Below are 144,179 nucleotides of genomic sequence, written 5' to 3'. Positions count from 1 at the left end.
ATCACAAATATGTGACACTCTTCTGCTGGGGCCAGTTATTAACTATCACAAATATGTGACACTCTTCTGCTGGGGCCAGTTATTAACTATCACAAATATGTGACACTCTTCTGCTGGGGCCAGTTAATAACTATCACAAATATGTGACACTCTTCTGCTGGGGCCAGTTATTAACTATCACAAATATGTGACACTCTTCTGCTGGGGCCAGTTATTAACTATCACAAATATGTGACACTCTTCTGCTGGGGCCAGTTATTAACTATCACAAATATGTGACACTCTTCTGCTGGGGCCAGTTATTAACTATCACAAATATGTGACACTCTTCTGCTGGGGCCAGTTATTAACTATCACAAATATGTGACACTCTTCTGCTGGGGCCAGTTATTAACTATCACAAATATGTGACACTCTTCTGCTGGGGCCAGTTATTAACTATCACAAATATGTGACACTCTTCTGCTGGGGCCAGTTATTAACTATCACAAATATGTGACACTCTTCTGCTGGGGCCAGTTATTAACTATCACAAATATGTGACACTCTTCTGCTGGGGCCAGTTATTAACTATCACAAATATGTGACACTCTTCTGCTGGGGCCAGTTATTAACTATCACAAATATGTGACACTCTTCTGCTGGGGCCAGTTATTAACTATCACAAATATGTGACACTCTTCTGCTGGGGCCAGTTATTAACTATCACAAATATGTGACACTCTTCTGCTGGGGCCAGTTAATAACTATCACAAATATGTGACACTCTTCTGCTGGGGCCAGTTATTAACTATCACAAATATGTGACACTCTTCTGCTGGGGCCAGTTATTAACTATCACAAATATGTGACACTCTTCTGCTGGGGCCAGTTATTAACTATCACAAATATGTGACACTCTTCTGCTGGGGCCAGTTATTAACTATCACAAATATGTGACACTCTTCTGCTGGGGCCAGTTATTAACTATCACAAATATGTGACACTCTTCTGCTGGGGCCAGTTAATAACTATCACAAATATGTGACACTCTTCTGCTGGGGCCAGTTATTAACTATCACAAATATGTGACACTCTTCTGCTGGGGCCAGTTATTAACTATCACAAATATGTGACACTCTTCTGCTGGGGCCAGTTATTAACTATCACAAATATGTGACACTCTTCTGCTGGGTCCAGTTATTAACTATCATAAATATGTGACACTCTTCTGCTGGGGCCAGTTATTAACTATCACAAATATGTGACACTCTTCTGCTGGGGCCAGTTATTAACTATCACAAATATGTGACACTCTTCTGCTGGGGCCAGTTATTAACTATCACAAATATGTGACACTCTTCTGCTGGGGCCAGTTATTAACTATCACAAATATGTGACACTCTTCTGCTGGGGCCAGTTAATAACTATCACAAATATGTGACACTCTTCTGCTGGGGCCAGTTATTAACTATCACAAATATGTGACACTCTTCTGCTGGGGCCAGTTATTAACTATCACAAATATGTGACACTCTTCTGCTGGGGCCAGTTATTAACTATCACAAATATGTGACACTCTTCTGCTGGGGCCAGTTATTAACTATCACAAATATGTGACACTCTTCTGCTGGGGCCAGTTATTAACTATCACAAATATGTGACACTCTTCTGCTGGGGCCAGTTATTAACTATCACAAATATGTGACACTCTTCTGCTGGGGCCAGTTATTAACTATCACAAATATGTGACACTCTTCTGCTGGGGCCAGTTATTAACTATCACAAATATGTGACACTCTTCTGCTGGGGCCAGTTATTAACTATCACAAATATGTGACACTCTTCTGCTGGGGCCAGTTATTAACTATCACAAATATGTGACACTCTTCTGCTGGGGCCAGTTATTAACTATCACAAATATGTGACACTCTTCTGCTGGGGCCAGTTATTAACTATCACAAATATGTGACACTCTTCTGCTGGGGCCAGTTATTAACTATCACAAATATGTGACACTCTTCTGCTGGGGCCAGTTAATAACTATCACAAATATGTGACACTCTTCTGCTGGGGCCAGTTATTAACTATCACAAATATGTGACACTCTTCTGCTGGGGCCAGTTATTAACTATCACAAATATGTGACACTCTTCTGCTGGGGCCAGTTATTAACTATCACAAATATGTGACACTCTTCTGCTGGGGCCAGTTATTAACTATCACAAATATGTGACACTCTTCTGCTGGGGCCAGTTATTAACTATCACAAATATGTGACACTCTTCTGCTGGGGCCAGTTATTAACTATCACAAATATGTGACACTCTTCTGCTGGGGCCAGTTATTAACTATCACAAATATGTGACACTCTTCTGCTGGGGCCAGTTAATAACTATCACAAATATGTGACACTCTTCTGCTGGGGCCAGTTATTAACTATCACAAATATGTGACACTCTTCTGCTGGGGCCAGTTATTAACTATCACAAATATGTGACACTCTTCTGCTGGGGCCAGTTATTAACTATCACAAATATGTGACACTCTTCTGCTGGGGCCAGTTATTAACTATCACAAATATGTGACACTCTTCTGCTGGGGCCAGTTATTAACTATCACAAATATGTGACACTCTTCTGCTGGGGCCAGTTATTAACTATCACAAATATGTGACACTCTTCTGCTGGGTCCAGTTATTAACTATCACAAATATGTGACACTCTTCTGCTGGGGCCAGTTAATAACTATCACAAATATGTGACACTCTTCTGCTGGGGCCAGTTATTAACTATCACAAATATGTGACACTCTTCTGCTGGGGCCAGTTAATAACTATCACAAATATGTGACACTCTTCTGCTGGGGCCAGTTATTAACTATCACAAATATGTGACACTCTTCTGCTGGGGCCAGTTAATAACTATCACAAATATGTGACACTCTTCTGCTGGGGCCAGTTATTAACTATCACAAATATGTGACACTCTTCTGCTGGGGCCAGTTATTAACTATCACAAATATGTGACACTCTTCTGCTGGGGCCAGTTATTAACTATCACAAATATGTGACACTCTTCTGCTGGGGCCAGTTATTAACTATCACAAATATGTGACACTCTTCTGCTGGGGCCAGTTATTAACTATCACAAATATGTGACACTCTTCTGCTGGGGCCAGTTAATAACTATCACAAATATGTGACACTCTTCTGCTGGGGCCAGTTATTAACTATCACAAATATGTGACACTCTTCTGCTGGGGCCAGTTAATAACTATCACAAATATGTGACACTCTTCTGCTGGGGCCAGTTATTAACTATCACAAATATGTGACACTCTTCTGCTGGGGCCAGTTATTAACTATCACAAATATGTGACACTCTTCTGCTGGGGCCAGTTATTAACTATCACAAATATGTGACACTCTTCTGCTGGGGCCAGTTATTAACTATCACAAATATGTGACACTCTTCTGCTGGGGCCAGTTATTAACTATCACAAATATGTGACACTCTTCTGCTGGGGCCAGTTAACTATCACAATATGTGACACTCTTCTGCTGGGGCCAGTTAATAACTATCACAAATATGTGACACTCTTCTGCTGGGGCCAGTTATTAACTATCACAAATATGTGACACTCTTCTGCTGGGGCCAGTTATTAACTATCACAAATATGTGACACTCTTCTGCTGGGGCCAGTTATTAACTATCACAAATATGTGACACTCTTCTGCTGGGGCCAGTTATTAACTATCACAAATATGTGACACTCTTCTGCTGGGGCCAGTTATTAACTATCACAAATATGTGACACTCTTCTGCTGGGTCCAGTTATTAACTATCACAAATATGTGACACTCTTCTGCTGGGGCCAGTTAATAACTATCACAAATATGTGACACTCTTCTGCTGGGTCCAGTTATTAACTATCACAAATATGTGACACTCTTCTGCTGGGGCCAGTTATTAACTATCACAAATATGTGACACTCTTCTGCTGGGGCCAGTTATTAACTATCACAAATATGTGACACTCTTCTGCTGGGTCCAGTTATTAACTATCACAAATATGTGACACTCTTCTGCTGGGGCCAGTTAATAACTATCACAAATATGTGACACTCTTCTGCTGGGGCCAGTTATTAACTATCACAAATATGTGACACTCTTCTGCTGGGGCCAGTTATTAACTATCACAAATATGTGACACTCTTCTGCTGGGGCCAGTTAATAACTATCACAAATATGTGACACTCTTCTGCTGGGGCCAGTTAATAACTATCACAAATATGTGACACTCTTCTGCTGGGGCCAGTTAATAACTATCACAAATATGTGACACTCTTCTGCTGGGGCCAGTTAATAACTATCACAAATATGTGACACTCTTCTGCTGGGGCCAGTTATTAACTATCACAAATATGTGACACTCTTCTGCTGGGGCCAGTTATTAACTATCACAAATATGTGACACTCTTCTGCTGGGGCCAGTTATTAACTATCACAAATATGTGACACTCTTCTGCTGGGGCCAGTTATTAACTATCACAAATATGTGACACTCTTCTGCTGGGGCCAGTTATTAACTATCACAAATATGTGACACTCTTCTGCTGGGGCCAGTTATTAACTATCACAAATATGTGACACTCTTCTGCTGGGGCCAGTTATTAACTATCGCAAATATGTGACACTTTTCTGCTGGGGCCAGTTAATAACTATCACAAATATTTCACACTCTTCTGCTGGGTCCAGTTATTAACTATCGCAAATATGTGACACTTTTCTGCTGGGGCCAGTTAATAACTATCACAAATATTTCACACTCTTCTGCTGGGTCCAGTTAATAACTATCACAAATATGTGACACTCTTCTGCTGGGTCCAGTTATTAACTATCGCAAATATGTGACACTTTTCTGCTTGGGCCAGTTAATAACTATCACAAATATTTCACACTCTTCTGCTGGGGCCAGTTATTAACTATCACAAATATGTGACACTCTTCTGCTGGGGCCAGTTAATAACTATCACAAATATGTGACACTCTTCTGCTGGGGCCAGTTATTAACTATCACAAATATGTGACACTCTTCTGCTGGGGCCAGTTAATAACTATCACAAATATGTGACACTCTTCTGCTGGGGCCAGTTAATAACTATCGTAAATATGTGACACTCTTCTGCTGGGTCCAGTTATTAACTATCACAAATATGTGACACTCTTCTGCTGGGTCCAGTTATTAACTATCACAAATATGTGACACTCTTCTGCTGGGTCCAGTTATTAACTATCACAAATATGTGACACTCTTCTGCTGAGGCCAGTTAGCAAATATGTGACACTCTTCTGCTGGGGCCAGTTATTAATTATCACAAATATGTGACACTCTTCTGCTGGGGCCAGTTAATAACTATCATAAATATGTGACACTCTTCTGCTGGGTCCAGTTATTAACTATCACAAATATGTGACACTATTCTGCTGGGGCCAGTTATTAACTATCACAAATATGTGACACTCTTCTACTGGGGCCAGTTAGTAAATATGTGACATATGTGATAGTTATTAACTGGCCCCAGCAGAAAAGTGTCACATATTTGCGATAGTTAATAACTAGCCCCAGCAGAATAGTGTCACATATTTGTGATAGTTAATAACTGGACCCAGCAGAAGAGTGTCACATATTTATGATAGTTATTAACTGGCCCCAGCAGAAGAGTGTCACATATTTGTGATAATTAATAACTGGCCCCAGCAGAAGAGTGTCACATATTTGTGATAGTTAATAACTGGACCCAGCAGAAGAGTGTCACATATTTGTGATAGTTATTAACTGGCCCCAGCAGAAGAGTGTCACATATTTGTGTTAGTTATTAACTGGACCCAGCAGAAGAGTGTCACATATTTGTGATAGTTATTAACTGGACCCAGCAGAAGAGTGTCACATATTTGTGATAGTTATTAACTGGCCCCAGCAGAAGAGTGTCACATATTTGTGATAGTTATTAACTGGCCCCAGCAGAAGAGTGTCACATATTTGTGATAGTTATTAACTGGCCCCAGCAGAAGAGTGTCAAATATTTGCGATAGTCAATAACTGGACCCAGCAGAAGAGTGTCACATATTTGTGTTAGTTATTAACTGGACCCAGCAGAAGAGTGTCACATATTTGTGATAGTTATTAACTGGACCCAGCAGAAGAGTGTCACATATTTGTGATAGTTATTAACTGGCCCCAGCAGAAGAGTGTCACATATTTGTGATAGTTATTAACTGGCCCCAGCAGAAGAGTGTCAAATATTTGCGATAGTCAATAACTGGACCCAGCAGTTCAGTTATTCAGTTAACACGTTCATCTCGAAGACGAGTTCGTTCAGAATCAGCTACATTACATATAGCAGGTCGGCTGACTCGATTTACTTCTCATACATTCCCTTAGCGTCAGTGCATTTCCCTGTTGAAGCCGAGCGTCCATTGACTTCAATGGGGCTGCTCTGGACAGTTTTTTTCAGTGCTCCGAAAATAGACGGTCATTGGATAAATGCTGCGATTATGTGTCCCGCCCACGGACTCTCAGCGTCTCTGGGGGTGAATGAGGAGTGTTCTGGCCCGGACTCCGGGCTTCCGCGTGATGATTGGAGGATCTGTCGAAAGACTGCATCTCCTTTTGATTGACAGCGAATCTGTACTATAAGAAGTCACTGAAGCTATTTCGCGCTCAGTCCCATCGCGGATTTCTCAAGTGTAGTCCAAAGACAAACTGCTGCAACCTATTTCTTTATATTTGTTTGGCGAAATTGCTAGTCAATTTGCATAATACATTTCACACAATTATACACCACATTCCTTGTTTCAGTTTTACCAAGTTTAATATATTTTGTTTTAGAGCGTTCGTTCGTTCGTTCGTTCATTCATTCATTCATACAGTAGGCTAGGCTAGCGTCATACGGGTGAAACTGCGCACGATGGCAGACGGTGCTAATATTGTCGACCGTATTTTGGCGAAGCCATTTGAAAGTCTTCCTTATGAGGAAAAAATTTGAATTAAACAGCAGGGCAGATCAACACCTAAGATTGATTTAGTGCAAAAAATAGGGTAAATAAGTTTATAATGTAGGCCGAAAATGAGCTTCCCCTCTTTGAAAGACCAGCAGCCGCCACTGCATTTCATAGACAATAATACAGATTATATGCATATAAAAAAAGTTTAGTGAACATGATGAAAGGGTCTATAGAAGAGTCACATTTTATTTTTAATAATAATTACACACGCGCGCGCGCGCTCTCTCTCTCACACACACAAACGCGCGCTCTCTCTCTCTCTCTCTCACACACACACACAAACACACACACACACACACGCGCGCGCGCAGAGTGACGGGAGGAGCTTTGGATTATAATGCACATACTTATCCGAAGCACATCCATCTAACGGCAAAGCATACGAGCGTGGATATATCGAGAGCTCTTTGGGTTTGAATTCTACAGGTCTTTTTTCTTTAAATAAATATTTAATGGCTCGGAAATGGAGATAGCTTTGGTGAGTTTTGAGAAAATGGGCGATGGAGGCAGTGATGGAGAAATCTACCAAAAACAAAACTCGTTGGATCATCCACGTTTGGTCCAAACTGGACACAACAAAGACCTCTACACGAGAAGTCCACAACAGAGCTCGTGGAAAATGAATGACATGAACAACACAATGATGGGCTCCACTGAGAATACGGTGGATAATTACAGTCCTCGTCTATTTGCCGAGGACATTCTGGACTTTAACAATGAAAGCAATGAGCGAGTTCTCATCAATATCGCCGGACTGAGGTTCGAGACCCAGTTGGGCACCCTCAACCAGTTTCCCGACACTTTACTTGGAGATCCCGACAACAGAATCAAGTATTTCGACCCCCTCAGGAACGAGTATTTCTTCGATCGAAACCGACCCAGTTTTGACGGGATTCTCTATTTTTATCAGTCCGGCGGGAAAATCCGGCGACCAGTCAACGTGTCGATCGACGTATTCGCAGACGAAATACGATTTTACCAGCTTGGCGAAGAAGCGATGGACCGTTTCCGCGAGGACGAGGGTTTTATCAAAGAAGAAGAGAAACCTTTGCCCCAGAACGAGTTTCAGAAGCAAGTATGGCTCATTTTTGAGTATCCCGAAAGCTCCAGTCCCGCTCGGGGCATCGCCATCGTCTCCGTGCTCGTCATCACTATCTCGATCATCACCTTCTGTCTGGAAACTTTGCCCGAGTTTCGCGACGAGCGCGAGCTCCCAGTGACGATTCGCGCGATCAATGGCACTCAAGATCGCCCATCGCTCACTTTCAGCGACCCGTTCTTCGTCATCGAGACCACCTGCGTGATCTGGTTCACCTTTGAGCTTTTCGTGCGGTTCTTCGCCTGTCCCAGCAAGTCCGAGTTCTCCAAGACCATCATGAACATCATCGACATCATGTCCATCATGCCTTACTTCATCACTCTGGGCACGGAGCTGGCGGAGCAGCAGGGACAGGAGCACAACAACGGGCAGCAAGCCATGTCGCTGGCCATCCTGAGGGTCATCCGTTTGGTGCGTGTGTTCCGCATCTTCAAGCTCTCCAGACACTCCAAGGGGCTCCAGATCTTAGGTCAGACTCTCAAAGCCAGCATGCGAGAGCTCGGCCTGTTGATCTTCTTTCTTTTCATCGGCGTCATCTTGTTTTCTAGCGCCGTCTACTTCGCGGAGGCTGACGAACCAGAGTCGCACTTCTCCAGCATCCCAGACGCCTTCTGGTGGGCGGTGGTCACCATGACAACCGTTGGCTACGGCGACATGAGGCCGGTGACGGTGGGGGGCAAGATCGTGGGCTCTCTCTGCGCGATCGCAGGGGTGTTGACCATTGCCCTACCGGTGCCCGTCATCGTGTCTAACTTTAACTATTTCTATCACCGGGAAACCGACCAAGACCAGGCGTCCCTCAGAGACGAGCCCAACCCCGCGAGCCAATGCGATGAGCTACAGTTGGCGAGGAAATCGTCCCTTAACTCGAAAGAGGATGCAAACACGCCCATCGAGAAGACTAACATTAAAGCTAACAGCAGAATGGATATTAAGCGTTCCATTTATACATTTTGCTTGGATACAAGAGAAACAGATCTCTAGTCTGTGGAGAAATAAATCTCAAGTTAATGCGCCTGCACAATCAAAGGATCATCGCGCTGCTAAAATCCTGGAAAGTTGTATGGAGTTATTTTTTTAATCATTTGATCTCGCATCAGCAGCTTTCAAACGTTTTTAACGATTTTGGAAAGCATAACGTTTCATTCCAAAGAGGAAGTCATATGTTGTTGGGATGCTTTGAAATGTGATTTGATTCACAGTCTCTCAGGCCTTAACTCATCTACCACCTCTTGTGCACGGTTGCCCCATCTCTCCCTCTTATGTGAAAATATAACGGACTATTGCTGAAATCATAATGAGACTGTCTTGTCGGCCCTACAACACAATTCAGGAAGTTTGAAGTCAAAGGATTCAAGCAGAAACTGACTGTACAGGAGAAAAACTACTGCACCATGATGATCTTCTGAAACCAGAGGAGAACATGAAGAAAACAAGTGATCCACCCTGTAATAAGGTAAGTCTTGAAATTAGTTGTCCATGTTTTAGTTTTTGTCTGTGTTGGACATTTGCTGAAAAACAGAGGTTGTTATAATTGTTTGTGGTTTTAAAAAGTTGTATTGAGTCAGCATTAGACAGGCAGTCTCAAATATTCAGCAGAAATGTGTTTTTTTTTTTTATTGCAAATTAGTGCATTCTTGTTTTAGACATGTCTTAAGTTTAGAGATACAGACAAGCTTATACATGCTTTTATGTTATCCTGCCTGGATTAATGTAATGCCCTGTTTTCAACTTTAAAGCAATGTACTTTTTCATGGCAACAATCAAAACAAAATGGCAAAAAGAGCTGCAGCTCGATTTTTGACACAAATCAAGCTTTCCAGTCATATCCACTTCTTAATTCTTTGCATTGGTTACCAAGGTGATAGAGCTTTTGCTTTGAAGGCTGCAGGGGTATGGAACAGCCTGCCCTGGGATAGGAGATCTGCTGAATCTGAATCTGTTTTTGAATCTCCTCTAAAAACGTATTTTTATTCACTTGCATTTAGCACTTTGTGAATGTGTTGGGATATATTTGTATGTGTTTTTGATTTCATGTATTGTAAAGCACATTATATTGCTTAAAGGTGCTATACAAATACAATTTATAATGGAGTGAAATTAATGATATGACATTTCTATACAATTTTACTGCATTTAATGATCTACAAATCGTAGTACTAGTCTATAGGGTATTGATATTTGTTTTTCATATCTGTCAATAGCAATGATAATGCGGTTCTAGAAAGACTTTAAAAAGAGAGTTGCCATCAGGTGTGTGTGTGTGCCAGGCGACATCATGGACAAGGTTGTGCTATGAAGAGTAACATATCCTCTTTCACAGAGGATTAGATATTCCCCTGCTATAGGTTATATCACATAACCTTTTAGTATGTGTGTGTGTATGTGTGTTTGCATGGTGCATACTTGCTTTGGTTGCATAGATACATCAGACAGCTGCAACTGGACAGTGAGTAATTTAGGTCAGTACTGACATGAACAAATACTGTGATACCAGTGAAAAGGTAGAAGCACATCAAAAGTAGATATTTCATAAAAAAGTACTTTTATGTTGCCCTTATGTGGATTTTGAACTTGATTTTTTGGCACCGATTTACTTGCATTTTATGGACCTACAGAGCTGATATATTCTTATCAAAATCTTCATTTGTGTTCTGCAGAAGAAAGAAAGCCATACACATATGGGATGGCATGAGGGGGAGTAAATGATGAGAGAATATTCATTTTTGGGTGAACTATCCCTTTAATGTAGTCTGGGTTGTATATTCTATGCCTTGTGTAGTTTTGTTGATGTTTTTTCACCATGTTGAGATCACATGACCAGCTGAATACTACTCACATTATCTTAATAATTCCTTCATTATTGGACGCTTTCATTCGCTGAATAAATTAATCATGGCTGATACATTTTTAATTTTCTGGGAGAAGTGTCCACAGGGTAGTGCTAAATGAGAGTTGTAGTGAAATGACTACACTGAAGAGGAATGTATATTTTATTAATCCAACCATGTATCCCAAAACCCGACCCTAAACCTAACCTTCAAACATCAGTATTTGGAAGCAGTATCATTATCGTTTTATTTCTGTTCAATGATCCTGTCATTTGTTATGTGTGAAATTGTCATCTAATCATGTGATATTTGGTTGAGACAAAGTCTCATCTATGACTGGCACTAAATTTAATTGAATTTTAAATTGATAATACTAGAAAATGTATATTTTTCAATCTTGATGCACTTAGCGATCAGCCATCATAATTTGTCTGACAAGAAAAACAGTTGAAGTCAGAAGTTTTCAAACACCTTAGCCAAATACATTTAAACTCAGTTTTTCTACAATTCCTGATATTTAGTTGTAGAAAACATTCCCGGTCTTAGGTTAGTTAGGATCACTATATTTTAAGAATGTGATTAGTCTGAATAATAGTAGAGAGAATGATGTATTTCATCTTTTATTTCTTTCATCACATTCCCAGTGGGTAAGAATTTACATACACTGTGTTATATTTGGTAGCATTGCTTGTGGTTATTGTACATTTGGAAGACCCAAATGCTAATTCCCTAAAGGCTTGACATAATTTTCTGGAATTTTTCAAGCTGCTTAAAGGCACAATTAACTTACTGTATGTAAACTTCTGACCCAGTGGAATTGTGATATAGTCAATTAAAAGTGAAACAATTGTTGGAAAGATTACACGTGTCGTGCACAAAGTAGATGTCCTAAACGACTCTGTGGAAAATGAGTTTTAATGACTTCAACTAAAGTGTATGTCAACTTCTGACTTCAACTGTAATGCCGAAAGGTTGTTTTGATTGAAATAATTTTTTTAAAGGTGGTGAGTGGGAATTTTATCCCACACATGGGGTAAAGGCCCCAGTGGGTTATAGTAAGATAGTGTTGCCATAGAGGCAATAGTAATTGGGCAACATTTGTCAGCGTATGCAAATACTATTGCTATATAAGATACTTTTTTTGAGCAAACACATCGTAAAAGGGTGCGACATTTCCTGTTTTCTACATTTTGGCATTTCAGAATATCTCAAGTATTCTTTAAAAAAATGACCCATGTGACTCTCACTGTAAAAAATGTCAGTAATTTTAACAGTAAAATAGTGTAAAAATGCTACAGAAATAAAATGTTAATTGATTAACAAATATTAACTGTAAAATATACAGTAAAATATTTTAATATATTTTAAAAGTCAATACAGTAGTTTTTACAATAAAATAATGTAAAAATTAAATAATTTAAATGTAAAAAGAACAAGAGAGTACATGTGTTTTTCTTACAGTAAATTATTGTTAAAATTACAGTAAAAAACAGTAATCAGCGTTCCAACAGTTCCCTGCATGACCCATTACATTTCATTATATTTTATGGGAATAGTTATGTTTCTTCTTGTTTTTAATATCAGTTATGTACATTGGGGTGTTCTGTGTTATATTTGATGTAGTTTAGTTCATGTTTACTGAATTATTTAAATCTCACATGTGTTACCATGATGGTGTTTAGTGTTTGTGTGAGTGATACTGAGCACTGTCTCTATGTTTATTGGTCATTGGTCTTGGAAGAGGCACTGCTGATAAACTTTATTTCATCATGTGGCCTTCTGTAGTTACTACGGTGATTAACAAGTACCTCATAAAGTAAACAACAGATTTTTACAGTTTAAGAAGGCATGTTAATTTGATATTTTTTACTGTAAATTTAACAGAATTCTTTTGTTTATTTTACAGTGCCAGTGTGTAAATTACAACCATTTTAAACTGTAAAATGTACAGGTTGTGCTGTAAAGTGGTTTACATTTAACTGTATTTTTTACAGGATTATTCTGGCAACCACAGCTGCCAAATTATTTTGGTAAAAACAACAGGATTTTTTTACAGTGTACCCTCTCCAATTTGGTTGCTTAGGAGACATGGTTGGAGTCACTCAGCACACCCTGGATTCGAACTCACTACTCCAGGTGTGGTAGTCAGCGTCAATACTCACTGAGATACCCAGGCCCAGATTTATTTCTTCTTAATAAATCACTGAACTGACATAACATAATTTCAATGCAAATCAATATTATATGTCCATGTATTTATTTATTTATTTGGTTAGTATCCGTGTAATAACCGGCATAATGTACAGTCAGCCGGTTGTTATTGCAAAATAAACCGCTGTAGGGTAACACAAGTCCTGATCTCCCTGTCAGGGTTTATTGTATAAATTCCACTGGTAATGCTTGTAATGTCTGCATGAGTTCCTCAAGGATACAAGAGGAGTAAAACCCATCTTGATAATGTCCATCTTTATTTCTGTGAATCTTTTCAGGAATGTAGTGAAAGTCTTTTATTAGTGTATTTCACTAACAGTGTGATTCTCGCCTGCCTCTCATGTCAGTGATGTGTGGCATGACTGGATCTTGCAGGAGAAATCACGTGAAAGTGCTGAACTGCTGCCTACATGTGCTGTGTTTACACTTGAGCTGCTGCGCAAAGACCTCAAATAAAGCCAAAGCAAAAAATATTCAAGGTGAAATACGGATCAAATTTCCATTGACCTTTAATCTCTTTATCCATGTTGATTATTGTGTTGATTATTTACAGTCGGGAGCCTTCTTTCTATATATAATGCTTTTTAGAAAATCACTTTATTTCTTTAAATAAATTTGCAGTTCATTGTAGATTATGGTTGTGTGAACTTGTGTGATCCAATGGCCATCATAATATGTGAAAAAGAAATACTAAAATAATAATTAAAACAGATTATTATTTGTATTTATATATTTATTTTCTGTTTGCATTTAGAGTAGAAATACAGCCATTGGTTGGGATGTTTTTGGTGATGGGTTGCTTATCCTGATGGGACTGTGTTATCTCGTCTTTGAAAAGAAAAGCTTGAAGCCAAACAGAAGCATTATGGGTCTCTTATATAAGCTGCCCATCATCTGTGAGTGACACTCACGGAGAGTAAAAATTCAATTAGAAAAGAAAGAGACCATCTCAAATAGAAAGAGACAAAGTCATCTTGAAAGAGGCAGATTTGACCTCTTCATTTGAGTGGAAGTGGATAAAAATGTATTGCTTTTAGAAATATTAGCTTTGTCATTTGCTTCCTTGCTTTGACTTTAAATACAGACAAAATTCAGAGAGCAAAAGCTAGCTGTATTATGTAACCCCAGTTTTATGCTTTATTTAAAGTGGCTGGGCTTTTGGACTGTTACAGTCAGTTGACCTCTCATTTATGCTGGAATAGAGACATTGTTAGCATAGCTCACAGGCCTCAGAGTAAATATAAGGTAATGAAATGGGGTGCTAGTGGAGCCATGCATAGAAAAGTTCAGTGGAAAAGAAAGAGTAAAAATTGTTGTGAAAAAAAGTGAAAAGGCCAGCCTTTCTTAAATTTGACATTATTACTGTATCATTCTACATTCTAAAGACTGCAATCATGAGATTCATAATGAATATTTCATTTTCTGACTGCCATAGCTTTAGTTTTACACCAGCAATAAAAATTCAAATCTGCATATTTCTAGTTTATATTTCTCATTCTTTAGAGTAAGGACTTTCAAGAATACCTGTGCTGTATCTTTATACAGTACAGTATGTAAGGGATAATGCACAGTCAGCTTGTAATTACAAAATAAACTCTGACGGTGATCAGGACCACAACACGAAGCAGAGCTGACTTTACTTTATCCCGTTTATTACACAGCTACTAACCAAACAATTAAATACATGGACATAAATGCTCATGAAACATTGAGTTTCAATTATTTTATTAGCTTACTTGCAGAGATCGCACAGATATCCGAGAAACAGGAAGGATGGCTCACAATACCCGGATGAGCAGTCTGATACATGGAAGTTTGGTTCATGCTGAGAAATATCAGACTGCCAAATGGCCCCATTGACCAATCAGAATCAAGTATTCTAGTGAGCTGTGTAATAAAAATAACTTTGTCAGTTTTACTCAATCATCCCATGTTCATATAGTTCACACATAAATTGCTCACCATATTTGGAGAATCATCAAGGATCATCGAATTTAGGGGCCTTTGACATCAAAAAGTAAAAAAAAATAAAAATAACTTGTGTTGAGGGATTTGAATTACATCCGAAAGTCTTGCATGAAGCAGCTTGTTAGTGGCTGGTGAGATGTTACATTGCAGTACATGAGTTGTTTTATGTTTTATGTATTGTTGTATTTTTCTATAGACTACGTGAATGTTCTTATCATGGGCCGAATATTCATATAGTGAAAAAAAAAAAGCTTTGAAACAGAGGACAACAGATTCTGTTCATATCGATCCTTAGACACTTTAAACGTGAAATAAAGGGAGCACACACTCCAAAAGAAAAAAAAAATTCTGAAAATTATCACAAAGTCTAAAAGGTCTATATAAAATAACTAAAGTGTACGGATCATTTTAATTACTGTACATGGTATTAAATCTGTGTTAATGCATCATATGTAAGACTGATAATAATAATATAGTGAAAACTTGTTTACCTCTAATATTTTTCCATATATCTATACATGTTGCCATTGTTGCTGTGCGTGAGTAAAATGAACTGGTTGCCATGTGACAATTTGCTCTGAACCCAGTGGTGTGTAGTGGACATTTGAAATTAGCAGGTAGATTGCCATCTCAGGGTTCAGTTTTGTGTTGTTTTTTTTTTTTTAGTCCAATGCAAATTTATATTTCAGTTCCATTTGACATTAACACAGCTTTCAGGTTAGACCCATTCAGAAATCCAATATATCACAATATATAAAAAATAAATATGATATACAAAAGCTACGTACAGTTTGCATATATGCAACAACATTTAAAGTAAAAAAAATGTCTAGGTTACATCCGTTACACCCCAATGCCCGGAGTTGGAGTCCTTCTGGTTACCCTAAACCATCGAGGGAAGGGGGTGTTACCTCCTTTCAGGGGGAAAAGACCCTGTGGAGACCACACCTACCCTGAAGGGGAGGTAAGAGTGGTTGAATACATCACATGGGTTTTTTATCCAACCTCATTAGGAGGGGGGAGTTGCTACAACACGGTGACCGGAGGGCAGCTGGGACTGCCTAAGGGAGACGTGGGTCAACTCGCAAGGGGACCGTACCACGGAAAATACACAGAGGGGAGTCCATGTAGGAGTCCTACCCTGTGGAGCACCTATTCCAGTGCAGGGTAGATTAAGTACCCATAGTGGATTGGGTCATCGAGTTCCTCCGCTGAACTGCGGACCCACAAGGACTAGGGAGGAATCATCCAGGGACTGAGAAGTGGGATCTCCTGGGAGAAAAAGCGCACAATTTTACCTCAGCGAGGGAAAGGGCGCTAGGCGCAAGTGATCCACCCGGTCAGTCCGTCAACGTGTCAGGAGTTCTACCGGCTCGGACCTGAGAAACTGAATTAACCCGGAGATTGTAGAATCTCGCGAAGGTATTAGGTGTTGCCCAACCCGCTGCTCTATATGTCTGCTAGAGAGGTGCCCCTGGCCAGTTCCCAAGTGGACGTAACACTCCTTGTCGAGTGGGCTCGGACCCACAAAGGGGGGCACGGCATGGGTGTGACAGGCCAATGAAATGGCATCCACGATCCAGTGGGAAAGCCTCTGTTTGGAGATGGCGTTCTCTTTCCGCTGTCCGACAAAGCAGACAAAGAGCTGCTCAGAACTTCTAAAGCTACGAAGGGGCTGGGTCTGCCTCCTCCCGTTCACTAGCTGGTCTCTAAAGGGTGTGGTAGGAACCTTGGGCACGTAGCCTAGTTGCGGCCTTAGGATCACATATGTGTCTGCCGGACCGAACTCCAGGCAAGTGTCGCTGACAGAGAACGCTTGCAGGTACCCGACCCTCTTGATGGAGGCAAGCACGATCAGCATGGCAGTTTTAAGAGAGTGGGCCCTGAGTCCAACTGATCCTAGCGGCTCGAAGGGAGGTCTCTGGAGGCCCACTAGGACCACCGAGAGGTCCCATGAGGGGAACAGGCTTGGCCGGGAGGGATTTAACCTCCAGGCACCTCTTAGGAACCTGATGATTAAGTCGTGCTTACCCAAAGACTTGCCGTCTACTGCGCCGTGGTGGACCGCGATAGCAGCGACATACACCTTTAAGGTGGAAGGGGACAGCCTCCCCTCCAGCCTCTCTTGCAGGAATAAGAGCACTGACCTAACTGCGCACCTCTGCGGGTCTTCGGCCCGGGAAGAACACCAATTTGCGAACAAGCGCCACTTCAGGGCGTAGAGATGCCTGGTGGAAGGGGCTCTTGCTTGGCTGAACGTGTCTATGACGGTAGGTGGTAGACCAGTTAGATCTTCCACGTCCCGTCCAGGCACCAGACGTGGAGGTTCCAAAGGTCTAGGTGTGGATGCCAGAGCGTGCCCTGCCCCTGAGAAAGAAGGTCTTTCCTCAGGGGAATTCGCCTGGGAGGGGCTGTCGCGAGGAGTACGAGTTCCGAGAACCAGGCCCAGGTAGGCCAATAGGGAGCCACTAGTGTGACTTGTTCCTCGTCCTCCCTGACCTTGCACAGCACCTGTGCAAGAAGGCTCACTGGGGGAAATGCGTACTTGCGCAGCCCCGCAGGCCAGTTTTGTGCCAATGCATCTGCCCCGAGGGGAGCCTCTGTTCGGGCATGCCAGAGTGGGCAGTGGGAGGTCTCTCGGGAGGCAAAAAGGTCTACCTGGGCCTTGCCAAACCGTTCCCAAATCAGCTGGACCGACTGGGGGTGAAGCCTCCACTCTCCAACCTAAGTCGCTGCTGGCTCCAAAGGAGGAGACGACGGGTGAGTCACGACATGTGGCGGGAGCGTACGCCGCCTTGGCGATTTATGTACACTACCACAGTAGTGCTGTCTGACCTGACTAGGACATGTTTGTCCCGAACTAACAGGAGGAACTTCCGCAGGGCAAAGAAAATGGTCAGCAACTCTAGGCAATTGATATGCCAGCGCAGCGGGGCCCCTCTCCAACAGCCCGCAGCTGCGGGCCGGTTGCACACGGCGCCCCAACCCAATCTGGAGGCGTCTGTCGTGACCAGGACGTGTCGGGACACCTGCTGCAAGGGTACTCCTGCCTGTAGAAAGCAGAGGTCTGTCCAGGGTTTGAATGTCTGGCGGCAGGCGGGGATGATTGTTACCCGGTGCGTGCCGCGGCATCATGCTCGTCTCGGGACTCGAGTCTGAAGCCAGTGCTGCAGTGGTCTCATATGCATCAACACCAGCGGCGTGACTGCCGCAGAGAATGCCAGATGCCCCAGGAGCCTCTGGAAGAGTTTTAAAGGGACCGTTGTGCCTGGCCTGAAACTGGCGAAGCATCTCAGCACCTACTGTGCATGCTCATTGGTGAGGCGTGCTGACATTGAGACTGAGTCTAACTCCATCCTTAGAAAAGAGATGCTCTGAACCGGGGCGAACTTTCCCAGTTGACCTGAAGCCCCAGGCGGCTGAGGTGCCTGAGCACCTGGTCTCTGTGAGCGCATAGTAACTCTCGTGAGTGGGCCAGAATGAGCCAGTCGTCGAGTTAATTGAGTATGCGTATGCCGGCTTCTCGGAGCGGGGCAAGAGCTGCATCTGCGACTTTCGTGAAGACGCGAGGGGACAGAGACATGCCGTAGGGTAGGACTTTGTACTGATACGCCTGGCCGTCGAACGTGAACCGTAGAAAGGGTCGGTGTCGAGGCAGAATTGAGACGTGGAAGTACGCGTCCTTCAGGTCTACCGCTGCGAACCAATCTAAATGCCGGACGCAAGTTAAGATGTGTTTTTGCGTGAGCATTTTGAACGGGAGTTTGAGCAAAGCCCGGTTGAAAACTCGCAAGTCCAAGATCGGTCGTAAGCCGCCGCCTTTCTTGGGTACAATGAAGTAAGGGCTGTAGAAACCCTTCTTCGTTTCGGTTGGAGGGACAGGCTCTTTGAGTAAAAGAGTAGCGATTTCCACGTGCAGGGATTGAGGAGGTCCGGTGTAGGCGTCCTCTGAACTCGTCGGAACCGGCCGGCCGGGGGACAGTCATGGGGCTGAATGCGGGGGGTCCGCATCCAGCATGCCGGGACTGTTGAGATCTGGTGGCAGAGTGCCGTGAGAACGGCATTTGCGGGCCAGGTGACCCAGAGACAAAGGAAATAGCTCTGTTATTGAGAATTTGGGTACCGCAGCCCTGTCCAGGGGGGCGGCAAATGAAATACATTTAACAAAATATTCTCCTCCCGACCCTCCACAGGGGGACGGAGTGGTCTTATCTCCGGAGCTAACATCTTGGGCTCTGGGTCGAACGTCTCAGGAGCGCCTGGGAGCCTTCCAGGTACTCAAGGTATTTCTTCGCCTTTATACCTGTTTGTCCGGAGCGGGGTATGCAAATACTGTCTGCCAACTTCTCATTGGCCTTTTTTCATAGATCAGAGGCATATTCGGCACTCAAGAGAGACCCCTAGTATCGCTTCTCCGACACAACGTCGAGAGCGACAGACGGGGAATTGCTGTTTTCAAATATGTAACATATTTTCCTAAATCATAGTAGAATTTGCATAGGCTTTGTAATCTACATGTATGTCCTATTATATTAACTATATTTCTTTTATATACAGTGCATTCAGAAAGTATTCAGACCCCTTAATTTTTCACATTTTGTTGTTGCACCCTTATGCTAAATTGCTTTAAATAATTGTTTTTCCCTCACATCAATCTACACTCCATACACCATAATGACAAAGCAAAAAACAGATTTTTGATAACTTTACAAATGTATTTTGCAAGAAAAACTGAAATATCACATTGACATAAGTATTCAGACCCAGAGTCGCGTGATGCCATGCGAGTTGGATGTGTGAACAGCGAGCTCTGTGCACTTTGCTAGTTTTCTAGTTCATACTTTTTGTCTCATAAACCAGTGAGATTTGATACACCCTGTTCCATAACTGTTCTGTGAGGTCAATATGTCCAAGAATTCAAAATCAGAAGACACTTACTTGCTCAAGCTTACACCCCCTGACAGGGCCGCAGACCAGGGAATCTGTTTGGATGTTGTGGCGGGAGAAATTCAGCATCAGCTGTCGAGTATGTCGGCAATGCTGGAGAAGGTCATAGCAGACTTGGAGGATCTTGCTGCAATACATCGATTGATCACTTCCATTCAATGAGTTGGTTACAAGAATGAGATTCAGATTGATTATCTGGAGTTATCGGAGAGGGAATTAGCTGCTAATCCGCTAGCGACCAGAGTAGATTTGTAATGCGTTTGGGAAAAACTGGAAGACCTTGAGAATCATCCGATAAAGATCTTGTGTTATGTGAGGTGAGGAGTAAAGGAACGCAAGAAACTTTTACATCAACGGAAATTCACTTTTGCACTGATGTTCCCGGCCAAACTGATTATAGATACTAAGGATGTCTTTCATAAAATAAACGTACTGAGGAAATCATAGTTTGTCAACCAAGTGAGCTTGACTGAATATTCTCTTGACCATCCGAGGAAGCTAGGCGCCTTTCTTTTTGTGATGGTTCTGTTTCCGTGGTTTGTGCTGGAGTGGAATAACACTCGGCCAGGTTGAGAATAGATGCTAAGGATGGCCGTAGTGTTTACTTGTCCCCAACATGTGTTATCCTTCATAAAGTCTATGGAATGAGTGAGTCATTGTGTGGTGCTCACTTTACAGCCTAGTGGATTGAACATTCACTTGACCGTTCGAGGAAACTGAGCGCCTGTTTTGTTTCTTTTTGTGCTGGCTCCGCATTGTGGCTGGAGTTTGTTTTGTGGAATAATACTCCTTCGGCGCTGTTTTGGATCAATCTGTACATTCCTTGTGTTTGTGCCTCCTATTGGCCGGAGTTTGTTTTATGGAGTATTTTTTGCAGGACATTGGAAGGATTAGGTCATCTGCTGCACTCATTAACAGCCGGCTCACTGAGCATTCGTTTGACTGTCCGAGGAAACTGAACAGCTTTTTTTTTTTTTTTTTTGCTGTGCTGGTTCCCCTATCGTCTGGAGCATGTTTTGTGGAGGAACACACCTTCGGGACAGTTTTGTGAATGAATCTACATGTTCTTTGTGTTTATTCTGCGTATTGGCTGGAGTTTGTTTTATAGATCATCATCTGTTGTGTAATTCTGTTTCACAAAATTTGTATAGAAATACCGGACTTGAGCAATCCGACGGCAAAGTTGACGCAGGTGCTCTCGTAGGCGTACATGGACTGCTTGAGTTCAAATGTATGGATGCCAGTTGGTGCTCTTGTGTGTGGGGTTAATGCACACGTTTTCCGATTTTTAGTTCGGTGGGGAAGTTCGGGGCTTGACTGTTGCACTAATGTTGGAATGTGGTCTTTATAATTTTGTTTTTGACACACAATCTATTTTTTCTAATATGTCAAAATGTCAAATGTTAATAGTGAGTGGATTGTCTCTATCCACGTGGAATGTGAAAGGGTTGGGGCACCCCATAAAAAGGAGGAAGGTTATTTTTTTTCTTAACGAGAGAAATTTGATATAGTGTTTCTTTATGAAATGCATCTTTCCCCGCAGGAAGCTGAAAAAAATTGTGAAGATATGGGGTGGACATATTTTCTTTAGTGCTGGCTCAAATAAGAGCAAAGGAGTCATTACAATGATAAGTAATTTACAATTCAAATGTCTCAAACAGGTTAAAGATCAATTAGGAAGAGTCATTATTGTTTTAGCATGAAATTCAAGCGCAAAGGTAGATTTTGGTTAATATTTATGCACCTAACGCTGTTCAAGGCTTATTATAGATCTTGATGGGATGTTGCAAACTGCTGGCACCCCACATGATGTAATATTGGGAGGAGACTTTAATATATTGATGGATACAATCCGGTTTGCATCGGGGGCCGACCAAGATGGTGGTGTGAATGGACTGAATTTTCGAGCTCTCAGCACCAACTTTAGTTAGGAAGGATAGACTCGAATTTTGAAAAGATCTTTCGAGTTGAGCAAAATTGTACATCATTTTGACAGGTTTTTTTGTCTTTTTTGCTTTATATTGTTAATGTAAAATGCCCAAATCTGCACAGAAACGTCCAAATGCTGTTAGCAAAGCAGCAAACATTGATGGCATGGAGGTTATCACCGATCACGATTACGAAGATGGAATAATTCATGACCTGAACAACAAAGAAAAATTTCCTCCACTTCCCATAACACCCAGTAAAACGCCATTAGCCAAAAAACCTACGTTCTCCCAAACCTGTACGGACAACTTGAAGTCTGACGAGATCGTTGCTAAACTGGCTAATCTCATTAACACCAGAAGCGATGCTCTAGAAGAGATGGTCAAAGCTACACGCATAGAAATCAAGGATTTAAAAGAAAAGATGTGTGGCATTGAAAGACGTGTGGAGAAGAGTGAACAATCTACCCTGACTTGCATGAATCGTGTGACCGATCTGGAACGTTACGGCAGAAGATGGAACATAAAATTACACGGCATCCCAGAATCAGTGAAGGAAAATATTCGCGAAGAAGTGATCCGCATCTGTCAAGAAGTGTTACCACAAGATAGGGATCAGCTGCCAGCGGCGATAGATATCGCGCACCGCGTGGGTTCCAAGCGTCTGAACTAACCGAGGCCACGAGCTGTCATCATTCGCTTTGTTGTGAGGAGATACAGGGAAGCAGTGTGGAAAGCTGCAAAAAACAACCCATTCCTTCAGAATCATGGTTTGCACTTCACTGAAGACTTAACGAAGGAGGATAGGGAATCAAGGCAGAAACTGTGGCCAATGATTAAAAAGGCAAGAGAGGAGGGCAAATCGGCATACTTCGTTGGAGGTCGAGGTTTCGTTGATGGCGTGGAAATAACATAAGCAATAGACAAACGTTATATTACATTCCATCTGAGATGCAAGGTTTGTTGTTCTGAATTTCAGGAAAAGTGGCAAGCAAGAAACATTCCTATGTTGTTGATTAGGTTATCTGTTATGCTTTCAATTCGAAAGTGAAGAAATTATCTAATGGAAGTATCCTAGTTTAATTGTTTTAATGGGTGCTGATCTTGATTTTCATTTCCTTATATTCTTCTAAAGATTTCATTTATTATATTTTGTATGTTCAACTTGTTCTGTTAAACCTGTTGGATTTATCTCTTATATCTTTTAACGCTAGGGGGTTGCGTAATAATATTAAAAGAAAAGCATTATTTTTATTTGCTAGACAATACAGAGCTGATTTCTGTTATATACAAGAAGCTCATTCGGTTAATGATGATGTTACATTTTGGAATGGTCAATGGGGGTCTTCAATATTGTTTTCCCATGGTTCTGAACATTCAGCAGGGGTAATAACACTTAAGAATAGATTTAATGGTGAAGTTGTGCAGTCATTTTGTGATTCAGAAGGTCACTTTGTTTGTTTGCTACTTAATTGTAATGATGTGTATATTATTACAGCTAATATCTATGGGTACAATAGGAAGTCAGAAAATGACAATCTTTTAAGGGTCATAGAGAATACATTTAAAAGTTGGTTAGATAAATATCCAAATGCTTATATTATAATTGGAGGGGATTTTAACATTGTGCAGGATTATACTGTTGATAAATGGCCATCAGGACGTCCAAAATCTACAAATACTTATCTCAAAAACTTCATGGATACATTTAATCTAATAGATATTTGGAGATCTAAATGCCCTAATAATATAGTCTTTACATGGAGTAACAAATCAGGTTCCAATCGGTCCAGAATAGACTATTGGTTAGTTTCTGAAAGTCTTGACAAAGATGGGATCGATGTAGATATTTTACCTACTCCATTAACAGATCACAGAGCTATTTATATAAAAGTGAAGCTGTTTCATAAAACACGTAATGTAAATTCTTCATATTGGAAACTAAATAATTCCCTTCTGCTGCATAAGGAGGTCCAAAAGAAAGTTAAAGATTTAATTTCTAGTCATTGGACTAAAGCCAAGATGGAAAATGCCTTCAGTACAAATTGGGAACTTCTAAAATTTTAAATTGGCAAATATATGAGAAAATATGGTTCATTAGTGGCCAAAGGTAAAAGATCTGAAGAAACTAAAATAATAACGAGAATAACAAATTTGTCTCAGAAACATCCAGATTCTCTTCTAGAGGATGAAAAATTAGAAATGGTTGACTTAACAAGTAAATTAGATGACATGTATAAGAAAAAAGTAGAGGGTGCCTTTATTCGTTCTAAAAGAAAGTGGCTTGAGGAAGGGGAACAAAACTCACATTATTTTTTCAGTTTAGAAAGGTGGAATTTTGTTAGTAACACCATTAATAAGTTAAACATTAATGGGGTTACAACGGATGATCATACAGTAATTTCTCAGTACTGTAGTGAATTTTATAAGAATCTGTATACCTCTAGTTACTCTCAGGTGACTGCTGATGCAAATTTTGAATTCGTTACAAATTAAACCCATTGATAAACATGAAAACGACTCTTGTGATAAACTTAGTACAATATCTGAATTGTCGAAAGCCATTAATCATCTGAAAAATTCCAAATCACCAGGTACTGATGGTTTGACATCTGAATTATATAAATTATTTTCCAAAGAATTGGCTCCTTTTCTTGTAGAAGTATTTGCTGAAAGCATTGAGAGACAGTATCTTCCACCAACTCTAACACAAGGTTTAATTACATTGCTCCCTAAACCAAAAAAAGACAAGCTATATATTGATAATTGGCGACCTATCTGTTTATTAAACAATGATTATAAATTGCTGGCCCTAATTTTAGCTAGAAGATTAAAAAAAGTTTTGGATTCCGTAATTGATGAATCACAATCGGGATTCATGAAAAATCGACATATAACGAATAATATAAGATTAGTGTTGGATGTCCTGGACTATTCAGAATTGATTAATGATAATGGGTTTATATTATTCTTAGATTTTTATAAAGCATTCGACTCGGTAGAGCATCAGTTCATCTTTGACACACTTAAGAAATTTGATTTTGGTATTTTTTTTTTTCTTCAGCAATTAAAACCCTTTACAAAAAAGGCAACTGTTCTATTAAATTATTAAATGGTACTTCCCCTAGATTCGATATTACTAGAGCAGGCCTGGCCAACCCGCGGCTCCCGAGCCGCATGCGGCTCTTTGCGCGGTTTCATGCGGCTCTTAGCCTACGTTCATATCAATTATAATTTTTTTTTTTCATCACTTCGCTTGAGATACGGTACTGTTTTCGTCAAAATTGCTTGTGCGTGGGATGAAAATACCTCAGTTTCCCAGTAGGAGCAAGATCATTTGAGTAACAATTTGTGTCAAGTTCGCTCTGAAAATGGCAGGGAAAAAATGCACAGCAAAACGAAAATATGAAGATGAACACAGGACGTTTTTAACAGAGTGGGAGAGTTTATATTTTTTTGTTGAACGTAATGGCAAGCCATTCTGCCTTATATGTCAGGTGTCATTAGCGCATTTCAAAGCTTCAAATCTTCAGCGCCACTTCAGCTCACTCCATGCTAACATCGACCAGGAATTCCCAAAAGGGAGTGAACTTCGTAAGCACAAGTTGGTCACTTTGAAAAGTCAGGCAGAAAAGCAGATACAGTTTTTCCAAAAATTACTGAAGCACTCAGAGACTGTAACGCTTGCATCATATCAACTGGCTTGGAACATTGCACGGGCTAAAAAGCCGTACAATGAAGGGGAGTTCATCAAAAAATGCCTCGGTGATGTTGTTGAAATCTTGTCTCCTGAAAACGACAAACTAAAACGAATGGTATCAGACGTCCAACTGTCCCGCCACACTGTTGAACACAGAATATCGGACATTAACACAGCTATTGAATCACAGTTACACTCTGACCTTCAAGCTTGCGAGTATTTTAGTGTCGCATTGGATGAGAGTTGTGACATACAAGACAAGCCTCAGTTGGCAATATTTGCAAGGTCTGTGTCAAACGATTGTTTGATCAAAGAAGAACTCCTTGATATTGTGCCATTAAAAGACAGATCCCGTGGCATAGATGTGAAAGAAACAATGATGGCTGCATTTGTGAAAGCAAATCTGCCCATTCCAAAACTAACAGCAATAGCCACGGATGGAGCGCCAGCAATGATCGGATCTGTGAACGGACTTGTGGGGCTGTGCAAAGCTGACCAAACATTTCCCGACTTTTGGAATTTCCACTGCATCATCCACAGGGAGCAACTCGTGTCTAAATCATTGAATTTAGACAACGTCTTGAAGCCTGTGATGGAAATCGTAAACTACATCCGCACACATGCGCTGAACCACCGGCAATTCAAGAATTTCATCGCTGAGCTGGACCAAGGGCTTCCAGGTGACTTGCCACTGCACTGCACTGTGAGGTGGCTGTCAAAAGGCAAGGTACTCTCTCGCTTCTTTCAGCTTTTGGATGCTGTGAAACTGTTCATGGAAGAGAAGGACAAGAACTATCCCGAGCTCTCGGACCTCGAGTGGATTATGGATCTGGCCTTTTTGGTCGACATGCTGTGTCACTTGGACAGACTGAACCTGACCTTGCAGGGTAAGTTAAAAATGCTGCCTGACCTGGTTCAAAGTGTGTTTGCGTTTGTCAACAAACTGAAGCTGTTCAAAGGCATATTCAAAAGGGAGATTTAACGCATTTTCCCACTCTGCTAAAAGCCACCAGTGCCGCCCTGAATAACCAAAGAAACAAATATGTTACACTAGTTGAAAACTTGCAAGAAAGCTTTTTGGACCGGTTCCGTGATCTACAACTGAAAAGGTCACAGATTACGTTCCTCGTCGACCCATTTAATGCCGAGACGGACTGTTTGAAAGCCCCGCTAGTCACAGATGAGGCTGCGGCTGAGTTAGAGATGATCGATCTTTGTGAGGAGGATCAACTGAAACCTGCTTTAATGGAAGGGACCGTTGAGTTCTGGAAAAGAGTGCCAATGGAAAAATACCCCAATGTCAAACGGGCTGCGCTTAAGATACTGTCAATGTTTGGGTCAACATATGTCTGCGAGTCTGTATTTTCTATCCTGAAACACGTGAAATCAAAGCATCGATCTGTTCTGACTGACACCCATGTGAAAGAATTGCTTCGAGTGGCAACCACAGAATATAATCCAGATTTGAGGAGGATTGTTCAAGGCAAGGAATGCCAGAAGTCCCACTAAGCAACATGCATAGTAAAAGAAAAAAGCTGTAGTAAATAATTTTATTTTATTATTTTGTTTTTAATTTATTTTAGTTTTGGTTGAACTGAGAGTTTGTGTGTGTGAGACAATGCTCATTGTTGAAAATGACTGGCCTGTGGTTGTAGTAGAGTAGGAGTCAATTTCTGCTATTATCATGTTGGTGTGTGTTTCATTTACAATAAATCTGTCTGAGCAGACGTCTGTGTGTGTGTGTGTGTGTGTGTGTGTGTGTGTGTGTGTCATTTACAATAAATATGGCTGAGCAGGTGTGTGTGTGTGTGTGTGTGTGTGTGAGGAAGGGATGGGTTGATGTTCCTGTGTGCCCATGTGTGTGATGTGGCTCTTTGCGGTAACAGATTAAAACATTTGGCTCTTGGTCTCTGACTGGTTGGCCACCCCTGTACTAGAGGAATTAGGCAAGGGTGCCCTGTCTCTCCATACCTCTTTCTATTAGTGAGTCAACTTCTTTCTTCTCATATTAAATCAAGTCCAATGAAAGGCATCACTATCTTTGATAGAGAGATCAAAATAACCCAATTAGCAGATGACACTACGCTCTTCATTCAAAACGAAGACCAGATCTCAGTGGCTACTGAATTAATCTGTGAATTTTCAAGGGCATCTGGTGTTTACTTAAATTTGGCTAAATGTGAGCTTATGGCCATCAAGGAATGTTCTGAAGCATCTTATAATGGTATTCCCTTAAAATCTGAGGTTCAGTATTTGGGAATAAGCATTACTAAAGATCAGCACAGAAGGTGTTTATTAAATTTTAATCCTATTGTTGAAAAAACTAAAAAGAAATTAAATCACTGGCTTATGAGAGATCTTTCTTTAAGGGGCAGAGTTTTACTTACAAAGGCAGAGGGAATTTCTAGACTGACTTATGCAACAATGGCTTTGCATCTTAATAAAAAAAATATGCAAAGAAATAGATAAAATACTGTTTGACTTTATCTGGAAAAACAAAATACATTACATAAAGAAAACAGTTATAACTAATTCATATGAAAATGGTGGCCTAAATGTTTTGGATTTTGAAATGTTAAATAATACATTTAAAGTTAATTGGCTTCGTCAGATTGTCAGAAATCCTTACTCAATTTGGTACTTTATACCCTCCCATATTCTTTCTAACTTTGGTAATATACATTTTCTTCTTAGTTGTAATTATAATATTGATAAAGTACCAGTGAAACTTTCGGAATTTCATCGCCAGGCCTTTTTATCATGGTCATTGATTTTCAAGCATAATTTTTCACCACATAAGTATTATATATGGAACAATAGGGATATATTATATAAGCGCAAATCGTTGTTTTTGAAACATTGGTTTGATAATGGCATCATATTGGTGGATCAGTTATTTAATTCAAAGGGTTTTCTTTTCACTTACAATGAGTTTTTGGCGCATTATAAGATTCCTGTAACACCAGGGGAATATGCAAAAGTTTTTGGATCAATTTCTCCTGAAATCTGTATGCTGTTCAAACATCAAAAAAGAATTAATACTCAACAATTGTTCCCACCTACTATAGTAAGTACTTATGTAGGTAATATCTGTTTTTCCCTTAACGTGAAGAACAGATCTATAAGAGAGTTATTTCAAAGAAATTATGTGTCTTTGCCTTATATTTACTCATATTGGAATCGTTTTACAGAAGATATTGTGTGGAAAAAGGTTTGGCATATACCTAATCAATATTTAATTACAAACAAAGTTAAGGAGGTATCATTCAAATTGATACATAGAATATACCCTGTATAACATTACTTTATAAAATTTAAAAGTGATATTGATGTTAATTGTACCTTTTGTGACAGTTGCCCTGAAACTGTGGTTCATTTATTTTGGCATTGCCCAGTTGTAAGACCATTTTGGCAAAATGTCTGTGATTTTATCACAAGAAACATTGATGACCAATTTGTGTTGTTTTGGAAACATATTTTATTTGGTATTTGGGAGAACAGTAGAATCAAGCATTGTCAGATTTATATAATTATTTTTATTCTTTTAATGGCAAAATTTTATGTTCATAAATGTAAATTCTCCTGTAAAAAACCTTATTTTACTTCATTCAAGAAAGAAATTGAGCTTTATATTGATTCACTCCGATTTTCTATGAAGCAAAAAGCAATTAAAACATTGAAAATTTGTAATTGCTTTAATATCTTCATATAAATTAGCAATAGCCCCCTAGTGTGAAAGTCTTTGTTATATCTATGTTGTGTCAATGATGTATACACAAGTGTTTGTACAAACTTTGTTGATAATAAAAAAAAAAAATGTTTTAAAAAAATTGATGGATTCAATCCTTGATCATAGTGAAGCAAAAGTGTGTAAGCCACCTAGAGCCAAACTGACGCTTTACAGGATGTGTAAAATCTTGGTCTTACAGATATTTGGAGACTTTTAAACCCATGTGGTAAAGACTATACATTTTTTCATCAGTCCATAAGATTTTTTTTATATCTAAGTTCCTCATGTAATCTGTTGTTGATTGCTCAATTGGAAACATCTTAGTCTCAGATCACGCCCTGGTGAGTTTAGAGGTGTTGCCACATATAGAGAAAAAGAAATCATATAGTTGGGGCTTTAATGCATCTCTTTTGCAAAATCCTGAATTCCAACAAATGTTAAAGGCTGAAATCAATGTTTAATGGAGGCCAACTGGTCCTCAGTATTCTGTGGGTGTGGTTTGAAAGGCACTTAAAAGGTACTTAGGGGTCGGATCATACAGTATGCCTCATTAAAAAAAAAATCCAAAGGACAAGAACTCGTGGAGTTGGAAGGGAATATTAAAAGTGGCGAGGCAGAACTGTAGCGCTGAATGTCGTCTGATGGTCTGATCGACCTGATTGAAATACAGATATAATACTGTTTTGTCACGGAAGGTGGAGTTTTGGTTATTCAGGGCAAGACAGTCATACTTTTGAGTAGGGGGATAAAGCAGGGAAGCTTTTGGCTAGATATATAGAAAAGAGAGAGTGTTTTTCTACCATTCCCTCAGTGAAATCTGCTGGTGGTGAAATATTTACCTCAGCCAATGATATTAATAATGCTTTTAAAGAATTCTAGATCTTTATAGTTTCACATCTTCGTCTACCGATGAAGATATTAGAAATTTTGTAGAACCATTAGAAGTCCCTAAACTGCCGACTGAGCAAAAAAAATTATTGATTCTGAGATAAACTTAGAAGAGCTTGGCGAGGTAATTAAGGCCTTGCCTACAGGCAAAGCTCCGGGGCCAGATGGCTTTGCCGCTACGTTTTTTAGATCTTGTGCTACGGAACTGGCTCCACTTTTGTAACAACTCTGTAAATGTCCTTGAGTGGCTCAGCCAAAGCCCAGACTTAAACCCAATCGAACATCTCTGGAGAGACCTAAAAATGGCTGTCCATCCAGTCTGACAGAGATGAATGGCAGAAAATCCCCAAATTTAGGTGTGCAAAACTTGTCGCATCATACCCCAAATTACTTGAGGCTGTGATCGCTGTCAAAGGTGCTTCAACTAAGTACTGAATTAAGGGTCTGAATACTTATGTCAATGTGATATTTCAGTTTTTTCTTTTGAATAAATTTGCAACATTTTCAAAAATCTGTTCTTTGTTTTGTCATTATGGGGTTTGGAGTGTAGATTGATGTGAAATAATATTTTTTCCAGTGTGGTAGGTCGCATTATCCTGCTGAAAGGGGTCACTGTCATCAGGGAATACCATTGCCATGAAAGGGTGTATGTGGTCTGCAACAATATTTAGATAGGTGGTCAAAGTAACATCCACATGAATGCCAGGACCCAAGGTTTCCCAGCAGAACATTGCCCAGAACATCACACTGCCTCCGCCGGCCTGCCTTCTTCCAATGGTGCATCCTGCTGCCATCTCTGACTTAAGTAAATGATGCATACGCACCTGGCCATCCACATGATCTAAAAGAACACATGATACATCAGACCAGGCCACCTTCTTCCATTGCTCCATGGTCCAATTCTGATGCTCACGTGTCCACTGTAGACACTTTTGGTGGTGGACAGGGGTCAGCATGGGCACTCTGTCCGGTCTGCGGCTATGCAGCCCCATACGCAGCAAGCTGCAATGCACTGTGTGTTCTGACACCTTTCTTTCATGGCCATCATTAAGTTTTTCAGCAATTTGTGCTACAGTAGCTCTTCTGTGGGATCGGACCAGACAGGCTAGCCTTCGCTCTCCACGTGCATCAATGAGCCTTGTGCGCCCATAACCCTGTCACCGGTTCACCGGTTTTCCATCCTTGGACCACTTTTGGTAGGTATTAACCACTGCATACCAGGAACACTCCACAAGACTGGCCATTTTGGAGATGATCTGACCTAGTCAAGCCATAACAATTTGGCCCTAGTCAGAGTTGCTCAGATCCTTATGCTGTCCCATTTTTCTATTTTAACAGTAGCGGAGACACCGCTACAGATACTGCCATCTTTCACTTAAACACACTGCAGAAAACTAAAACAAAGTGAAAATATCATCATCTGTCTAATATGTGATTCAGATCAGGGGCGGGGCTAGAAGGGTGGTATGGGATGGCAGATGCCACCCTAAAAATGAGCTTTGCCACCTCACTTATCACCCCAACTCAGACACCGGTTGTGTCCTGGAGATACTGCGCAATGGCTTAACCCGTCCGGACCTCTTGGAATTTGAGTTGAGCATCCATTATATCATATTTCTCAGTGGGAAGACATTTTAAATACCTTTTATTTTACACTGTTAATAACCATACAACCATATAAGTTTGTATGTAACAGACAATTTATTAAATCAAGTCAAATCAAAGACTCAAGTTTATGCATTTTATTATTATTATTATTTTTACATTGCTTCAAAATGAATACCTGTAATTCAGCAAAAAGCATTTCTCATGTATCTTTTATCTGATTGCCTATTATTATCAGATCATTAGTCATCTACACACTGCAGGTTTCATGATGACATAAGGCTGTACCTTTAAGAAAGAGTGCTCAGTGACACACCATTTCACATGTATTTTCAAGTTATTTCAAATTCATTTTTATTTGGACGTGATCAAATGTTGTTGAGTCGGTTTGTTGTTTAGAGCATAAGAGGCTAGCATTATTGCATTGATTGATTGACATAGCATGCACCTTATTCAGTACCGCAGCAGCGCTATTTTTCATTTTTGACTGTCATAGTAAGGTTGTGAGGGGTAGATGTACAGTCTCTTCAATGAGTGACAAAACATTGGGGAAAAAAAGACAAATACATTTGTTTTATATAATTTCAGTTGGCAAACTCAAGTCATGGAATATTAGATGTGATCTACAGTAGGTGCTTTAATTGGCTTTATACAGTGGATGTCATTGAAAAGACTATCCCTTACAGCCACATTTTCATTCACGTCAAAGATCAGACATGCCGCTGCTGTGAATTAGGTCTATTGAACAAATCAGAGATAAAGTGGAGGCAATGTTTCCCCTTTGCATTACTTTTCAGCTCTATTTCGAGGTTACCCCTTCATGTCCATGCAAAGTGAGATCGCAATGAGCTCAAAAGAGAGACACGCAGCAAAACTTTATCCACTGGTTTCACTGTTTGAAATATAAAACATACTTTAGAAATATGACTGCTATACACATTATTTGAGCCAACCCTCATCTCACAATAGTATTCTGAATAGTATTCTTAGATGCTATTATTCTTACCACAATTGAACGGTTATCTGAGTTACCGTAGACTTTGTAAGTTCGAACAAGTCTGCCCATTCTCTGTTGATCTCTCTCATCAACAAGGAATTTCCGTCCACAGAACTGCCGCTCACTGGAGGATTTTGGCACCATTCTGAGTAAATTCTAGACACTGTTATTCGTGAAAATCCCAGAAGATCAGCAGTTACAGAAATTCTCAAACAGCCCATCTGACACCAACAATCATGCCACAGTCAAAATCACTGAGATCATATTTTTCCCCATTCTGATGGTTGATGTGAACATTAACTGAAGCTCCTGATCTGTATCTGCATGATTTTATGCACTGCACTGCTGCCAGACGATTGGCTGATTAGATAATCGCATGGATGATTGTTGGTGCCAGACGGGCTGGTTTGAGTATTTCTGTAACTGATGATCGTCTAGAATTTACTCAGAATGGTGCCAAAAACAAAAACATCCAGCGAGGGACATTTCTGTGGACGAAAATGCCTTGTTGATGAGAGAGATCAACAGAGAATGGCCAGACTGGTTTGAACTGACAAAGTCTATGGTAACTCAGATAACAGCTCTGTACAATTGTGGTGAGAAGAATATCATCTCTGAATGCTGTTCTGAGATGCAGGTTGGTACTGTTTTGGCGGCATGAGGGAGACCTACACTATAATAGGCAGGTGGTTTTAATGTTGTGGCTGATCTGTGTATACATTTAGCTGAGAAATAGTTCTTTGTGCTAAGACGACTGAGAAGCACATCTTAACATCGCCTTAAATCTTAACTCAGTGCCTACATTTGCCATTTGTGGATTCAACCAGCAGATGATATTATAGAGCTATTGATTACTTTTAATACAAACCATTTGTGTGTCAGTATGATCAATATGATTAATAATAATAATTATAATAACAAAAACAATAGGAGAGGAGCAAGACGTATTTCAAGCAGGTGAGACACGATTGAGCAGGACAAGAGACAATAGTCCCAGAGAGGCCAATAGAGAACATACAACATATACAGTACATTGCATATTGTCCATTTACTCAACCAAATTCTCATGAATGTGCTGTCTTCATTTATTCTGGCATTGTTTGACAGGGAATGGACTATACAATAGGACGCTGATGGTGCAATAACCAGACAAGAGCCTCAGAATTAAAATGCACTTTATCCAGCCCTTTAGCACTTTGCACGCGTGATTTCGCCAACCCTCTTGGATTAGTGCATGCTTGCATGAAAATATCAAAACTTAATTTCCATGCCCACTGACTTTACTTGTGTGCCGTATCGCATAGCACTGCACTTAAGGCATAGCGCTCTTAAAATTGGGCCCATTATGTAATGGAACTCACAGGTTTTAATGTAAATCTCTTTATTTGCAATTTTCTTTTTTTCCCCCTCACTCTATCTCTATACACATAAGGTGCCCATGGTTGTCTGAGGTAAATATATAAGGTTACAATTTAGGGCTGTGACCTCTGTGTGACCTCATTTTGCTGACGCTTATAGTGATTTCAAGCTATAAATGTATCTACATGTGTGTTCCCTGGAAATCACAACTACTGAAATAATCTGCTGTGGCACATAACAACACAATTCAACCATGACCCAAAGACACACTTGAATTATTCAGAGAAACTAAACCCTGCTGCTTAAAAGAACAAATGAATGCTTTTAACAAGCAATCTGATATGCTTATCTTGAACAGTCAACGTGACACTGAGATATAAAATATGATAGATAATGAATTTGAGCCTCCATGAAAAAAAAAGCAGGCTGCAAGAATGTGCATAATAATATGAATTCTATAAGTGGAACCAGCATATAACAGCGACAATTAGTGAAGCGAGTGTTTTGCGTCTTGTGTCTGTCAGGATAAATGTAATGAGTTGTAATGATGTTTGGGGGGCGGGGGGGGTATATATAGTCAGTTTAATTGAGTAATTTAGGTTACTTATTTCACCAAATATGTTATGTCATCTAACTTTAAGTTTAATTTAGGTTTTTAGGACTCTCGATTTAACACATTAATTTTGTACAGTTAATTATATGGTATAGAATGTGTAAAAAATTTACGCAATTAATAATTCTCATGAACTACTCATAAATTCATTAAGAATAAGCCTAGATGTTTTTGCGTTCTGCAGTCAGCATGTGGAATAACATTCCTTCGGAAACAGTTTGTGGATGAATCTGCACGTTATTTTTTCTTATGCCTCCAAATGGTTGGAGTTTGTTTTCTGGAATATTTCTTGCTATTATTGATTAAGGCACTTGTTCCTCTTGTGTATCAACCGAATGAGCCTGACTCTCTGAACATTCACTTGACTGTCCGAGGAAACTGAGTGCCTTTTTTGTTTCTTTTTGTGCTGGTTCCGCCTAGTGGCTGGAGTTTTTTTTGTATAGGAACACACATTTGGAACAGTTGTGGATGAATCTACACGTCTTTGTGTTTATCATGCCTATTGACTGGAATTTGTTTTACAGATAATTTTTTGTTTTACAGATAATTTTTTGTTTTGTAATTTTATCTCACAAAATTTGAATAGAAGCACTGGACTTGAGCAATCTTATGGCAAAGTGGTTGCGGGGGCTCTCGTAGGCGTACATGGACTGTTTGAGTTTAGAGAGATGGACGCTGGTTGGCTCTGTCTAACGCGGGGTTAATGCGCACGTTTTTCTTTTTTTCTTTTGTTATGGGGAAAGTTTGGTGGATTTTTTTGCTCTAATGTGTGGTCTTTATAGTTTTGTTTTTGACACAAAATCTTTTTTCTAATATGTCAAAATGTCAAATGTTAATATGAGTAGATTGTCTCTCTCCATGTGGAATGAAAATGGGTTGGGGCACCCCATAAAAAGAAGGAATGTTATTTCTTTACTTAAATGTAAGAAATATGATATATACTAGATGTCACGATTCCCTTGTTGTCTGCCCTGGGTCTCACTTGTCTTTGTCAGAAACTACACTTCCCATGATCCTCGGCCCTCATCACTGCCAGCCCTGTGTCATTGTGTTCACCTGATTGTAGTTTGTCTTCATCATGTCTCCAGTGTATATAAACCCTGTTTGTTCTCCATTCCCTTGTCGATCGTCGATGTATATGGATGCTTGTTTCTGTGTTCTTTAATGTTCATCCTGCCAGTTTAACCTTTGTATGTTTTTCGGGTTTTTGTTGTGTTTCCCCATTGCGGGTGTTTCCTTTGTTTTTGTTTTGTCTCTTTAGTTGTCCAATAAAGCCTACCCTGCATTTAGATCCTCACCCCTCGTCTGCCTTCCTGTTCATCGTAACAGAACGATCAACCAACAATGGATCTAGCAGAGTTCCTCACTGAGCTGACACATGCGGACTTGTCTGTCCGGGAGTTCTCCCATTTCTTCGCCAGCATGGCCAGTTACACCGGCTGGGATGACCACACGTTGAAGGTGGCGTACCGGTTCGGTGTACCCAAACACCAATGGTGGGAACTACCGGAGACCGGAGACTACACTTGGCAGGAATATGTGGGACTCATCACAGAGGAATTCGCTGCCGGGGAGCCACCTCTCCTGATCCCGGCTCCCGCCTTGGGGCTTTCCTCTCCAGCCACAGTGAGTGAATCAACCCCCACACCTGCCGTGGTCAACGAACCAGCGCGGCCAACTTCATCCGCCCGGAGGAGGAGAAGAGGAAAGGCCTCTGCTCTCCAGCCTCCGCCAATCACGGTCAACCAGCCAATGCCTGCAGCCCCGAACGTCAGTGAGCCAGTGCCTGTAGCCTCGAACGTCAGTGAGCCAGTGCCTGTAGCCTCGAACGTCAGTGAGCCAGTGCCTGTAGCCTCGAACGTCAGTGAGCCAGCCAGCTCCGCCTCTCGAGCCTCATAGGGCTCCGCCTCTCGAGCCTCTCAGGGCTCCGCCTCTCGAGCCTCCTACGGCGCCATCTCCCTCGGCTCCGCCTCCAGAGCCTTCCAGGTCTTCACCTCTAGAGCCTCCCACGGCGCTACCTCCCTCGGCTCCGCCTCTAGAGCCTTCCAGGTCTCTGCCTACCGAGCCTCACTCTGCTCTGCCTCCTGAGCCTCCCTTGGTTCTGCCCCCTGAGCCTTCCAGGGCTCCGCCTCTAAAGCCTCCTACGGCGCCGCCTTCCTCGGCTCCGCCTCCTGAGCCTTCCAGGGCTCCGCCTCTAAAGCCTCCTACGGCGCCGCCTTCCTCTGCTCTGCCTCCTGAGCCTTCCTCGGCCCAGCCTCCAGAGCCTCCCTCGGCTCTGTCTCCTGAGCCTCCCACGGCTCCGCCTCCTGAGCCCCCAGGGCTTTCCATGGTTCCGCCTCCCTTGGCTCCACCTCCTGAGCCTCCCACAGCTCCGCCTCCTGAGCCTCCAGAGCATCCTTCAGCTCCGCCTGCTGAGCCTCCAGAACCTCCCTCAGCTCCGTCTCCAGAGCCTCCCTCAGCTCCGCCTCCTGAGCCTCCCACGACTCCGAATCCAGAGCCTTCTACGGTTCCACCTCCTGAGCCACCCATGGCTCTGCCACCTGGATCTTCCACGGCTCCGCCCTACATGGCTCCGCCTACCTCGGCTCCATCCTCGGAGTTCCCCATCCCTGTCCTGTGGCCGCCTCCCAGGCCTCCTGAACCTGTCCCTGCCCTAGGGCCACCTCCCAGGCCTCCTGAACCCGCCCCCGTCCTGTGGCCGCCTCCCAGGCCTCCTGAACCTGTCCCCGTCCTGTGGCCGCCTCCCAGGCCTCCTGAACCTGTCCCCATCCTGTGGCCGCCTCCCAGGCCTCCTGAACCTACCCCCGTGCCTCCTTGGACTGCCTGTCTGCCCCCCGTGCCTCCTTGGACTGCCTGCCTGCCCCCCGTGCCTCCTTGGACTGCCTGTCTGCCCCCCGTGCCCCCTTGGATTGCCTGTCTGCCCCCTGTGCCCCCTTGGACTGCCTGTCTGCCCCCTGTGCCTCCTTGGACTGCCTGTCTGCTCTCTGTGTCTCCTTGGACGGCCTGTCTGCTCTCTGTGCCCCCTTGGACTGCCTGTCTTGTGCCACTTTGGTCTGTCTGTTTGCCCCTTGTGCTCTCTTGGTCTGTCTGTTTGCCCCTTGTGCTCCCTTGGTCTGTCTGTTTGCCCCTTGTGCTCCCTTGGTCTGTCTGTTTGCCCCTTGTGCTTCCTTGGTCTGTCTGTTTGCCCCTTGTGCTTCCTTGGTCTGTCTGTTTGCCCCTTGTCCCCTTTTGGCCGTCTGGAAGCCGCTCCTTTGGGGGGGGTTATGTCACGATTCCCTTGTTGTCTGCCCTGGGTCTCACTTGTCTTTGTCAGAAACTACACTTCCCATGATCCTCGGCCCTCATCACTGCCAGCCCTGTGTCATTGTGTTCACCTGATTGTAGTTTGTCTTCATCATGTCTCCAGTGTATATAAACCCTGTTTGTTCTCCATTCCCTTGTCGATCGTCGATGTATATGGATGCTTGTTTCCGTGTTCTTTAATGTTCATCCTGCCAGTTTAACCTTTGTATGTTTTTCGTGTTTTGTTGTGTTTCCCCATTGCGGGTGTTTCCTTTGTTTTTGTTTTGTCTCTTTAGTTGTCCAATAAAGCCTACCCTGCATTTAGATCCTCGCCCCTCATCTGCCTTCCTGTTCAACGTAACACTAGAGATGCACCGATTTCGATTTCCGATTTTTTGCAATTGTGACCTGCCGATTCCGATTTTCTTTCTAAGAACTATTATTGAGCGCATATACAAACAAAATCTACCTTTCTTCAATGCTAAATTTTATTTTCATAATAAAATAAATGATTAAACATTACAATTTCCCCCAAACTGCACTAAGTTACAGGATCTTCTCTCACTTAAACAACTCTCAAAATAAAGTGCTCTGTGACAGGAAAGAGGTAGAAATAACAATTAATTGCAAATGAGTTGCTTTATATAACAAATGTCATTTTCCACTATTTTTATAAATTGACCTTTTTCTTTTTATTACTCGTCTAACAAAACAATTCCAAAGATCTGAAAAACTGAAGAGTCCAATACGCTCAACTTACGTTAGATGTCCAAATATCAGTTGTAAAACTGAACACTGCTTCGGGAACGGCTTGCATACCTGTCAACACTCCCGTTTTTCCCGGGAGTCTCCCGTTTTGTTATTTCTCCCAAAAAACTCCCGTAATTTGTATGGCCCAAACCACTTTATATGAATAATCACATCAATATATTATTCCAAGGTGGTCCAGTTGCCAGATCTTGAATGAAACGCATCCTACTCACACAATCGACACATCATACACATTACAAATCATTTATGACCACAATCTGGCAACCTATTTGCGCTGTTGATATCCGCGCAGGTAGTAGACGCGGGATGTTAAATCAAGCATCACTGGTAGATAGGAGAGGAAGACTCAGCTGGTGCTCCGGTGAAAAAAACAAAATATACATGTAAATTTAACAACTGCTGGATGGAAGAATTTAATTTCATATCCCGAAGCCATACCGACAATGCCCACGCCTTTTGCAATGTGTCGCACTGATTTTAATATCGGACACGGTGGGAAAAATTACGTTACTCAGCACATTAAATCACAACGGCACAATTTGTATAGTATTTAGCCTGCCTCTGCCCCTCACCCGGATTTGTTTACCCAAATGTTGACAGGTAACAGACTGTGTGTGTGACATGACAACTCGGGCAACGCGACGTCGGAAAGTACCTCCTACTCTGTATCGAGGAAATTTATCAGATTTCTGAACCCTCTGTCCTCAACTATGGAGAACAGCTGATCATCCAGGCCCATGAATTCCATAATTTTCCTCGTAATTGCGTTGGTCTTTTCGCTGCTCATTCCAAGGAATGATAGGAGAGGCTGCTGACTTGTGACTGGCCCTGAGCTCTGGCTAGCTTTAGCCGCTTTCACTTTTTAGCTTCTTTTTTAAAATGGGCATTTTCAGCTGGGTGATGGTGTTTTAAATGTCTAATTAGGTTTGTTGTTCCGAAAGTTATTGTGGTGATTTCCCCACGGTTTACTTTGGCCTTACAATTATTACACATTTCGAACTTTATGTATTCTTCACTCACAGTGAAGATCTTCCACAGCAATGACAAAACGGACCGGCTTGGAATCAGAAAGACGTGAGGCTGACCGGCTGGTTACCGGTCCGGGCCGAGCATGTGGAAAATCGGCTAATTCCGGTCCCTGGCCGGTCGATCGGTGCATCTCTAATATATACATCTTTCCCCACAGGAAGCTTCAACATTTGGGAAGATATGGGGTGGCCATGTTTTCTTTAGTGCTAGCTCAAGAGCAGGGGAGTTATTACATTGATAAGTAAACATCTACAATTCAAAGATCTCAAAACGATTAATGATAAATTAGGAAGAATCATTATAGTTTTAGCAGAAATTCAGGGGCAAAGGTTGATTTTAGCTAATATTTACACACCTATCGTAGATGATCAGAGCTTTTTTCTTGATCTTGAATGGATGTTGCAAGCCATTGGCACCCCTCGTGATATAATATTGGGAGGAGACTTTAATCTTTTATGGATTCAGTCCTTGATCATAGTGAAGCAAAATTGTTTAAGCCAAAGAGCAAGACTGACGCTTCACAGGATGTGTAAAAATTTTGGTCTTACACATATTTGGAGACTTTTGAACCCATCTGCTAGGGACTATACATTTTTTTCATCAGTCCATAAGATTTATTCTAGAATAGATTTGTTTATATATCTAAGTCCCTCATGTAATCTGTTGTTTCTCAATTGGAAACATCTTATTCTCAGATCATGCCCTGATAAAGAAAAATAAATCATATAGTTGCCACTTTAACGGATCCCTTTTGCAAAATCCTGAACCCTGGCAAGACAGTCATACTTTGAGTAGGGGGATAAAGCAGGGAAGCTTGGCTAGATATATAGAGTAGAGAGAGTGTTTTTCTACCATTCCCTCAGTGAAATCTGCTGGTGGTGAAATATTTACCTCAGGCAATGATATTAATAATGCTTTTGAAGAATTCTATCTTGATCTATTTAGTTCCACATCTTTGTCTACAGATGAAGATATTAGAAACTTTGTGGAACCAATAGAACTTCCTTAGCTGACGTCTAAACCAAAAAAATATCTTGATTCTGAGATAAAATTGGAGGAGCTCCAAAATACAGTACAAACAGTCGGACACACAGTGGCACAGTGCTCATTCAGTAAATGCACAGCTAAACAGATGTGTTTTGAGTCTGGATTTGAATGTGACTACTGTAGGAGCACATCTGATCTCTTCTGGAAGCTGGTTCCAGCTGCGGCTGGCATAATAGCTAAAAGGAGACTCTCCTTGCTTAGAGTAAACCCTTGGTATTTGTAGCTGATGTGATCCTAATGATCTGAGTGATTTGTTGGGTTTATATTCAGTGAGCATATCTGCAATATATTGAGGTCCTAGCCCATTGAGTGATTTATATACCAGTAATAATACTTTAAAATCAATCCTAAATGTAACTGGGAGCCAGTGTAAAGACCTGAGGACTGGTTTGATATGTTCATATTTTCTGGTTCTGCTCAGAATCCTGGCAGCAGCGTTCTGTATGAGCTGCAACTGTCTTATGGTGTTATTGGGAAGGCCAGTGAGGAGTCCATTACAATGATCCACCCTGCTGGTGATGAAAGCATGCACAAGTTTCTCTAGGTCTTGACTGGAAACAAAGCATCTAATTCTTGCAATATTTTTCAGATGATAGTATGCTGATTTAATTATTGCTTTGACATGACTACTGAAACTAAGGTCTGACTCTAGAGACACACCAAGATTCCTGACTTGATTTTTAGTTATTTGACACTTAGTGTCAAGGTATGCATTCACCTTGAGAACGTCATCTTTGTTTCCAAACACAATGACTTCAGTTTTGTCTTTGTTTAACTGAAGAAAGTTTTGGCACATCCAACTGTTTAATTCATCAATGCATTGGCACAGGGAGTCAATGGGGCTGTAATCGTTAGGTGATATGGCTAAGTAGATCTGTGTGTCGTCTGCATAGCTGTGGTAAGCAATTTGGTTCTTTTTCATTATTTGGCTCATTGGGAGCATATACAAGTTGAACAGGAGTGGCGCAAGAATTGAGCCTTGAGGGACTCTGCATGTCATGGACGTCCACTCAGACTTATGGTCTCCTATACTCACATAATAACTTCTCCCTTCTAAGTATGACTTGCACCATTTTAGGACCATCCCAGAAAGCCCCACCCAGTTTTCCAGCCTGTCAAGAAGTATGTTGTGATCGACAGTGTCAAATGCAGCACTGAGGTCGAGTACTGATAATTTGCCTGTATCAGTATTTAAGCGAATATCGTTTATTATCTTTGTGAGCGCTGTCTCTGTGCCGTGCTGCGATCGGAAACCAGATTGAAAATTGTCAAAGTATCCATTCGAGTTTAAGAATTTGTTCAGCTGATTGAAGACAACTTTTTCAATGATCTTGCCTATGAAAGGAAGATTTGAGATCGGTCTATAGATGCTTAATATGGTCTTATCCAGATTGCTCTTTTTCAAGAGGGGCTTGACAACTGCAGTTTTCAGGGAGTTTGGAAAACTCCCAGAGAGAAGTGAGGAGTTTATCACTTCTAGGAGATCTGCTTCTAAACAGTTGAACACACTTTTGAAAAAAGATGTGGGAAGCGCATCAAGGGCGCAGGTTGATGTTTTAAGGTGCTGTACGGTTTCTTCCGAAATTTTGCCATCAATTTCTTTGAAATCAGACATAGTAACTACTTTCTCAGGTTGTGGTTTGATTTGTCTGACCCCAGCACAACTCAAGGATGTGCTGATCACCTTTCTGATATTATTGATTTTTTCAGAGAAGAAAGAAGCAAACTCACTGCACTTGCTGTCTGAGAGCATTTCACTGGGAATCTGGCTTGGGGGGTTTGTCAGGCTCTCTACAGTCGCAAAAAGAGTGCGTGTGTTGTTTAATTTGCTGTTTATAATATTCGAGAAGAAAGTCTGTCTAGCTTTTCCTAGTTCCATATTAAAAGCATGGATGCTGTCTTTGTAGATGTTATAATGGACTACAAGTTTTGTCTTCCGCCACATGCGCTCTGCTTTTTTCACGCTGCGTAGAACCGCTGCCGGGGTGAGGTAGACCCCCTCTGTTTCCAGAGAACACGGCGGAGCATTCCGTCCACCAGGGGCCGGAAGACTCCCTCCGATCCACCCTGGAAGACATTGCTGTCGTCCATTAGAGGGTGGAGGAGTGGCCGAGGACCAAGCTGCAGTGTACGTTATGGCGTGTAGGTTTTTTTTTGTTTCCCTCCTCTTGTCCCCTCCCTCATCCAGGTAGACAGGGATGACCTGCCGGCAGACGGGGCGGAAGGCCTGCCTCTCCCCAGGGAAAGAGGGGGTACGTCATGCCGGGGGCTCCCCGGCCTGAGAGAACGAGGGAGGAATGTGTCAGGGCGAGAGGGATAAAGGCCAACTGGAGACAGCAGTGGGACAGAGAGAGAGAGAGATTTATGGACAGCTGTCCTACATCTGTGTGTGTTTGTCTTTTTGTTTAGTTCTTCATTAAACTATTTTTTGTATCGTCAAGCCGGTTCACACCTCCTTCTTTCCCTTAACCCCTTTACACATGTATATATGTTTTGCTCTTGTATATGTTTTGTAGGAATCAATAAAAAAATGTATGTGCAAAAAAATATATTTATTTAAAAAAAAATGATATGTTGCTTTTTTGTGTTCAAAGATCAATTGGAGGCAGGGATTTTGAGATGTGTTTTTCAAAGTTTCAAACTACTTTGAACTTGAGTCCTATAATGCAGTTTTCATTATGCAAGACATTAAAACATGACACAACCAAAATGAGATGTTCCAAGATCATCTGTTTGGCACTTAAATAGCGCAGATGGAACACATCCTATAAGATTTTGACAAACTCAATTGAAAATGGATTGCTGTTTAGAGTACGTCTTTAATAGGCTTATGTTTAATAATATGGAACTAAAACAATATATCTAATCAATGCTTTACTCCTATTTAATTAATGCATGCATTATGGGGCAGTGGTGGCTCAGTGGTTGAGGCTCAGGGTTACTGACCAGAAGGTCGGTGGTTCAAGCCCCAGCACCACCATGATGCCATTGTTGGGCCCTTGAGCAAGGCACTTAACTCCAGGTTGCTCCAGGGGGGACTGTCCCTGTAATAAGTGCCCTGTAAGTCGCTTTGGATAAAAGCATCTGCCAAATGCATTAATGTAAATGTAAATGCATTATATATTAGATATTTATAATTATTTAAATTATTATATGTTAAATTATCTATATTTTGCGGCCTTTCTCAGGAAATATTGATTTCTGCAATTCATTGTGATTAATTAATCAGCGCACAATGTAATTCTTTCAGTGAAAAACTGTAATCGATTGACAGCCATAATCATAACATGAATAGAATGCTATATACCTTTTACTAGATATTTATGTTTCATATCATATTGACAAGCTATAAACATTTTAAAGGAAAAGTTCAGCCTACAAATACTCTCATCATTTACTCACCCTCATGCCATCCCAGATGTGTATGACTTTCTTTCTTCTGTAGGACACAAATTAATATTTTTGAAGAATATTTCAGCTCTGTAGGTCCATACAATGCAAGTGAATGGTGACCAGAACTCAAAAGTTCCAAGCCACCATCCCTTTAACTTAATATCTATTTCTGCCTCACACACACGCACACATGCACACATGCACACGCACACACACACACACACACACACACACACCTATGTCAATAATTGTTGTGCTCCTATTTGTTCTTTCTTTGATGGATGTCATACAGTATGAGTAGTCACACTGAAGGTCTGCTATTTAAATACAATTATGCTTTGCTACACCATTTTGTTATTGTTTTATTTTATGTAATTGGTGGCTTTTAGAGCTATCTGGGGCATGGTATTAATTTTGACAGTCCTAAACCTGTCTGGCACCCGAATTTTGGACTTAAAATTTATTTAAATTTAGTACAGGGGCCGCCACCGTTACAGAGTGGCACCCGAACAGGGACCTGATTAACATTTGTGATTTAAAGTGAACTGGGACTTGAACTTGATCAGTTGAGACCATACACAAACCTGAACATTTACACTTTGATTGTTGACACCTGAATACAATCAAAGTGTAAATGTGACACCTGTGTGAACTGTTGTTGATTTAAGCCAAACACTTGGACTGAAATTTATAAAAGAAACTTATTTGAAGGACATGGACTGAAATTGAAAAAAAAACATACCATATTTTGCTCTGTGAAAAACAACACAAAAAAAACAACTTTGTACGACAATTGTAAAAGTGGTGTTAGAATTGTTGCAAGGATAATCACTTCAATTGGTATTGACGTTGTACATATTAAAATTTTTACACACTACATCCCAACATTGAACATGGCCATTCCCACCCCTACATCCACTGGTATGATGTTTGAAGCTCCTGAAGATGCAACATCAGTCAGGCCACCTGTTTGCCATCAGTTGTCTTCAAATCTTCACATTCCTACCTATCTCCATACTCCTACCCAGTCTGTGGCCAAGGTTTCATCTGCCATCTTACTGGAAGACCTAGGTGGAACACTTCCAACATTAAAATCCAAAATGGACAAACTCTTGACAGAGGTCAAATTAAAGATTTCAAAGGAATTGGAAGGACTCAAGGCTACCTTGCTGTCTAAGGTGGATGTGATTCTAAAGCAGTTCCAGTTGGAGATTCATCGGGACATCACAGCTTACTTGGTGAATTCTCACAAGAACCTACCCCACTCACCAGGGAATTGCCAGCACGTGACTCCAGCTTTCACAACCATCCCATTGTCAGCCCAGCAACTTACCAGCATCACAAGATCCAACCATAACCTCTCGCTTCTGAGCTGTATTCCTCCCCTTCAACAAACAGTCAAGCCTTCACCACCATCCAGTCATCCGTCATGCCACCACCAAGCAACCAACTCTCAGGCACGTACACTTCAACCACCACATACAGACGTTCCTAAACACAGGGTTCACATCACTGCAAACCTCGTTCCAAGAGTCATTCAACACTATCATGTCAACACTGTGAGTGACCATCAGGAAGTCTACAAGACTTTTAAAAGACTCTGCAAAGTTGCATTCTGGCCAACAATGTGAAAAGTGGCCAACAAGGACTGATGTGAAAAACTTTGTCAAGGGCTGTAGGAAGTGTCAGCATGACACCCTTTTCTCCCAACAAAGATCTTCAAAGCAGAAAGCACCCTCCGAAAAGAGAAGAACCAACTTGTGGGAAAACACCCAAAGACCTGAGGTGAGCCAATGTACTTTGCCAACCATGGGTTGTCTTGTCATGGGGAGTGTGGCAGAACAGAACGTCGCACTGCCCCTTTAAGGATCCACCACCACCACAAACTAAAATGGCTGCTTGTTAGTGTGCCAGGTGACAACAGTAAGGCAACTATAAATGTAACCAGGAAGATGGTTGTTTAGGCCCAAAAAGAAAAAGAGAGATTATGAGACTGGTTTAATGGGAAGTTAAGGTGTGCCAAGCTGAGGAAGGAGAAAGTTTGTTTTGTGTACTGTGATGTGGAATAGGGACACGATTGGAGAAGAGAGGCCGAAACCACAAGGGGAGAAATCTAACAGTGCTTATCACCAGAGAGTGAGGCCTGGATTCTTTTCATAGCCGTTGTTGGCACTTCTTCAGTGAGAGTGGAGTGGCATGGGTTCGTGGGATCTGCAACTGCCGAAGAGCTCCACGTTCATAGTGTGACGTGAAATAAAGGTCTATAGTGGAAGCGCCAGGAAATACCTTGATTTCTTCTGACTTGCCTTTATTCCCTTGTGTTGGACTCTCGCTCTGTGTCCTGCAGCATTGCCCACAGTCACCAAACAGGTACATGCAAAACTCTCCGTAAACCAGCGTGCACCATCCACAAACTCCTGCCTTAACTCTCTCTCTCACACACACACACACACACACACACACACAGTTGTGTTTCCATGTTTTATGGGGACTTTCCATAGACATAATGGTTTTTATACTGTACAAACTTTATATTCTATCCCCTAAACCTAACCCTACCCCTAAACCTAACCCTCACAGAAAACTTTCTGCATTTTTACATTTTCAAAAAACATAATTTAGTATGATTTATAAGCTGTTTTCCTCATGGGGACCGACAAAATGTCCCCACAAGGTCAAACATTTCGGGTTTTACTATCCTTATGGGGACATTTGGTCCCCACAAAGTGACACGCACACACACACACACACACACACACACACACACACACACACACACACACACACACACACACACACACACACACACACACACACACACACACACACACACACACACACACACACACACACACACACACACACACACACACACACACACACACACACACACACACACACACACACACACACACACACACACACACACACACACACAGAGTGTGGCTCAGTTGGTAGAGCGGGTCAGCTGCCAATCATAGGGTTGGTGGTTCGATTCCCGGCCCACACAACTCCACATGCCGAAGTGTCCTTGGGCAAGACACTGAACGCCAAGTTGCTCCCAATGGCAGGCTAGCGCCTTGCATGGCAGCTCTGCCACCATTGGTGTATGAGTGTGTGTGTGAATGGGTGATTGGGAAACAGTGTAAAGCGCTTTGGTAACCTCTAAGGTTAAAAAAAAACGCTATATAAGTGCAGACCATTTACCATTCTATGACTATTGTTGGTATTTTGTTTGAGTCTTTGACTCCTTGCCTATATGTTTACTGTTTTCTTTATTTAAATACAATTATGCTTTGCTACACCATTTTGTTATTGTTTTTTTTTATGTAATTGGTGGCTTTTAGTGCTATCTTGGGCAAGGTATTAATTTTGACAGGCCTAAACCTGTCTGGCATCCGAATTTTGGACTTAAAATTAATTTAAATTTAGTACAGGGGCCGCCACCGTTACAGCAGTTTGTTACATTTTCATAATAGAGCCCATTAATCAGTGATCAAAGACTATATAGTTGAATCATTTCCCATTATATCAAGATTAAATGAGCATGCAAGCTTATAAATAAAAACTTCAGTGAGAATTGTGCTGAACTGTCATGAAAATAATATAAAAATGTAAATCTTAATGGTTATAAAAGCAGACTTTTTTCTTTTTTCAAAATAAAGTATATAGTGATGCACTGATATGCAGTTCCCCTTCTGTCGCTCTCTCCACGTTGTGTCGGAGAAGTGACACTAGGGGTCTCTCTTGAGCCACCGAATATACCTCTGATCTATGAAAAAAAGCCAATGAGAAGTGGACCACCCATTCCCCAGCAAGCTCGTTGACTCCCGTCCGTGCTCGAGGCAACAGCGGCTCGCCTCACAGCCAGCCTGCCTATCCTCTAGAGCTCGAAGCGGATGAGCTCACCACTGCATTGGAGAGCGCGGCGTCTGACATGGATGACTCCCCTGGGCTGCCGCCTTCGGGCCAGCACCCCCAGGCTGATGCTGACGCTCAGATGTCCGACATGCTGTCCCGGGCCGCCGCCATCGTGGGCTTGGAGTGGAACCCTCCGTCCTCCCCACAGCCATCACGGTTGGATGACTGGTTCCTGGGGTCTGGGAATCGCTCACGGCCACACCCCCCCCAGTCCCGTTTTTCCCGGGACTTGGGGGGGGGCGCTCCGCCTCAACCTGGGCCCAGCTCTCAGCCGACGCCCCCCGTCTCACGTACCCCCTCGAGGACCCGGAAGGCTCCCAGGCGCTCCTGAGACGGACGATCCAGAGCCCAAGACATTTGCTCTGGAGATGGTAAGACAGCTCCTTCCCCCGGTGGAGGGCCGGGAGGAGAATTTTGTGTTGAATGCATTTTATTTGCCGCTCCCCTTAACTGAGGCAGCGGTACCCAAATTCTCAATAAAAGAGCTATTTCCTTTGCCTCTGGGTCTCACAGAGACCAGGTGCTCAAACACCTCAGCCGCTTGGGGCTTCAGGTCAACTGAGAAAAGAGCAAGCTCACTCCGGTTCAGAGCATCTCCTTTCTCGGCATGGAGTTAGACTCAGTCCCAATGTCCGCACGTCTCACCAACGAGCATGCACAGTCGGTGCTGAAATGCCTCGCAAAGTTCAAGCCAGGCACAACGGTCCCTCTAAAACTCTTCCAGAGGCTCCTGGGGCATATAGCACACCGTCACGCCGCTGGGGTTGATGCATATGAGACCGCTTCAGCACTGGCTTCAGACTCGAGTCCCGAGACGAGCATGGCGCCACGGCACGCACCGTGTGATAATCACCCCTGCATGCCACCAAACACTCAAACCCTGGACAGACCTCTGCTTTCTACGGGCAGGAGTGCCGCTGCATCAGGTGTCCCGACGCTTCCTGGTCACTTCCAACGCCTCCAAATCGGGTTGGGGCAAATCGGCTGCAGGCCTTTGGAGAGGGGCCCCGCTGCGCTGACATATCAATTGCCTAGAGTTGTTGACTGTTTTCTTTGCCCTGTGACAGTTCCTCCCGTTAATTCAAGACAAACATGTCCTAATCAGGTCAGACAGCACCACTGCGGTAGCGTACATAAATCGCCAAGGCGGCGTACGCTCCTGCCACATGTCACGATTCGCCCGTCGTCTCCTCCTGCATGCCACTCACATCCCCGGCAAACTCAATGTGGTAGCGGACGTGCTGTCACGACAACGCTTTCCCAGTGGAGAGTGGAGGCTTCACCCCCAGTCAGTCCAGCTGATTTGGGAACGATTCGGCAAGGCTCAGGTAGACCTGCTTGCCTCCTGAGAGACCTCCCACTGCCCGCTCTGGTATGGCCGAACAGAGGCTCCCCTCGGGGCAGACGCGCTGGCACACAGCTGGCCCACGGGGCTGCGCAAGTACGCATTTCCCCCAGTGAGCCTTCTTGCACAGGACTTCTGTGCAAGGTCAGGGAGGACGAGGAGCAAGTCACACTAGTGGCTCCATACTGGCCCACCCGGGCCTGGTTCTCGGACCTCGTACTCCTCGCTACAGCCCCTCCCTGGCGAATTCCCCTGAGGAAGGACCTTCTTTCTCAGGGGCAGGGCACGCTCTGTCATCCGCATCCAGACCTCTGGAAACTCCATGTCTGGTCCCTGGACGGGACGCGGAAGATCTAGCTGGCCTACCACCTACTGTCGTAGACACGATCAGCCAAGCCAGAGCCCCTTCCGCCAGGCAGCTCTATGCCCTGAAGTGGTGCTTGTTCACAAATTGGTGACATAGCACATGTGGAGACTACACGCTATTCTCCACGGCATCCACACACAACTCACCACGCGCCCCAATGAAAGCGAAAACCACATTATAGTGACCACAAGGAGGTTACCCCATTTGACTTTACCCTCCCTAGCAACCAGGCCAATTTGGTAGCTTAGGAGACCTGGCTGGAATCACTCAGCACACCCTGGATTCGAACTCACAACTCCAGGGATGGTGAAACGTAATTTCTTTTACGTTTGTAAGAGCAACTGGATGGAAGGTATTATTATGAACCAATTACAACAATATTACCAAGAAAACATATTTTATTTGGATTAGAGACAAGAAAATATTTGGAAATTGATTGAATTGATTGAATGTAATTTCAAATTCATCCCTATGTCCACTTTGTTGTGATTACTTATTTGATTTCAATTGTTAGAAATTGTTTTAATATTTTATACAGTATGTTTTAAGACATATATAAGGACATGAAAATATACTCCCTAATAGGAATTACCCAATAAGACTGGAGGAGTGAAAAACCTAGTGAAATCAGAGAACCAGTGAAGCAGAATCTGACCACAATAGTCTCCTGAGAGAGAGAGAGAGAGAAATCTGTTCCCCGTCTGTCGCTCTCTCCACGTTGTGTCGGAGAAGCGACACTAGGGGTCTCTCTTGAGCGCTGAATATGCCTCTGATCCATTGAAAAAAGGCCAATGAGAAGTTGGCAGTCAGTATTATACGGCTATAAAGGCGAGGCAAATACTAGAGTTCATTCAGTACCCCCCCTCGTACCACCCGTCCCCCGGCACGCTCGTTGACTCCCGTCCGTGCTTGAGGCAACAGCAGCTCGCCTCACAGCCAGCTTGCCTATCCTCTAGAGCTAGAGGTGGATGAGCTCGCCGCTGCATCGGAGAGCGCGGTGTCTGATGCGGATGACTCCCTTCGGGCCAGCACGCCCAAGCCAAGGCTGACGCTCAGATGTCCGACATGCATTCTTGGGCCGCCGCCAGCGTGGGCTTGGACTGGAATCCCCCGTCCTCCCCACAGCCATCGCGGTTGGATGACTGGTTCCTAGGGTCCCCCCGGTCCCGTTTTTCCCGGAAGTGCACGATGAGCTGACGTCGCTGTGGAGGGCACCGTTCACCACACGACATCACAAAGCTACACGCCTATCCGCTCTTGCTACCCTCGACAGCGGAGCGGCCCACGGGTACACAACGATCCCCTCGGTGGATAGGGCTGTTGCGCTCCATCTATGCCCCGAAAACCCTACCACCTGGCGCGGTCACCCTGTACTCCCTTCCAAGGCCTGTAGGACAACATCCTCGCTGACAGCGAAGGCCTACAGCGCCGCCGGAACTGCCGCTTCCGCCCTGCACGCCATGGCCCTCCTGCAAGTCCACCAGGCCAAGGCGCTCAAAGAAATGCACGTGGGTAGCCCTGATCCCGGCGATGGCCACCCTCGTGGTCCAGGAACGACACCTATGGCTGAACCTGGTCGAGATGCGTGAGACCGACAAGTTTCGCTTTCTCGACGCCCCAGTCTCCCAGATCGGTCTCTTCGGCGTCACCGTCAAGGACTTCACCCAGCAGTTCTCCGCGGTGAAGAAACAGACGGAGGCGATATCACATATCCTGCCCCGCCGCAAACCTGCCGCCCCGGAACCTGCCCCGTCTGCTTGCCGAGGGCGTCCACCTGCGAGGAAATGACAAGCTGCTCCGCCTCAACCTGGGCCCAGCTCTCAGCCCACGCGTTGAGCGCTCCGCAGGAAGCAGACGCCCCCCGTCTCACGGACCCCCTCGAGGACCCGGAAGGCTCCCAGGTGCTCCTGAGACGGATGACCCAGAGCCCAAGACGTTAGCTCCGGAGATGGTAAGACCACCCCGTCCCCCGGTGGAGGGCCGGGAGGAGAATTTTCCTTTAAAAACTTTTCTTTTGCCGCTCCCCTTAACCCAATAAAAGAGCTATTTCCTTTGTCTCTGGGTCATCTGGCCCGCAAATGCCGTTCTCACTGCACTCTGCCCCAGATATCAACAGTCCCGGCACGCTGGAGGCGGCCCCAGGCCAGCCTTCAGCCCCACGACTGTTCCCCGGCCGGCCGGTTCTGACGAGTCCAGAGGACGCCACTACAGGACCTCCTCCTGAGTCACCAACCCGCCCCCTGCCGGATGTCCGGAGCAAGGTAAATGCTTTGAGTCTTTTCTCAGCACCAGAGCCTCGGGATGCGTCCGCGCCTCCCGACGGCCTACTACCTGCTCCACCCTGCTGCGAAGCCCTGCCGGGTACATCCCTTTGGTGCCCCTAGCACGGAGATTGGATGCGTGGCTTTCACTTCCCAACCCGTCTCGCTGGCTGGCCCGGACCATCCGACTCGGTTATGCAATTCAGTTTGCCAGGCCCCCGCCCCCTTCACGGGCGTCCGCTTTACCGCAGTGCACGGCCAACATGCCAAATTCCTGCGTGCGGAGATCGCTACTCTTTTACTCAAAGACGCGATAGAGCCTGTCCCTCCAACCAAAATGAAGAAGGGTTTCTACAGCCCTTACTTCATTGTACCCAAGAAAGGCGGCGGCTTACGACCAATCTTGGACCTGCGAGTTTTCAATCGAGCGCTGCTCAAACTCCCATTCAAAATGCTCACGCACAAGTGTATCTTGACAAGTGTCCAGCACCTAGATTGGTTCGCAGCGGTAGACCTGAAGGACGCGTACTTCCACGTCTCAATTTTGCCACGACACCGACCCTTTCCACGGTTTGCGTTCGACGCCCAGGCATTTCAGTACAAAGTCCTCCCCTTTGGCATGTCTCTGTCCCCTCGCGTCTTCACGAAATTCGCAGAGGCAGCTCTTAACCCGCTCCGAGAAGCCGGCATCCGCATACTCAATTACCTCGACAACTGGCTCATACTAGCCCACTCCCGAGAGTTACTATGCGCTCACAGAGACCAGGTGCTCAGGCACCTCAGCCGCTTGGGTGTTCAGGTCAACCAAGAAAAGAGCAAGCTCACCCCGGTCCAGAGCATCTCCTTTCTCGGCATGGAGTTAGACTCAGTCTCAATGTCCGCACGTCTCACCAATGAGCGTGCGCAGTCGGTGCTGAAATGCCTCGCCAAATTCAGGCCAGGCACGACGGTCCCTCTAAAACTCTTCCAGAGGCTCCTGGGGCATATAGCATCCTCCGCCGCGACCACGCCGCTGGGGCTGATGCATATGAAACCGATTCAGCACTGGCTTCAGACTCGAGTCCCGAGATGAGCATGGCGCCACGGCACGCACCGTGTGACAATCACCCCTGCCTGCCGAAAAATACTAAAACCCTGGACAGACCTCTGCTTTCTACGGGCAGGAGTGCCCCTGCAGCAGGTGTGGACCTGCAGGAGAGCCATGGCATGCAGGGCGGAAGCGGCGCGTCCGGTGGCGCTGTAGGCCTTCGTGGTCAACGAGGATGTTGCTCTACTGGTCCGGGAAGGGAGTACAGGGCGGCCCCGCCAGGTGGTAGGGCTTCCGGGGCATAAGTGGAGCGCAACTGCCCTATCCACCTGGGGAATTGCCGTGTACCCATGGCGCACTCCGCCTTTGAGGGTGACGAGGGCGGATGAGCAGGTGGCGGAGAGGGGTGCTCTCCACGAAGACTTCAGCTCATCATGCACTTCCGGGAAGAACGGGACTGGGGTGGGGCGAGGCTGTGAGCAGCGCCCAGACCCCAGGAACCAGTCGTCCAGCCGTGATGGCTGTGGGGAGGATGGAGGGTTCCAATCCAAGCCCACGCTAGTGGCTGCCCAGGAAAGCATGTCAGTCATCTGCGCGTCGGCCTCAGCCTGGGCGTGCAGGCCCGAAAGCGGCAGCCCAGGGGAGTCCTCAGCGTCAGACACCATGCCCTCCGATGCAGCGGCGAGCTCATCAGCTTCTGTCTCTTGAGGATAGGCAGACTGGCTGTAAGGCGAGTCGCTGTTGCCTCGAGCACGGACGGAAGTCAACAAGCGTGTCGGGGCGCGGGTTTTCCGAGGGGGCGTACCGGGTGGAGCTGCACCCGCTGCCATCCCCAAATCGCCTCCATCGCCAACCTCATCATCCTCAATCCCGTGGGAAGAAGGAGCAACGCGGGGGGACGGTTGTAAGCGAGCCGCGACCACAACGTTGTCATGGTCATGTTCTCACATGAGACAACGTGTGCACTCTACCGCATCCAGGAACAACACAGGGGCGGAAAGGCATCTTTATAAAGACGCGTCCTTAAAAGGACGTTCAACGCCGCTGTGTTTTGCTCTTTTAGATGAAATTACTCTTTTAAATAAAATCACTCTTTTAGGAATGAAACTCGTGAGAGTTCTTTATTCTGCACTGTTGAAGCGCCCAGGGGCAGGAATGCACAGCCGTGCAAACAGGAGAAAGCCGCTGTTATGCACCGTAAGATCCAACAGCATGCAGTAGAGAAATACAGGAACTGGTGTGTAACTCGCAGCAATTGCAGACACGACTATCGGCTCCGAAGAAATTTTCTGAATGAACTCCCGTATTTGCCCCGCTTAAATACCCGTATGTCCGGGGGCGGGATATGCAAATACCGGCTGCCAGCTTCTCATTGGCCTTTTTTCATAGATCAGAGGTGTATATCGGTGCACAAGAGAGACACCTAGTGTCTCTTCTCTGACACAACGTGGAGAGAGCGACAGAAGGGGAAAGTACATTTATTAGTTTGTTTCGTTATCAGACATAGGAGAGAACACAAAATTGTAATTATAATGATGTTATGCGTTGGTTTTCATTGTCTTTCCCATCTTTCTCTGTCTTTCTCTTCCTTATCTTTCTCAGTCTCACTTGGTATTTCTCATCTTTCTCTGAAGGAGTTACATATGCAGGGTGTATCTATGAAGTGTTGCCATCGCCTGCCGAGTGACTGCGCTGTGGCCTTCGTGGTCCTGAGGGCGAGGTCGGTCGCTGACCGCAGTTCCTGTAGCACATCGGGATCAGGACTACCCTTGTGCAGATCTTTAAGTGCCTTGGCCTGGTGGAATTGCAGGAGAGCCATGGCGGAAGCAGCCTGTCTGGTATCACTGTAGGCTTTGGCGGTCAATTATGACGTCGTCCTACAGGCCCCAGGTGGATCGCAACCGCCCTATCCACCTGGGGAATCGCCGTGTACCCGTGGGCCGCTCCGAGTGGAGAGGGGTACTCATCATGCACCTCCGGGAAGAAAGGGACTGGGGGGGCGTGGCTGTGAGCAGCGCGCAGACCCCTGGAACCAATCATCCAGCCGCGACGGATGTGGGGAGGACGGAGGGTTCCAGTCCAACCCCACGCTTGCGGTGGCCCAGGCAAGCATGTCAGACATCGTTCCTTCGGTTGAAGGAAAGCCGCAACCGCAACGTTGCCATGGTCATGTACTCGCAGTGAGAACATGAACCATCCACAAACACTGCCTCGGTGTGATCGCAGCCCAGACACATGAGACAGCGCCTGTGGTCGTCTGAAGCTCTACCGCATCCAGGAACTACACAGGGGCAGAAAGGCATCTTTACAAAGACGCATCCTGACAAGGACGTTCAACGCCGCTGTGTATTGCTCTTTTAGAGGGAATTACTCTTTTAGAGAAAATCACTCTTTTATAACTCTTAAGTTTTGCGCTGTCGAAGCGCCCAGGGGCAAACTGCACTGCTGTGCAGAGAAGGAGAAAGCTGCTGAAGTGTGCCGTAGATCCAACAGCAGATCGCTCAGAGGTAAGAGGAACAGGTGTGTGACTCGCAGCTCGCTGCATACACGGGCATCGGCTCCGAAGAAAATTTCGGAATGAAACAGACGCATTTCCCCACCTTTATACCAGTATGTCCGGGGGCTGGACATGCAAATTCTGTCCTCCAACTTCTCATTAGCCTTTTTTCATAGATCAGAGGTATATTCGCCGCTCAAGAGAGACCCCTAGTGTCGCTTTTTCGACACAACGTCAAAGTGAGCGACAAACTGGGAACTCCAGACAACATGAGTTATTTAAAATCAGATGTGATCTAGAAGCTTTATACAGCTATATAACGTTCATGCCATTTTAGAGACTGTAAGTCTATCCCTCACAGCCTTATTGTCATTCCCATTAAAAATCAAAGATGGCGCTAGCATGAATAAGGTCTATTCATCGTTTGGCATTCCAATTTCTCCCATTCATTCTCTGCTAAATAGTCTCTGACTCAGTTTCAATTCCTGTGTATACATATTTCCAAATGAAACATATCGAAGGGCTCATCTCTTTTCATTAAATAGTCAATAGGCTTTAGTTACATGACAGCCTTGAACATAATTTGCTACTTGCTAATCGGTTGCAAGTGGTATTAATACCCCTGCACACTCACAGTGTGGTGTTAATTAGCTAACACGCTATACGTAGCCAAATGTTGTGCCAATTACACTGTTATTCTAATTCATGATGACGCTGATACTACTTCAAAGATGGGTGTTTAGAAGAGTGTTAATGTGTAGAATACAGACAAAAGAATGATGATAAGAGAGGCATACCTTACTATTGGCAGATGTGTGAATGCTTTGGCTGCAGATGACACATGATTGAATGATCACTTAAGAGTATTTGAGTAGTTTTGATTCCTTTTAAAATGAAAAATGTAAATAAAATAATCGTATGACATGTTCTTGGAAAATGTCTCTACATAAACGATCGTACAGATGTAGGTAAATTTGTATCAGCTTGCTAATAACTGCACCCTGGTGTGTTCATGTGGACTGATCTTAACTGACTAAATGGAAATTATCTGTCAGCCTCAAATTAGGTGGAGCTCCAGGTCACACCTACCAAATGACATGGACCAATGGCAGTAAGAAGGTGTTTTGCAGCCATAAAGAAGTTTTCCTGAAAGTTTGCTGTGGCAAGCTGTTACAAACCACACTAAGGAATGCAAAACACCTTTGTTTTGGCCAGATTTTATTCTAAATGGGGTCAATTTCATAGGACGTTTACAGGGGTCTTTAGGGGGAGGAACACTGACATTCTAGAGAGCATTTGATTGGACAAAAATCTGTGTAGTGCTAGTTTCTATTTCTTTTTTGTATTCTCCCGTTTATCTGATAACTATGAATTTTTAGGAATACCCAAGCACAGATGACCTCAAAGTTAACAGGCATGGATTACAAGCAACAAACCTATTTTAAGGACACTGGTTCGAACCCCACAGCCACCACCATTGTGTGCTTGAGCAAGGCACTTAACTCCAGGTTGCTTCGGGGGGATTGTCCCTGTAATAAGGGCTCTGTAAGTCGCTTTGGATAAAAGCGTCTGCCAAATGCATAAATTTAAATGTAAATTTCATGGGGTCTAAATCTGTTAAATCAGTAATAAGACTGACCATGAATAATAATGTAGCAGAGCAGAATGTCTATTCTGCACAGTGTAAAAGGCAAATATGTGTCAATGAGTGATGAGGGTCTGTAAGTGTTTGTGCTCGACGGGCCTTCTGCATATGCTGCGATAGATTATAATGATCCAACGTAATACTGAAGACCACGCCATCATTCATAACTATAGTCACCATCTGGCACCACTGCCCACCTGAAATGCCCACCGGATTAACTTTGAGGAAGATTCGAAGAGTGATCTCTAATACTGCATCAGCATGCATCACTCTGCTTACTTCTGCATCCATGAAGCTGCGCTTTAATAGCAGCAGCAGTCGCTGTGGTTATCTTCTACAAACCTGCACTGGTTAACACACAAGAGACATTGAACACTGGGTCAAAGGTGAGGGAAAGCAGCCCATGTGTCATTGTAAATTTGCCAGTTTATGGCCTCTTTCTGAAGTGTGAGCAGTAGTACATTGCCATCAGTTGATGGCATTAGAAATTATTATAACTATTAGGGCTGTCGCGATTTTGATGATTAATGTTTTAGGGCTGTGACTGTCACGTTCCTGTGTTGTCTGCCCCGTGTTTTCTGTTTCACATGCCACTTTTCACGTTCCATGTCACGTTTTCCTTGTTGTCCGCCCCGTGTTTCACTGTCTGTGTAATAAACTACATTTCCCATGGTTCCCGGCCCTCATCACCACTGCCACAGCGTTATTGTCTGCACCTGAATATCGTTTGTTATCTTCCTGTGTCGCTGTATTTTACCCCGTTTGTTTCTCCATTCCCCTGTCGGTCTTTGATGTATGCGGACGCCTGTTATCCGTGCTCTCTATCTTGGTTTATTCCCCGGTTACCCCTTCTGTAAGCCTTCCGTGTTTTGTTAACCCTTTGTATGCCTTCCGTGTTTTGTTTTACCTTTTCCCATCGTGGATGTTTCCTTTGTTCGTGTTTTTTCGTGTTGCCTTTTATTTAATAAAATATCGCTGCAAGTAGATCCTCGTCCCGTGTCTGCCTTCACTGTCAATCGTGACAGAAAGACCGACCCACAAATGGATCTAGCAGCGGTTTTCACCGAACTGGCCCAGGCAAATCTGACCGTTCTCGTCTCCACTGTCGCCATCCACACCGGGTTCGACGACGCCTCCCTGAAGACCATCTACTGGGTCGGGTTACCATCATCCCAGTGGAGGGAAGCGCCGGAACCCGGAGAGCACACGTGGAGGGAACTCGCGGCCGAGGAACCACCCCTCTTGATTCCGGCTTTCGAGCCTGAGCCCATGCCTACCCTGATCGATGAGCCAGCACTGCCAACTTCGTCCGCCCGGAGAAGGAGGAGAAGAAAAGCTTCCGCTCTCCAGCTCACACCGGCCACGATCAGCGAGCCAGCACCCACGCCTGCCACGGTCAGCGAGCCAGCGCCCACGCCTGCCACGGTCAGCGAGCCAGCGCCCACGCCTGCCACGGTCAGCGAGCCAGCGCCCACGCCTGCCACGGTCAGCGAGCCTGAACCCACGCCAGCCTGGCCAGCGATCCAGCGTTGCCAGCCTCGACCGTCCCAGAGCCAGCGCCTGTAGCCTCGACCGTCCCTGAGCCAGCGCCTGTAGCCTCGACCGTCCCTGAGCCAGCGCCTGTAGCCTCGACCGTCCCTGAGCCAGCGCCTGTAGCCTCGACCGTCCCTGAGCCACCGCCTGTAGCCTCGACCGTCCAATAGCCAGCGCCTGTAGCCTCGACCGTCCAAGAGCCAGCGCCAGTAGCCATGACCGTCCAAGAGCCAGCGCCAGTAGCCATGACCGTCCACGAGCCAGCGCCAATAGTCATGACCGTCCCAGAGCCAGCGCCTCCCGAGCCTCCCAGGGCTCCGCCTCTCCAGTCTCTCAAGTCTTCCAGGGCTCCGCCCCTCAAGCCTCCCGAGCCTTCCAGGGCTCCGCCTCTCAAGCCTCCCGAGCCTTCCAGGGCTCCGCCTCTCAAGCCTCTCGAGCCTTCCAGGGCTCCGCCTCTCAGGCCTCCCGAGCCTTCCAGGGCTATAAAATATATGTCTTTACCAAATTTCAGGAAATAGAAAATGTCCTGACCAACGTTTGGTAGAAAATACTTGAACTTTATACTATGTTTTTGTTTTCATTTTAACAACTATTAAATGTACTTAGTATAATTATTATTGTGTTAATTATTGTCCTTCCTCTTGTGAAGCTTGCTGCACATAAACGGTGTTGTCATGTGGCACCTGTTCTCAAATCTCAGTTGTTTACGAGATTTTCTGTCATTATTATTAATTTCTGGAGATTACACGTGTGAATTTCCATTGGTATTTTATATCCAATCCTTGAAATTAGTAGATTTAAACAAGCATAATTTTGTGTTTCCTGTAAATAAGTCAAAAACTTCCTGAGTTGTGCATGCAGCCCAGTGGAGGATTCTGCTTTTTTGGCTTCTCTTGTAGAAGACACCTTCAAATTTAAATGATTGTGTTTTGATTTTTTTGCATATTGGAGAAGAGCAATGTCAATAAAATAAGGCATTTGTGATGAAGTCATTAATTGTAGGCTAAGCTTAAAGCCTGCCTTGTTCAGGAGGACTAGTTTTTCTGATAAATAATAAATATTAAGTACATATAAATAAGCAATATGAGAAAAGATTATGAGGGAGTGAGTTGAAAAGCAGAAAGTGGGGTAAAATGGCAATGCTCTGTTCTCATAATTTTGTGATGTCATCTTGCCCATGTAAATTGTTTGTTTAATGGTCATTTTATGTAAAAACAAAAAAAGAACTTTATGTCCCTTGGATATTATTTTCTCAATGTATATCTTCTTGAAAAAGAACAATTTTATTTTGACCCATTAATCTTAGGTTTATCGTATTGCAAATCACTGGGCAGCCCATCTGGTCAGTTCTTTAGAAATTCTTTAAATAAAGGCTCATTTTTATTATTTTGGACCAGAAAATAAGACATTAAACTTGTTATACGTTATAATGTTATTTTGCCTATATTATCAGACTGACTTTCTCGCCTTTTCTTAATACCAACATTTTGAACATTATCCTTGCTGTATGTCCCTGCCAACTTCCAACCAAACCTATACCCTTTTTATCATGAAACAAAACCTTTGAGATTCAGTTTTATCATTTTGTCACTTCACAGAAATAGTGTAAGCATGCGTCTCCTCTGTGTCACTGTATGTCATTAATACATCATGTATGAAACAGGAACATTTGCTAATAAACGATCGTTTAAAGTGAAACCAGAAAGCTTTGCGTTCAGTATCAAAGTTTATATTTGTTAGTTTATATTTTGCGGAAATTTGGTGCAAGCCTCTGCTGACAGTGCGTGCATCAGAGCGCTTCATGCACTCTTCAGGACAGGAGCTGGTTGACCTCCACAGGGCGGCTCAGTGGCACTCAGACTCGGAGTTCAGCTGAATGACACGCAAACGCTCCATTTGTGCCATTGATACAGTATATTTCGCTTACAATTCCCTAATTTGGGTATTAAAATGTTATTGGAATTTGAATGCCCAATAATCGTGGTTGTCTCAAATAAATGCGGTTAACTAAAAAAAAACTGTGATTAGATGGTTATTTAAGAATCGCAACAGGCCTAATAACTATCATATATGATATGTATAATTACATATATTTAATGTCCCATTTAAGAATTCTGGTTAACAAAAAAGTAGAGGTTCTCCATTGGTTTTGCTACAGGACCAGAATTGACATTTCGCATCAAGTGACAAACCAACACAGTACCAGCACTGTATATAGCACCAAATTACATATCAACGGTTGAATGGAAAATCATTTCAACAAAACACATTGTGGTCAGTACAAACCATGTTTATCTTCATGTGAACCTGTAGTAGTATAGTCTAGGCTGTATTCGTCATTTCATATTCATTCTGAAATATTAATTTTCCTTTTTTATTTCATTTTTCTTGAGCATTTTCGTTCATGATTCTGTTGATGGATGTTTGTCTATAATATTGTATATTTGAAATATAAAAACAGTAATAAAGCCTTTTGTTTTTGCTTGGAGGGTGAATAATTTTTTTTTTAAATGGATACATGTGTTAAGACAAGTGAACACAAGAATGAGAGACAAGATTCACTAGTGCTGTAACATTACAAATAGAAACATGAATGTTCTTGGAAATGCTCCACTGCTAGAAGGGTCACAGTTCACAAATACACACACACACACACACACACACCATTGGAGATCAACTAAAATCCAACTCAAATATGCGCATTAGCTATACAAGCCAGGAAAAATTCATTTTTTGGTGTAATCTGAGGTAAAGAAGCACCATTTATTATACCAGTGTTGATTTTACCAGATTTTATCACTGATTTGAAATATTTCTTTGATCATAATCTTGACCAACCATTTTGGAGATTTCGGACTTTCCCCATTCAAGAAGATAAGAGCTGTACTAGTGTGCCGCTTGTTTACGCAGAAAAGGGAGTATTCAAAAGATGGCCGCCGAGTGACCTGACTTGCTTTGAAAGAGACTTTGAAATGAATCACTATGTGTCAATTGCATGATCTCTATCTTGGTGAATGTTGGAGTCACCAAAGCTCCAAATCAAAGCTCTGTACACCGTAACTACTATTGCCATCTGATACAGCAAGCATGAGAGTTTGTAGAGTTTATTTTGAGAGTTTCAGTTTGTACCAGCAATAACAATGGTGAAGTGAATGCAAACAATTAAATTTGCAATGAGAGTGTGTAAGATAGAAGTACAATGAAGCATAACAAGAGTTTTGCAAGGTACAAGCTACAACTACGCTCATGCTACAGGTCAACCAAGGAACCAAAAATGATAACAACAACACCCTAGTATCATGGAAGTGTTTTTGAAAGGGCAAGCAGCATTCACATTTGGAATGTGTTGTCTTATGAGAGCTTTAGATTATGTGCGATTATGTAATTCTAGATATTTCTTCATGTTTATTTTATTTATTTTCCAGCTTTGCTCTCTCACGGTTTCTCTTGTTTCTCCTTCACAGATTACAGAAGAGGAGCCATAATCAAGAAAACAGATTCCTTATCAAGTAGAAACATGTGCCTGTGTCAGTTATACGCATGAATGGGACCAAAGGATGATTCCTGATATTCAGATTCAGAACCGCCACCTTCATAGACTGAACATGCAACATCTGAAGGTGCATTTTAAAGCCAGGGGAGTCCAAAAGGTCTGTGTGAACCAAGGATGAGCAAAATTCAGAATTCAAGAATTGACTCTATTTCAATTTATGAGTTGGAATTTGAATTGAATTGGTGACACCCAGGTTGTTGAATTGGAAAATGAATGTACTTTTCAGATCTAGTCAGGAATTGAATGGGGATTTCAATTCAATTCTGAACGGTGCACGACTCTGGTAAAATGTAATTAAATGGCGAACAATTATGTTACAGGAAATCTGTAACATGTCTCTCTCAGAATCAAGTTCATGTCGAAGTAGATTTTGATGACAATGGATTATGTTTGTTTTCCTGTCTATTTTTCTAAGATGATTTTAATTGAGAATACATTTATAAGCATCTGGAGATAAAATAATGTTAGGCAAAGAAAACGCTCAATTTCTTCAACAGGGAAAAGCCATAGTACGTCTCATGTAACAACAATGAAGATTTATTTGTCACTCTTAAATATGTGTACCCCTATTTTATTTGCAAAAAAATATTTTTTTTTCTTTTCTTTTTTTTTCGGGATTTATGCATTTAAATTTCAGAACAAAATTCCATCAAGCTATATTTCATTTTTTTGTTTTATTTAGTTAAAGATTACTCTAATTTTGTTATAAAATTGAAATGAGTAAATCTTAAAATTATTATTATTATTAATTAATAAAACATTTTTTAAATGAGTGAGCTCTGTTTTTGGGTCAACGTTTATTGTATGTTACACCAATAACATTAAAATGCAATTCATATAAAAATGGCTATAATACATCTTTTTCACAATGAATGTGTTTTCAATATCTGAAAATGTTTTAGGTGGTGTAAATGTACAGAGAATATATATTCAGTCTGAAAAAATCTTCAAGAGGTGTCTTTGGTCAGTTTCATGTCTACAACCTAATCAAAGCTGTACTGATAGTACAACAGCACAACTGTGAATGTGATATTGTTCAAATAAAAACAATCCAAAATACAGTTTATTAAAATTAACAAAATATACACATAAACTATACAATTTTCTTACATTTTCTTAATTTGTACAAACCTCAAATTCCAGTCCAAGTTTGGACAGAATGGAAAATGCTAAGAAAAACAAACAGTTATGATATGTACATTTTATTAAGTGTTTGAAAGCACTACAACTACACATGATATTATGTTTTACCTTGAATTTAAATATACACGCATTTCAAATCAGATGATTACAACAAGCTCCAAAAATGTTTGAGTGTTTAGCACTGTGGAACATCACCATTTCTTCTAATAACACTTATTATGCATTTGGGCACTGAAGACACAAGTTTGTTAAGTCTAAAAAGTGGAATTTCCCCCCATTCATCCATTATACAGGTCTTCAGCTGCACAATTGTATGGGGGTCTTTGTTGCCGCATTGCTTCATAATGCGCCACACATTCTCAATTGGAGATGATCAGGACTGCAGACAGGTCAATCTAGCACCCGCACTCTCTGTTTACACAGACATGCACTTGTACACCTGACAATATGTGGTTTGAGGTTGAAAACTACTTTTGATTGTGCATGATCTCTGATCCCTCAGACGGCACTTGTCTTAAAAACTGTCATGCTTCTGTAATGATATCGTGAACATGAGCTCGGGATAACTTTAGTGAACCTTTGTTAGTCAACATCATTCACCGCTGCATCAACAGATGCAAGTTAACCCTTTCCAGCCTGAGCCCAAAATTCAGAAAATTCCATTCTGTGCCAGAATATGGTATTCATATCCAAATTCATATTATATGCATATTTATATAACATCACAAACCTGAACTCTATATACATTTTGAAGAGAAGAACTAGGTCTTTCAAATGAGATAATATATGTATGATTATTTAAGGCTAATCATCCTTTATCAATAAGATTTCACACAGCAATTTTACAAAAATCTTCTCCAGCCACAATACTTCATCAGAAAACTGCATTTTCATCCATTTTAATTACAAGCTAGAGGAAAACTTAGAATATATGAAATATACATAATTTTGTGGGCAACGTATAATAGCAGACAATTTAGAAATATAATCTATTGTGTAAAAGTTATGACCATTCTAGTGATTAGTGGGAAAATGGAATAAAACGTCTACGTTACAGATGTAACCTCCGTTCCCTGATGGAGGGAACGAGACGTTGTGTCGAAGAATCGACACTAAGGGTCTCTCTTGAGCGGCGAATATACCTCTGATCTATGAAAAAAGGCCAATGAGAAGTTGGCGAACAGAATTTCCATGTCCCACCCCGGACATACGGGTATAAAGGTGGGGAAATGCGTCTGTTCCATTCAGGATTTTTCTGAGGAACCGCAAATGGTCCAGCCACAACAGTGGCTCGGCTCAGCGACATGGCCGGGAGGACACAATGTCTCGTTCCCTCCATCAGGGAACCAAGGTTACATCCGTAACCTAGACGTTCCCCGTCTGTCGCTCACTTCGACGTTGAGCCGTGTACGTGTACTGCTGACACAGGAGCGGGCAGGTACTTGATGTGCCAAAACGACCAGCTGTATCAGACTGCACGTACCCTACACCAATGCCCCATAAAGTCGTCGGAACACTTATAGTTACCCTAGAGAGGGGAACAAGGTGACGCGTGTTACCGAGTTCTACCAGCTCGGTCCTGAGAAAACACGGGACAAGACTCACTGGTGGTGGTGTCGTGGTCTAAACCACAAAACTGGTAAACTGGTAATCAGAAGGTTGTCGGGTCGATCCCCACAGCCACCACCATTGTGTCCTTGAGCAACTCCAGGTTGCTCCGGTGGGATTGTCCCTGTAATAAGGGCTCTGTGCATAATGCATTCATCCAAATGCATAAATGTAAAGGGGGGAAATCCGTACTTGCGCAGCCCCGCGGGTCAGCTGTGTGCCAGTGCGTCTGCCCCGAGGGGAGCCTCTGTTCGGGCATATCAAAGCGGGCAGTGGGAGGTCTCTCGGGAGGCGAACAGGTCTACCTGAGCCTTGCCGAACCATTCCCAAATCAGCTGGACCGACTGGGGGTGAGGCCTCCACTCTCCACTGGGCAAGCGTTGTCGTGAGAGCGCGTCCGCTACCACATTGAGGTTGCCGGGAATGTGAGTGGCACACAGTGACTTGCTGGCTCCAAAGGAGGAGAAGACGGGCGAGTTGTGACATGTGGCGGGAGCGTATGCCGCCTTGCCGATTTATGTACGCTACTGCGGTGGTGCGGTCTGATTTGATCAAGACGTGTTTGCCCTGAACTACCGGGAGAAACTTCCGCAGGGCAAGGAAAACAGTCAGCAACTCCAGGCAGTTGTTGTGCCAGAGCAGCGGGGCCCCTTTCCAACGGCCCGCAGTTGCGTGTCCATTGCAAACGGCGCCCCAACTCAATCTGGAGGCATCGTCGTGACCAGGATGCGTCGGGACACCTGCTGCAAGGGGACTCCTGCCCGCAGAAAGCAGAGGTCTGTCCAGGGTTTGAATGTTTGGCGGCAGGTGGGGGTGACCATCACACGGTGCGTGCCGCGGTGCCATGCTGATCTCATATGCATCAACCCCAGCAGCACCACCGGCGTGGAGGATGCCATATGCCCCAGGAGCTTCTGGAAAAGTTTTAAAGGGGCCGTTGTGCCTGGCCTGAATGTGGCGAGGCATTTCAGCACTGACTGCACGTGCTCGTTGGTGAGGCATGCGGACATTGAGACTGAGTCTAACTCCATGCCGAGAAAAGAGATGCTCTGAACCGGGGCGAGCTTGCTCTTTTCCAGTTGACCTGAAGCCCTAAACGGCTGAGGTGCCTGAGTACCTGGTTCTGTGGGCGCATAGTAACTCTCGGGAGTGGGCCAGGATGAGCCAGTCGTCCAGGTAGTTGAGTATTTTGGACGGGTGTTTGTGTAAGGCCTGGTTGAAAACTCGCAAGTCCAAGATTGGTCGTAAGCCACCGCCTTTTTTGGATATGATGAAGTAAGGGCTATAGAGACCCTTCTTCATCTCGGTTGGAGGGACAGGCTCTATCGGGTCTTTGAGCAAAAGAGTCACGATTTCCGCGTGCAGGGACTTGGCATGTTCACTGTGTACTGCGGAAAAGCGGACACCCGCGAAGTGGGGTGGGGGCCTGGCAAACTGAATTGCGTAACCGAGTCGGATGGTCCTGGCCAGCCAGCGAGACGGGTTGGGAAGTGAAAGCCACGCATCCAAGCTCCGTGCTAGGGGCACTAAAGGGACGATTATTTTTTATGTTCCCAGTGGGGCGGAGCAGGTAGTACGGCGTCAGGAGGCGAAAGTGTGTCCCGAGGCTCTGGTGCTGAGAAAAGACTGGAAGCACTTACCTCCGCAGACCTGGCAGGGGGCGGGTTAGTGACTGAGGAGGAGGTCCAGCATCGGCGTCCTCTAGACTCGTCAGAACTGGCCGGCCGGGGCTTGGCTGGAGGCGGGGTGGTCCGCGTCCAGGGGACTGTCGAGGTCTGGCAGCAGAGTGCCGTGAGAACAGCATTTGCGGGCCAGGTGACCCAGAGACAAAGTAAATCGCTCTTTTATTGAGAATATGGGTACCGCAGTCCCGGAGGTGTGTGGCAAATGAAATAAATTCAAATAAAGATTCTTCTCCTGGCCCTCCACCAGGGGACGGAGTGGTCTGCTTACCAGCTCCGGAGTGCCTGGAAGACTTCCGGGTCCTCAAGGGGGTCCGTACACTTCCTGCTGGGTGCTCGACGCTGGGGCTGAGAGCTGGACCTGGGTTGAGGCAGAGCACGTTTTCTAGCTGCAGGAGGACGCCCTCGGCGAGCAGACGGGGCTTGGGCCGTGGCGGCAGGGTTGTGGCGAGGCAGGATGTATGAAATGGCCTCCGTCTGCTTTTTCACCGCGGAGAACTGCTATGCAAATTCTTCGACGGTGTCGCCGAAGAGGCCGAACTGGGAGACAGGGGCGTCGAAGAAGCGTGTCTTGTCCGTCTCGCGCATCTCGACCAAGTTCAGCCACAGATGACGTTCCTGAACCACGAGTGTGGCCATCGCCTGCCCGAGTGACTGCGCTGTGGCCCTGAGGGCGAGGTTGGTCACTGAGCGCAGTTCCTGCAGCACGTCGGGATCAGGACTACCCTCATGAAGATCTTTAAGTGCCTTGGCCTGGTGGACTTGCAGGAGGGCCGTGACATGCAGGGCGGATGCGGCCTGTTCGGTGGCACTGTAGGCTTTGGCAGTCAATGATGACGTCATCTTACAAGCCTTGGAGGGGAGCACAGGGTGACCCCGCCATGTGGTGGCGTTCTCAGGACACAGGTGGATCGCAACCACTCTGTCCACATGGGGGACTGCCGAGTACCCGTGGAAGGGTTTAAAATAATAAGAGTAACAGATTTAGTGTTACTGTGAGTATCAGTCATATGAGAAATAGAAACAAACAATACATACACATTCATGCATATCCAGTTGATGGTCTTGGCTGGGAATCAGGTTCAATCTCATCTTCCATGTCCTCGTGGTCCGGGTGTTCCTGCTGTAGTTCCTGGTCCAGCAGATCTTCCTCCTGTGTGCTCATGCGCTCATGAGCCTTGTCCTCCTCTGCTGTGAACCTAAGCTCATCATCAGCAGTCAGCTGCCTCCTCCTCTTGAGGGTGCTGAGCAGGGAGCCATAGTCTCTATCCATCTTTACAACAGAAAAAAAGTACAACAATTGGTAGCCAGTAGTGTGTTCTTCATAAATCCATACACCGTATAGTCACAAAAGGTTTTCAGACTAACCAGAATGTCCAACTGCAGACAGCCCTCTCACACTTTCTTTGTGAACAGGAAGCTACACACAATATAAATGCAGTCGCTGCAGTGTGTGGAGTTCTCGCTTCGGACATGTCGAAAACAGAGAGTGAAATTTTAGAGCAGGCAATTTGAAATAAATCAAAGTCAAAGAAATCTACTAAACAAAAGGTATTTCTATGTAGAATGGGTGATTCTCATTAAACCTGTCAAAGAAATGTAATATTTAACCACAAATAAATACATACATTATATATATATTGGATATAGAAAATGAAGTCTACTTTTAGGAAAATTATTGCCATTATTTTCAGGACACTTTAGCATATTTTACCCCCAAATTCTCAGTTGCATAACTTGGCAGCTGAAGGTTTATTTATTTGTAACTTTTTTTACTGTGTGATGGATGGGTAAAGCTATCTGCTACATTATAGAAAGATATCTACCATGTTTTATTACATGGGAAAATCAACAAGCTAGATAAATTATCTAACTAGCAGGCCAGTAAAAACAAAAAAAAAATCTGAATAGGGTCTGCTCTCACATTACTTCAGGTACATTACTTCATACATTCATTATTCATGCCCAGTAATCCCTTATCCAATCACATGTGCCTTTAGCTTATGTTGTCATGAGTATCTGGCAGTTTTCAGAAATAAAATTGTGATTGGAGGGCGAAGATATTGAGACCAGAACTATGGAAATAATTGTTCCCAAATTTGAATGCTCCGGCTGGAAAGGGTTAAGACTTTGCAATGCAAAGCAGAAGCCCTACATCAACACTGACCAGAAGCACTGCCGAATTCTCTGGGCTCTGTCTCATCTGAGATGAAAAGTAGAACAGTGGAACTGTGTTTTTTGGTCCGATGAGTCCATATTTCATATTGTTTTTGAAAAACACATCATGTTCTCCAGGCCAAAGAGGAAAAGGACCATCCAAGCTGTTATCAGCGTCAAGTCCAAAAGCCAGTGTCTGTATGGCCAGGGGTGTGTCAAGGCATGGGTAACAAATACTCTGCTCCAGCACCGTCTTTTTCAGGGATATCCCTGCATTTTCCAGAAGGACAACTTCAAACCACATACTGGCCAAGTAAGCAGAGAGTGTGGGTGCTAGATTGACCTGCCTGCAGTCCTGATCATCTCCAATTGAGAATGTGTGGCGCATTATGAAGCGCACAACATGGCAACAAAGACCCCCATACAATTGTGCAGCTGAAGACCTGTATAATGGATGAATGGGGGGAAATTCCACTTTTTAGACTTAACAAACTTGTGTCTTCAGTGCCCAAATGCATAATAAGTGTTATTAGAAGAAATGGTGATGTTCCACAGTGCTAAACACTCAACTGTCCCAACTTTTTGAAATGAGTGTAAAACATAAAATAATACATTTTTGTGATTTCAATATAGTACAGGGTGAATTTAATTTTCAAATCACCTTTTTGTTTTTAATGGCATTTTTCAGAATTGGGGTTGTAGATATTCTTACATAAGAAGCCACTAAAGGTGTCTAGATACATGGGAATGGAGGAGAGAACTTATCTAGTTGATTTAAATAGATGATCAGTTCTTTGTCTTTATGAACTTTATTTATGATCGAGTGTTGCCTATTCTGTTCTGTAATGGAGTAATTCACCCTCATGCCATGATTTTCTGTCCTAAAATGTTATTTATTTTAAATTTTTAAAGAATATCCTGGTTGTTTTTAATTCCATATAATGAAAATGAATGATTTGAAAATAGCACACAAGTCAGGTGAACTACTTTTATGGTGCTTTTACAGTCATTTTGAAGCTTGATATTTGAATTAATGCCCTAAATACAGTATATTTTTGTATAGTTTGGTGCCACATGTAGTCTCGTGTGGTGCCTGTTTAGTTTCTCTTTCACATCAAAAATATTGATCTGTTTCTCACCCAAACCTATCATATCACTTCAGAAGATATCGATTTAAACACTGGAGTCTGGATTACTTGTATGTTTGCTTAGTGTGATTTTTGGAGCAACAAAGGTCATATCAACCATTCACTTGTATTGTATGGACCTACAGAGCTGAACAATTCTTCTAAAAATCTTTATTTGTGTTCAGCAGAAGAAAGTCATACACATCTGGGATGGCATGAGTAAATGATGAGAGAATTTACATTTTTGGGTGAACTATCCCTTTAAAGATTTCTTAAATTATTCAAAGCCTGACAGAATGAAAACTATGTCTGTTATGCAGTAGGAAACAAACATTTTCACTATAGTCCTAACTCAGTAAAGTGCTCAACTCATGTACACACAGAATATTAGAACTGATACAACAGGTGTTAATTAAATTAAGTTGAAGTTAAGATGTGATTTCACATAGCATCTTAGCATAAAAAAGAATCATATGTTCAAACATATGTTCCATATGTTTGGATGATGAAAATTAATTTGTATCCAATGTTTACATGAAATGTATTCAAGCAATTCTTATATATGAAATAATTGCAATTATTTTGGGGAGACCAGAGTTGGCTGGCCCAGTTTTCATACTTTGTTGAATATCTCTGGAACACTAACAGTTTTTTTCCAGTCAGCTCAGCAGATAGTGTTAAGATCAGGGACTCTAAAGAAGTCCCATATTCCAGTATATTAGCCATGGCCTGCCCTACAACACGGATGTGTGATGGTTAAGTCGAGGAGCTGTACTTAAGCATTTTTATGAATGGCAAAAGGAAATTGGGCTGTTCATGAAACATAAAGGGAAAGTGCTGAGTAAATTTGATGACCCGGAATCAGGATTTTGCCTTTATGGTTGACATCACTGAGCATTTGAACATTCTTAACACCAAACTGCAAGGTCAAGATAAACCTTTAACGGAGTTAAATGATTTCATTTGCACATTTCAGCAGAAACTCGACCTGTGGGAGACGCAGCTTTCAGAGTACATTCCTGCACATTTTTCCTCTCTAAAAGACACCAGCAACAATGGCAACTTTGATCAATTCATGCTCAAAATATCAGAAATTAAGACTGATTTTCAGCAGCAAGTTAGGGTTAGGCCCCATCGAACAGTACAGCATCAACTTGAGTGTGCAGAATATTTTGACTGCACAAAAAAGTAATTTTGCACATGCAAGATGATATTTTGAGCACACAAAAATGTTCTACATGAGCAAGTAACTATAGACTGCTCGTTTTCTTTTCCACCCATATTCAGACAAGTTCCGCCTCCTACATCAGGATTGGCTATTAGGAGCTGCTTACAAGCGCTCTGCTATTGGACAGTTGAGGTAGCTACAGCAACCATGAACATCTCAGTGTAAATGTAGCAAAAGAGCCAACGGGCACAATTCAGTACACACTTTATATACTGTATGCAGTTATCATTACAAAAGATATTTACTCCTAATATTATCAGAAGAGTTGCGGCCCTAAATAAACCCCACCTGATCTATATGTATAATAGATGTCATAACTTTACTTAATCGGTTATCCAAATATTTTTATGTCTAACTGGATCAGGGAAATTGGACGGTAACTCTCACACTCGTTTGGATCATTGACCTTTTCAAGAATCAGACTGATCCAGGCTCGTGTCTTGGTTGCCGGAAGCTTTCCATTCTTTAATGATTTTGTATAAACTTCAAAAAAAAATTGGAGCCAGTTTTGTAGCTTAAGGTGGTTCCACAAAATTTCTAATATCTTCATCAGTAGATGAAGATGTGGAACTGTAGAGATCGAGATAGAATTCCATTTCCATTCAAGATAGAATACATTACCATGATTACTAAACTCTAGATGGAGCATCAGCTACCACATCTTCTGTACTTCTCTTGTGTTGTATTTCCAGGTTGTACTTCTGGACAATGAAGTACCAGCTAATAAGCTGCTGGTTCTGATTATATATGTATAAAAGAAAGGTGAGTGAGTTATGATCTGTGTAGAAAACTAAAGTAATATTTGTGGAGCCAACATAAACTTCAAAGTTTTGAAGAGCCAGTAACAAAGCTAAGGATTCCTTCTCGAGAGTCAAGTATTTAACCTGATGTTTATTGAATTTCTTTGAGAAGTAACACACTGTAGAGTATGAGGAAAATCATGGACTCATGGATTCTGAATACAATGAACACACTGTTAAACCTTATCTAAATCACTGAAATAGCGCCGGCGAGTCTGGGGATTATAATGCGCTATTGACAGATAATCCTCTTGCCTTCCAAAACCCCCCTACCCATGTGACTCGCCCCACACCCTCGTGCCTTACCATGTGGAAAAGGAAGGGGAGACTTTGAACATAAAAATGTGTGTGTCTTTCATTTAAAACCCAAAAGGGCTTATTTTGAAGGAAATATGTTTATCCCAGTATACTTGTGTATTTCTGTTATATCAAACTAGTTAAGATTGTTTAGTTGTGTAGTGAAACTCTGAGGCCTTATATAAAGGGTCTTAAAATGTATATCCACTTTTAAGTGTACCAAATACACGTTTCTTGGTATCAAATTAAACCTTACAACTTGTCCTAGCTGAATATAAATATAAGGGTACATTAAAAGGTAGTCTGCTATGTTTTACTGTCTTTTGAGTGATTCAACCCAAAGCCTTTAAAGTCATAAATTATGCAAATGAAGAGCCTTGACCGGACAAAGCAACCATCTCGAGCCCAAAACAAAGGAGGTGTGACCTCCCTGCCTTAAAAGTTAGGCTCCGGCATTGAATCTCTTCTCTTCTGCTGAACATTTCAACCCTCTTGCCTCTCTTGCATCCCTTACATCTCTCCTCTTCTGCACTCTTCCCCCATTCTTCTGGACCCCCTCGGAACAACTCCCTTACATCTCTCTTTTCTGCACCCGTTCTTCTGGACCTCTTCGGAACAACCCTAAAACTCTCTCTCTCTCCTCCCTCGGACTCCCCTGAACATCTCAACGCTCCGGAACCCTGCAACTCTCCAACAGTTAACTTTAAGACGCTTCGAACTTTCCGCGAACAATCCACGCTCTGGAAACACAGACGGAAATCCCATCTCAAGGACGCCACGAGGACACGACATACACGCAGTCTTGCTCAGCTGACACAAAGGTCCATTGTGCAAGTATTATTTCATTGAAATTCAAATGCGTTACAGTGTGTAACTTCCGTGCTGGCTCTGAAAGGTTAACTGTGGAAATAAGTTTGCCATACCTCTAATTCTTTATTTTCCCTTACTGTGTGTACTTTGTTTATTTTATGTTTATTCTATGTTAAATGTTTGTTTGTTAAGTGTAGTGATATATCCTAGTTCCTTGTATTAAACCCAATTATACGCTTAATTGTCTGTGTTTGTTGGTCATAAAACAAAGCCTCTTTAATGTGCGATCTAAAGCTACGAGCTGATAATTATCAAAGTAAGTTAACGTTCTTTGATTAAGTAAGCTTATACTAAGAATAAACCTTCTGGAGAATTGATCAAGAGTATCTAGCAAAGTGGTTCGGCGGACAAACTGGTTGGTCGCGATACGGTTCAATTCCCTTAAGGTGTTCTGAAAATTAATATAGCCTGTCTGCATATGATGTATATTCCTAATTAAATATAATTCGTTGTGTTTAATTATATATATATCTGAAGCGGACTCTTGGACTATATAAGCCCTTTTTGGGGCGATTTAGTATGTATTGTTATCTAGTTCAAACCGTATGATTGATTACGATCATTAAAATTAATTGTACATTCCCCAAACCTGAACCTAGATACCCTACATAATGGTGGAGAATGCGGGCACATTTTAAGCTTTGTTTTGTGAACTAATGCATTGTCAATTCTGTGTATTCTTGTTGTTAATACTGTACGCGAGCGCGCCGAACTGAAAGGCACAAAAAAAAGCCCGTCCCAGTTCAGCACGATTAACAAGTTGCTAAATAATGTCTAAACATTTGTTGCCACTGTTGAGTGATAAAGTAAACTGCAGTTCATAATATTAAAATTGCTTCTGTAAAGACGCGCTATATTTTAATATTACAAAATCCCCTGTTCAGAACGAGAATCTTCTTTCAGGATGATAAAAAGATTGGGTTAAGCGAAGCTCCTTTTCTCATCTTAGTAGGCCTGAGATTATAATCGTTATAAAATTAACTCCTGGTTTACATTGACGTAGCTAATCAATCAAAAACCTAATAAATTTTGAATAAGTGCTATATTTCTGATGTGTATGGGAGCCGAACAACAGACGTACGATTCCTGTTGTCCACATTTACTCGTAGTGCAGGAAAAAATCTGAAGTATAGCACCAAAAGAAAAAAAAACAGACCCGCCGAGGTTTCAATTGAATAATTGTGATTTTGCAGAAAATCCAAGCGTGAGAACTCTCTCTCTGATTTGAAATCACACGGAATGTTATTCCGCAGACAAACACTAGAGGGCAGCCTGTAAGTGCTTGATTAGTTCTCAAGTTACTCCCACCCCATGACGTCATCTTGCGCGTGCGCAAGTATGCCATCGTGTGGACATTAGCAGACAGGTCATATATATTTATTTAATTTTCTTTCGCAAATTACTCCCACCCCATGACGTCATTTTGCGCGAGCACAAGTACGCCATCGTGTGGACATTCATTGTAGGTCAGTTCTTTTCTCAAATTCTTTCTCCCTGTGAATATTGAAAGGGCGGTTTAACTGTCAATACATATTTGCATTTACAAGCTTTGCTTGTGCTAATATTATTGGATGTTAAACAATTCTTCTACCTCCGACTGTTACACTTAATTGGGTTCAAACAAGATTTGAATTTAAATTTAAAGTTACGTCTCAGTCCAGTGACTAATGCCCACTTAGAGGAAACGCGCCCCCTTTGGAGCCTCCCCTGCTAAGTCGGTTTATCACTTCCTTCCTCCTTGCGTTCTGTTTTGAAGTGGTTAATTTCCAGTTGGTTTTAGTTCAGATGCTATCACTGATGTCTTACAGCAATCGTGATTATCATCGGATAAAATTCTGATCTCTAACTTTTCTTACACTTATTCAAATTTGGTTTGAAACAAATAAATTTCGAATGTAAATTTGAATTAAGTTTCTAATTACAATTATTATTAATTAATGTTATTAATTATTATAAATTATTATTAATATTATTTTTTCTTTTCCCTCTTTGATACTTTATTACGACTGTATCCTTACTATCTTAGATGTTACCTGACATCTCTTTTCACGCTTATTTAAATTGAGTTTAACAATTTTAAATTTAATTTAAATTAAGTTTGTCTGTTCATCCTGCCTTGTTTACTTCTGTCTTTTCTTGTGGTTAGATTGTTTTGATAATTAACATCATTATCAAACTTCCTCTTTATTTATCATTATTTGGTAAAGCTTTTGCCTGTTATTTCTACATACATAATTACTCAATTTGGTTTAAACAAGAAAGCCTTAATTCATTTTAAGACTTTCACTTGCTAAATCCTGTTCTGTATTGGCATGTAGAATTCCCTAGTGTGCTGTGGTGATTTGACTGTCATCTCTGGTGAAAGACATAGACTTTCACTTGCACACTATTTCCAACGTGAACATGCGGGACAGAGTGTACCTGCTAAGAATTACGTCTAGTCGCGACGTGCGCAGCTTCCTGGATCAGCAACCAGAGACTGTCAAATCAGACTACCTACAGCTACGGCAGGCCTTCATCAGAGAATTCTCTGATCCAGAGTCAGAACAAGGACTCATCACCGCTATGGACATCAAACAGGCCCGACTGGAAACTCCACAGGCCTACTACAACCGCATCCGACGAGCCTACTTCGGAGCACGGAACGAACCTGGTATGGAAGAAGATTTCAACTTCAAAACTCTTTTTCTCCGAAACCTGTATCCCATGGTGAGCCATCACTTAGGGGTCCTGGCCTGCCCTCGTAGCATGACTACCCAACAGCTGCGAGACTTAGCCCATAAAGCTTTCACCAAGCAGAAGATTGCTTCTGAAAAGACTGTGAAAAATCCCACCATTTTCCCTGTCACTGATCAGCACTCAGAACTGGCACTAGAGGGCGCCCACCAGCACCACAGTAACAGACCTTTTTACCATGAGTCAAGACCGTTCCATGACAGAAGAAGGCAGGACAACCGTGATGGTGCTCGTCCTAAGCACCAGAGCGGGTGCTCTGAAAGATTCTACGACGGCCCACGGCCATCCCACGACCAAAAGGGTGGAGCCACGTGGGAAGCCAACCGACGGCCCAGACAGAACCGAACCCCGTCGACGAGAACGTCAAGCCCAGACAGCCCGCAGCGGAAAACCTCTCGGCATGCCTCCGGCAAGTCCAAGTCCGAGCCTACCCCACAGAAAACAGTGAGGCCACGGCGGAGACCGCAGAGATCCTGAAGGTTCTGAAAGAGCTTCTTCATAGAACACCTCACAAGAAAGACAAAGAGGACAGGCCAGACTCCTCATGACTAAGCGTAAGGCATGAGCCCAACACCCTTCCTGACTGCCCTCCTACGGAACCAAGCACCCAGAGAACTGCTCTCCAAACCCAGACTACCGAACCAGCTATCACATCACCAAGTGACAGCGACACCCACTCACTGCAGTTGATAACCACACATCCTGCAGCGGACAACCCAATCCGTCACACCAGTGACCAAGCCCCTAAGATACCAGAAAGTGCTGTTTTGGTTGTGTGTCTCTGCACCGAGTCACCCGAGACCGACCCTAACTGCTTATCGATCACCACACAAGCCCCAACACCAAAACTCCTGGGGAATCTGATCGAAAATGGGGTAGCACTAAAGCTCTACCTAGCCATCACTGTGGAAAATGAGGTGAGACTCGAAGCCCTGGTAGACACTGGAGCAGACCTCACTTTGATATCAGCTGAACTTTTTGAAAGACTCAAATTTGAAGCTAAGAGACAAAATCGAACTCTAAAATCTCAGAATTGCGTGCTAAATGTACAGTCATACAGCCAAAATGACGTCCGGCTTGAACAGGTAGCTCCCATTCACTTGACAATTGGTCCTATGAGTGTGGTACACCCTGTGTACATCTCACCAATGAACACATATCCCCTCCTTATCGGAAAAGATCTACTAGATCGCTTCGAGCCCCTGCTGGACTTCAGACAGCTGAAGATGTGGGCTCAAGTGCGAGAACCTCTACCCCTTCAGCCACCCCGAACACCTGAACCAGACTGTCAGGCCACAGAGGTCACAGGAACTCTCGCAGCCAGCCACAGGGACACAGCATCAGCACCAAAGCGAGATTCAAGTTCACTACTCTGCACATTTCAGCTCACCCAAGACTTTGATTCCTTCTGCTCCAAGGTCACAGCTGACCTGCACTTGAATGGTGTAACTACCACTGACATCATACTTGCACTATGGGCAGACAACTCAGCTATCAGTCTCTCATTATACAATGCTCTCATTGAAGACACACCGGACCTTCCATCTGCCAGCAAGCGCACCCGTTTTCCTTTGAACTCATGCCCATCAACAATAGTGACTGCCAAAAGGATCTGCGCTTTGAACTTGAAGTGGAACTACCGGTGTCTGACCCACTACTTCTTGGTCCTTCCAGAACTGCCCCATGATGTCTACATTGGAGCAGACATTCTGATTCACGTCAACGCTCATGTAGACATTATTAATGAGGTCTTATGGGCCCCACTGACTTTACAGCCTCCTGTGATTCCAACCAACACTGCGAACCTCCGGTCAGGCCAGACCATTCCAGAGGTCTGCACCTTGGTCAATGAACAGGAAACTGTAGTACCAGCCTACACCAAAGGGGTCGCTGTTCGGCTCAACATGCGCTGTGGTCAAACCCTAAACCACACGCTGGGTTTCTTTCAACCTTCACCCGAATGCGTTGAACTTGGACTCACGCTGGAAGCCACGCCCCTCACTGAAGTGTCATTCCATGCTGTTTACATCCTCTTCAACAACTGCATGGCAATGGACATCACAATTCCAAAAGCCTACCGGGCAGGATGGCTAGTGAGCCACGACTTTCATGACTTTGAACTCACATTACCAATCATTGGGCCCATCCCAGCTTCAATGATACCTGAAGGGTACACAGACAACACAGTGTTCACAACCCCCTTCAAGATCATCTCCATAACTTCAGTCATGCCAGTGGACAAAGACCAGGTATGCAGAACAGAACTGACAAAGGACCAACACCTTGCAGTATACACAGTCTCCAAACAGCCTACCTGTGAGATTGATGACACTGCCGCACCTCTGCCTGCCAACACGACAGACGGCACACCGACAGAGGAGCCGTATCCAGGGTTTGAGTCTCAAGTTCAGCAAATTCTAAAAGACGCTGACGCAATTAATAATGATGCAGATCGACAAGAACTCAGACAAGTCCTTTACAAGTTCAAAGCATCATTTGCCAAAGACTCTTTAGATTGTGGTCTCACCAAGCTCCACACCGTGCGCATCCCAACGCACCCTAATGCTCCTCCCACTTTTGTCAAGCAGTACAAGATCCCCATCGCGTCACACGAACCGGTGCAAGAGATCATCGAATCCAAGCTTGAGAAAGGTGTCATCCGTCCATGCAACAGCACCTATTCTGCCCCCATCTGGCCCGTCCTCAAACCAAACGGCAAGTGGCGACCCACCATTGACTACAGGAAACTGAATCAACAAGTGCCACTGTCACGATGGCCTATGACTCAGCTGGAGCAGGAAATACCCAGAATCAGAGCCACCATCTTCTCGACACTCGATGTGGCCTCTGGATTCTGGACCATACCAGTGCATCCAGAAGATCAGCACAAGCTAGCTTTCACGTTCGGCAACAGACAATTCACTTTCACAAGGTGTCCGTTCGGCTATGCCAACTCACCTGCTGAGTTCAACATCTTCCTGAACAAAGCATGCCCAGATGCCAGAACGAGAGGTAACCTTATCTACATAGACGATGTTCTCATGAAAAGCACAACAGTGGCTGACCACATGAGAGAGATAGACTATGTTTTGAACCAATTGTCCACTGCCGGCACCAAGATCGCCCTCCACAAAGGACAGCGGTGCCAAACCAAGGTCAACTATGTGGGCCTACTCATAGGATCACAGGGCATCGAACCACAGTCCAGCCGTATTCAAGCCATTCACCAACATCTCAGAGCTGCGAAGTTTTCTAGGGGTGTGCAATTACTCGCGGCAGTTCATCGAGAGCTACTCAGACATTGCAAAACCTCTAACTGCCCTTCTGAAAAAGGACTGCCCATTTGTATGGACAGAGGTCCAAGAACATGCCATGGATGAGCTGAAACGACACCTATGCACCGCTCCGTGCTTGGCTTACCCGGACCTACAAAAAGAGTTCTACTTAGAAGCTGGATTCTCCAGCCACTGTCTCAGTGCTGGCCTGTACCAAAGGCATGACCAAGACAAAAGAGTAATCGCATATGCCAGCAAGACACTTCTTCCACCCGAGAGTAAATTCTCAGACTGTGAAAAAGCTCTGCTCTGCACTGTATGGGCCATCCAGAGATTCTCCAACTACATTGGAGCCCAAAAAGATATCATAGAGACTTGCCACCAGCCTGTCATGTTCCTCAACAGCCAGCGTATCCGAGATGGCGTGGTCACCAATTCACGCATAGCCACGTGGTTTATGGCCCTCCAGGGGCGCAATGTTGAGGCACGATATGCTCAGAATCACAAGTCGACGCTAGGCAACGGCCTGGCTACCTGCCAGAACTGCTCTGATAACACACCAGCTGCAACGGTGGATGTGGAAGAACCCCAACAACAACAACTAACCTGTCACATGTACTTTGAAGAAAATGCGTGCCAAGGTCACAAGAAATCACAACATGACTGTCTACTGGAAGAAGGTGAAAGGACACTCAAGGCAACCAGGCCTTGACAAAGACTTGAATGACCAAACCGATGCCCTTGCCAAGACTGGCGCACTACACGGTACTCTATGGTCACCTCCAACCCTCCCACCCACCTTGAACGTTGCAGTGATAACCCGTAGCAAATGAACTTTTCCTGCAACAGTGCCACCCTCACAGCCTCTAACGCTGGCTCTGCAGATTTCAAACAAGGACATAGCGGACATGCAAGCCTCTGACACATCCATACAGACTTTCCTGAACCACCTCTCAGATCCCACCAACCACCCTCTAGCGCCGTCTGACCTCACTGACAACCCGTGCCTCAGACGACTGCATGACATAAAGCACATGCTGCGTGTGGTGGACAACATTTTGTGGTATGCACCTGATGATATCACAGCGCCAAGGCTTGTGGTGCCACACTGCCTAATGGGGGTCATGCTAAGTTATGCCCATGACGCACCATGTGCCGGACACCACGGCGCCAGAGCCACTTATGAGACACTGAAGCAAGTGGCATACTGGCCCCGCATGCAGGAACATGTGACAGAATATGTCAGAGAATGTCTGGTTTGCTGCCAGTTTCAACCGGCAAACCCAAACCACATAGCTCCACTGCAACGCAGGAGAGTCACATTCCCATGGTCAGACCTCCAAATCGACTGGGTAGGACCTCTGCCCAGGTCGACGAGGGGCAACAAATACTTCCTCACAGTCGTGTGCCAGTTCACAAAACGACACTGCCCGGCACCCAACGACACTGCCCAGACCACGGCATACCTCCTGATGAACCACATCTTCTCCAGGTTCAGACTGCCCCTGAGAGTCAACTCAGACAAAGGCACTCACTTTACGGCCGAGATTATGCAACAGATCTGGAGACTCCTGGGAGTCCAAGTTCAACTACACGTCAGTCATCATCCAATCTCATCTGGCCAAGTGGAACGATCGAATCGAACCGTGGTCAGTATGTTGAAAAAGTACGTGTCTGCCAATCAGAAGGACTGGGATGTAAAACTCCCGCTGGTGCTAATGGCTCTCAGAGCCACCCCGCAGGACTCGACTCGCGTGTCTCCCTTCGAACTAATGACTGGGCGGCAGATGACACTGTCACTGCATCTGCTGTATCAACCAGGAGACTCCAGCCTCGTCACAGCCTGCACCACTCACCAGTACCTCGACGAGCTACACTGGCACCTGAAAGCAACATTTGCTTTCGCCCAACAACAGCTAAAAGAGCAACTCACCACACAGAGTGCATCCCTGCAGACCATCGGCAAGACCTTGAGAGGAACGGTGGTAATCCTCAACACTCACAGCGTTCTACTGAACCAGACAGTGAACTCCATGAAACAGCTGTTTACTGTCTTCCAGAACGACTTTGCTCAAACGCAGCTGGTCACAGCCCTGATGACAGATGCTGCGGGAGGTGAGCTCCTCCATTGACAGCCTAGCTATGGGTAGAATTCCACCGTACTTGATACCCTTAAGCCTTGTACAAACCGTGCTGGCTTCCACCATCACCACGACAACTGACCCGTTACAACTACACCTTGCCTACTCTCTGGGTAGCGCCATCCCACTCTACGTCGACCCCGAGCAGAGGGAAGTGGGTTTTCTCCTGAACCTACCCATCATAGAGTCAAGCCAAATCTACCGGCTCAAGGACATCGTCAATATCGGGTTTTGGAAAGGTAACACGCACATCAAGATCCACACCCCAGACGTGGTGGCCTACCACGACAGCGACCCACAGCTGTACCTGGCCCCAAATCTGCACATGTGCACGTTGACCAAAGACATTCACTACCTCTGCCCCAGTAAACCCTTCCTCAGAGACAACACTGACGGAATCTGCGGGCTGCAACGCCTGGTCAGCGATACCCGCTGCCCCGCCAATGCCAAGCCTCGCACTCAAGTCACCGAGACACAAGCAGAGATCGTAGGCGACAGGTGGCTCGTTAACACTCCTGTGCGCACAGCTACACTCACCTACGACCAGCATGACACTGCCACCTGTCTCACCTTGCCCAACCAGAACATGTAGATTCAAGTCCCGAAAGGTGCCATCCACCACCTCGATGACCTGGCACTATACCATCTCCCAGGCGAAGAGTACGAATCAGAACTGGAAATCCCATCTTTTTTCCAGAATCAAAACCTTACCCTAGATCCAGAACTGGAACTATGGATTGAAAGAGGGGGCTCCCAGTTAATTGACATTGCTCCTATCGACACAGCACTCCAAGCCTTGTCTCGAATGCCCATCTTGACTACCTCACCTGTTGTCCAAGCCTGGACCGCAGCTGACACTGCGCTGTGTATCTCTATGGGAATCAGCCACCTCCTGACACTAGGCCTGGCCTTCATCCTGTACAGGAGGCTCAACGAGATGCAAACATCCACAGCCAAGCTCACGAAAGCCATGTCTGTAAGTTTCTGACGGAACCCCCGGAAAGAGGGGACCACGCCAGAGACCACTTTGAACCTCATCGAATTGAGCCCTCAGTCCGAATAACCACCTGCTACAAAACCCTCATGATTCACCATCCATCCACCATTGTGATGATTGTCGTCCGATGATGTCTCCAACAGGGACTTCATCTGATGAAAAGGGGGACTGTAGAGTATGAGGAAAATCATGGACTCATGGATTCTGAATACAATGAACACACTGTTAAACCTTATCTAAATCACTGAAATAGCACCGGTGAGTCTGGGGAGTATAATGCGCTACTGACAGATAATCCTCGTGCCTTCCAAAACCCCCCTACCCATGTGACTCGCCCCACACCCTCGTGCCTTACCATGTGGAAAAGGAAGGGGAGACTTTGAACGTAAAAATGTGTGTGTATTTCATTTAAAACCCAGAAGGGCTTATTTTGAAGGAAATATGTTTATCCCAGTATACTTGTGTATTTCTGTTATATCAAACTAGTTAAGATTGTTTAGTTGTGTAGCGAAACTCTGAGGCCTTATATAAAGGGTCTTAAAATGTATATCCACTTTTAAGTGTACCAAATACACGTTTCTTGGTATCAAATTAAACCTTACGACTTGTCCTAGCTGAATATAAATATAAGGGTACATTAAAAGGTAGTCTGCTATGTTTTACTGTCTTTTGAGTGATTCAACCCAAAGCCTTTAAAGTCGTAAATTATGCAAATGAAGAGCCTTGACCGGACAAAGCAACCATCTCGAGCCCAAAACAAAGGAGGTGTGACCTCCCTGCCTTAAAAGTTAGGCTCCGGCATTGAATCTCTTCTCTTCTGCTGAACATTTCAACCCTCTTGCCTCTCTTGCATCCCTTACATCTCTCCTCTTCTGCACTCTTCCCCCATTCTTCTGGACCCCCTCGGAACAACTCCCTTACATCTCTCTTTTCTGCACCCGTTCTTCTGGACCTCTTCGGAACAACCCTAAAACTCTCTCTCTCTCCTCCCTCGGACTCCCCTGAACATCTCAACGCTCCGGAACCCTGCAACTCTCCAACAGTTAACTTTAAGACGCTTCAAACTTTCCGCGAACAATCCACGCTCTGGAAACACCGATGGAAAGCCCATCTCAAGGACGCCACGAGGACACGACATACACGCAGTCTTGCTCAGCTGACACAAAGGTCCATTGTGCAAGTATTATTTCATTGAAATTCAAATGCGTTACAGTGTGTAACTTCCGTGCTGGCTCTGAAAGATTAACTGTGGAAATAAGTTTGCCATACCTCTAATTCTTTATTTTCCCTTACTGTGTGTACTTTGTTTATTTTATGTTTATTCTATGTTAAATGTTTGTTTGTTAAGTGTAGTGATATATCCTAGTTCCTTGTATTAAACCCAATTATACGCTTAATTGTCTGTGTTTGTTGGTCATAAAACAAAGCCTCTTTAATGTGCGATCTAAAGCTACAAGCTGATAATTATCAAAGTAAGTTAACGTGCTTTGATTAAGTAAGCTTATACTAAGAATAAACCTTCTGGAGAATTGATCAAGAGTATCTAGCAAAGTGGTTCGGCGGACAAACTGGTTGGTCGCGATACGGTTCAATTCCCTTAAGGTGTTCTGAAAATTAATATAGCCTGTCTGCATATGATGTATATTCCTAATTAAATATAATTCGTTGTGTTTAATTATATATATATATATATATATATATATATATATATATATATATATATATATATATCTGAAGCGGACTCTTGGACTATATAAGCCCTTTTTGGGGCGATTTAGTATGTATTGTTATCTAGTTCAAACTGTATGATTAATCATTGATTACGATCATTAAAATTAATTGTACATTCCCCAAACCTGAACCTAGATACCCTACAACATGGAATGGTCAATACCATCATAACCTTCTTGCAGAAGTACGACACCAGCTCCCACATTACAGGAATCAACTTCTAACTTAAATGGTAGGTTGAAATTCGGAGCAGCTATCACTGGAGCACTAAACAGAAGAGCTTTGATATTTTCAAAGACAAGCTGACACTGTGGTGGACCTGCAGGTGATCTGGTGCTTAATGCACCATGAGAAAGCCCCGGCCGTGACCCCGGGCACAACAGCCCCCATGCCTCCAGTCACCCTTGTGAAAATGGGGGCAGAAGATGATCTGGAAGCATTTGTAGACCTCTTCGAGAGGACGGCCGAGATCTGGAGCTATCCGCGTGCTCAGTGGGTGCTCAGACTCATCCCACTGTTGTCCAGGGAAGTCCAGCTCACGGCACAATAATTACCATCAGTGAGTATACTGGTATACGATGACCTGAAGAAGTCTATCTTGCAGCAGGTCGGTCGCAGCCCTTAACAGCACTGATAACACTTCTGTTAGTTGAAAATTGATGCGCACGGCCGTCTGTTTGCCTTCATGCAATAGCTCTGTGAAGCCTGCCGGAAGTGGCTGCTGGCTGAGGACCACGATGTCGAGGGAGTCATTGATCTTGTGGTTTTGGAACAGCTGATCCATTGTCTGCCGGAAGGAAATGGGTCCAGTGCCACCACCCGGCATCATTGTAGGAAGCCGTCCAACCGGCTGAGGACCATGTGTCGCGTATCCGAGGGTGAAGCCCTCCCATTCTCTCTCCCCTCCCTCTTGTTTTCCCCCTTCTCTTCTCTTCTCTCTCTATCTGTCACTGTCATGCAGCCCGTCCTGGTACACTGGAGGCAAGAAAAGGTACCACCAAACCTGGCACCCTGTTCTCGGGGTGTTTCCCTGCTGCTGGTGACCCTGATGTCTCTTCGCTCTCCCCCTCAGTTGGTTGAACCAACTGTCACAAGTGCAGGTGTAATGTCTGGGCCATCCGGTTGGAGTCACGGGGAACCCAGGCATTTCTGGGACCAATAAACTGTGGCAAATTTGGAAATATTGGTCCGGGTCCTCGACACTCTGCGGGCTGTCCCCGATTGAGCTGGAATTTACAAAATACCTTTGAGTATTAGGGGACGTACATATCAAGCCTTGCTGGATACTGGTTTGTAATCAGGAAAGCAGGATTGTTAGCTGAAATCTTGTAGAGAGACAGGGTAGAGAAATAGATGCCATTGAGAGCTAGAGTTTGGCCTTAGGGCCTGAAACTCAGTCACCCCAGTGCAGAGCCAGAGACACGAAGAAAGAAGAGAAAAGAGCCCAGATTCTTAGTTACAATCTTCTTTTATACCTTCCTTGACCATATGACCACAAACAAACCAGATACATTCAATCAGCGGACCACATTTAACCACCACTGTATTCTAATTTTAACCATATGCAGAGTCTCAATACACAAACACCTCAGTGGATAGATTACTATCAGCACCCTCTGTATGTCTTGGAATGCAATAGGGTGTCTGTTTTTACAAAGAAAGGCGTGTAACACAGAAAATAATTTTCTTTGTTAGTTTTCAGTCATACACAATCTGGACAGAAAACCCCTCCATGGAAATCGTTCAACTCAAAGACATAAAAACGTAAAATTAAAGCTTGAGGAGACAATTTGCAAGGTTATGACCGCAGCTTCATTGGTCAAAATACTTTTCCATCATAAATAAAACAAAAAGGGTATTGTAAAATAAATTACTATATCAGCGTAGTTTGAGTAGCAAACATAAATCGATGTCGAATTCAAGGTCTTATCAGTCTGAGAATCCCATTTATAACGTACTTTAAAGTTTCGACAATAGCAGACTCCAGCAGAGGGTTATAAAGGCAGTGACACGATTTCTTCTCTTGGCTCTTCTTGTTTGGAGTCTCCGTCATCTCATCTGTAAAACATTCACTCATTCCCCATTCTCTTTTGTACATGTATTAATTATAAAAAAAAATTATAGATAAAACATTTTAGGTTAAACTTTTCAATTCCAATTACAATACATCTTTTTTTTCTAATTGTAAGTACATAATGAAAGAGTTTTAAACAGTTCAGGAGATTCCAATCTTTTTTATCCTTTTATGATTACATTCAAACAAGCTGCATGTTTAGAAGTTAGATAATTATAATACAGTACACACAGAGGCCCTTTGTACTCAGGGTTTGGAGGGTTACTTTTTAAATGTATTCCACTACAGATTACAGAATACATACTGTAAAATGTAATTTGTAATGTATTCCGTTAGATTACTCAAGGTCAGTAAAAAATTCCTAATACTTTGGATTACTTCTTCAGCACCGGTAAATTTTTTACTTTTGACCATAAAAACCCTGCCAGTACAGTAAGACAAAATACCAAAAAGAACATTCTCTGAAAAAACGAAATATTTTATATTTCTAAATCAAGATAAATCAAACTGATCTTGTTTTAAGGATTTGTAGATATTTTTACAGGAAAACAATACTTTTTAAATTGTTGTCAATATATGATTTGTGCCCTAATATCAAAGGTCTTACTAGAAAAAAACTAAATTATAATCCAACGTGAATTTTCTTGAAAAAAAAACGTGATTGTGTCTGGTAATGTCCCGATTTCCTTGTTGTCTGCCCTGTGTTTAACTAGTCTATTGTCTTGCACTACAATTCCCATGTTTCCCGGCCCTCATCATTCTGTCATTGTTCGCACCTGATTGTCGTTTGTTTTCATCATGTCTCTGTGTATTTAATCCCCGCTGTTCCTCCATTCCCTTGTCGGTCGTTGTTTCACTGTTTTGATGTTTTAGATGTTCCGATGTTTGCTTCGTTGCCTGTCTTGCCGTGTTTTCATCCTGTCGTGTTCATCCAGTTCCGGGTACCCTCGATGTTTTCCTGTTTTAGTTTTGTTTTCCCCCCGTGGATGTTTCATTTGTTCCTGTTTATTTTGTGTTCTCCGTTAATTAATAAAACCGCATTTAGATCCCGACTCCTCGTCTGCCCTCGTCTGCATACTTAACAGAACGATCGACCCAAAATGGATCTAGCGGTGCAACGGGCGAACTACGATCTCATCTGCCTAAAACAAGAGGACCGTCCTGTGGAGGGCCACATCCGAGAATTCCTTGAGCTGGCGAGTGTCGCGGACTTCCCGGACTCCTCCCTGGTGGTCTTTTTCCGGGGCAACCTGAACAGTTCGCTCAAGGAGCGGTTGCTACCGGCGACGCGCGGCTGGATGCTCCGCGATTTCGTGGAGGAGACTGCTGGCATGCGGCTCGCTGTTCACTGTGGACGTCGTCGAGGAGGACCCTGCCTCTCCCCCACAGTGGTGACCCGCCACTCGTCCATGGCTTGTCCCTTCACGCCTGCCCCGCCTGCCCCGCCTGCCAGCGAGCCAACCCCCACGCCTGCCTTGGTCAACGAGCCAGCCCTGCCAGTCTCGTCCACCCGGAGGAGGCGGAGGAGGAGAGGAAAGGCTTCCACTCCCCAGTTCACGCCAACCACGGTCAGCGAGCCTGAGCCCACGCCAGCCACGGTCAGCAATCCAGCATTGCCGGTCTAGTCCGCCCGGAGGAGGAGGAGAAAAGGAAAGGCCTCTGAAGCCTTGAACGTCAGTGAGCCAGTGCCTGTAGCCTCGAATGTCAGTGAGCCAGGGCCTGCAGCCTCAAACGTCCCAGAACCAGCGCCTGTAGCCTCGACCGTCCCAGAGCCAGCGCCTGTAGCCTCGACCGTCCCAGAGCCAGCGCTTGTAGCCTCAACCGTCCCAGATCCAGCGCCTGTAGCCTCGACCGTCCCAGAGCCAGCGCCAGTAGCCTCGACCGTCCCAGAGCCAGCGCCTGTAGCCATGACCGTCCAAGAGCCAGCGCATCTCGAGCCTCCCAGGGCTCCGCCTCCCAAGCCAACCAGGGCTCCACCTCTCGAGCCTTCCAGGGCTCCGCCTCCCGAGCCTCCCAGGGCTCCGCCTCCCGAGCCTTCCTCTGCTCTGCCCCTCGAGCCTCCCATGGCTTCAATTCCTGAGCCTTCCATGGCTCTGCCTCCCAGGGCTTCGCCTCTGGAGCCTCCCAGGGCTCCGCCTCCCAAGCTTCCCAGGGCTCCGCCTCCCCAGCCTCCCACAGCTCCACCTCCAGAGCCCACCAGGGCCCCGCCTCTAGAGCCTCCTACGGTGCTCGGCCCTTTCCTCCCGAGCTTTCCGCGGCCTCGCCTTCCTTGGCTCCGTCACCCGAGCCTTCCACGGCTCCACCTCACGAGCCTTCCGCGGCTTCGCCTTCCACGACTCCGACTCCAGAGCCTTCTACGGTTCCACCTCCTGAGCCACTCATGGCTCTGCCACCTGGGTCTTCCACGGCAATGCCCTCCATGGCTCTGCTACCAGAAACTTCCATGTCTCCGCCTACCTCGGCTCCGCCCTCGGAGTTCCTCATGTCTGTCCTGTGGCTGCCTCCCACGCCTCCTGAACCTGTCTCTGTCCTGTGGCTGCCTCCCAGGCCTCCTGAACCTGTCCCTGTCCTTTGGCTGCCTCCCAGGCCTCCTGAACCTGTCCCTGTCCTGTGGCCGCCTCCGAGGCCTCCTGAACCTGTCCCTGTCCTGTGGCCGCCTCCCAGGCCTCCTGAACCTGTCCCTGTCCTGTGGCCGCCTCCCAGGCCCCCTGATCCTGTTATTGCCCTGTGGCCAGCTCCCAGGCCACCTGACCCAGTCCCCGTCTTGTGCTCCCCGTGGACTGCCTGTCTGCTCCCTGTGCCCCCTTGGACTGCCTTCTTGCCCTCTGTGCCCTCTTGGACTTCCCGTCTGCCCCCTGTGGCCCCTTGGACTGCCTTCTTGCCCTCTGTGCCCCCTTGGACGGTCTGTCTGCCCCCTGTGGCCCCTTGGACTGCCTTCTTGCCCTCTGTGCCCCCTTGGACTGCCTGTCTACCCCTTGTGCCCCCTTGGACAGTCTGTTTGCCCTCTGTGCCCCCCTTGGACTGCCTGTCTGCCCCATGTGCCCCCTTGGACTGTCTTGCACTACAATTCCCATGTTTCCCGGCCCTCATCATTCTGTCATTGTTCGCACCTGATTGTCGTTTGTTTTCATCATGTCTCTGTGTATTTAATCCCCGCTGTTCCTCCATTCCCTTGTCGGTCGTTGTTTCACTGTTTTGATGTTTTAGATGTTCCGATGTTTGCTCCGTTGCCTGTCTTGCCGTGTTTTCATCCTGTCGTGTTCATCCAGTTCCGGGTACCCTCGGTGGTTTCCTGTTTTAGTTTTGTTTTCCCCCCGTGGATGTTTCATTTGTTCCTGTTTATTTTGTGTTCTCCGTTAATTAATAAAACCCGCATTTAGATCACCACTCCTCATCTGCATTCTTAACAGGTAACATGTTATAAAGCATTTCAATGGAAAAGAGGAGGCGGGAACCGGCTTGACAATATAAATAATATTTTAATGTAAAACGGAAACCAAAAGACACAAACACACACATGGGATGATACAGCTGCCCCTAAACATTTTCTCTCTGTCGCACCACCATCCACAATCGGCCTTTATCCCTCTCGGAGGCTTGATTAGCCTGATAAGGGACCGGGTGTGTAAAATCACAACCCGGTCCTGCACTCCGCCCTGTCACACGTACATGTAAAATGGCTAGAAATAGCATTTTAGCTTAGCGTAAAGCTGACAATTTACACAAGGTTTATTTCTATTTCTTCTGCTCCAAACTTACTTCAAACATACTTCTCTGTCTGCTCGAATGAATACAAACACATAAGAAAGTGTTTCACTGCTGTTCAAATGCACTTTGGATCGCATCATTTAATATTGCTAAATAAAAAATGAAACAAATGACAATAAAATGCAAAGTAATCTCTTCAGTAATCAAAATACTTTTTGACTGTAACTGTATTCTTATTACCAATGATTTAAATTGTAACTGTAGAAGGCATACAGAATGTACAGTCGAGAAAGGAACCTTAGGCAGGTAGTTAGGATGAGGGTGCAATATTGCTTTAGCCATTCCTGGGGCAAAATCTAAGCAGGCTGGGAAGACAGACAGAGCCTTTAGATCCTCAATTCTTTTTAGAGAATTAATTGTCATAACAAAAAACATCTTGAGAGTCAGAAGTTTATCAGACACGGACTCTAGATGTTTGAAGGGGGTCTCAACCAGACCCTCAAGGACTAATGCTAAGTCCCATGAAGGGATCCTTGTCCTAGCAGGAGGTCTCAGCCGCATGGCTTCCCGAACAAAGTGAGCAAGCAGAGGATGTCTCCCCAATGGCACCCCGTCAATCAAGGCGTGGCAAGTCGATAGAGCGACCACGTAAACCCTGAGAGTGGTGGGGCATGTGCCTGCTGATAATTTTCCTGCAGAAAGTCCAGAACTGAAGCAATCTGGCAGTTAACTGGATCTGCATTATGTGCACTGCACCATCTTTCAAAGACACCCCATTTATTGGTGTAACTTCTAGTAGAGTGAGCCCTAGCACTTAGAATGGTCTCGATAACTTTAGGTGAAAACCCAGTGTCCCTTGGTTTGGTACCCTTAAGGGGCCAAACATGAAGGTTCTACAGCTCGGGCCGGGGATGAAATATTGTCCACTGCACCTGAGACAGAAGGTCCCTCCTGTCCGGAATCGCCCAAGGCGAGCCGTCGAGGAGAGACATTATCACGGGGAACCATACCGTTTGCGGCGCTATCAGTAAGAGGCAGGACCCTTGCTGGCGAACTCTGGCCAAGATTCCCGGAAGCAGAGAACCGGGGGAAATGCATACAGGTGCATCCTGGGTCATGTATGTGCCATCGCGTCCAGACCCGGTTCTCTGCTTCCAGACTCTGGGTGACTCAGAGAGAAGTAGAGGGGACATTGTGCTGTCTGTTGAGAGGCGAAGAGTTCTACTTCTGATCTGTAAAATCTCACCCAGATTTGTTCCACTACCTCGGACAGTAAATCTGCTCCCACATTCAGCCATCCAGGGATATAAACTGCCCTGACTGACAGGAGCTTGCCTTGGGCCAAAAGGAGAATCTGACGTGCCAGTCTGTTCAGCTGGCATGCACGTAGACCTCCTTGATGGTTTATGTAAGAGGCTACCGCTGTGTTGTCCACATGCACCAAGACATGGCAGCATCTGGAGGAAGTATTTCAGGGCCAGAAATACAGCCGTCAACTCGAGACAGTTGATGTAACAATTGAGCTGACGACCCTCCCATTCCCCTTGAGCTGGACGACCACTTAAGACCACTCCCCAGCCCGTCAGAGAGGCGTCTGTCGTTAGCAACTTGCAACAGCAAGATGCACCTAGAGTGGGACCCAAAGTAAGGAACCGGGGTCTAAACCACATTGAAAGGGTATGAAGCGTGCAGCGCGTAAACCTTATCAGCCTTAGGGGACTGGCCCTTGGATAAAATCCCCTGGCTTTGAGCCGCAACTGAAATGGTCTCATGTGCAGAAGGCCCAAAGGGATCACCGAGGACGCAGATGCCATGAGACCTAGTATTCATTGATACTGACGAACAGTGCAAACTTGGCCTAGCCTGATTTTGCTCAGGGTGTTCTGAATGGACACGTTTCGAGTGGGAGACAATTGTGCCCGCATCATGATCGAATTCCATACAATGCCCAGATAGGTAATTTCCTGAGTGGGATAGAGAATGCTCTTTTTGACGTTGAGTCTCAGACCCAGAGATACCAGATATCCCTGTGCTGAAATGCCAGTTCTTGTGTCTGTGCTAGTATCACATGTAATTCAGAATGCAGATGCCCCGGAGTCGCAAAAGAGCCAGTGCTGCATCCATGCATTTCGTGAATGTGCGGGGTGATAGGGCTAGGCCGAATGGAAGAACACGATATTGGAAAGCTTCGCCCCCGAAAGCGAACCTCAGGAACATCCTGTGTTGTGGCAGAATTTATATATGAAAGTATGCGTCCATGAGATCGATCGTGACCAACCAATAGTGATGTTGGATTTGGGACACGACCGCCTTGACAGTTAGCATCTTGAACTTGAACACCCTGGCTAAGCGATTCAAGCCTTGAAGATCTAAGATCCAACGTAACCCCCACCCTTCTTGGGAACCAGGAAGTATCTGCTGTAATAACCTGACTCTTTTTCTGGAAGGGGAACATGTTCTATGGCCCCTTTGACCAAGAGATTTTGCAGTTATTTCCACAGTAGACATGCTTGCTCCGGTTTCATGGTAGTGGGAATCAGGCCATTGAAACGCAGAGGACGGCAAAAGAATTTAATTCTGTAGCCTTTCTCTACTGTTTTTAGGACCCAAATAGAAATATCTAGCAGTAGTTTCCATGCTGCCAGGTTCTCTGAGATGGGTATCAATTTTGACACTTCCTGCTGAGGGGATGTCGAGTGTTCCGTGTCCTGGACTACAGCAGGAAGCAACGGAACACCCAACATTTCGCTGGAAACCTCTAACTCCCAAAACACCAGAGGCCGTGTTAATGGAGAGGTTTCGTGGGGATATCGGGAAGGTACAAGTGAATGATTCACATGCCCCATCCCGAAGGGGGCTACCCCCACAAGGCTGGGCACAAGATCATCAGGATTTTTTCTTCTTAGAAATGACTGCCCTGAGGTCTTGCTTTGGGGGCTGCTGAAGGCGACTAGCCGGTCCCCTGTCTCTACGAGGGGGAGCACGTCTCACCATGCTTTGTTTTTGAGCCTCCCTTCTAGAAGGACCGGGGCAGGGCTGGGTGGCCGATGGCCCCCCTGAGTGCGGCGAGGAAGGAATTGCCCGAAGGCTTCCACGTGACTCTTTGCCTCCTGGAACCTGGTGATAACTACGTTCATAGCGTCACCAAATAAGCCACTTTGTCCTTGTCTCTGATCCCCAACAGGTTGAGCCATAAGTGTCTCTCCATGCTGACCGGCCAATGGCACAAGCCGTCTGCTTGGTCGCGCGAAGATCTGTGGCTCGACGAAGCTCAGAGAAAGCCTCTTCGTCCGCACTCAGATCCTTCAACAGATCAGCCTAGTACACCTGTAACACTGCACCAGCCTGATAAGCCTTCCCCACAAGCGTGGAGGTGGTCCTGCACGGCTTTGTGGGGAGAGTGGGTCTCTTTAGCGATGATGCCAAGCCAGGCGAGAGATAACCCACAAGTGTCTCTTCTACCGGCGGCATCACTAAATACCCCCGAGCCTCAGCACCCAAAATAGTTGAATATGTCGACGTCGAGGGCACGACGACACGGGAACAATAAGGATTCCTCTATGAACGAGAATGCTCATTATGGAGGTCATAGAAGAAAGGAAGGGACTGATATAGCGTCCCCTTTTTTTTTTATGTAATTTTTTTTTGGCCACCAGACAGAAATCTGTCTGCTAGTTTGGAGCATTTGGGGATCTCTTGTTCGTGTGGCCAGTCTAACTTTAGTCTTGCCACAGCCCGAGTAACCACCTCGAGTAATTCATTATTGTGCGTGGAATGTTCAGAGGTTCAGCGTCCACCCTGTGAACCGAAGAGGCGTCGAAGCGCGCTTCAGGATTACATACAACTCCAGAGGTTAATTACATATCTTCTGAAGCAATCAGAAAAAATTTTGGCTGAGAAAAGACAGAAATATAACTTTTTCCACTATAAATCTTGTCATCGGCAGTCTCTTTGGAGGTCTTGATTTTACTATTCCTATAGCGCCAGCTAGCGTTCTGTGCATGCGTCAAACACTAGGAATTGTAGGAATCGTGCCTAGAGACTACAATGGCAAAATGTACAGTGAAAGAAGTTATAATTTGGTCTGTTTTTTACCAAAATGAATTTGATCACTTCAGAAGACCTTATGTAATCCACTGGAGTCTTATGGATTACTTTCACGCTACATTTCACTTGCATTGTGTGGACCTAGAGAGCTGATATTCTTCTAAAAATAATTTGTGTTCTGCAGAAGAAAGAAAGTCACAGAAAGAAAGTTAATGATGAGAGAATTTTCATTTTTGGGTGAACATTCCCTTTAATTATAGCTGTGGGACCGCTGTGATACACACATCATATCTTATATCAACCTGCAGAATAGTTATGGTGAATTTGATTTTATTACTAGGATTTTGCAAGACAAACTCTGTCAAATAACGGTGGTGTGTTTTTCTTAATGGCAAGTATATTTTGCAGCAAAATAAGGAACATGGGATTTATTATTGCAATTTTTGCCAATTTGATACTTGTGTTTCTCTGGATATTTTAGTATGCACTGCACATTGTTCTGGGATGGAACTTTGACTTCACTAAAGTTAGAAGCTACTTTTTCAGATGTGCATAACTTTCATTTTCATCTAAATCTTATACTAATAATTTCTTCAACTTGATTAACAGAGAAAACGTCTAGGTTACTATTGTATCCTCCATTCCCTGATGGAGAGAACGATACGTTATGTCGAAGACGCGACACTAGGGGTCTCTCTTGAGAGCCTCGTGCATCTCTGAACTTGAGAAAATGCCAATGAGAAATTGGCAGACAGAATTTGCATGTCCCGCCCCCGGACATACAGGTTTAAAAGGATGGAAATATGCGTCTGTCCATTCAGGTTTTTGCCCTGAGGAGCCGAAAATGAGGTTCGGCCATAACAGTGGCTCGGTTCAGCATTGTGGCTGGGAGGACACAACGTCTCGTTCCTTCCATCAGGGAACGGAGGTTACAATAGTAACCTAGACGTTCCCCGTCTGTCACTCACTTCGACGTTGTGTCGAAGAAGCAACACTAGGGGTCCATATTCAATCACACCATGCATTGAACCATGTACGTGTGCTGCTGATGCAGGTGCGGGCAGGCAGTTGCGTGCCAAAGCAACAGGCTGTGTCAGACTGCACACACCCTTCCATTGCCCCATAAAATCATCATAAACCTTTTTGGTTCCCGGAACCCCGAAGGGGAGAACAAGACGACGTGCCAAGCATGGGAGCAGGCCATGCCAACCGCGCCTTTTCTCTCTCTATGTTTCTCACATAGAGTCAAAGTGGCTGGACCGCCTGTGGGGGGAGCCTCCACTCTCTGAGGTTGCCCGGAAAACAGGTCTGTTCAGGGGTTGAAAGTCTAGTGGTAGACGGGGGAAATGAACACACGGTTCTTGCCGAGGTGCCATGCCCATCTCAGGACTCGAGTCTGGAGCCAGTGCTGAAGCAGTCTCATATGCATCAACCCCAGCGGCGCGACCGTTGCGGAGGATGCCATATGCCCAGGAGCCTCTGGAATTGTTTTAGAGGAACCGCCGTGCCTGGCTTAAACAAGGTGAGGAATTTCAGCACGCTCATTGGTGAGGCGTGCTGTCATTGAGACTGAGTCTAACTCCATGCCGAGTTTGTGTCCGCTGCAAAGCCTCGCCAGGTACGTAAAAAATGATGGTCCCTATAGTGCCCCTCGCACGGAGCTTGGACGTGTGGCTCTCACTTCCCAACCCGTTGCTCTTACTGACCATCTGACTTGGCTACGCGATTCAGTTCACCAGGCCCCCGCCCCCTTTCGCTGGCGTCCGCTTACCCCGTGTACGGTTAAGATTCCAACACCCTACGTGCAAAGATCGTGACCCTTTTACTCAAAGACGCGATAGAGCCTGTCGCTCCAGCCGAGATGAAGAAGGGTTTCTACAGCCCTTACTTAATTGTACCCAAGAAAGGCAGTGGCTTTAGAATGATCTTGGACTTGCGAGTTTTCAACCGGGCCTTGCACAAACTCCTGTTCAAAATGCTCACGCAAAGACACGGCATCAAGATTGGTTCGCAGCAGTAGACATGAAGGACATCCACATCTCTATCTTGCCTCGACACCGACCCTACCTACAGTTCACGTTCAACGGCCAGGCGTATCAGTACAAGGTCATCCCCTCTGACATGTACCTGTACCCTCAGGTCTTCGTGAATGTTGCAGAGGCAGCCCTAGCTTATCTCGACCACTGGCTCATCCACTCTCGAGAGCCACTGTATGCCCACAGGGACCAGGTGCTCAGGAACCTCTTTTCTCGGCATGGAGTTAGACTCAGTCTCAATGACAGCGCGCCTCACCAACGAGCGTGCGCATTCGGTGCTGAAATGCCTCACGTCTTGATTCACTCAGACATCTCAGCTACGATAGCATACATGAATCGACAAGGCGGCGTGCGCTCTCTTTATATGTCACAACTCCTTTGGAGCCAGCAGCGACTCAGGTCATTGTGCGCTGCTCACATCCCGGGCAACCTTAACACGGCAGCATATGAGCTGTCGCGACAAGGCACGCTGAGTGGAGAGTGGAGGCTCCACTCCCAGATGGTCCAGCTGAAAAAGATGCAGAAGATCTAAGTGGCCTACCACCTGCTGTCGTAGACACGATCAACCAAGCCAGAGCTCCCTCTACTTGCCTGGAGTTTGGTCCGGCAAACGCTCATGTCATCCTAAGACCGCAACCGGGCTATGTGCACAAGGTTCCTACGACTCCCTTCATGGACCAGGTAGTGAACATGCAAGCGCTGCCCCGGGAGGAGGCAGACCCAGCCTTTCGTTGCTGTGTCCGGTGCATGCTTTGCATACCTATGTGGACCGCACTCAAAGCTTTAGATTTTCTGAGCAGCTCTTTGTCTGCTTTAGCGGAAAGGGAACGTTATCTCCAAACAGAGGCTTTCCCACTGGGTCGTTGACGCCATCGCTCTGGCCTATCACACACAGGCCTAGCCCACCCCTTGCGGGTTCGAGGTCACTCGACGAGAAGTGTGGCATCCTCGTGGGCACTGGCCAACGGCACCTCCCTAGCAGACATCTGCAGAGCAGTGGGCTGGGCAACACCCAATACCTTTACGAGATTTTACAATCTCAGGGTTGAGTCGGTCTCATCCCGGGTTCTCTCAGGTCAGAGCACGTAGAACTCGCATCAGCAGTGCATGTACACGGTTCAGCACATGGCGTGATTGAATAGGGACCCCTAGTGTCGCTTCACTTGACACAATGTCGTGAGCGACAGATGGGGAATGCCTAGGTTACTGTTGCAACCTCCGTTCCCTGATGGAGGGAACAAGATGTTGTGTCACCCTGGCCACAACACTGAACCGAGCCACTGCAATGGCCGAACCTTATTCTCGGCTCCTTGTGCAAAACCTGAATGAACAGATGCATGCTTCCCTCCCTTCATACCTTATACATATGTCTGGGGGAGGGACATGCAATTTTTGGCCTTTCTTAAGTTCAGAGGTAACCGAGGCCTTCAAGAAAGTCACCTAGTGTCGCTTCACTCGACACAACGTCTCGTTCCCTCCATCGGGGAAAGGATGTTACAACAGTAACCTAGACGTTGTGCCAAGAGGGTCCTTAAAGAGTGGACTGGGTAGCTGGGTCAGTTGAATCTTCACAGGGTCCTTTGCAGGCTGGCTGAGGAGCCGTGTGGGACAGGCAATGTCTGCTGATGCAGAGGTCCTTTATGGACTGGGCTGCGCTGCTGGAGGAGCCGTAAGGTTCAGATAAGGCCCCTCAATGCTGGGGCCCTTTTTCAGCTAGAGTGCAGCCGAAAGCAATATAAAAGGTTTTGCTCACAAAATCCTAACCTCAACTATCTTGTAGTCTCTTTCCTTGTCAGGTCAGAAATTCAGGACGTGGTGTGTCTGCTAATGTCTCCTTCCCCGTTGAGTTGGAAATGCAGGACAAGGGTGTGTCTACCCGGGGGTCATATTTATCCCTTTCTGATGAGGAGGAGATTGTAATCTGGTGCCTTTCCAATCCTGGAGTATGATTGGCCACTGGAGTCTGAAGTAGCCACGGTTCTGCCCACCCTAGTGTGGAACTCATTTGCATAGCATAAAGTACAGTGTTAAAGAGTCTTTAACGTTTTACCCATGCATTATTTCTTAACCAAACCTCTTTCAAATTATGAATGGTGTCCTATGGAACAGATAGTGCAAACACGATAAGAAATGGTTAAGTCATTGTGCACGCATGTGTTTATCTGTTAATATATCTGTCCCGTGAACTGTTGTTTTAACAGTCAATAATCATTAACATAAACTGTGCTCTGATGAAGTGGATGGAAGATGGAGTGGATGTGTTGCAGTTTATATTAATTTAAGGCCTACAAACATAGGTATGAATAGATCTCTGTGGCCCTCCACTGCTGCTGCATCCGGGAGGTCTGCAGCCATATATACTTGCATTTACCGGCACCAGGAGAGGAATAGTATCCTCTCCAGATAACTGACAGTAATTGTATTTAACATTTTAGCAGTATGCTCTTCTCTAGAGTTCTTTTTTCTAGCTTACTAGCTATGAAAGGTTTTCACTGAAAACAATGCAAAAAGTTTTTTGAACATCTTTATTTATTATTTAAAGTCAAAATTATAGTATCTGTACTTTGCTGATAGGGAAAAGTTCTCCTTATTTATTTATAAAAAAAAAACACTTCACATTCCAGGTTTCAGAAAAAGAATAAGCAGATTTGATGATCTTACAGTATCAAAAATGTAAACATGAGATATAATGGCTTTGTGTGACAGTTTTACATTATAGAACAGAAGTCAGAATACACAATGTAATTGGAAAGCACTGTATGTGTTGCACAAACTAAATTTAAGGTCTATAGGAACAGTTACGCATCTAGAATATACTGTACATCACATCACATCTCATAACACAAGTTTAAACAATTGTAGCGTTATCAAAAAGAAAGGAAGAAAGACCATATCTTCAATTTGGGTTTTTAATACTGCTACCCTTCTTGACTGAGGCATCCATATTTTAAGAATGCTTATTATAACATTATTATTGTGGACAGTTTATTATTTACAGTATTCGCATTCATAATCATTAAGCATAATACATTGTGGCAGGGCGGAGCGGGGCCGGGTCGTGATCCTACATACCCGGTCCCGTATTAGGCTAATTATGTCTCAGTGAGGGATAAAGGTCGACTGTAAAGGGATCAATGGAAAGGAGGAGGCGAGAACCGGCTTTTCAACATAAATAATATTTTAATAATAAACAAAAGACAAACACACACATGATGGACATGTCCGTAAACTAACTCTCTCTCTCCCGCACGATCCTCTGCAGTCGACCTTTATCCCTCGGAGCCTGATACGGGACCGGGTGTGTAGGATCACGACCCGGCCCTGCCCTCCGCCCTGCCACATACATATAAAACAAGTCACAGACTGACTAACATTAAGCCCACATAGTGGAAGATATACAGTATAGCGTAACAGTTTGCACTAACAATAACCATAATTTATAAAAGTATCAATCAATAAATACAATAAACCAAAATTAGAGCTATTCACTCTCATAAAACATATTTAATACCCTAGCCATAAACAGTTGTAGCTTTAGCAGCAAGACCCTTGTGGTCCAAAGATATGAACCTCCACACTACAACTAGCTTATGTATTCAGGGAAAAATTGAAATGTTATTATTCATTTTTGAGGACATTTGCAATTATAGTTCTAGAAAAAAACCTCCTACATTTTAACTTTATGACCTGTATGAATTTCTCCCTAAGTTGTCTACTTTTGTATTGTTATTTTTTTGTTTTGATGTCATAATTATGTGTTTTGGTTTGTGCCAGAATGTATACTTAATTTGTTCATCCTTTAATGATTCCCAATAGTTTCTTAATTATTATTTTTGTACTTTAATTATCTTTTGCTGTGGCACTATAAATTAAATATGTAAGGAATATTTTCCATTGATAGTCGCTAAGGAAATCGGAGGATTTTAGCATTAATGGCAGAATTCAGATGTTTAAGAACCATTAACCGATCGAACTGATGAAATTATCCAAAAAACCTTAAGTACCACACAGAATATTTATACCTGATTTTAACTCAGTATATTTAAATTGCCCATCTGATGTTATCAAACCAGTACCGGTAATTAGGAAAAAATGTATAAGGAAAAGTAGCATTGAAGATGTCTCTGTACTGTACGAAGAAACTGTCCTTTAGTGAAACTGATTCTTGCACAATGACACTCTGATACTCTTTAACACTAGTGGCAAAACCATTTGAAAAGCATGAAGCTCACATGACAGAGACTTTTGTAAAATCATGATAGGAATTACATTTGTGTCAACACAGGCTTTCAGACATCATTAAAGGCGGCAATGTCACAACTGTCGCCTTCATATGCACATAACACACCCATGAAGATCCATCTCCAGAAACATTATTTGCCTTGATCTATCTTGATTCAGAAACCTCATGGCAGTAACAGATCTCTCGAGAGACACATGCTCAAAGGCTTAAAGTTAATTTTTCCGAATCCGCGGGAAGGTGACTCTCAAACAGACTCAAGGCATGATGCACAAATTCATACTGTTCCTCAGTCTGGATCATGCCACCTCTGAGAAAAACACACCAAACAATTTTAGTCAAGGCTACAAATTAATATCAAAACTGGCAATCCAAATTACAACTGTATCCATTTTTTCAAATTTGCTGTTTTGTATGAATATTTTATCATGGACTTGTATGTTAAATATTGTGAAATGTGGCCTTTATTCTTATTTTGACTCACTTAGAAATGTCTAGAAGTGATATATATATATATATATATACATATACATATACATATATATATATATATATATATATATATATATATATATATATATATATATATATATATATATATATACACACACACGTGTGTATATATACACACACAACCCCAATTCTGAAAAAGTTGGGACAGTATGGAAAATGCTAATAAAAATAAAAATTATATGTAAAAGAAAATTCACCCTGTTATATTGAAAGCTGTACAACTACACATTATATGATGTTTTACCTTGTGAATTTCATTTTTAATATATTTTTTAATGTCATTTGAAATCAGATGATTGCAACACGCTACAAAAAATTTGGGACAGTGTAGTGTGTAACAGCACCGTTTCTTCTAATAACACTTAAGCGTTTAGAGACTGAAGACACAAGTATAAGTTCAGCAAGCAGAATTTTCTCCCATTCATCCATTATACAGGTCTTCAGCTGCACCATTGTACAGTGTCTTCGGTGCCGTATTGTGCGCTTCATAATGCGCCACACATTCTAAATTGGAGGCATTTCAGGACTGCAAGCAGGTCAGTCTAGCACCCGCACTCTCTGCTTACACAGCCATGCACTTATATTCCAGACAGTATATGGTTTGAAGTTGTCCTGCTGGAAAATACAGGGACATCCCTGGAAAAGTTGGGGCTGCATGGCAGTATTTTTTTCTCCAACATTTTTTCATATCGGTCAGCATTAATGGTGCTCTCACAGATGTGTGAGTTACCCATGCCATGGGCATTGACACAACCTCATACTGTTACAAACACTGATTTTGGACTTTTGAATGCTGATAACAGCTTGGATGGTCCTTTTCCTCTTTGGCCCAGAGAACACGACGGCTGTTTTTAAAAAACAATATGAAATGTGGACTCAACAGATCCACTGTTCTACTTTTCATCTCAGATGAGACCGAGCCAAGAGAAGTCGGCGGCATCGGACAGTGTTGATTTATAGCTTCTCCTTTGCATAGTAAAGCCTTTACTTGCATCTGTAGATGCAGCGTCAAATGGTGTTGACTAACAAAAGTTTACCGAAGAAGTACAGAACCCATGCTGTGATATCCATTTCAAACGCATGACAGATTTTGAGACAGTGAAGTCAGAGGGATCAAAGATCATCAGAAGTGGTTTTCGGCCTTGCCTTTTACGCACAGAGATTTGACCGGATTCCTTGAATCTTTAAACTATATTTTGCACTGAAGAGGGTAAAATTTACTAAATCTTTCTGCTTTGTCTTTGGGGAACATAGTTCTCAACACATCTGTTGACAAATTGCAGAGTCTCAACCAATTCTTGCTCTTGAAGGACTAGGCTTTATTTGGAGGCTTCTTGTATACTTAACACGATTGCCTCACCTGTTTCACACAACCTTATTACAACACAGATTTCCTAAATTTGATTTCCGACAGTCCTAAATTGGCCCTGTCTCTAATTTTTTTAAATGTGTTGCATGCATCAATTTCAGTCAAAATGCACATCTTCAAAAAGCACTGGCATTTTGCATACTGCCCTAACACACACACACACACAGTTGATAAAAAAATAAACAATAATTATTTAGGATTCTACTGTATTTCTAGGTCACTAATCAAATAAATATATTTGTTAGATTGTTCATGTTAACTCCTTTGTACAGATGGTCAGATTTCCGTGTTCCATTGTAGCACACAAGATACTCTTTGGAACATTCTCAAATCATGTTGGAATAACATGAATCATCAGGAAATCACAATCATGCCACGGACCCTCTGCTGTGCCTCGAATGTAAAATGGATTGTAAAACATGATGAATTTTACCTATCTTTTCTCAGTTGGCACACAATTCCCAGCACATCCACAACTCCCTCCAGTTGCAGCTGACGACAGCCAATCGTTGTGGCGATGAAACACCCTGTCCGACCAATTCCAGCACTGAAAACACAAGTTTAAAGTGAAGTTTGACAGTTTTTCAATCACTTTTTTAAGTGTTGTGGCTGAATTACGAGGTTGTTCACAGTATCTGAACGATGATGTTTCTTCTAAATTTAAAATCTTAAGAGGAATAGACACAAGCTAATTGTAAATCTATAAAATGATTGGGCTGCACAGCTCAAATAATTTTGACCAACAAGAATTTTTTATGACCTAATGTTTGCATTATGACTAGATTGCAGACTTTGTTGTCTTGGCAAATCCGAGCACAGTTTGAGACAGTGTACCTATTGGAGTGTTTTTCTCTTAAAAGCAACCTTGATTTCACTTTTTTGAAAAACATTTATTACTATTGATTTCCCCTCTGGTTTAAATGTCCATTTACGCTTGTATTCTCTTGTACCTGCAGTGAACAACAACAGGTCCAGAGGCTATTGAAGTCCTCCTGTCCTCCTCGACATCGTTCACTAACTGAAGCAATGGGCCGGCACTCTCCGGAGTCTTATGATCCGGCCATGAGGTGTACCAGTAGTGCTGGACTGTACGACTCTGGTCTCCATGCTGATGGAATAAAAACAAAAAAATCAGAAAGGTATGTCCTATAATGCGCAGCTGTGCCTGCCCACTTTTTCAGCCATCTTGGGTTCTTAAGTATTTTGCCTATTTATAACTTCCATAGAGATTTCATCAAATCTTTATAAGAGTTTTGAGCCATGAACCAAACTAACCAGCTCTAAGGTGAATCATAACATGAGAAGTGTTGTTTTGAAGCCAAAAAGTATTTGAAAATCAGTCAAAAAGACACTGTGTACTTAACGTGGTTAATGAGGGAATGAACTACAATCCCATAAAGCATTGTGAATGACATGATGGAATTAGAAATTATGGCAAAATCTAAAACTTGTGACTTAAAGTAGCTGATATAAATATAGAAACAATATATTCTATACAATATAATATAGGGAGAACGAATTGATGGCATTATTCACTGTGCATCATGGGAGTGAGCAGTCCCTGTAGATCTCTTTTGGTGCGCTTTGTTTTCTGTGATTCTTTGATTCTTTGATTGCTGGAGTGTTTATCTTCTGGTGTAAATTTTCACCAGAAATTCTGCTATGAAACGGGATTTAAAAAAAATAAAGATGGCTTCAGCAGAAGCATATACCATCGATTAACAACCTCGGAGCTCACAGTAGTTCTGTCTTTAAAGGTTTATAAAATATAGTTTGTAGTATATTGAGTTAAATACAATGAATAGCATTAATGACACCATCTGGTGGATGTTTATTGTACCATGAGTGAAGTGCACCAGAAGAGTTGTTCACAGTGATCAAGAGATAGAAATTAAAAGCAGCATACCTGCACATTGGTTTCCAGAGTCTTATTTGGTCAAAATATTACAATGGATAAAAAGGATGGGATTCCTTCAGATCGGACACATCGGCAAATATAAAGAAGGACAGGAAGATTTTGAGTCTTACATTTACATTTATGCATTTAGCAGACGCTTTTATCCAAAGCGACTTACAGAGCCCTTCTTACAGAGGCAATCCCCCCGGAGCAACCTGGAGTTAAGTGCCTTGCTCAAGGACACAATGGTGGTGGCTGTGGGGTTCGAACCATCAACCTTCTGATTACCAGATTACCAGTTATGTACTTAGACCACTACACCACCACCACTCCCTTACTTGGTAAGACTTATCAGTGGATGATTGCAAACATAGTGGATGATGAAAAGATGGTCAGTGTATTTCTGTCAGTCATCGGAGCTGAAGCTTATTGACTGTTAAAGAATCTGACCAAGCCAGATAAGCCAGGGAGACTCAGTAATAAGGAACTAAGTGTAAGATTATCTGCCAACTACAAACCCAAACCTCTAGTATTTATGGAACTTTTCCGTTTTCAAAAACAAAATCAATTGGAAAATGAGACTGTCAGGCTACATTGTGGAGTTTAAATAGTTCTCCACTCGTTGTGAGTACGGTGCTCATTTAGACGAAGCTCTGAGGGACCGTTTCATCTGTGGATTACGAGTGGAGGCAATTCAGAGAGTTTGCTGGCCAAACGTGATCTTACATTTGAAAATGCATGTGCAATCGCTTTATCCATGGAAATGGCTTCTAAAAATACACTTGAGTTTGCAGGCAAACTGAAAGAAATGGGAACAGTAAACAAAATTGTGAATGTGAAAACTAACCAAGGGGCATGGAGAAAGAAAACAAATTCAAGGAATATGATGTCAACAAAGAATGCAACGAAAGTGCATCAGTCATGTTACAGATGTGGTGGTACAAATCATGCTGCATATGCCTGTAGATTACATGTTCCAACATAAGGCACATCTCTCGTGTTTTTCGGAATAAGAGAATGCAAGGACAGGCTAAGTTCGTCACTGAAGAGGCGAAAGAGCCTGAACTTGAAAATGAACGGGAACTTTTTGGAGTCTGTACCGTCTACACCACCTGAAATGGACAAAAAGCATAACTGTCAATGTGGATATCGAAGGGCATCCACATCTGAAATGCAGACACGGAGGCAGTGGTGAGTCTTGAGTCTGAAATTGTGTATAAAAGGAACTTCTCTCACTTAATCCTGGAACAGTGCAATATGCAACTATCAACATTTTCAGGTGAGCCCATTCAGTTACTTATGTCAAATATGAAGAGCAGACTGCAAAATTACCCTTGGTGATAGTGCAAGGAGACAGACCAGCCCTTTTAGGTCAAAATTGGCTGGCACAACTCAAATTGAACTGGGCAAATGTCTTTTCAATTGCAAAAGCTGGCAGCATTGCTAACGCTGATTTAGAGGCAGTGTTACAACGGCATAAAGCAGTGTTTTCTAAAGGTTCAAGCGCCATACATGGGTTTAAAGCCAGGATCAAACCCAATGCCAAAATAATTTTTCACTTATTCCCTTAAAGGGCTGTGGAAAAGGAGCTTGATACATTGGAAAGTCTGGTCATCATCTCAAATTTACCAGAGTATGCTACACCTATAGTGCTGGTACCAATGGCTGACAAATCAATATATATATATATATATATATATATATATATATATATATATATATATATATATATATATACTGTATGTGGGTGTGATGAGGAGGATGGTGGGGCTGGGCCGTGACTACACACGCCCGCCCCCCAATCAGGCTAATCAGCCTATGTAAACTACACATCTACTATCACAAAACAACACAGACTTGCAAATATCACTGGTTGTATACCTACTGAACTTTTTCTGAAGTGACAGCTGAGAACCAGATTTTCATTGTTGAAACCAAGTCTGGCCAGAGTTGTGGAAGAAAAGCATCAAAAGCAAAAGTTCTATCATGATCCTTCTGTTCCAAAGCTTAGGAACGTCAATGAAGGTGAAAAAGTGCGTGTTCGAAACATCCGAGAATGGAAGGAGAAATGGATCAAAGCAACAGTAGTGAAGCGTCTTGGACCTGTCACGTACCTTGTGTTTGATGGAGTGAGACAGCGTACTGTCGTGTTGATCACTTACTTCGTTCAGGAGAAAATAGACTGGATGTTCATGACCATTATACCGAAATTGATTTTCCGATTACCGATGGTAATGACAATGGTAGTGACAAACAAGTTAAAAATGAGACCTCTAGTGAGTCACTGCATACACCAAGCCACTTACAGAGGGTACCAGTAAAGGAGAACTATACCAAAACAGAACAAACCCTTGACTGCAGAAATATGGTTTCTTCTGCTGTAGTTAGGAAAGAACCTGTTACTAATCAGGAGTGCGAAGATATCCTAAAATGTAAGAGTTCCTCCTCATCGTCTACACTTGTAGAGACTCAAGCCTTAGTGTTTTTGAAGAGCTGAATAATTCCTAAACTGCTGATGGAAATCAACCATAATAATAGTATTTTTTTTCCCCCCTGTTGGTTGAAATGGGAAAAAATAAATAATACAGAAAACTTACTTGTCATTGAGAAGTTACTAAACTGAAGAAAAAAAAACTGTCATTTAAGTCAAGTCAAGTCAATTTTATTTGTATAGCGCCTTTCACAACACACATCGTTTCAAAGCAGCTTTACAGAAGATCAGCATTAACAGACGATAAAACTGTAATTTCTATAAAGTCGATGAATCATCATTGTGTAATTTAGATAAAATACGATTTTTAATAGTGTTTAAAAATAATTAAATGATAATTGTATTAATAACCCCAGTGAGCAAGCTGTAGGCGACCAATTAAAATTTTTATTTGTTTAAGGGAATGTCTAATTTTAAAGGGGAGGATTGTAGTGTGAGTTAAATAAAATGCATAGTGTTAATTACGCCATCTGGTGGATGTTTCTTTGTACCGTAAGTGAAGTGTACAAGAACAGTGTTCAAGAGAGAGAAATTAAAAGCAGCAACACCAGCACAGTGGTTTCTTGAGTCTTCTTTGGTCAAAATATTACATTCTTAAAAATATAATTCCCTATGGAGAAAATTAATGGGATTTTTACTACAGACTGTTGCACTATTTTAGTCTTTTTTGTCTTGTATACAACCCACATCAATACCAAACCTAAAATATATTCCTTTTTACTCATATTATACTGGATTTCCTTAAAAAGGAAGTAAATTTATGTTTGATCACAGCCGGCTGTTGCGTGCATGTTTCTGTCCGTGCGCTTGTGTCTCGTGATGAATGTTGTGCTCCTGCACGAGACTCTGTGCTGTTCATTATCAAAATACCGCTCTTTAGGTGATATTAATGTTAACACATCTGTGTATAGGGGGGCGGAGTAGCCAGACCGCCCAGACGCGGGGAATGGCCGCCGTCCGTGGAAATGCGGAGGGGTCGAGAGAAGACCGCCATCCACGAGGGATCCATACTTGGCAATAAAGCTGATTCTGATTCTTATATTAGAATTTTTTTTTTCAAGTTTAATTGCTACTGTTATATATATCGTATGATATATATATATATATATATATATATATATATATATATATATGTCATACTGATAGCTTTGAATAGGGAACAGATTTCTAGTTTAAGTCTTTATTCACTGATAATCTTGCCCTCCACTGCATAGCTCTTAAATCAAATGTGGCACCATTGACCATTTGGTTATGAGACATGTTAGATGCATCGTTTCTGTAGCCCATTTCAGAGCTGGTGGAGGGGATGATTTTCAGTGACTTAAATTTGGGCCTGCTCCTGACACAAAGCTACCGTAGGGCTTCAAAACATTAGGATTAAAGTGCACAAGTAGAATGTCCTAGTTTCATGAAACTATTACAGTGTGTTTTTGTCATTTCAGAGTTTGACAGCCCCAGTCCTGTCCTGCATTCTTGACCAAAACTTGCCACTAAAACATCACAGAATCAGAATGGTTTAGTCAGTCTTCTTTATACAGAACTATGAACTGCAAATACCTTCAGTATAAGGCTACGAATTACATAGTGGTCACACTCCTTCACATTGTTAATGAAGACCTCCACATTCCCAAAGATCCCTCTCTTTTCAGGCCAGTACAGAACACATTTCTGGAACAGAATTACAGGGTCAATACTTTGCACATACACAGTCAAATGAATAACACTGAGACAATTATTGGTATGTTTATTGAGAATTACTTCATTCTTCTCTTTGAGTTTGGTGATCATGACGATGACAGGACAGTCCTCTTGCCAGGCCATCTGCCAGAAGTCATTCACTGTGTTGATCAATGGACCCTGAGTGGCAATGAACACCTTCTCATCTCCAAGATAACCCTGGAAAAGAAACAGCACTCTTTTGCTACTTATGAATTTGGTATAACATGACGGCGAGTAAATGACTGAATTTTCCTTTTCGGGTCTACCAAGTCATTGTCATTCTTCTCAGCATAAACGCCTTCTTTCTGTGTATTAGGCTTGTACTGCAGATTATGATGTTATGGTAGAACATTAATTATAATGAAGGACAATAACAGAGTCTTTGTAATGGGTTCCTGAAGAGAAGTGCATGAATTTGTCATTGAACTTACACGTATGTAGTTGGCATTAATGTAACTGCTGAGCAGGTCATTGGTATTCTTAGTCTTCAGAAGAACCCTGGAATGTAGATCTGAAAGGAACCATGGATTTGGTGAAGAGAATATTTCTAAAGCATTCTATTTACAGTTGAAGTGAGAAGTTTACATACACTTTTGCCAAATACATTTAAACTCAGTTTTTCACAATTCCTGGCATTTAATCATAGAAAATATTCCCTGTCTTAGGTCAGTTAGGATCACTACTTTATTTTAAGAATGTGAAATGTCAGAATAATAGTAGAGCGAATGATTTATTTCAGCTTTTATTTCTTTCATCACATTCCAGTGGGTAAGAAGTTTACATACACTTTGTTAGTATTTGGTAGCATTGCCTTTAAATTGTTTAACTTGGGTCAAATGTTTTGGGTAGCCTTCGACAAGCTTCTCACAATAAGTTGCTGGAATATCGGCACATTCCTCCAGATAGAACTGGTGTAATTGAGTCAGGTTTGTAGGCCTCCTTGCTCACACATGCTTTTTCAGTTCTGCCCACAAATTTTCTTGAGATGTTGCTTCAATATATCCACATAATTTTACTTCCTCAAGTGCACCAGTCCCTCCTGCAATAAAGCACGCCCACAACATGATGTTGGCACCCCCATGCTTCACGGTTGGGATGGTGTTCTTTGACTTGCAATCCTCACGCTTTTTTCCTCCAAACATAACGATGTTCATTATGACCAAACAGTTGTTTCATCAGACCAAAGGTGATTTCTCCAAAAAGTAAGATCTTTGTCCCCATATGCACTTGCAAACTGTAGTCTGGCTTTTTTATGGCAGTTTTGGAGCAGTGGCTTCTTCCTTTCTGAGTAGCCTTTCAGGTTATGTCGATATAAGACATGGTTTTACTGTGGATATAGATAATTGTCTACCTGTTTCCTCGGTCGCCAAGAACCCAAGAAAGGCTTCAAAGCGTTCCCCGAGACAGGCAGTCCAGGAAGTAGGAGACCCGCTGCACAGGAGCTGGTAAGAGCACAACTTCTTCCCCCGGTGGAGGGCCGGATGGAGGTTCTTTATTTTCCTTTTCTTACGTCACCGCATGCCCCAAGGGCCGCGGTACCCACATTCTAAGAAAAAAGCGGTCTTCTCATTTCCTGGGCCTCACAGTCAGTGTCCCCGGCTGTCGTTATCACAACCACAGGGCACCGTTTCTCTCTCTGGCAGGCATGGTGCCTCGGAGGTGGGCCTCCCGACCCCGTGCAGCCAGCTGTGGCAAAAATCCGCCCCTGATGTGATGGTCTCCATGGGCTACAAGGATGAAAATCTTCCTCCGTCATACCAGGCTGTTCCGGGAGTGGTCACAAGGAGCCAGGTAAGTGCTTTGATGTCTCTAAACTCAGCACCTTGGGCTCCGCCCTGTCGCGAGGCCCCGCCCGCTGGTATGTCCGATGCTGTAGTTCCCTTGGTCCCACTTGCACGGAGCTTGGGGGCGTGGCTCGCGCTCCCCAACCTGTCGCATTGGTTGATCAGGACCGTCCGACTCGGCTACACGATTTAGTTCGCCAGGCCCCCGCCCAGGTTCAACGGCGTCCGCTCCACTACGGTGAGAGGCAAGAACGCCACTGCTTTGCGTGCGGAGATCACCTCACTTCTACGAAAGGACGCGATAGAGCCTGTCCCTCCAGCCGAGGTGAAGAAGGGGTTTTACAGCCCCTACTTCATCGTACCCAAAAAAGGCGGTGGGTTGGGGCCAATCCTAGACCTGCGAGTTCTGAACCGGGCTCTGCACAGAAACGCATTTTAGCGAGCATCCTGCATCAGAATTGGTTCACGGCAGTAGACCTGAAGGACACCTACTTCCATGTCTTGATTCTTCCTCGACACACACCTTTTCTCCGGTTTGCCTTCGAGGGTCAGGCATATCAGTACAAAGTCCCCCCCCTTTGGCCTGTCCTTGTCCCCTCGCACCTTACGAAAGTCGCAGAGGCAGCCCTTGCCCCACTAAGGGAAGTGGGCGTCCGCATCCTCAACTATCTCGACAACTGGCTAATCCTAGCTCACTCGCGGGACATGTTGTGTGTGCACAGTGACCTGGTGCTCAGGCACCTCAGCCGCTTGGGGCTTTGGGTCAACTGGGAAAAAGGCAAGCTCGCCTGGTTCAGAGCATCTCTTTTCTCAGTATGGAGAAGACTCTATCTTAATGACAGCGCGCCTCACCAACGAGCGCGCGCAGTCAGTGCTGGACTGTCTGCATGCGTTCAGACAGAACACGTTGGTCCCAATGAAATCCTTTCAGAGGCTCCTGGGCATATGGAATCCTTAGAGACGGTCACGCCGCTTAGGTTGATGCATATGAGATCACTTCAGCACTGGCTACTTGGCCCTTGGACTGGTCCACGACTGCGTTGGCACGTCAACTGCCTCGAGTTTCTGGCAGTACTACTTGCCCTGAGGAGACAAGCATGTGTTGATCCGGATGGACAACACAGCGACGACTGCGTACATCAGCCGCCAAGGCGACCTACACTCTCTTCGAATGTCACAACTCACCCGTCGTCTTATCAAGTCGCTGTGAACCACCCACATCCCAGGCCATCTCAACAGCACAGCGGACATGCTGTCGCGACAGGTTACGCTCAGGAGAAAGTGGAGACTCCACCATCAGGTGGTCCAGCTGATCTGGAGTCGATTTGGCCAAGCACAGGTAGACTTGTTCGCTTCCCCAGAATCCTTCCACTGCCCACTTTGGTACTCTCTGACCGAGGCTCCCCTCGGCACAAATGCCCTGGTACAAAGCTGGCGAATTCCCCCGAGGAAGGACCTTCTTCCTCAGGGACAGGGCACCATCTGGCACCCGCGACTGGACCTCTGGAATCTCCATGTCTGGCCCTTGGACGGGATGTGAAAGACTTAAGTGGCCTACCAACCACGGTGGTAGACACGATCACTCAGGCCAGGGCCCCCTCAACGAGAAGTGGCGTCTGTTCGCTCAGTGGTGTTCTTTCCGAGGTGAAGACCCCCAGAGATGCGCAGTAGGGTCAGTGCTTTCCTTTCTGCAGGAAAGTTGGTGGGACGGCTGTCCCCCTCCACCTTTAAAGTGAATGTAGCCGCTATATCGGCACATCACGATGCAGTGGACGGTAAATATTATGGAAGCCAGTTTTAATCATCAGGTTCCTGAGAGGCACGAGGAGGTTAAACCCCCCCCAGGCCGCGCCTCGTTCCCTCGTGGGACCTCTCTGTGGTCCTTTGGGGCCTTCGGGGAGCTACCTTTGAGCCCCTTGAGTCAGCAGAGCTAAAGGCGCTCTCTCTGAAGACCGTTCTCCTGACAGCGCTCACCTCCATCAAGAGGGTAGGGACCTGCAGGCTTTCTCACGTCATCCTGAGACCCTGACCGGGATACATGCCCAAGGTTCCAGGGATCAGGTGGTGAACCTGCAAGCGCTGCCCCAGGAGGAGGCAGACCCAGCCTTGGCATTGCTGTGTCCGATGCGTGCTCTTCGCATCTACTTGGATCGCATGCAGAGCTTTAGAAGCTCCGAGCAGCTCTTTGTCTGCTTCGGTGGACAGCGGAAGGGAAGCGCTGTCTCCAAACAGAGGATCGCTCACTGGGTCGTCGATGCCATCACTATGGCATACCATGCCCAGCACATGCCGCCCCCTGCTGGCTTACAAGCCCATTCTACCAGGGGTGTTGCGGCTTCTTGGGCGTTGTCCCACAGTGTCTCTCTAGAAGACATATGTAGATCCGCGGGCTGGGCAACACCTAACAGCTTTGCAAGGTTTTATAACCTCAGGGTTGAGCCAGTTTCATCCCGTGTGTTATCAGGTGACACAAACAGGTAAGTTCAGGTCAGCTGGCCAGGTGTATCACTTGTGCATAGCGCCTTTCCCCTCCCTTGAGGTGAAAACGTGCGCTCTTTCACCAGTTGCGTTCGCAAGAAGTGTGAACCCTGGTCGTTCTTCCTCCCTAGCCCTAGCCGAGTCTTCGGAGAGGCTCACTGCCGCCCCATTACGGGCATCACCCAGGCCTGAGGGTGAGGTAAATGCTCCACATGTGTCCCCCTAGGCAACCCTGTGTGATGTATATTCCGCACAATGGTTTCCCTGCCGGTAAACCACATCTTCCCCAAGGAAGATCTTGGGGAACCACATCTCTGCCCAAGCAGAGGGCCCTCTGTCCTTGGATCTACCACGGCGCTGCTCTGCACGATGTGCTTCTGCTCCTACCAGGTAAGTCTGTGTGTTGTATTCCACGTGAAAATCCCCCCCCCGGGGCCAGGTGTGATCTCCGTGGTGTCCTCCTCTTTGGAGGGACACCCCCCAGCTTTGACCATATATATGACCCCCAGCTGAACGATTTCGTTCTTTTTTTTGGGAGAACAATGGGCCACGGCTGGGCCAGCCAGTTCTTATACTTCGGAGCAGTTAGCCGTTCCCCAAGGTGTAAGTGACCGCTTCATGCCTGCCAGTGTGTTGGGGTAGTTATGCGACGGCTTGCTGCACTGGCTACGAGGCACATAGAGGTCTGCCCGTCTCGCACCACCAGTCTGCGTAACTCGGTTCAGCTCTTGTGGCGTTTTCCATTGGGACCCCTAGTGTCAACTCATCGACACAACGTTGAGTGAGTGACAGATAGGGAACGTCTCGTTACTGATGTAACCTCCGTTACCTGATGGAAGGAATGAGACGTTGTGTCCCTCCTGCCACAACACTGAACCAACTACTAAAATGGCTGGGTCTTTGGCTCGGCTCCTCAGTGCGATACCTCATGTGCACTTGCAGAGTCACTCCTTTATACCCGAGTGGCATGGGGAGTGGCATGCAAATTCCACACACCAATTTTCATTGGCCTCAAGATCAGAGATGTCTCGGCTCCCAAGAAGAGACCCCTAGTGTCAACTCATCTCTCTGTGGCATTGACGTGGTACTTATAAATAAGGGCAATGCTCCTAGCACAATGTGAATTGTCACCTGTGCTACTTGACAGTGAGTCCTTCCTACTGGGACAATAATGACTTACAATGAAGTGGATATCTAGATACTCACTTGGTAAAATGGTCCTGTATCGGTTTTTTGATCCATAATTTGGGATATCCAGTTCTTTTTGATCCACAAAGTTCATGGGAATTTCCTGTGGGAAAAAAAAGTATAGTTAAAGCACAAGCTCAACTTAGCAATGGAAGTGGTCTGAAAAGGAGCACTGAAATGTGTAAATGTTAGATTTTTATATTTTGGACCCAGATATCTCTCAAAACTTTGAATACAACGCCACTGAAACAAAGTAATTCATTTGTATTCTATTATCTGGATGCCCTAAACATAAAACTACATATATAATAATTAGCAAAAATTAAAAAAGAGTGGCAGCAAAATGCTGTTTAAAAATAGTATTAGATAAAATACAGCATGTCACACCACAGGCCATATCAACTTCCCAAAAGTATTTTATGCTATTTCATTAACTAGCCATTTAGTGGTTGTGCAGTAGTGTCCGCAAACCGCAAACATACCGCAAACTCTGCATGAAGCATCTGAGTGTTGCGTGTGACATCATGAAGCTGCTGCCGTGAGAGCGCCCGACTGGCCGACTGCAGGTATTCTTGAGTCACACGTTCACAAGGGGTCACGACCCCACAACTTACAGGCTCAACAGATCCTAAAACGCTCATATCCAGAACCAGTGAGACATTAGAACCCCGTCTGCAGAGACATAACATGGATAATGTATGTGAGAGGCATGTTCGAAAAGCATACTCAATTTGGCACACTTTTTGACAAATTCTGAGCTCAGTGGAAAACAATTAGCAGTTTAGGCTCTTATTGTGCAATATAAATATACTGGAGTGAATTACTGACCCATTGACCTGTTGGGCATGATGCTTGATGACAGGCACACAAACATTGAAAATCTTCTGCCATAGCTCTACTTTATATGTTCATGTACGCATATAAAAGAGAAGCTCATTTATGTGGTCATGCAGGAACTAGCTCTGTTTTTACTTTAGAGTAATTAAAACGTGCTTCTCTCATGCGCTCACTAACGTACTAAGTAGTGTTATGGTGGAAGTCAAGTTTTTCACTGTAAAATAACATTTTGTGCTTTTTCTCACCAAAACTGGACACTTCAGAAGACCTTTGTCCCCATACATATATCTAATACATGGCTAAATATGGGCTGTCGATTTAACATGTTAATTCAGTGTGATTAATTATATAAAAATGATATTGAAATTAATCATAATATATAAGGGATAATAAGGGATATTCCTTCCATCCGAGCAATTCAAGCTTGGAGTACCACCTGTTTTCTCCAGGGGGCAGTAAGCGAAACTTCAGCAGTTTGGGCAATGCACTTATACAGAGAACAAACCACACTCGCCGACAGCTTACAAAACAAGATGAGAACACGTTCTTGCGTTCAATCACAGCTTGATGGAGCGCAAATACGTACACAGTGATCTCAAGATGTGTTTTTCTAAGCTTCAATCTGTATTTAACTTTACATAGCGACCAAAAACTGTATGTTTTTAACACGACTCAAAAGTGACACTATATATGTATATATACAGTATGTGACCTATTATATCAGAAAACATTTCATCCATGTGTTTTACATATACAGTATTGCCATATATCAGATTTCTGTATGGATTGTGTACTTTTATAACCTATTACCTCTCCTGCAGTCCTGCAATGGATTTCATCCTAAATGGTGAATGTGCGGAGGACACGCTGGTTTTGAGCTCAGCCACAGAGTGTCCGGTGGGGCACTGTAGCTCTGAGCTCACGCTGGAATCAGTATGGGGGATGTTGTCGTTACAGGATGGGGTGCTTGTATTGATGGTGTTGGTAGAATTGGTGGCACAGGAGGTTTTGGAGGTCTGGTCGGCCTGTACCATGCTGTTCTTGAGAGTCAGGGGGGGCTGAGCACCATGAACATGGATCTGTGACAGCTGTAAGTCCCGGAGGGGTGATGACGGATCTTTCAACTGCTGATCCAACAGTTCGTTCTCCTTCAGTCGGTAAAGCACCTGAGGAAAAGAAGGATTACTTTATAATATTCCATGACTCTCCACTGGGTGTTGGGTAAAATGTTAAAAGACATGTCTAGGTCACATTTCACCTGAAAATAAAAAATAGTATTTGACATTTAAAAAAACAATTCTAATCCTGAATTTGCAGCACCCCAGTGGAAAAAGAAACCATAGTTGCCACGGAACTTGTTTCGCCACGAGAACCATTTGGCCCAATGGTGGAAAAGGACCTTTGCAATGTGGCATTGTTTTTCATTTACGTTTATTCATTTTGCAGACGCTTTTATCCAAAGAAACTTACAAAAGAGGAAAACATAAGCGAATCATCTTGTAAAAGTGCTCCATTACAAAGTTTCAATAGCATCAGAATATCACAATTAATCATATCTCCCCTCAAAATCTCATTAATGTAATGTGTAATGATTTTTATTAATTTAAATTAGCATAAATTAAAGGTAGTGCAAGTAATAGTACGTTTGGTTACGTATGTAACCTCCGTTCCCCGAGGGAGGGAACGACATGTTGTGTCGGAGAAGCGACACTAGGGGTCTCTCTTGAGCGCCGATATTCACCTCTGATCTTATTGAAAAGGGCCAATGGGAGTTGGCAGTCAGTATTTGCATACCCCGCCCCGAAATACGGGTATTTAAGCGGGGCAAATTCGGAGTTCATTCAGGATTTTTCTGAGGAGCGGAATGGTCCGGCCACAACAGTGGCTCGGTTCAGCGACATGGCGGAGGAAAGACACAACGTGTCGTTCACTCCCTCGAGGAACGGAGGTTACATACGTAACCAAGCGTTCCCCTTCTGTCGCTCTCTCCACGTTGTGTCAGAGAAGCGACACTAGGGGACCCATTCCAATCTTGCCATGCGCTGAACCTTGTACGTGGACCGCCCGATACAGAGGCGGGCAGGGATTTCATCCAGTGCCACGCATTGTCTGTACCTGGCTGCACGTACCCTTCCCCAATGCCCCATAAGAACATCAGAGTCCTTCTAGTTACCCTGGGAGGGAACAAGGCGATGTTTGCCAACATGGGAACGGGCCAGCCTGGCTGGGCCTCTTTTCTCTCTATGTTTCTCGCATAGAGCAATCACGGCCGGGGCCCTTACACGCATATAGGGAAGGGGTCTTACCCAGACCCTCGCGGAGACCACACCTGCCCTTTTTCTTGGGGAGGAAAAGTGGTAGACACGTCACACGGCCGTCTTAGGGCTCGTGTGGAAAGTATGGTGCGGTGGTAGATCCAGCCTCGAAAGGGGGGAGTTGCTACAGCACGGCGACCAAAGCAGCTGTAACTGCCTAAGGGAGACACGGGGGTCTGCTCGTAAGGGGACAGAACCGTGGAATTACACACAGGGGGAGTCCGAAGGAGGCCTTACCTGTGGAGCACCTATACCAGTACAGGGTAGCCATCAGGGTACCCGCAGTGGCTTGGGTCGGCGAGTTCCTCCGCTGAACCGTGGACCTGGAGGGCTGGGGAGGAATCGACCAGGGGCCCGACTCAGAGTGGGGCGCCCTGGGAAGAAGGCGCACTACTTTACCTTGACGTCAGGAAAAGGGCGCTGGGCGCAAGCGATCCACCCGGCCGGTCGGTCTATGTGTTACCGAGTTCTACGGGCTCGGACCTGAGAAAACACGAGACGCAACCAACTCAACGCGGAGGTTGTAAAACCTCGCGAAGGTGTTGGGTGTTGCCCAACCCGCGGCTCTACAGATGTCTGCTAGGGAGGTGCCCTTGGCCAGTGCCCACAAGGATGCAACACCCCTTGTTGAGTGAGCTCGGACCCGCAAGGGTAGGGGCACGGCCTGGGTGTGATAAGCCAGTGTGATGGCGTCGACAACCCAGTGGGCGAGCCTCTGCTTGGAGACGGCATTCCCTTTCTGCCATCCCCCAAAGCAGACAAAGAGCTGCTCAGAGCGTCTGGTGCTCTGTGTGCGGTCCAGGTAAATGCGCAGGGCGCACACTGAACACAGCAACGAAAGGGCTGGGTCTGCCTCCTCCCAGGGCAGCGCTTGCAGGTTCACTACCTGATCTCGAAATGGTGTGGTAGGAACCTTGGGCACATAGCCCGGTCACGGTCTTAGGATCACAGACGTATCTGCCGGACCGAACTCCAGGCAAGTGTCGCTGACAGAGAACGCTTGCAGGTCCCCGACCCTCTTAATGGAGGCGAGCGCGATCAGCAGGGCCGTCTTAAGAGAGAGGGCCCTGAGTCCAACTGATTCGAGCGGCTCGAAGGGAGGTCTCTGGAGTCCTGCCAAGACTACCGAGAGATCCCAGGAAGGAACTAGGCCTGGCCGGGAGGGATTCAACCTCCGGGCGCCTCTCAGCAACCTGAGGATCAGGTCGTGCTTACCCAAAGACTTGCCGTCTACAGGATCGTGGTGGGCGGCGATAGCGTCAACATACACCTTGAGGGTGGACGGGGACAGCCTCTTGTCCAGCCTCTCCTGTAGGAACAGAAGCACTGACCTAATCGCGCATCTCTGCAGGTCTTCGGCTCGGGAAGAACACCAATCTGCGAACAAGCGCCACTTTAGGGCGTAAAGGTGCCTGGTAGAGGGGGCTCTGGCTTGGTTGATGGTATTCACAACGGTCGCCGGTAAGCCGGCTAGCTCTTTCGCGTCCCGTCCAGGGACCAGACGTGGAGGTTCCAGAGGTCTGGGCGCAGGTGCCAGAGCGTGCCCTGTCCCTGAGAGAGGAGGTCCTTTCTCAGGGGAATTCGCCAGGGAGGAGCTGTCGCGAGGAGCCTGAGTTCCGAGAACCAAGTCCGAGTGGGCCAGTAGGGGGCCACCAACGTCCTCCCTGACCTTGCACAGCACCGGTCAAGAAGGCTCACTGGGGGAAATGCGTACTTGCGCAGCCCCGAGGGCCAGCTGTGTGCCAGCGCGTCTGTCCCGAGGGGAGCCTCTGTTAGGGCGTACCAGAGCGGGCAGTGGGAGGTTTCCTGGGCGGCGAACAGGTCTACCTGGGCCTTGCCAAACTGTTCCCAAATCAGCTGGACCGACTGGGGGTGAAGCCTCCACTCCCCGCCGGGCAGGCGTTGTCGTGATAGCGCGTCCGCTACGACGTTGAGCTTGCTGGGGATGTGAGTGGCACGCAGCGACTTGAGTCGGAGGAGACGGCGGGCGAGTTGTGACATGTGGCGGGAGCGTACGCCGCCTTGGCGATTTATGTACGCCACCACCGTGGTGCTGTCCGATCTCACGAGGACGTTTGTCCTGAACTAACGGGAGGAACTTTCTGAGAGCAAGAAGGACAGTCAGCAACTCCAGGCAATTGATGTGCCAACGCAGCGGGGACCCTTTCCAATGGCCCGCTGCTGCGTGCCCGCTGCACACGGCACCCCACCCAGACCGGGAGGCATCGGTTGTGACCAGGACGCGTCGGGACACCTGCTGCAGGGGCACTCCTGCCTGTAAAAAGCAGAGGTCTGTCCAGGGTCGGAGTGTTTTGAGGCAGGCGGGGGTGATCCTTACCCGATGCATGCCGCGGTGCCATGCTTGTCTCAGGACTCGAGTCTGGAGCCAGTGCTGGAGTGGTCTCATATGCATCAACCCCAGCGGCGCGACTGCCGCAGAGGACGCCATATGCCCCAGGAGCCTCTTGAAAAGTTTTAGAGGGACCACTGTGCCTGGCTTGAAGGAAGCGAGGCAGTCCAGCACCGACTGAGCACGCTCGCTCGTGAGACGTGCTGTCATTGAGACTGAGTCTAACTCCAACCCGAGAAAAGAGATGCTCTGAACCGGAGTGAGCTTGCTCTTTTCCCAGTTGACCTGAAGCCCCAAGCGGCTGAGGTGCCGGAGCACCTGGTCTCTGTGTGTGCATAGTAACTCTCGAGAGTGTGCTAGGATGAGCCAGTCGTCGAGGTAGTTGAGAATGCGGATGCCGGCTACTCGTAGCGGGCAAGGGCCGCCTCTGTGACTTTCGTGAAGACGCGAGGGGACAGAGACAGGCCGAAGGGGAGGACTTTGTACTGAAACGCCTGGCCGTCGAACGCGGACCGTAAGAAGGGTCGGTGTCATGGCAGAATTGAGACGTGGAAGTACGCGTCCTTCAGGTCCACCGCTGCAAACCAATCTAGATGCTGAACGCCAGCCAGAATATTTCTCTGTGTAAGCATTTTGAACAGGAGTTTTAAAGGGGTCATGACATGAGAAACCAAATTTGCCTTGATCTTTTGGTATATAAGAGGTCTTTGTATCATTAAAACGTCCTGCAAGTTTAATATTTTAAGACGTCCTCCCCATTCTAAACGAATCATTTATTTAATCAAGCTCAAAATACAGCTCGTTCTGGATTCATGGTTAGAAGTGACGTGTCGGTTAGAAGTGACGTAACAGCGTTTGCATATGACCGCCTCCAGCACAACATAACTACGCTATAAGCGCAAGACAACTACGCTCATTTCAGTATCGCCGTGCGCCTCACAAGTGTTCAGTCGATGGACAGCGAGCTCTGACAGAGACTACTTGTGCACAGGAAAATTACGATGCCACACAGATGTGCTGTTCCTGGCTGTGGTCAAACAAAACCTCTGAATAAGCTGCCGAAAGATCCAGACGTCAGGGAAAAATGGATGCAGTTTATTTTTTGCGGATCGACCCAGTCACGGCAGTGTTAACTTAAGCGTTTGTTCTGTACATTTTAAGGATGACTGTTTTGAGAACAAATCTCAATATGATGCTGGCTTTGCCAGAAAACTGTTGCTCAAAGATAAGTCCGTGCCGACTATTCTGGGAACAACGACGACGCAAACTGTAAGTAATCTATTTTAAACTTTAAACTACTTTTTAAAGCGCAATTTCATTCATTATGAATAATCACAGTGTTTTTACTTAGTTTACTTGCATATTGTTCTGGCTGGAGGCGTCAATAATTGATACATAGGCACTGACGTTAGCCAATCATAACAGTGGGCGTTAACACTGAAGTCTTAAATGGAAAACGCCCCCAAAACAGACTGTTTGAATCAGAGGATGAGAAACAGGGTGGGAAAAGGTCATAAATCACTAGATTTTAAAAGTTTTTCTTAAAAAAAAATATATTAATACTATAATTGCACCTAAGGGAACATAATAATACAATAAAAAAAACCATGTCATGACCCCTTTAACAAGGCCCGATTGAAAACTCGCAAGTCCAGGATTGGTCGTAAGCCGCCGCCTTTCTTGGGTACAATGAAGGGCTGTAGAAACCCTTCCTCATTTCGGTTGGAGGGACGGGCTCTACCGCGCCCTTGGCTAAGAGGGTCGCGATTTCCGTGCGCAGGGAACTGGCGTGCTCGCCGTGTACTGCGGAAAGCGGATGCCCCTGAAGGGGCGGAGCCGGGCAAACTGAATTGCGTAACCGAAGTCGAATGGTCCGGTGCAGCCAGCGTGATGCGTTGGGAAGCGAAAGCCACGCTTCCCAGCTCTGCGCTTAGGGGCACCAAAGGGACGAGTATTTTGGATGTACCGGCGGGCCTCGCGAGCGGGCAGAACAGGTAATGCAGCGTCGGGCGGCTTCGTTGCGGCCTGAGGCTGAGGTGCTGAGAATAGACTCAAATCACTTACCTTGCTCCACGCGCCCGGCAGGGGGCGGGTTCTTGACTGAGGAGGAGGTCTGATGTTGGCGTCCTCTGGACTCGTCTGAACCGGCCGGCCGGGGGACAGTCGTGGGCAGGCGGAAGGCAGGATCGCCGCGTCCGGTGTACCGGGACTGTTGTGATCTGAAAGCACATTGCCGTGAAAACGGCATTTGCGGGCCAGGTGACCCAGAGGCAAAGGAAATAGCTCTTTTATTGAGAATGTGGGTACCACAGCCCACGTCTTCGGCTCTGAGTCGGCTGTCTCAGGAACGCTTGGGAGCCTTCCGGGTCCTGGAGGGGGTTCGTGAGACAGGGGGCGTGCGCCGCCTGCGGAGTGCTCGATGCTGGGGCTGAGAGCTGGGCCCGGGTTGAGGCGGAGCAGGAGCTGGTTTCCTCGCAGGGGGGCACACTCGGCAGGCAGACGGGTCAGGGCCCGTAGCGGCAGGTCTGCGGCGGGGAATGATGTGCAAAATGGCCTCCGTCTGCTTCTTCACCGCAGAGAACTGTTGGGCGAAGTCCTCGACGGTGTCACCGAAAAGGCCAATCTGGGAGACAGGTGCGTCCAGGAAGCGGTTTTTGTCAGCCTCACGCATCTCGACCAGGTTGAGCCAAAGATGGCATTCCTGGACCACTAGGGTGGCCATCGTCTGTCCGAGTGCCTGCGCTGTGGCCTTCGTCGCTCTCAGGGCGAGGTCGGTCGCTGAGCGCAGTTCCTGCAGCACATCAGGATCAGGTCCACCCCCGTGCATGTTTCTGAGAGCTTTGGCCTGGTGGACTTGCAGGAGGGCCATCGCATGCAGGGCAGAGTCAGCGCGTCCAGCCGTAGTGTAGGCCTTCGCGTTAAGCGAGGATGTTGTCCTACAGGGCTCGGATGGGAGTACGGAGCGACCCCGCCAGGAGGTAGGGCTACCGGGGCATAGATGGTGCGCAACTGCCCTATCAACCTGGGGAATCGCGTCGTACCCGTGGCGCTCTCCGCCGTCGAGGGTGGAGAGAGTTGAGCGGGTGGCACCTAGACGAGCGGAGAGCGGGGCTCTCCACGTAGACGTCAGCTCATCATGCACCTCCGGGAAGAAAGGGACCGAGGGGGTGCGAGGCCGCGAACGGCGCGCTGCCCCCAGGAACCAATCATCCAACCGAGAAGGCTGTGGGGAGGATGGAGGGTTCCAGTCCAACCCCACGCTCAAGGCGGCCCGGGCAAGCATGTCGGACATCTGAGCGTCGGCCTCAGCCTGGGCCTGCTGGCCCGAAGGCGGCAGTCCAGGGGAGTCCTCGACATCAGACACCGCACTCTCCGATGCAGCGGCGAGCTCATCTGCTTCGGACTCGGGAGGATAGACAGCCGGCCCGTGAGGTGAGCCGCTATCGCCGCGAGCGTGGACGGAGACCAGCGAGCGTGTCGGGGAACGGGAGGTTCGAGGGGGGTTACCCGGCGAAACTGCACCCGCTGCCGCCCCCAAATCGCCCCCAGCACCAACCGCACCGTCCTTAATCCCGTGGGAAGAAGGAGCAATGCGGGGTGCAGCTGGGGTGGCTTGCTTTCTGTTGAAAGCAAGCCGCGACCGCAACGTGGTCATGGTCATGTTCTCGCAGTGAGAACATGAACCATCCACAAACGCCGCCTCGGTGTGATCGCGGCCCAAACACATGAGACAGCGCCTGTGGCCGTCTGAAGCGGAGAGCATCTTGAAAAAGACGCGTCCTTAAAAGGACGTTCAACGCCGCTGTGTTTGCTCTTTTAGAGAAAATGACTCTTTTAGTAAAAAATCTTTTAATACACAGTGTGTGTGTGTACATGTCTGCGCTGTCGAAGCGCTCAGGGGCAACAATGCACGCCGTGCACTGAGAAGGAGAAAGCTGCTGTTGTGCGCCGTCAAGATCCAACAGCATGCAGATCGTCAGAGGAAAACAGGAACGTTTAAGTGGCGTGTAACTCGCAGCAAACTGCAGACAGACCATCGGCTCCGAAGAAATTTTCTGAATGAACTCCCGTATTTGCCCCGCTTAAATACCCGTATGTCCAGGGGCGGGGTATGCAAATACTGACTGCCAACTCCCATTGGCCCTTTTCAATAAGATCAGAGGTGAATATCGGCGCTCAAGAGAGACCCCTAGTGTCGCTTCTCCGACACAACGTGGAGAGAGCGACAGAAGGGGAACCATGATTATACTGTATATTACGTTAAATATCATTTTTAGAAAACATTAAATGATATGTGATAAATTTTTTGCATTACGATAATGAGAAATTATGGAATAGTTGTTGCCTAAGTATAAAATATAATTTCTTATTTATAGGTGGAAAACGGCATTTCAAGGAATTTCAAAAGCAGTGGTTTTAGCCATAAACATACAATGAGCAAACTACAAACAGATCTTTCATGGAATAAGTGATATCTGATACAATTCAGAATGATACATGAACATAGCATTTTAGCATTTCAAAGTATTGTTTTCTTGAGTGAAAAGAAACAAAAAAGTGGATTTAACAACATTACTGAGTAGGATTGTGCTTCTCAACTGTAGGGCAAAAAGCATCTTTCTCCATTAACGGTCATTCAAAAGTACCCTTGTATCTACTTTTAAGTTATTTGTTGCAAGCAATGCATGCATTGAAAACATCATTATAGTTTAGTAGATGTTTTACCAGTGGTTTTTTAAGAGCATGTGAAATGTTATCTTGTATATTCCCCGATCTGCTACCTCTGATGTCAGGGGTCACTAGTGAAACATTTGGGACTGTGTGCGCTGTTGTGGATCCAACAGCCAACAGCCAACTAGTGTTTATGTCATCACTTTCATTTAGAACTAATTAAATGGGCCATAAAATAGTGTCAAATTAAATGAGCAAACTGAAGTGTTTGTAAAAATGTCTTTAAATCTGAATATCTTTAAATGGTAAATGGTCTGCACTTATATAGCACCTTTTTTAACCTTAGCGGTTACCAAAGCACTTTACACTGCATCCCATTCACACATTCACACACCAATGATGGCAGAGCTGCCATGCAAGGTGCTAGTCTGCCATTGGGAGCAACTTGGGGTTCAGTGTCTTGCCCAAGGACTCTTCGGGACGTGGAGTCCTGTGGGTCGGGAATCGAACCACCAACCCTGCGATTAGTGTCCGACCCGCTCTACCAACTGAGATATCTTTTCTGCTCTACAGAATTCTAAATCAACTCCTTTATCATCCTTTACATAAGTCTTATTTTAACTGAATTAGTCCTTTAAGATGATTTCAGAGGAACAAGTTCATTGATTCAATGCAAGAGCATTTTATGTGTTTATTTTTGATTGATGACTGATTTCAATTCAATTCAGTTTTATTGCCATGGCAGATTTCTCACAGTATTGCCAAAGCATTATTAAGTTGTTTCTATGTATATTTTAAATAAATAAAAAAATATAATACAAAATATAAAATAATACAATAAGTAAAAGTGAAAAAAGGAATAGTGAAACATGTCAATACTAATAAATATTACATAGGGGAAAAAGACACAAAATGACTTTACTATTTCTTATATTATTAATGGCAGACAACTATTTAGCAGCTAGTGTGGTTGTGTTGTCATCTTCTCCAAGTACATATGTGAGTTTCTCTGTATCAGACAGTTTATGGAATGAATGATGAAATGTTTAATTTGATCAAGTAATTTCCGAATTTGGTGTTCTATTTAGGGATGGATATCTTTGAAGTTTGTTGTGGAGTTCAAATTCAGTTTTTATTGTTCCATTTTGATGTAATTTGTAACTGGATTAGATATCAAATTTGCTCTCATTAACAAGTTTCAGAGCGAGAATATTCAGGTTTGATTCAGCAGGGGTTTCTTTGGCGAAGAGGGCTTGATATGGGATAGATTCTGGATCATACAGTTGATGTAAGCTGATACCAGAATTGCTTGACGTTTTTCTGAATTGAAATGCTTAAGGGGTGTAGACCTAAATCAGCCCTACAGGCACAATTTGAGGTGCTTCGATGTACACGTAAAATGTTTTTTGCAAATTCCAGTTGCATTTTTTCTATTGAAGTTTTATCCCAATGATGAACATTTTTCATGGGTCCCATATTTCACATCCATATAGTAGTATTGGTTTTATTATAGCATTATATAATTTTGTTCATTATATTCATTTTATTTGGCCGAATGGCAATTTGATGGCATAAAATGCCCTCCAAGCCTTTTCACCCAATGTTTTTACAGCCAGGTTAAATCCTTTATGTGTATTTATTTCAACGCCCAGATAACTGTAGGTGGAACTGTGTTGTAGGACCTCTCCTCTGTAAGTGAACTGTAAGTGATCTTGCCTTCTTCTGGAACAGCATGACTCAGGTTGACTGAGAGTGCCCAGTCGTGAAAATACTGTTCCAGCAGGGTGAGGCTGTGCTGAAGCCCCTCTGCTGCAGGTTGTAACATTGGTGTCCAAGGAGTGGAAGAGGATGAGAAGAGACACAGGAGTAGAATCTTTAAATCATTTAATTTAAATCGCTGGAGTGGAACAAACGCTGCATTGGAACAAACGCTGCAGTGGAACAAACGCCGGAGTGGAACAAACGCTGGAGTAGAACAAACATTGGAGTGGAACAAATGCTGCATTGGAACAAACACTGCAGAGGAACAAACGCCGGAGTGGAACAAATGCTGGAGTAGAACAAACGTTGGAGTGGAACAAACCCTGGAGTGGAACAAAAGTTGTTGTGGAACAAACGCTGGAGTGGAACAAACCCTGGAGTGGAACAAAATTTGGAGTGGAACAAACATTGGAGTGGAACAAATGCTGGAGTGGAACAAATGCCAGAGTGGAACAAACCCTGGAGTGGAACAACCGCTGGAGTGGAACAAACCCTGGAGTAGAACAAACCCTGGAGTGGAACAAACCCTGTAGTGGAACAAACGCTGGAGTGGAAAAACGCTAGAGTGGAACAAACCCTGTAGTGGAACAAACGCTGGAGTGGAAAAACGCTAGAGTGGAACAAACCCTGTAGTGGAACAAACGCTGGAATGGAAAAACGCTAGAGTGGAACAAACCCTGGAGTGGAACGAACCCTGGAGTGGAACAACGCTAGAGTGGAACAAACGCTGGAGTGAAACAAACCCTGGAGTGGAACAAACCCTGGAGTGGAACAATTGTTGGAGTGGAACAAACGCTGAAGTGGAACAAACCCTGGAGTGGAACAAATGCCAGAGTGGAACAAACTCTGGGGTAGAACAAACGCTGGAGTGGAACAAACCCTGGAGTGGAACAAACGTTGTAGTGGAACAAATGCTGGAGTGGAACAAATGCTGGAGTAGAACAAATGCTGGAGTAGAACCCACAAAAGATGTTCATGTTATCTTTGAGTTTTTCAATGTTTGATTGGTTCCATTTGAGTTTGATTTTCAAAGAAATTATTTGTTCCCTTAACAAAAAGCTTCACTTGATCTGTGAATATGTGTGTAACACGTCAATGAACATTGACCAGAATTTATAGGTTCGGCTGATGTAATCATTAGATGCACCTGTGGCCAGGCTATAAATGGATGCGTCACCAGGTGTCGTCAGATCCTCTTTTTTCAGAGCGATTCTGTGTGTGTGTGTTTTACAACCCTGTCAAAACTTTCTTTCCTCTGCTAGGAGTTAGAATTTGTTAGGCAGTGTGCAGTGAACCTTTTCTCCTTTTCTCTTCTTTCTAAGAAAATAATATATATATTTTTAAAAGAGAGAATGAGTGAAAGCCGGGCAAGTTCGGGGCAAATGATGCGTGTTCCCCTGTTCTCGCTCTATAGCCGAAGAGGACACGCATCAGTTTTGCTCTGTTTGTTTGGGGGAAGAGCACACTGCTCTCGCGTTGCAGCAGGGCGGGTGCGAGCACTGTGATTTGCTTTCTGCCAAAGTGCTTCACGCTCGCCTCGCTTGCTTCCGGGATTCAGCATCCATGCATAGTTCGTGGGGCTCTCGCATGGATTTGGCCGAGGAGCAAGAGACGGGTTTGTCCCTTTCTCTCGCTCTCTCCCCAAACCCAGCTGGTCCTTCACATGATCTCGAAGCACGTTCCGACGCCTCTTCGTTTCATTAGGAGGACCGCGATTCTCTTCCCGCGTCGGAGCTTTCCGTCCACGATAAAAAATCAGCGGAGGAATTGCTCGATGTGGTTACTCGTGCGGTTGCCAGACTCCAGTTGGACTGTCCACGCCAAAAAGAGACTCCCAAACCCTCCAAGTTAGGGGATAGATTTTTATCTAGCAATCTGGGGAAGGGAATGCCTCATCAGTCCCTTCCCTTCTTTGATAACCTCCATGAAGAGCTTTCTCACTCATGGAGGAACCCCTATTCTTCCCGTGTTCACGTACCCTCGACGTCATTATATTCGACTATCGTGGGTGCTGAGGCATGGGGATATTCGGTCGAAGAGACGCTTGCGGTCACTCAAAAAGCCCTCTCTCCCCTCAAAGCCTTGTAGGACAACCTCCACTTTAGTGGGAAGGGCTTATCAAGCAGCAGGTCAGGCTGGTGCTGCTCTGCACACTATGGCTGTATTACAGGCGTACCAGGCTGACCTGCTGGACGACCTGAGCGTGGGTGCCGTGCTCGGCGAGCAAGCCTTCTCTGAGCTTCGCCGAGCCACAGATCTTACTCTCCGCGTGACCAAGCAAACAGCCCATGCTATTGGCCGGTCTATGTCTGCCTTGATCACCGCGGAGAGGCACCTTTGGCTCAACCTTTCGGGTATCAAGGACAAGGACAAATTTTCCTCCTTGATGCCACGGTTTCGGCCACTGGCCTATTCGGAGACGCCATGACCATGGTTATCTCCAGGTTCCAGGAGGCGAAAAGCCACGAGGAAGCCTTCGGGCAGTTCCTCCCTCGCCACACTCAGGGGCGGGTCCTTCGGCCCCCCAGACCCGCCTCAGTCCTGGTAGAAGGGAGGCTCAAAAGCAAAGCGTGGTGAGTCGTGCTCCTCCTCCCAGGGATTGGGGACAGTCTCGTCGCCCTCGGCAGCCCCCAAAGCAAGACCTCAGGACCATAATTTCTAAAAAGAGAAAACCTTGATGGTCTTGCGCCTAGATTTAGGGGGTAGCTCCCCTCAGGATGGGGCGCGTGCTTCACTTCACCCATCCCGGTACCCCCTCGAAGCCTCTCCATTCCCGCCACCACTTGGTGTTTCGGGTGGCAGAGGCTCCCATCAAAATTTGGGTGTTTTCGCTGTTCTCTGCATATGCAAAACACTCGACAACCTCTCAACAGGAAGTGTTAAAATCTAATACCCATCTCAGAGATCCTGGCAGCGTAGAAACTTCTGCCAGATATATACTTTTTCTGTGGGTCTTAAGAACAGTAGGAAAGGGCATCAGGATTTAATTCACCTCCGCCTTCCGTGTTTCAACGGCGTGGTTCTCACTACCGTAAACCAGATTACTTTTTTATGTCTACTGTGAAAAGCAAATATCCTGGTTAAAGGGGCCATGGAATGTGTTCCCCTTCCAGAGAGAGAGTTATGTTATTACACTATGTACATCCTGGTTCCCATGGAGGGTGAGGGGTGGCGTCTGGCTTAGATCTTAAAGCTTGAACTGCCCAGTCTGGGTGTCAAGCCCTACGTCTCGTTTAGCTTGTCACCATCGATCTTATGGTGCACTTCTTTACTTCATTTAGAAGTTATGCCACAACACAGGAAGTTCATGAAGTTCGCTTTCGGGGGCTAAGTCTTCCAGAGTCAGGTTCTTCTATTCGGCCTAGCCCTTTTAACCCACACACTCACAAATGCATTATGTAGCGCTGGCTCCTTTGTGACTCCGGGGCATCTGCATTCTGAATTATATAGACGACTGGCTGATCTTAGCGCAGTTCCAAGAACTGGCAGTTCAGCACAGGGATATCGTCTTAATTCATCTGGTTTCTCTGGGGTTGAGGCTCAAAGCCAAGAAAAGTGTCCTCTCTCCCACTCAGAACACTGTCTATCGGGGCATCGCATGGAGTTCAGTCACAATGCGGGCACAACTGTCTCCCGCTAGAATTGAGTCCATTCAGGTCACCCTGAGCAAAGTTAGGCTAGGTCAAGGTTGCACTGTTATCAGTATCAATGATTTCCAGGTCTCAGGTCCTCGGTGATCCCTCTGGACCTTCTGCTCATGAGACCATTTTTGTTGTGGCTCAAAGCCAGGGTATTTCTTCCAAGGGCCAAAACCCTTAGGCTAATAAGGGCGCCTCGGGCTTCGTTCCCTTTCTATGTGGTTCAGACCCCATTTTTTTTTTGCCTTGGGTCCCACTCTAGGTGCATCTTGTTGTCGCAGGCTGCTAACGACAGACTTCTCCCTGACAGGCTGGGTAGCAGCCTTAAGTGGTCGTCCAGCTTAAGGGGATAGGAGGGTCATCAGCTCGGTTGTCACAGTCACTGTCTCGAGTTGATGGCTGTATTTCTGGCCCTGAAATACTTCCTCCTGAGGCTGCCATGTCTTGGTGCGGGTGGGCAATACAGCGGTAGCCTCTCACATAAATCATCAAGGAGATTCAAGTTCTTGTCAGCTGTATTTCTGACACGTCAGATTCTCCTTAGGGCCCAGGGCATGCTCCTGTCACTCAGGGCAGTTATATCCCTGGATGCCCGTAAGTTTGCGATGCGGCAGGCTGGTCCTCTCCGCACACATTCATAAAATTTTATGGTTTAGATGTTTATGCTACTCTGGGTCCTTACGCCCTTGAGTCGACATCTCAAGCTCATGTCTGAAACCTCTTGCGTTCTTGTGAGCACACTTCACAACAGTAGGGGTCCGGACAGCCCCAGTGCGGCGGCGTGGGTATTGCGTTCCCAAAGCGCTTAGCAAAGCGCAGCATCAAGTGAAGCTTTTTGTAAAGGGAACGTCTCGGGTTACGTATGTAACCCCTGTTCCCTGAAAAAAGCGGAACGAGATGCTGCGCTGTTTTGCCGCACTGGGATGCCCCAGGACTGCTCTTCAAAAAGAAGTATCTGACAACACCTGGTGACGCATCCATTTATAGCCTGGCCACAGGTGCATCTAATGATTACATCAGCTGAGGCTATAAATTTCGGTCAATGTTCATTGACGTGTTACACACATATTCTCAGCTCGGTCATAACTAGGATTGTTCCCAAAGTGCTTAGCAAAGCGCAGCATCTCTTTCCGCTTTTTTCAGGGAACAAGTGTTACATACGTAACCCGAGACGTTCTGTTTCTTGAGGAGGAGTCTTGGTCCATTCATTTGATAGTTTTAAGAAGAACACTGTTTGACAGTGATCAGAAATTGGGAGTTGAGGTCTGACTGTAAACGCATTGATGAAGTTTGGATTAATGTTTGTAATTGAATAATAAACCACACTAGCTACTAATGTAGAGCAGTACATAAATCTAATGAGTGAATCACCTCTGATTGTTCCATTTATGATGTAAAGCCCCAAACCTTTACACAGCTTTAACATCTGCTTTCCATTTGTGTTGACTAAACTGTCATAGCTGTTTCTTTGACTGATAATTGATGTTGATTGAAAAATGGTGTCATCCTATATGTGAATATCATCTACTATATTTATATAATCAACTTCTCTCCCAGTTCTTGCATTTAGGTCACCACATATCAGGACATTTCCTCTGGAATGAAAGTGTAAGATATCAGTCTGCAGCTGTAGAAAGCATTCTTCTTGGTTGATTTCATTATGTGTAGTTTTTGTTTGTTTCTTAATTTTCCCAACAGAGGTCACTATATCAGCATGTGTGAGTTGCTATGATACAGTGCATCATTATTGTCTGTACTTTAACAAAATCAAATTCAGCTTCATGACATTATTTCAGTTATTGTGTTTTTTAAGATTGTTTAATGAACCTGCAAATTATTGCATAAGGCAAAAAAGAAAAAAAACGTTCACTTAAATGCACACTTGCATTGCGATCATGATTTTCAGCATATCTTCAACACCTTCAATAAACCATTTTTTATCACAATAATCATAAGCACTATATGATATCATTATGTAAACAACTTTAGAACAAACATTATTATGTTACATGAGGGCAAGTGCTATATTGTATGTCAGTAACTATACGGTTTTGAGTCAAAAGACCAATTACACAAATGTGTGTTTTCTTTAGCTGTGATTTTGAATGTTCGTTTCAAACCACTAGTTCAAAACCTTCTTAAACTAGCATACAGTTTGGTTTATTTTTGTGACCCAACGGAATCAAATATCCCAGCGCTATATATGTAGTAATGTTTGCAATGTTTTGACTTATTTACTAAATTATTATAAAGTAATCGGAATCAAAACACAGAATTGTTTTTATATTAATTATTATTATTATACTGTATTTCTGCCAACTTGCTGTCTAATGTTCCCTGCATACATTGTGGAATGATTGAGTTATGTGGTTGCATTTTTTGTTTGTTTCTTTTACTATTCAGTGGATTATTTTGCTGTTGTTCTTCTTTATTGTCACTTTTAGTTATTTTGTCAAAAATTATTTTTATTGATTGTTGAATTTTGTATGCTGAGTGTCTTTGCGTGGCTGGTTGATTACTCATACCACTAGCATCACAAACACCCTCCACCTTTATAAAAGATTATTATTTCTGTAAGACACAACATTCCCACATATTGTGAAGTTTGCAATTTCTGATCAGACTAAAGAAGCAATCACAAATTTTAAACAGAATTAATCCACTAATTCTATTGTATTTATAATCAATGTGATTACAGGAATATTCCAGTTCAGTACTAATTAAGATCAATTAACAACAGTTTTGGCTTTACAACATAAATGTATTTTGGTTTGTCCCTCCTTTTCTTTATAAAAGCACAAATGTCTGTTCCAGTGAGATACTTCCAATGGAAGTCAATGGGGTTTAATCTGTCAACGTTTCAAAAGTATAGACACAAGACATAAACAATATGTGTGTTAACATAATTTCACTGTCATAAAATCACTTACTAACCACATCTGTGTAAAGTTATAGAACATTTTACTAATTTGTTGCCATGATGATGTAACGCCGATGTCACGATTGCCCGTTGTCTGCTCAGTGTTTCACTTGTCAACTGTCTTAAAACTACACTTCCCATAGTTCCCTGCCCTCATCACTGCCAGCAGTCACTCATTGTTCTCACCTGTGTCCTGTTTGATCATCATTCTCCCTGTGAATTTAAACCCTGTTTGTTCCCCAGGCTTTGTGGATCATTGTTTGTGGATGTCTGATGTAGATGCTTTGCCCTATTCTCCCTGTTCGTGGTCCCTTGATGTTTTCATGTTTTAGTTTCATTTTTCCCCTCGTGGTTGTTTCCTTTGTTCCTGTCTTGTTTATTTTCATTCTGTTCAATAAAGAACCCGCGTGTAGATCCCCACTCCTCGTCTGCCTCTCCTACTTACGTAACAGAACGATCCACCAAATATGGATCTAGCGGTTCTTCAGGCGAACTGTCAACTTCTTAGCCTCATGCAGGGGGACCGTCCTGTGGAGGACCACATCCGCGATTTCCTCGAGCTGGCAAGTGTCGCGGACTTCCCGGACTCCTCCCTAGTGGTTTTCTTCAGGGCCAACCTGAACAGTTCGCTCAAGGAGCGATTGCCACCGGCGACGTGCGGCTGGACGCTCCTCGAATTTATGGAGGAGACTCTGCTGGCCTGCGGCTCACCGTTCACTGTGGGTGTCGTTGAGGAGGACCCTGCCTCTCCTCCCACAGTGGTGACCCCCCAGTCTTCCATGGCTCGTCCTTTCACGCCTGCCCGCCTGTCAGCGAGCCAACCCCGCCCGGAGGAGGAGGAGAAGAAAGGCTTCCGCTCCCCAGCTCACACCTGCCACGGTCAGCGAGCCAGAGCCCAAGCCAGCCACGGTCAGCGAGCCAGAGCCCACGCCAGCCACGGTCAGCGAGCCAGAGCCCACGCCAGCCACAGTCAGCAAGCCAGAGCCCTTGCCAGCCATGGTCAGCGAGCCAGAGCCCACGCCAGCCACGGTCAGCGAGCCAGAGCCCACGCCAGCCACGGTCAGCGAGCCAGAGCCCACAGAGCCCACGCCAGCCACGGTCAGCGAGCCAGAGCCCACGCCAGCCACGGTCAGCGAGCCAGAGCCCACGCCAGCCACGGTCAGCGATCCAGCGTTGTCAGCCTCGCCTACCTGGAGGAGGAGGAGAAGAGGGAAGGCTTCTGCTCCCCAGCCTCCGCCTTCCACGGCTCCGTCCCCAGAACCTCCCTTGGCTCTACCCTCTGTGTCCAACAAACCAGAGCTCACGCATACCACGGCCAACAAGCCAATGCCTGCAGCCCCGAATGTCAGTGAGCCAGTGCCTGTAGCCTCGAACGTCAGTGAGCCAGTGCCTGTAGCCTCGAACGTCAGTGAGCCAGTGCCGGTAGCCTCGAACGTCAGTGAGCCAGCGCCGGTAGCCTCGACCGTCCCAGAGCCAGCGCCGGTAGCCTCGAACGTCAGTGAGCCAGCGCCGGTAGCCTCGACTGTCCCAGATCCAGTGCCAGTAGCCTCGACCGTCCCAGAGCCAGCACCAGTAGCCTCGACCATCCCAGAGCCAGCACCAGTAGCCTCGAGCCTCCCAGAGTCAGCGCATCTCAAGCCTCCCAGGGCTCCGCATCTTGAGCCTCCCAGGGCTCCGCCTCCCGAGCCTCCCAGGGCTCCGCCCCACGAGCCTTCCTCGGCTTCAATCCCTAAGCCTTCCAGGGCTCCACCTCTTGAACCTTCCTCGGCTCTGGCCTCCAGAGCCTCCCTCAGCTCCGCCTCCTGAGCCTCCCTCGGCTCCACCTCCTGAGCCTCCCACGGCTACGCCTCCTGAGCCTCCCTCGGCTCTACCTCCAGGGCCTTCCATGGTTCCGCCTTCCACGGTTCTGCCTCCTGAGCCTCCCTCAGCTCCGCCTCCTGAGCCTTCCACGCCTCCGCCAACCACGGCTCTGCCTCCGAAGCCTCCCGCAGCTCCGCCTCCTGAGCCTTCTACGACGTCGCCTCCTGAGCCTCTCTCAGCTCCGCCTCCTGAGCCTCCCTCGGCTCTGCCTCCAGAGCCTTCCATGGCTCCGCCTTCCACGGCTCCGCCTCCTGAGCCTTCCACAGCTCTACCTACCACCTCTCTGTCTCCTGAGCTGTCCTCGGCTCCACCTTCTGAGCCTCCCACGGCTCCGTCTCCAGAGCCTTCTACGGTTCCGCCTCCTGAGCCACCCGAGTCTTCCACGGCTCCGCCCTCCATGGCTCCGCCACCAGAAACTTCCATGGCTCCGCATACCACGGCTCCGCCCTCGGAGTTCCCCATGGCTGTGGTCTTGAGGCTGACTCCCAGGCCTCCCGAACCTGTCCTTGTCCTGTGGCCGCCTCCCAGTCCTCCTGAACCTGTCCGTGCTCTGTGGCCAGCTCCCAGGCCACCTAAACCTGTCCCTGTCCAGTGGCCGCCTTCCAGGCCTCCTGAACCTGTCCTTGCACTGTGGCCAGCTCCCAGGCCTCCTGAACCTGTCCCTGTCCGGTGGCTGACTCCCAGGCCACCTGACCCAGTCCCCGTCTTGTGGCCTTCTTGGACTGCCTGTCTGCCCCCTGGGACCCCATGGACTGCATGCCTGCCCTCTGTGCCTCCTTGGACTGCTTGTCTGCCCCTTGTGCCCCCGTGGACTGCCTGTCTGCCGCTTGTGCCTCCTTGGACTGCCTCTCTGCCCCTTGTGCCCCCGTGGACTGCCTGCTTGCCCTCTGTGCCCCCTTGGGCTGCCTGTCTGCCCCTTTGTGCCCCTTGAACTGTCTCTTTGCCCCTTGTGCCCCCCTTGGACTGTCTGCTTTTGTCTGCTAGCCCCCCCCTTCACTCCTTGGACGATGTTGTTTTTTGTTTTTGTGGGTTTTTAAAAAAATTTTAGGATCGTCTGGAATCTGCTCCTTTGAGGGGGGGTTATGTCACGATTCCCCATTGTCTGCTCAGTGTTTCACTTGTCAACTGTCTTAAAACTACACTTCCCATGGTTCCCTGCCCTCATCACTGCCAGCAGTCACTCATTGTTCTCACCTGTGTCCTGTTTGATCATCACTCTCCCTGTGAATTTAAACCCTGTTTGTTCCCGAGTCTTTGTGGATCGTTGTTTGTGGATGTCTGATGTAGATGCTTTGCCCTGTTCTCCCTGTTCGTGTTCCCTTGATGTTTTCATGTTTTAGTTTCATTTTTCCCCTTGTGGTTGTTTCCTTTGTTCCTGTCTTGTTTATTTTCATTTTGTTTAATAAAGAACCCGCGTGTAGATCCCCACTCCTCGTCTGCCTCTCCTACTTACGTAACAGCCGAAACCTTAAAAAGTTAAAACGACTGTAAAAATTATTTAATCAACTTTACAGCTCAAATAATATGCAAGTTTTAACAGAAGAATTAATGTAAGTGCTTTTATAAAATTATAAACTTCACATTTCTGCCTTTAACCCTCCAAAAATTGGCCCCATAGACTTCCATTGTAAGTTGATGAGAAATGGTTAGTTTTGGTGTTAACTTTGGGCTGGGTTATGGGGGTTATAAAATATCTATAAAATAGTACAAATGTAACTAAACAATATATTTACAATATAAAGGATTCTTATTTATTTTTACACTTCTTAAGCTGTAAAAACTTTGTTTTAGATGCTGTCAATATGCCCATATTGTGTGTTTCAGAGTCTATCCAAATGTACAAAAATGTATAAATGTTACATATGAATACTTAAGAACTGTCTGCATTCATTTCACATATTGATTAGAGTATTTTATTTAAATGAGATTCCGTTGAATCTTGTAAAATCCTGGTCATTTTGCAGTTGCTATATAACTATATTGTAATGTTGGTTCTCCTGCTCAACACTTGTAAGGCTGCATGTCAATAACCCTGCTTAACAGGGTTATTATTCCTTAATCTCTTCAGTCATTCAGGGGAAGAGAGCAGCAGAGGTGCTCTCAGGACATTTTATGATGTCATTACCGGACTTAAGACAGACTTAAAATGTTAGGAGCAGAGATCGACCAATCAGAGGGCAGAGTCAGGTGTGACCAATATATTAGTGTTGATCCCTTTAAAGTGCTCAACCACCAGAGGAAGCCATGCGACTTCCTTTGCCACATTACATCCGTTCTGAAATGTCTCCTTCTTTATCATATCCTGTATGAATGCACCTCTTTCTCACATTTACTCATCACAAAATTAAATACAGCCGTTCTTGTCTTCAGTGTGTAAGGACTCAAAATTACCTCCATTTTTATTAAGCGTTAATAGTCGCTGCTACTTACTCCACAAGTGTTTCTGCTGCAACAAACAAGTGTTTGTATAAAACAGGAAGTGTTTGAACAGATGAGTGAATAATCAATGTTTTAAGCATTTATCCAAACCTGTCAGAAGAATAAATCACAAATGAGATCTCTTTAATACCAGCAATGAGATTAAACAAAGAGCAACTGGAGATCTTTACTGATGTCTCCTGCTTCTCAGTTGTTTCTCCTGAGAAAACACTGCAATAATCTTAAACGTCTCGTCTAGAGCTTCAGAAATGATCTCAGCAATGTTGCTTGATATAAACAACATATCAAATACTTCCCAGACGAAATGGTATACATACATTTATTTCTACTGAGGAATTTTACGAGAAACATCTAAAACAAAGTTTCCACTTAAATGAGAATCTAAGAAGAACTTTTCTCTGGGAAGTCCGATAACATGTGTCCACGAGTACACTTTTAGACAAGGGTTAGGTACCTTCCTACAAAACTTCATATCCCATTAAAATATAAAGAGAAATACGTACCATTAAACAGGTGAAGATGGTGATGAATATTGTGAGGCAGATGACCAGCATGTAGAATCCATCTTTGCCCCAGGTGTTGTTCTTCTCATGGTGGTCTTTAAGAATACTCTTCTGCACAGAGACAGATGGAGCAGAAGATCACTTTAAAGACTGCAAGTTCAGCAAAGTCAAGTTTCGTCGAGTGAGCCCTGTTCTGCATTAACACACCAAATCAGCTTCCGCTGTGGTTCAGTATAAGACAAGGATCAACAAGTGCGATCTTAAGGAAGACATTGACATTGAGCATGACAGAGCTGACTCCACCCCTAAAACTGCCCACACACATACACAAACTGTGAGGTTGTGAATTAAATGTTGCAGTTTCACTCTATTCTTACAACAGTAGTTTTTCTATTAATACCACAGTGAACAGGGCCAGAAAATGACCGTAATGTCAAATCACAATGATTATTTGTGTCTACATTTTAAGGGAATATAAAGGGGTTCAGTAATATAATAGTTGAAAATAATTAATTTACAAATGACTAATAATTAATTTACAAATGCATTATAAGGTGTTGGACATAATCAGATTACAAAGTAATTAGTTACTGTAATATAATGACTTTTATTGTGTGTGTGGGGGGGGTTACACAGCATTACATTTAAAATTTGTGTAATCAGATTACAGTAACTGACTTTTAATTAAGGTAATTACTTTTAAGTAGCCTACATAGGTTGCACATTTCTAAAATAATATTATTTATGGAGAATACATTCAAAACATGAATTAAGTTCATACGTACGTCTGTTTGTGTTTCTGTGACTGCTGAAGAGTCTCTAACGAGATCAAAAATAGTGAGCCATTTTATCTCACATGTTATAAATCATTAATAACACTTAAACAACATTAGTAACCTATGAAAATGTACCTTAATGAAAAGCAGGCACATGTAAAGCATGTATTAATGAGTTGCTGACATCAGTAATCAGTAATTATGATAAAATGTACATGTTTGCATTGCTGTGACAGCTAAAGACTCTCTTATGAGATAACAAAAAGTGAGCCATTTTAGCTCACATGTAATAAATTATTAATAACACTTATTCAACATTAGAAACTTATAAAAATGTACCTTAATGTAAAGCAGGCGTCTTTAAAGCAGTTAATAATGAGTTTCTGACACCAGTAATTAGTAATTATGTTCATATATATAAAAGTTTGAAATAATGTCCAAATTTTGCTCTTATGGAAAGAAATGTGTAGTTTTATTCATCAAAGTGGCATTCAACTGATCATAATGTATAGTCAGGACATTAATAATGTTAATTATTACAATTTGAAAAAAATTTAACTACTTTAAGAGTTCTCATCAAAAACTCCTCCATGTGCAGCAATGATAGCTTTGCAGATCCTTGGTATTCTAGCTGTCAGTTTGTCCAGATATTCAGGTGACCTTTCACCCCACACTTCCTGTAGCACTTGCCATAGATGTGACTGTCTTGTCGGGCACTTCTTCTTACGGTCTAGCTGATACCACAAAAGCTCAATGGGATTAATAACCATAACACGCTTTTCCAATTATCTGTTGTCCAATCTCTGTTTCTTTGTCCACTCTAACCTTTTCTTTATGTTTTTCTGTTTTAAAAGTGGCTTTTTCTTCTCATAAGGCCTTCTCTTTACTGTTGAACATGAAACCAGTGTTGAGCGGGTAGAATTCAATGAAGCTGTCAGCTGAGGAAATGTGAGGTGTCTATTTCTCAAACTAGAGACTCTGATGTACTTATCCTCTTGTTTAGTTGTACAGCTGGCCTTCCACATCTCTTTCTGTCCTTGTTAGACCAGGTTGTTCTTTGTCTTTGAAGACTGTAGTTACACATTTGGATGAAATCTTCAGTTTTTTTGGCAATTTCAAGCATTGTGTAGCCTTCATTCCTCAAAACAATGATTGAATGATGAGTTTCTAGAGAAAGCTGTTTCTTTTTTGCCATTTTTGACCTAAGATTGACCTTAATACATGCCAGTCTATTGCATACTGTATAATATCTTTCAGCTGTGTTTGATATAATGGCAAGTGATTTTCTACTATCAAATGATCAATTTAGCATGATTACTCAAGGATAAGGGGTTGGAATGAAGCTGCTGTCTAGATTTGATCAAAAAATTACTTTTTTCAAATAGTAATGGTGTTGTTTTTTACATCAGTAATGTCCTGACTATACTTTGTGATACGCTGAATGCCACTTTGGTGAATTAAAGTACCAATTTCCTTCAGAAACAGCTAAATCTGTACATTATTCCAAACTTTTGACTGCCAGTGTATGTTTGTATTTCTGTGACTGCTGAAGAGTCTCTAACGAGATGACAAATAGTGAGCCATTTTACCATTAATAACATATATTCAACATTAGTAACCTATGAAAATGTACCTTAATATAAAGCAGGCACCTGTAAAGTATTTAATAACAAGTTGCTGACATTAGTAACATATAATCATAAAGTTCAGTATGGTTTAGTGGTCATTGTAACGAACCCGCTCCTCTAGTTCTCCCCGCTTCATCGAGCTCACAGGCTCGCTCCCCGAGCTCACACGCTCACTCCCAATCACCCCCCTCTGGCTCTCATGCACGCTCCCAATCACCAGAGTATTAGTTTCACCTGTACTCGTCCCAATCACCTGGTTATTCGTTTCACCTGCACCGCTCGTTTTTTTCCCCTATATATATCACAACCCTTTCATTTCACTCTTGTTTGTTATTGTTTAGTTTACCCCTTAGCTTTGCCAGCTCTAGTGTTCCCCTAGCTCCCCTGTCTATTCAACTCGCTTGTTTACCCGTTATACTATTCTGACTTCCCCGGCTTCGACCTTACGCTTTCCTCGACCACTCTTTCGTAGATTTGCCCTTTACCATATCCTGATTCCCCGGCCTTGACCTTGCGCTCCCCCTGACCACTCTTCTTCTGGATTTACCCTGTTGTACTTTTGCCTGCTAATAAAACAAAGCAGTTTTCATCGACATTGTGACTGTCTCTTCTTGTGCGGGTTACAGTCATCAAGGTTTATTATATGATATATGCTCTGAATGAGCATGAAGTGCTGCTGAGGATTTTAGGTAACTAGGACTAGGTAAAACCATTCTTTTGACATTAGTGTGTCAAGGAATGTGACAATACAAGTGAGTCCAGACATGACAGTAATGAATATAAACCCCTTGATAAACTCTTGTTAAAGGTAACATTCATATAAAGTGTTACCATAACCTCTTTATATTTACACATGAACTGTTGTAGGATGATGTGTTTCCTGTAGAACTACGTGGTTCCTGATTAGTACTGCATTAGGGCTGCACGATTTGGGGAAAATGTCATATTGCGATTATTGAGGCTAATATTGCGATTGCGATATAATAATCAAATGGTAACATGAGTCAACTTGCTTGGTTATCAAGGAAAATGCACAAATAGATTACTGATAATGCGGAAATGTGTATTTCTCAACTCAAACATACAAACTAGCAACAACAACAACTATAAATGCAGTGTTTTCAAATTAAAATATTTTTACAAAATTAAATAATAACATCTTTGCATTACTGCAAACTTGTTATTTTCTCAATATTACACCTAAATAAAATGGAACAATAAATGAGAACATACACATTTTCATGAAAATAAGATTGTCCAAACAAACAGGGACATTTAATCAGGATGTAACACGTACTTTCTATAAACTTTTTTGAAAAGGAAACGTCTAGGTTACGAATGTAACCTCCGTTCCCCGATGGAGGGAACGAGACGTTGTGTCACAGAAGCGACACTAAGGGTCTCTCTTGAGCACCGAATATACCTTTGATCTATGAAAAAAAGCCAATGAGAAGTTGGCAGTCAGTATTTGCATACCCCACCCCCGGACATACCGAGGCAAATACTAGAGTTCATTCAGGATTTTTCTGAGGAGCCAGAAATGGTCCGGCCACAAGGTGTTTTTTACGTGCCAGACGACCAGCTGTATCAGACTACACGTACCCTTCCCTAATGCCCCACAAAAGTCGTCGGAATCCTTTTGGTTACCCTGACAGGGGAACAAGGTGACGCTTGCCAACCTGGGAACGGGCCAAGCCTGGCTGGGCCTCTTTTCTCTCTATGTTTCTCGCATAGAGCAATAGACAGCCGGGGCCCTTACACGCACTGAGGGAAGGGGGTCTTACCCAATTTCCTATTCTTTCAGGGGGAAAAGAGCCTGCGGAGACCACCCCTACCCAGCTGGGGAGGTAAGGTGGTGAATACATCACATGTGTTTTTAGGCGACACGTGGAAGTGGCGCGGTGGTAGATCCAGCCTCAGCGAGGGGGGAGTTGCTACACACGGCGACCGAAGGGCAGCGGAAACTTACCCAAGGAAAACGCGGGTCCGCTCATAAGGGGACCGTATCGCGGAAAATACACACAGGGGGAGTTTGCGTAGGAGTCCTCACCCTGTGGAGCACCTATTCCAGTACAGGGTAGATTTGAGTAACCGCAGTGGATTGGGTCGGCAAGTTCCTTCGCCGAACTGCGGACCCATGAGTGCAAGAGAGGAATCGACCAGGGATTCGAGTTGAGTGGAATCTCCTGGGAAAAAAGACGCACAGTTTTACCTCAAGCGAGGGAAAGAGCGTATATGCAAGTGATTCACCCGGTCAGCCCATCAGCGTGTTACCAAGTTCTACTGGCTCGGACCTGAGAAAACACGGTATGAAACTGACTCAACCCTGAGATTATAGTATCTCGTAAAGTTGTTGGGTGTCGCCCAACCCGCTGCTCTACAAATGTCTGCCAGGGAGGTACCCCTGGCCAGTGCCCACGAGGACGCAACACTCCTTGTCAAGTGAGCTCGGACCAGCAAGGGGGGGGGGCACGGCCTGAGTTTGATAAGTTAGTGAAATGGCATCCACTACCGAGTGGGAAAGCCTCTGTTTGGAGACAGCGTTTCCTTTCCGCTGTCCCCCAAAGCATACAAAGAGCTGCTCAGAGTGTCTAAAACTCTGCGTGCGGTCCAGATAGCAAAGCACGTACCGGACACAGCAACGACAGGGCTGGGTCTGCCTCCTCCTGGGGCAGCGCTTGCAGGTTCACTACCTGGTCTCTGAAAGGCGTGGTAGGAACCTTGGGCATGTAGCCCGGTCGCGGTCTTAGGATCACATGAGTGCCTGCCGGACCGAACTGCAGGCAAGTGTCACTGACAGAGAACGCTTTCAGGTCCCCGACCCTCTTGATGGAGGCGAGCGCGATCAGCAGGGCAGTCTTAAGAGAGAGGGCCCTGAGTCCAGCTGATTCTAGCGGCTCAAAGGGAGGTCTCTGGAGGCCCGGGAGGACTACCGAGAGGTCCCAGGAGGGGAACAGGCTTGGCCGGGAGGGATTTAACCTCCGGGCGCCTCTTAGGAACCTGATGATTAAGTCGTGCTTACCAAGGGACTTGCCATCTACTGCGTCGTGGTGGGCCGCGATAGCAGCAACATCAGGAACAGCCTCCCCTCCAACCTCTCCTGCAGGAATAGGAGCACTGACCTAACTGCGCACCTCTGTGGGTCTTCAGCCCGGGAAGAACACCAATTTGCGAACAAGCGCCACTTCAGGGCGTAGAGCTGCCTGGTGGAAGGGGCTCTGGCTTGGTTGATCGTGTCTACGACAGTAGGTGGTAGGCCAGCTAGATCTTCCGTGTCCCGTCCAGGGACCAGACGTGGAGTTTCCAGAGGTCTGGATGCGGATGCCAGCGCGTGCCCTGCCCCTGAGAAAGAAGGTCCTTCCTCAGGGGATTTCGCCAGGGAGGGGCTGTAGCGAGGAGTACGAGGTCCGAGAACCAGGCCCGGGTGGGCCAGTATGGAGCCACTAGTGTGACTTGCTCCTCGTCCTCCCTGACCTCGCACAGCACCTGTGCAAGAAGGCTCACTGGGGGAAATGCGTACTTGCGCAGCCCCGTGGGCCAGCTGTGTGCCAGCGCGTCTGGCCCGAGGGGAGCCTCTGTCCGGTCATACCAGAGCGGGCAATGGGAGGTCTCTCGGGAGGCAAGCAGGTCTACCTGGGCCTTGCCGAATCGTTCCCAAATCAGCTGAACCGACTGGGGGTGAAGCCTCCACTCTCCGAACCGCAGTGGTGCTGTCTGACCTGATTAGGACATGTTTGTCTCAAATTAATGGGAGGAACTGTCGCAGGGAAAAGAAAACAGTCAACAACTCTAGGCAATTGATATGCCAGCGCAGCGGGGCCCCTCTCCAAAGGCCCGCAGCTGCATGCCCGTTGCAAACAGCGCCCCAACCCGATTTGGATGCGTCAGTAGTGACCAGGACGCGTCGGGACACCTGCTGCAGGGGCACTCCTGCCCGTAGAAAGCAGAGGTCTGTCCAGGGTTTGAGTGTTTGGCGGCATGCAGGGGTGATTATCACACGGTGCGTGCCATGGCGCCATGCTCGTCTCGGGACTCGAGTCTGAAGCCAGTGCTGAAGCAGTCTCATATGCATCAACCCCAGCGGCGTGACTGCGGCGGAGGATGCTATATGCCCCAGGAGCCTCTGGAAGAGTTTTAGAGGGACAGTTGTGCCTGGCTTGAACTTTTTGAGGCATTTCAGCACCGACTGTGCGCGCTCTAGAGGATAGGCAGGCTGGCTGTGAGGCGAGCCGCTGTTGCCTCGAGCACGGACGGGAGTCAACGAGCCATGGGTCCATGGGTCCATGGTGGTCCATGGGTCTCTGGTACCCGACGGAGCCGCACCCGCTGCCACCCCCAAATTGCCTCCAGCGCCACTCGCACCGTCCTCAATCCCGTGGGAAGAAGGAACAATGCGAGGGGCGGCTGGAGTGGCTTGTTCTCGGTTGAAAACAAGTCGCGACCGCAACGTTGCCATGGTCATGTTCTCGCAGTGAGAACATGAACCATCCACAAATGCAGCCTCGGTGTGATCGCTACCCAGACACACGAGACAACGCCTGTGGCTGTC

At 44.8% G+C, this 144,179-nt stretch overlaps 2 protein-coding genes across 3 annotated transcripts; one reads left to right on the top strand and one right to left on the bottom strand.

The window, feature by feature from the left end:
* The first annotated feature begins 7,447 nt into the window (after window positions 1-7,447).
* Window positions 7,448-9,237, top strand: LOC127638714 (potassium voltage-gated channel subfamily A member 5-like). Its single transcript, XM_052120363.1, has one exon. It carries the CDS (start codon window positions 7,513-7,515, stop codon window positions 9,130-9,132), a length of 1,620 nt encoding a protein of 539 aa, XP_051976323.1. The 5' UTR covers window positions 7,448-7,512; the 3' UTR covers window positions 9,133-9,237.
* Window positions 9,238-63,824: 54,587 nt separating this feature from the next.
* Window positions 63,825-137,480, bottom strand: LOC127638717 (receptor-type tyrosine-protein phosphatase R-like). Of its 2 annotated transcripts, XM_052120367.1 has the most exons (11): window positions 137,227-137,480; window positions 115,580-115,935; window positions 114,415-114,604; window positions 113,951-114,035; window positions 108,914-108,993; window positions 108,522-108,659; window positions 108,321-108,431; window positions 103,326-103,483; window positions 102,809-102,922; window positions 68,398-68,494; window positions 63,825-68,302 (listed from the first exon to the last, which is right to left on the bottom strand). In XM_052120367.1, the coding sequence occupies exons 1-10, from the start codon at window positions 137,275-137,277 to the stop codon at window positions 68,425-68,427; spliced, it is 1,353 nt and encodes a 450-aa protein (XP_051976327.1). In that variant the 5' UTR covers window positions 137,278-137,480; the 3' UTR covers window positions 63,825-68,302; window positions 68,398-68,424. The 2 variants fall into 2 exon arrangements, with proteins under 2 accessions (XP_051976327.1, XP_051976326.1); XM_052120366.1 differs by lacking the exons at window positions 63,825-68,302; window positions 68,398-68,494 and adding an exon at window positions 98,815-100,803.
* Window positions 137,481-144,179: the final 6,699 nt, after the last annotated feature.

The sequence above is a fragment of the Xyrauchen texanus genome, chromosome 47 (genome assembly GCF_025860055.1).
Source record: "Xyrauchen texanus isolate HMW12.3.18 chromosome 47, RBS_HiC_50CHRs, whole genome shotgun sequence".
NCBI lineage: Eukaryota > Metazoa > Chordata > Actinopteri > Cypriniformes > Catostomidae > Xyrauchen > Xyrauchen texanus.
Note: the sequence above shows the minus strand (reverse complement) of the source record. Positions and strands in the feature narration are given on the sequence as shown.

Excerpts from the sequence above, each read along its gene's own strand:
- LOC127638714 (XM_052120363.1), top strand. The coding sequence starts at position 7,513 with ATGGAGATAGCTTTGGTGAGTTTTGAGAAAATGGGCGATGGAGGCAGT.
- LOC127638717 (XM_052120366.1), bottom strand. The coding sequence starts at position 137,277 with ATGCTGGTCATCTGCCTCACAATATTCATCACCATCTTCACCTGTTTA. Across the intron at positions 108,994-113,950 it reads ATACAGGACCATTTTACCAA|ATCTACATTCCAGGGTTCTT; the intron begins GTGAGTATCTAG and ends GGTTCCTTTCAG. Across the intron at positions 102,923-103,325 it reads CCTGTTGTTGTTCACTGCAG|TGCTGGAATTGGTCGGACAG; the intron begins GTACAAGAGAAT and ends TTGTGTTTTCAG.